Source organism: Pinus tabuliformis, chromosome J, assembly GCF_031772625.1.
Source record: "Pinus tabuliformis cultivar Carrire ecotype Pingquan chromosome J, CPIR1, whole genome shotgun sequence".
Taxonomy (NCBI): domain Eukaryota; kingdom Viridiplantae; phylum Streptophyta; class Pinopsida; order Pinales; family Pinaceae; genus Pinus; species Pinus tabuliformis.
The window spans coordinates 962,156,890-962,288,850 of NC_142295.1; the positions used below are offsets into that span (position 1 = coordinate 962,156,890).

General features: G+C 38.5%; 2 protein-coding genes and 1 pseudogene across 5 annotated transcripts; 1 reads left to right on the plus strand and 2 right to left on the minus strand.

The window, feature by feature from the left end:
• Positions 1-2,291: 2,291 nt before the first annotated feature.
• LOC149230021 (topless-related protein 4-like) lies at positions 2,292-5,716 on the minus strand. Of its 4 annotated transcripts, none has more exons than XM_089378827.1 (10): positions 5,520-5,716; positions 5,119-5,228; positions 4,909-5,004; positions 4,591-4,793; positions 4,317-4,497; positions 3,284-3,368; positions 3,074-3,169; positions 2,755-2,958; positions 2,481-2,661; positions 2,292-2,375 (listed from the first exon to the last, which is right to left on the minus strand). In XM_089378827.1, the coding sequence occupies exons 2-4, from the start codon at positions 5,161-5,163 to the stop codon at positions 4,650-4,652; spliced, it is 285 nt and encodes a 94-aa protein (XP_089234953.1). In that variant the 5' UTR covers positions 5,164-5,228; positions 5,520-5,716; the 3' UTR covers positions 2,292-2,375; positions 2,481-2,661; positions 2,755-2,958; positions 3,074-3,169; positions 3,284-3,368; positions 4,317-4,497; positions 4,591-4,649. The 4 variants fall into 3 exon arrangements, with proteins under 4 accessions (XP_089234953.1, XP_089234955.1, XP_089234954.1 ...); XM_089378828.1 differs by lacking the exon at positions 3,284-3,368 and having other exon boundaries at positions 2,765-2,958; XM_089378826.1 differs by lacking the exon at positions 3,284-3,368.
• Positions 5,595-10,100, minus strand: LOC149230022 (protein TPR3-like). Its single transcript, XM_089381181.1, has 9 exons — positions 7,987-10,100; positions 7,782-7,865; positions 7,462-7,573; positions 7,053-7,284; positions 6,663-6,930; positions 6,463-6,569; positions 6,055-6,204; positions 5,827-5,937; positions 5,595-5,684 (listed from the first exon to the last, which is right to left on the minus strand). Exons 6-9 carry the CDS (start codon positions 6,472-6,474, stop codon positions 5,595-5,597), a joined length of 363 nt encoding a protein of 120 aa, XP_089237307.1. The 5' UTR covers positions 6,475-6,569; positions 6,663-6,930; positions 7,053-7,284; positions 7,462-7,573; positions 7,782-7,865; positions 7,987-10,100.
• On the plus strand, positions 6,481-78,339 carry LOC149230023 (putative lactoylglutathione lyase pseudogene; annotated as a pseudogene).
• The last annotated feature ends 53,622 nt before the right edge of the window (positions 78,340-131,961 follow it).

Genomic DNA, 131,961 nt, shown 5'->3' on the forward strand with positions numbered 1-131,961 from the left:
TAATCAACGTTTCATCAATTAAGATTATGTGTCTAAATCTCTTAAAATATCCACCAACTAAAGGGTACTCATGACTGAGCGCAAGGACATTATTTTATTTCCATTTGAAAGTTGTAAGTTGTGTACAAGTGAAGAAAAAGAAACAATGCAGTAAATCAAAATCTCCAGCTGTAAACATGTAGATGGTATCAATGTTCCCAGTTAAATGATTTTAAAATTTTTGACATTATTTCCATTTGGAGTGTGGGCTAATTAGTGTAGAAGAGGAAACAATGGCCCATAGCAAACATGCAAATGGTATCGAAGCAACTAGAATTCATGCATTTGTTAAGCGCTAAGCATGCAAGTGTTTTGAATAACATAAAATAGCATAAGCATGCAAGTGTCTTGAAGAGCATAAAATAGCATAAAATCTGGCAACTACCAATGGCATTGGCATAAATGAATCTCCTATTAATGGCATTGGCATAAATGAACCTTCTATTAAATTGATATCCAAAATGATGTGAGATATTACAAGACATATTACAACTTGCAAAGAAAGGATCTCTCACCTTAGAGAATCCATCAAAAACAAAACACACAGGTTGCAGCAATGAAAATGAAAAACATGAACATTATCCCATAAACTGAAAGAGTCTTCTTGCTTTCAGCAGATATGTGTCAATATGATTAAAACAATAGTCATCAAACACCTTAGAGAGTCCATCAAAAACAAAACACACAGGTTGCAGCAATGAAAATGAAAAACATGAACATTATCCCATAAATGGAAAGATTCTTGCTTTCAGCAAATATGCGTCCGATATGTGTCAATATGATTAAAACAATAGTCATCCAACAGGAAAAAAGTTCATTGAGTCAATTGCAAAAACTCGTGCATAATTAATGTTTCCTCAATTGCATTATTTCAATCTGAGTTCCAATGGCATTCAACCCAAAAATGCTAAAATGCTGATTCGGTTAATAAATATAATATTCCCACACCACCTACACTTCAAGATCGAGAACCACCAGCAACCCATACGGCTGGTCTGATTGTTCACCAAAATGAAACGTTGTGAGCTTGGTTTTTTTCAGAAAGAAAAAGCTAAATTATATTATATTGAGTCTATATAACAGAAACAAAATAGTACATATCAAGCTGATGAGACAGGAAAGTCTGGAGACATGGAACACAAAAACTCGAGGATAAGGAACCTCGGAGGAAGGATACAGAAAAATTACATAAGCAGATCCATGTAGATAAGACGCATCATGCAAGAACAGGGGAAGAGTTGGCTAATCAGGCTTGCACGAGCGATGAAAATGTATCGCTATAAGCTTAGTTGTAGGATCATGAAAACCTATAGCTGCCCGACCTATTGATTTCTTTCGATTGCTGGGCTGATCATATGTCTCCTGTACCTCGTGCTGCTTTTATTGCTAGCGGGTTGGTGGGCTGATGGGAGTGGTTTCTTTTTGCAGATATAGTGGTCTGAAAGGAAATAGACAATGACAAAGCTTCCGCATAAACCAGGTTGGTCCGAATGCACATGAACATATGAAAAAAACTCATGTGGTTCAAAAAAAGGGTTTAAAAATAGACACTGAGATACTCTCGGAAAGAATATCCATGAATTATGCTCCAATGACGGACTTCAAATTTTTACACGACCTAGAAAGAATATACTGCACCTAGATACTCATTTAGTATCATTTACAGTTGCTTATCCTCCATCTACAGTGCTGAACAATATCTGATAAAAATTACAATCTTGTTAGAATGCTTCAACCACTGGAACACAAGTGAGATGTGTGCTGAACAATATCTGATGAAAATTACAATCTTGATAGAATGCCTCAACAACTGGAACACACAAGTGAGGCATTTCACTGACAAGACGCTACCATTATTCATGGTATTCTTGTAAATAAAGAGTTGATAGACACGAATTAGTACTGTGTACTTCAAATTGTTCTAATGTTTCCTTTGAACTACCTTGAGGGTGGTACACACAAGTGAGGCATTTCACTGATAGAATGCCTCAACAACTGGAACACACAAGTGAGGCATTTCACTGACAAGACGCTACCATTATTCATGGTATATTCTTGTAAATAAAGAGTTGATAGACACGAATTAGTACTGTGTACTTCAAATTGTTCTTATGTTTCCATTGAACTACCTTGAGGGTGGCTCCGAACCTTGGTTACTACTTCATGTTGGATTTGATCGACAATTCCATTATATGGGGTGGTCCAACACCCCATTTCCCTTCTTACTCTGAAGGCTCAATAACATGAACTCCTCCATCTCTTATTCTAAGAGAAAATTGATTCGGTTCGGATGGATGTGATGCAATGACGCAACGACTAGAGGATAGGCATTACTACTGCATAAATAACCAAACAATAAATTAAATCATAATATGCCTTGTCAAAAGGCAAATCTGAAAAATAGATGTATCAACCATGACAGAATGAAGGAGCTCATTTACCTGTTCATTCCCGATGGTAAATGAATAATATGCAGAGGGTGCAATGCGACAGTGAAGCTTCAAATTTTCTTAATCAAGCACTCCAACTGCAGCATCACAAAAGCTCGCATAAACTAGGACGCTGTCACATGAGTATATAGCACTTTGAAATAGGAACAGATAGTGAATCATGAGGAGACCACTGCAATGCAACCATGTAACAAGGTCATCCAATCAGATACAGAAGGTAAGTGACATTATATAACTGTCTATGTTTGAATTCAACACAGCTTACAAGTAATTACATAGCGCAAGCGCTCCAACTTAGAAACATCATATATAGCAAGCTGGCTCTCATGCACAACCAACAAATGAATTTGATCTTATGAAACTGTACTCTCGTGTCCCCCACTCCCCACTGGTGGTTATGATCTTCTTGGCTGCACTGGTACAACTATTGACTTTCGCTTGTCTCACCATCTATGCCCCAGAGACATAACTGCCAAAAGACGTCGTTGTGAGAACATGAACATTTCAAATCGGTAAATTTATGTAAACTTTAAAGTGAACATCACGGAGTCAGAGTACATATAATAATAAAAGAAACCATATACCTGGGCATCAGCTCCAAAAGATACCAACACATTCAAAACACGTGAAAAAGTCAGGCCTGTGATTTTCTTTCGGTGGCCTTTGAGCTTTGTTTTTACCTATAAAAATTGCAGCAAGTTCAGAGCACGTCACTGAGATCATTTTTGATAAAACAGCACAATGAAGAAAACAGAACAGAATTTTAAATTCAAAGATATATTCACAGGCAGCACCTCATCAACTCGAACATTGTATATTTGAATTGATGAATCCTCCATGCCAATTGGAAGCAACAAGTATTCAACACCAGTGTATCAACTATAGTAGATGAAAATATCCAAAGGTCATCGTTTTGGGTTACATAAAATGATCACGGCTTCAACATGTTTTCATATATATATAGGCTATAATGAATATCAGATGTCAAGTATTGGTTGCAATGAATATAAACAACCAAGATTCAGTCTTAAAAACATTTTAAATAAACCAGAAATGAAATATTCTCACATATTCAAGGAATCCATTTGTTCTACCAGGCTATATAGTAATTGTTTGATTTCTAGAGTTGTTACAGGCGCACCCCCAGTGCTACTGATAGTGCTAGCGTAGCTAATTTCCACTTCCTTCCCTTTAGAGTGTGCATATATATGTGAAGGAGAGTCCACTGATAGGTCAACTTCCGTACATCAAGAAGGGTGGATTGGCTACACGTGCTGATGTGATGGATTTAAGTGGTGACTAGCCTTCACGGTTCACATTTTGGTGGAATGCGAGAGGCACTATCAACAATCCCAACAGAATCTCAGCCATGGGGTTCGGTTATTAGGTGAATGTAGGGAAACTCAGCCGTAGCATTTTCATTGGGGTTACGTGAGGCACAAGTCAAGACGTCGTCTTACAGTACAATGGGCAAAATGTATTGCAAGTGAGCTATCGACAATGAAGTTAGTTGGATTGCAGCACGGGAAGTTTTCAGCAGATCAGATTGTGGACACGCACTTGTGACAAGAACTGGAAATTGACTGAGATCACTGATTCGGGTCAGTGTAGGTCTCTCAGGTTGCCTCACACAATGCATGCGAGCAAGGTATGCAATCGTCCTTCTATTATAAAAAAAAAATATTAAAGGCTGACATTACAATTTTATGTGCTACAAATTCTGTCGATATTGATCGACACAATAAATTAAATTATAATATGCCTTGTCAAAAGGCAAATCTGAAAAATAGATGTATCAACCATGGCAGAATGAAGGAGCTCATTTACCTGTTCATTCCCGATGGTAAATGAATAATATGCAGAGGGTGCAATGCGACAGTGAAGCCTCAAGTTTTCTTAATCAAACACTGCAACTGCACCATCACAGAAGCTCGCATAAACTAGGGAGCTGTCACATGAGTATATAGCACTTTGACATAGGAACAAATAGGGAATCATGAGGAGACCACTGCAATGCAACCATGTAACAAGGTCATCCAATCAGATACAGAAGGTAAGTGACATTATATAACTGTCTATGTTTGAATTCAACACCGCTTACAAGTAATTACATAGCGCAAGCGCTCCAACTTAGTAGCATCATATATAGCAAGCTGGCTCTCATGCACAACCAACAAATGAATTTGATCTTATGAAACTGTACTCTTGTATCCCCACTCCCCACTGGTGGTGATGATCTTCCTGGCTGTACTGGTACAACTTTTGACTTACGCTTGTCCCACCATCTATGCCCCAGAGACATAACTGCCAAAAGACGTGGTTGTGAGAACATGAACATTTCTACTCGGTAAATTTATGTAAACTTTAAAGTGAACATCACGGAGTCAGACTACATATAATAATAAAAGAAACCATATACCTGGGCATCAGCTCCAAAAGATACCAACACATTCAAAACATGTGAAAAAGTCAGGCCTGTGATTTTCTTTCGGTGGCCTTTGAGCTTTGTTTTTACCTATAAAAATTGCAGCAAGTTCAGAGCATGCCACTTAGGTCATTTTTGATAAAACGGCACAATGAAGAAAAAATAACAGAATTTTAAATTCAAAGATATATTCACAGGCAGCACCTCATCAACTCGAACATTGTATATTTGAATTGATGAATCCTCCATGCCAATTGCAATGATGTTATTGTGCTGAGGGTGGACAGCCAGAAATGTGGCTAAGTTGTCATGAACTGCAATGAATCACTAATTAGTATCCCATGAAACCAGTGATTTAGATAAATTGGGAGCCTTTGAATTCTTAGCCTATAGCGAGGAACATTACACAAGAACCTAGAGTGATCCTGAAGTGAACCCCGTTACGCTCATAATTTGAAGTGAACCCCGTTACCCTCATAATTTGAAAGTTAAAGGTGAGACATTAGATAATAAACCCTAAGCAGACCAATGTATCAAAACTGAAATTATATATATCATCGGAAACATTGAAATGAAACTGCTCTTTAGGTAAAAGGCTCTCTTACCTTAAATGTCATCATATTGAATAAGGAGACCTTGCCACCGGAAGTAGACATCACATAGGAATCATTCTCAGTAAGCTATACAAGCAGCGACTTCTTCTGGATTTGTATCGCCAAGTCATTATTCATAACAATCCCACTAGCTGGCTGCCTGTGGTGGAATACTCGCTGTAGACCGTGGAACAAAATATTAACTCTTAGTTACTAAATACAGCTGCAAATTATATATCCAAAATTATAACAAACAAATAAATAAATAAAACAAGCTAAAATAAAAAGGAAACAAACAACAACTACTAAAGAACCCCACCTTTCCGGATGGATTCCCGTCACTCCGCGGCCATTTCCATAGCTTATGGAGAGCATTGGATGTCAGTGCTAAAACAACAACACCGGAATTGGTGTATATCAGTTTTACCACCTGCAAGAAATAGCACATTACTTGTTTGGATCAATATCGACAGAATTTGTAGCACATAAAATTGTAATGTCAGCCTTTAATGTTTTTTTTTTTAATAATAAAAGGACAATTGCATACCTTGCTCGCATGCATAGTGTCAGGCAACCTGAGAGACCTACACTGACCCGAATCAATGATCTCAGTCAATTGCCAGTTCTTGCTCTTGTCTGTGACCTCATCTAGAAGCCTTGGTTTAACATCTGGGGTTCGACTGCTGTCTATACTACTCTGCACACATGTTGTCTAGAGTGTCAGATAATTGATAGAATTCATTGATAATATCATCCTATTCCTATTAAAGATATTCCAAAATAATGGCTAATAGAGCATTTGAAAGGGGAAAAGAACAAAATCTTGAAAGCAACAATATCTGAACTCTGGAGTGAAAGTTTAGAAAATGATAAGATACATGTAACCAACTAAACTGAATATGGCTAGACAAATAGGCTAGATTCTAAAGAAACAATTCTTTGAGAAAGCTCTTACAAAATAGGTCATTTGACAATGCAGGTGGAAGTCTGTCCGAACGTTATAGCACCGCTAAGGGAACCAGGAGCAGTGACTGCAGAAGGCATGACATTCGCAATTGAAGTCTACATAGTAAAAATGATTTAGTTAGAGTTTAAACTTTGCCATTAATTAGCAGTTCGTGTACATAGTAAATATGCATGGAAGAAACAATCTACCTTTGTTTCCATTATCTCTGGTAGCACCCTCGTTCCCTCAAAGGGTCTACTCCCCAGCATGCGAATTAAGCGAAATCCCTCTGCGTTGGCTAAGATCTTTATGCCGTTGTCATTCCCCTCTGTGTTAGCTAAGATTTTTGTTGGCTAAGATCTTTATGCCGTTGTCATTCCCCTCTGTGTTGGCTAAGATTTTTATGCCATTGTCATTCGTTATGACTGCCAACAGGGAACCATCTTCATTGAAACGAAGGTGAGGACTAGCCTGGACCTTTTTGGAAATAAATCAAAGATTATGCATTGAGATGTGATCAAGAAAACTTAAAATAATGTGTTAGAAACTCCTCTCAAACTGAAAATAAACCATCCTCATCTTCAAAAATAATTTCTTACCGAAACTACCCTCAACATCAATTGTTGAGGATATTGGTGTTATCCATGTCCCAAAACTTTATTTGAAATTCATCATCAACTGCCAAGAATCTATTCCTGGTTGTATCAAATTGCACAACACCTAAGGAACGCTTCCTAAAACTAGAATATGTCCGCTTGATTGTTCCCTCACTTTCAATTCCACTCAACCAGGTATGAATCACCAACTTTACTTGTTCCACAGGAGAAGAGCCTAATAAAAAATACAAATGATTATATACTTCAAAAAAGAGCCTAATAAAAAATGCAAATGATTATATACTTCATAAATAATCTTGACAGAGCAAATATAGAAAATTGGATAAAGTAAAAGTCAGATCCACATGAAGAGACTTTACAAACTAAACACCATTCTAAGTTAACATTTTACCTTGTTCCATCAGCACTATAAGTCATTGTAGTGCACCAGAGACCTGGAGCATTATAGTCCACCCTAGATCCCCCAAGATAATACAACCAGGCTTTGACCTTTCCATCAATAGCTGTAGAAAATATAAATTGCACACAAACAAAGAATCACAATTCATCTATCTTTAGTGCAATAAAGTATTTGTCATATGGAAAAATTCACAGGAAGCCAAACATCAAACAAAAATAAAATATGCAACCTAACTTCAAAACAACTAGAATTTAATATTACTCAACTGCAATGCACATGATTTTTTTTCCAAGTCTCAAAGAACAAAGTACCTGAATATTTTCTACAGGTGAGGACAAGCAGAACATATATAGTTGCTTCATGACCTTCAAATGTACACTGCTTTCGACCAGTTACTGCATCCCACACATACAAGCACAAACAAATTTTTTTTCTTTCTTTTTAAATTTTTTATATACAGATAAGTAAGCGACAATTACTAGAATGAGTCTTGACACATATGATAAAGCGTATTACCTTGATGGTCTTATCATCCCCTCATGTAATTATGAAGAGCTGGTAGGGAGGGTGTGAAAAAGCAATATCATTCACACCACCAACATGTGCCTCAATCTGTTTAAATTATATCAATGTTAATAAATATACTTTCAATACAAACTTGATTTTACAGACCTACAAGAATGTACAGGTTGGCCATGCAAGCAAACCTCTAGATGTTGTCTCAAATCCCCTGCCACAGAATAAGAATATATATGTGAACTATATGCTTGGAAAACGCAACTCCTATAACACAAATGCAGGCATGTCATGTTGAAGAAAGTGTAACTAGGTTCGGACTTCATAATGACATGATCTTTGTAAATGATGTAATAAAAGAGAATAAATTATTTTTTTTATATGCCTTGCTACATGGGTTTCATGAGCAAGAAGTGTCATTAGGTCAAAGACTTCTTCTTGATGTCTTTAGGATTTATTAATAAAGTCAAAGAGTCATGTGATGTATGAAGGGGCTCTTTATGAGCCTATGTAAAATATATTCTAGCCTAGAGCAGCCCTCCAAGACCAAGATCAATCCTCCAAAAGCAAGCACAAGAAGTCTGCAAGCAAAACGATAAGGAGATGATCACGTCGGCCTCAAAATTGAATTAATTAGCTAAATGGCAGTCACGTCGGCTGAATAAATAGACGTGTTGTTTTACATCTTCAAGTCGGCTTGCATATATGGACGTAACCACTATAAATACCTAGTCAGGGTCAGCACAAAAAGGCAGAAGTGAACTCGTATTCTCTCTGAAGTTTTTGGATGGATACAAGGACTGAAATCTGCATCAAAGAAGGTTAGAACAAGGGTTTGATTGCAACCTTGGATTGGTTATAGGTGCAGGAAGAAACCTGGGCTAGTTTGACTCCATCACATAATAATACACATGATTATAAGGGTCTGACATATGCATGACAGGAGGATGCAGTCTTGGTGTAATGAAGAGTTCTGTGCAATAAACAATCTCGGCATACCTGTGAATGAAGAGACACAGTCGGCATAATCATGACAAGCAAAGTCTCGGTGGATATCTCAGTGAAAAAGATTCGGACCTATCTCCTAGCAGCCTCATTATATATGTATACAATATCCTCGCATATATCTCAGAAGTCTCGGCCTAGTTACGGGATCATAGTGACACAGTCTCGGCATAGCTACAACAGACCTCGATGCAATGAAATCTTAGTTATAGTCTCGGTGAAAGAGCAGACACAATCTCATGTTAGAAGAAGGATCTCAGTGATGCTTTGTCTCGACATAACCATCACTGTCTCACACTCTTGATGTGGAGGATCCCTGAGATCAATCAGTCTCGGCATACCTTCTAAACTGTCATGATCTCAATTGTACTCATGGTCTTGATGGTAGTCTAATGAGGATTTCGGTACGACATATATCCCAGACATAAACATGTTCTTGGCATAATTGTATTCATAGCAAGGTTAAGATCTCGATGAAGGTTGCAACAGTGATGAAGATCTCAATGGAGCAGTCATGGTGCAACAGTGACCTAGCTAAAGGAGCAGTCTTAACACAACAGTGATGATGATGATCTCAACAGTGATACTTCTAGATGATCTCAGGGATTTTTCAATTGCCTGTCATTTGTCAAAGGGAAAGGGTTACTAGTTTCAAGCTAGAACTTCTAGGAAAAACATTTGTTGCTTCTCACAACCATAGAGAGATTCTCACAATTTGATCCATCTGAAGGAAAGGCCCTAAACATTCACATGCTTTGTTCAAAAAAGTCAAGATTGCTTCATTCCACATCAAGGCTCTGGATGGACTTGGTCTTGATGTTAATTAAGCAATCATAAGCTGCTCAATGGATTTGTATTAGATGTATTTTTAGAAGAGCAATCCACGAAGGAAGATGTTACAGCCAAGGAGATCAAAGCATCCACGAGGGAAGATGTTACGACCAAGGAGATAAAAGCATTGCTTCTGCAAACTGCAGATAATCAAGATGGATTGTAGTGAATATAACTTACTACACACCAACAAATGAGCTTTAATTGTTTCAATCGGTATTTATACTAGAATTCATTAGTTCTTTTCTAGAATGAGTCGATAATCTCGTTTCTTCCACTGAAGAACGATCTCTCTTCTCTCTCTCCTCTTTCTTAGTAGGAATATAAAGAGTCCTTGTTTTATCGGATGGTTCCGAATTGATTGGATCTGATATGAATTCCGTTCTTGGAAAAATATGGGACATAAGTCATAGATTCCTTTGCTTTTTGATATACCATTTCAAGTGCTAGATATAGATGTTCATACTGAAAAAAAGATGTTCAACTTTGATCCTAAAGAATCCGCAAGTACGTTCAGAATTAAGTCTGTTTGCATTGGGTCTATTTTCCAAGGAGCAGGAAGAAGGTGATCAGCTCCGCTATTTTATGGTGCGAGGTCCTTCATCCTACATTTACCATATATGGATAAGTACCATTAAGATCCATCCTTTAATTATTTCAGTTAGAATTTAGACCATAACACATTGAATTCCCATGGTGGGAGAAATAGAAAATCAAGCAGACTTACTCTAAGAACTTGTGACAAGGGTTAGCTAAGATAGCCTTGAAGCTATCCACATATCAAATTGTTTAGAGTAATTCAATATATTCATGTCATAGAAATTAGTACCATTAAGATCTATCATTTAATTATTTCAGTTAGAATTTAGACCATAACACATTGAATTCCCATGGTGGGAGAAATAGAAAATCAAGCAGACTTACTCTAAGAACTTGTGACAAGGGTTAGCTAAGATAGCCTTGAAGCTATCCACATATCAAATTGTTTAGAGTAATTCAATATAGTCATGTCATAGTAATTTGAATGAATAATCTTTTGCGTACTCGTGTGAAGGCCAACATTTTGGCTGTTTGTTTTAGAGATTCATAGTGAGGAGACGATTTGTTATTGCAGTGCCTGCCAAACCCAATTCTATGACTATCACTAATGCTTATGGTTTGCGGATGGTTCTTGATACCTTCTAGGTGATCTCAGGGCTTCTTCAATTGCTCGATACTTCTAGGTGATCTCAGGGATTTTTCAATTGCCTGTCATATGTCAAGGGGAAAGGGTTACTAGTTTCAAGCTAGAACTTCTAGGAAAAACATTTGTTGCTTCAACAACTTCTTATTTAGATAGCGGATTTGTGTACATAAGGTCGAGCTATGGAGATTTATAACTTATTAAATTGCATCAGTAGCTAGTTGTTTCAAGCTCACATGTAGAAGTTTTGGAAAGATATGTAAATATCGATCTTATAACGAACTTTTGTATTTTAGATGAAAGTCAAGCATAAGGTCAAGTTGTTCCCTGTTTTGGAGCATTTAAAGAGGGTTTTCTCTTACAGTCCACAGTCATGAGCACGCATCAACAAAGCTATTGGGAAAAAAGGAGATTTGGTCATATTTGATAGTACCCACTGGATTTTCTATAATTGTAGTCACAATGTTCTTCAGGTTTTTTGGCCATAGGAGAGGTAATAGACATTTGGCCACAGGAGGGGTAATATTGTCTATCTGGAAATTGGAGAAACATTTGGTCATTGAGTTTGATATAAATCCCATTGGTGATGATCCTATGTGGATTGGATGGGCATATATTTAACTTTATATTTAATATGAGCAGAGGGAAATTATCTGATAAGAAAGAAATTTCGTTGGGTATGAAAGCTATCAATCTTCGCACTTTTCGGTCTAGGAATTCAACGCATATTTTTGCAGTGTCACATAGGAGTGACAGGCTGACAACTATATACAATAGCTTTGCCAATCATGGTAGCTTACGGTTTGTTGTGTTTGATGAAAACAAAAGGGCCATGGAGCAATGCGCAGGCTCGGTGGTGATTTCAACGATATTTGGAGCCTACAACAAGATTAGGCCACCCATGCATGTGAGGAGAATCACTGCAGAAAACATTGGTTTCCTTATGTTTGTGGGCAATATAGCTCTCCTACACCTTGCTAGTTACCAAATCAGACAAAATGAATCTCATAAAATAGGACTTTGGCGCATAGTTTTGGTCAATGAGTTGCCATACAAGAAAATTGTTATCTTCTTCACAAGTTTTTCCCGACGCTAATGTCGCTTATACAAACTCTGGGTTGGTGATTATTTTTCGTTGGAGATTGTTTTTAGCTTAAAGAACTCCAATACAAAGGTGGTCTTCTCATACCTATCGTGACTTCTTTCTTTGTTTTATATTTGAATGCAAACATTGAACTCCAATCTCTTCTATTGTGCTAACAGGCATAAGCGATTGAAACAACCAACGATGTATAAAGGCGCACAATTGTTTGGCTACAACATGTTTACGTCTACACAACACAAAATTAAAGGCGTTGTGGTGATATAGAAAAATGTTTTGGATTTACATCAAAGCCAATCTCAAAGAGTTCTTTGGGAGAAAAGTATCATTGAAGCTTCTCAGCATATCTCAGATTGATTCCAACAATGGAAGTGCAAAGTTAAGTGAAATGTGCTTCTACAGGACTGGATCTCTACTGATGGAGGAGTCCTCACTTTTAGACCACTTATGCTTGGGTTTGTGTGAGTTTGCCCAAGCATTGGGATTTTGTACCCAAGGTGTGGGTGTGAAATCAAGAAAAGGAATTATTATTTATTCATTGTTGCAAGTGGAGAACCCTTAGAGGAGCAAGGGTGACCTAAGGCTACGATGAAGGGTCTTGATCAAATGAAGAAATTAATTTTCCTTAAGTTAGTTGGGGTTTGTCTTGGGATTTTGTACCCAAGTTGTGGGTGTGAAATCAAGAAAAGGAATTATTATTTATTCATTGTTGCAAGTGGAAAACCCATAGAGGAGCAAGGGTGACGTAAGGCTACGAACAAGGGTCTTGATTAAATGAGGAAATTAATTTTCCTTAAGTTAGTTGGGGTTTGTTTAGAAACTTCAAGTTGGCCTAGGCTTGGAAAGACACCCTTTGAGGGAAAAGTCTACCCTCATGAGAAAACTATAAGAAGGGAAGTTGTGAAACTCATTTGATTATCCAACAAGTGCAATTCTTCTCAAGTGAGGATTGATCCAAGGAGGCCGCATACCTCAAGAAGCCGAGCTACATAAAGAGCAAGAAGAAGGGTTTCGTGTTTGTCTTTTTGTCTCATGCTCTGGTTCAGGTTCAAGGAGGATGCTGACTGAGTTTGGTGAGGGTTTCAATGGGCAAGTCTGTGCATCCAAGTAGTGGAAGAGACTTGTGGAAAAGGGCCGAAAGTTCTGGGCCAATAGTAGTGGTACTTCTGTGATCTAGCCGCAAACTCTCGTACCTTATTAGAGGGCCAAAACACCTAGAATAAGGTTGTTTTGGTATGCCGTGAGGATTGGAGGAAAGCTAGAGTAACATTGCATGCCTTAAAGGACCAATGCAATAAGTACACGGCTGGAAGTGTGAAAATTCCTAAATTGGAATCCCTACTGCAACAATTGATGATATTTCTCCTATTTGTTAAATTCCTTTAAACAAATTACTTGCAGTTTCCTACGACAAATATCGAAATACATACACTGCAACCTTCACTTAATTAAATATAATGTGGAAACAAGAATCTGAGCAAGAAGGAAAATACAACACAATGACACTTGTTATTTTTGGACAAAGTCCCCGGAAAAACCCAATGTGGGAAAACCGATGTAACAAATCTGAGGGTTTTATTATTATGCTGTAGTAATTTCTGAATACAAACTCTGGATGCCTTGCTGGAAAATCCAGTACAAATAATATCACTCAGCAGAACAAATTAGTGAGATTACGTCACTCTACACTGCAAGTCCCGGCTGATCCGATAGCTGAACCAACAAGTCCTTGACTATCTCTGCACTGCCCCTCTGCAGTCACTGCGTGGGTCTGCTTCACTGCCTTTGAGGCACTGCGTCACCTCTCCGTTGGATCGATTTTCTCTCAAGACTTCTCGGACTTCTGCTTGGAAGGCACTGCACTGCTCTGCGTGAGCCCTTCTTGGCTCTGTGTCACCCTCACTGGGTATTGCGCTACATCTTTCTCTGCCTCTCTACTGCGTATTCTTGGCTCCAGAGAAGATTCTCCAGCCAAAACTATCTCTTCCCCTCTCTGCGTGATCACCACGAAATCACTGTGCTGCTGTCTAGCTCAACAATTCGATCTAACTGATCAACTCTCTGTGTATCTTCCAAATGACCCTCAAGCCTTCTTAAATAATCTTCTCGTTGAAATTCAACGACCCAGATTAGAATCTAATCAATGGCTAAGATCATTTCTGCTTGATCCTTGTCTTCTTCTAGAAGTTACACCCATAGTTAGATTAATACTCATTAATTATTTTAATTTCCTAAGTTTAGACTTAGGGACCCATTAAAAATAATTAATTATTTTAATAAAACTGTCTTTGGGTGGAATTTCCCAAAACGCTTTCTGAGTTGTTCGGAATACATGTGCCCAAGCCTCCCTGCAAAATTTGAGACTTAGAGCACATCCGATGCTACCAGAAATCAACACTCCCTCTTAGCGAGGAATGTGCTCTAGCAATGCCTCCCATTGAAGCGTCACCCTGACTTCATAACATCATCCTCTACGCTGCTGATGTCTGACATGCTATCCACCAACTACTGCGTTGTTGCTGCAACTGTACTACTGCTGACACTACCACTGCCAATACTGCATTCGTACTACAACCCCCTCTCAAGTGCTGTATTTGTGCTACTGCTAGCATTGCCACTGCTAACACTTTATCTGCACTACAACTGAAAACATCCCAAAATCTGAACAAATGTTCAACATAGATGCATCTCGATGTTGAAGATCTGACTGTTGCTAGCCCCACACTATCCTTTTGAAGCCACTGCGCTGCTATTGCTACTGCACTGTGCCTCCCTGCACTGCTGCAACTCTGCACTACACTGCTCGGACTTGGCGTTCTAGCCACTACATATGTCGCTCCAACACTCCTCTGCACCAACTGACACTAGTCCATCCTACTACTTCTGATATGGGCTCCCATAGCAAGGAATTGATTCGAGAGGTGGGGTCCTCAAGGATCCTGCCCATTTGTAGCTCTTTCGAAATACAACTCTAAATCAACCCACCTCCCTCTTGGAGGTATCTCAGTTGTCATGGCAAACTCCTCATCCTTGATCTTCATGGGTTCAACCTTCGGATCGTGCTTCTCATCTTTGTCCTTCTTCCTGAAAGGACATTGTGTTGTGTAGTGACCCCTTTCACCACACCTAAAGCATTTGATCTTCGAGACGTCCTTCTTTCACCTTCGCTGCTCCTGCTGCCCCTTGGATGCAAGGGCTGTATTCTCTTCCTCCTCCTTGGGCTTCGACCCACTGTTGTTGCTTCCGTCAAGCTTACACTTGACTAGATCTCTCCTCAGTTCTTCTTGCTTGAGAGTTGCCCACATACTATCCCAATATGGCAAAGCTGCCCTGCCCAGGATGCTCTAGACAAAGACCTGCCACTCTTCTGAGACTGAATTTAGGGCCAGTCTTACCATCTCGAAGCCTTGAGGTGTAGACCCCACAACTACTAACTCATCTAGAGTCTCCTGAAGCTTCGTGAGGAACAGATCAATGCGCTCCCCCTTCTGCATCTATGCAAATCTCAATTTCTGATCTAAGTAAATCTTCCACTGCTCGGAAGATCCTTGATACAATGTTGCCAAGGCATCCCACATCTCCGTAGCAATCCCCCTCTGTTGCAATGTGACATACCACGTGATCCTTTACTCCATCAAGGATCATCATCTTGGCCTTCGCCATTTCTCCCTTGTACTTCTTTAGTGGATTTGGATCTGCAGGCTCAGTCACCATGTTGTCGACATAGGCCTTGAGAAAATGCTCATCTAGAAGGCATGACATCCTTGCCTTCCAGATCACATAGTTAGATGCCTCATCTAACTTGTCCTGATCTCTCAACCCACTGGTTGCCATCTCTGCCACAAAAATGTCGAATTGCTCCTCTTTGTCTCTTACTGCTGCTCCTCAAGCAATAAGAAAACGAATTTCTTGGCGAGAAGTCTCTTTTCTGACGTCTTTCAGCGCAAAAATTCTGCCTGCTGAAAACTGCGTCCCACCAGCTCTTTCCTCACGCTGAGGCTCTGCGCTGCTCACTCTAGCTTGGCAAGATTTCGATCTGGAAGTCTTTCCTTTGTGTCAACTCACTCAGAGAGAGACTTTCCTTGAAAATTCAACCTTCCTGGCCTGGACTGCACAATCCCTCTGGGGATTCGAACTGTTGCCTCCTGTAGCTATTCGACCTTCTTCTCTGCTCAACGTTGGGTTCTCTAGCACTGCTCTTCTTGTCTCACCTGCACTGCTCTGATACCATGTGAAAATTCCTAAACCGGAATCCCTACTGCAACAATTGATGATATTTTTCCTATTTGTTAAATTCCTTTAAACAAATTACTTGCAGTTTCCTACGACAAATATTGAAATACATACACTGCATCCTTCACTTAATTAAATATAATGTGGAAACAAGAATCTGAGCAAGAAGGAAAATACAACACAATGACACCGTTATTTTTGGACAAAAGTCCCCAGAAAAACCCAATGTGGGAAAACTGGTGCAGCAGATTTGAAGGTTTTATTATTATGCAGTAGTAATTTCTGAATACAAACTCTGGATGCCTTGCTGGCAATCCAGTACAGAGAATATCACTCGGCAGAAGAAATTAGTGAGATTACATCACTCTACACTGCAAGTCTTGGCTGATCCGGTAGCTGAACTAACGAGTCCTCGACTATCTTTGCGCTGCCTACGCAGTGATTGCGTGGGCCTGCGTCACTGCCTTTGAGGCACTATGTCACCTCTCTGCTAGATCGATTTGCTCTCAGGAGCTTCAACTTCAACCCTCCCGGCTCAAAATGTCAAACCCCCAGCAAAATCTCAGACTTCTGCTTGGAAGGCACTGCGCTACTCTACGTGAGCCCTTCTTGGCTCTAGGTCACCCTCATTGGGTACTGCACTACCTCCTCTGCGTCTTTCTTTGCCTCTCTGTTGCATATTCTTGGCTCCGGAGAAGATCCTCTAGCCAAAACTATCTTTTCCCCTCTCTGGGTGATCACCACGAAATCACTGCGCTGCTCTCTAGCTCAGCAATTCGATCTGACTAATCAACTCTTTGTGTATCTTCAAAATGACCCTCAAGCCTCCTTAAATAATCTTCTTGTTGACATTCAACGACCCAGATTATAAGCTAATCAATGACTAAGATCATTTCTGCTTGATCCTCGTCTTCTTCTAGAAGTTAGACCGACAGTTAGATTAATACCCATTAATTATTTTAATTTCCTAAGTTTAGACTTAGGGACCCATTAAAAATAAATAATTATTTTAATAAAACTGTCTCCGGGTAGAATTTCCCAAAACATTTTCTGGTTCTTTGGAATACATGTGCCCAAGCCTCCCTGCAAAATTTGAGACTTAGAGCACATCCGATGCTACCAAAAATCAACAGGAAGAAGGGTATCGTAGGTCTGAGGTAACCCTAGATTTGGGGCCGCAAAGATCTATAGCAAGGCCTAGGTATTCAGTCAAGAAAATGACCATAACTGTGGTTGTTGGAGACTATGTGGTAGCGTCTTCAAGGAGATAGATTGCTAAGGTTGGAGGGTTGTCCATGAGGTTTTGGACAACAATTTTGGTATGCATTAGTTATGGCTTCTTCCTATGCAGAGAGCCATCCTATGGTCTGTCCAAATCTCAGTGAAAGAATAGCCTAGATCTTTGATGAATGAAGAGGGTCAAGACCCTAGAAAGGGAGGTTGATGCCTTTTTGTTGCGAGTAGAAGTTTGAGATGGAAGGATGTTGTGAGTAGAAGTTTGAAATGGAAGGATAACGAGAAGGGTGATGTAGTAAAGGAAAAGTTAAGGTTTGTTCAAACTTCAAAGGTTTGAACAACAATTGTAATTAGCCCTAAGAACAGGGATATAAAACACATCTTATTATTGTTGGTGGGTTGTTTGGAATAGCCCTAGATCTGGACAATTTAAGGAGACATTGCAGAAGAAAGGGTCGTCTCGGAAGCCCTAGATTAGTCATGGTGTTGATTGTGTATGAGTAACTTTGGAAGCCCTAAGGGTTGAGCTTTGAAGGATGAAAGGGCAGCCAAGAGGGTTAGATCTGCTACGACCTAGGAGTAGCATTCTGGAGCATCCAGGACGTTGACAAGTGGGTAGTCTAGAAGACCTCAAGTACAATGTTCATGAAAGGAATCAATGGGCTGTTACGAGGCAGAGTAATGGAGCCCTAGCTCAGCTTATGAAAGGAGCCATATGGTTGACAAGAGGGCATATCCAGAAGACCCAAGGAGTAGACTTCTTAATGGAGCTAGAAGGTTGCTAGTGGGCAGATCCGTGAGCCAAAGTTTAGTGACACAAAAGGAGTTGTGATCATTGATAGTTGTAGCTAAAGATACAAGTGCAGTGATCAACAAATTAAGAGGCAAGAGGACTCGCCATATGTGTTCAAGGTACGTGCGCTAAAAGTGATGTAGTGTGTGTTGTCAACAAGTAGGTCAAGTGTACTTTGTTTAGGGTAGATTGGTGGTCATAGCAGTTGACACCAAGCCCTAGTTGTGTCCTTATATCAGGGCTATATGTAAGGGCCATGATCCCTAGTACGGGAGCCCTAAGACTATTGTATTATAGTTTGTAATATAACAAGTAGAGGGTTTAAAACGTTAAAAATTGTCATGTGCACTAGTTGATTCACTGATGTATGTTATTTCATTGTGAAAAGTAGAAGTGTTGTCACATTTGAGTGTGTTTGTGTTCGTGATTTTAGACTCAAACCAAATTCTTGAGTGTCATGGAAAAATCAACAAGCTTACGCTTGAATTAACCATACACATACCTGCCCTCCCTTGGCTAATATTATAGTAGCAACAATCATGAAAAATAAGCACTAAAGATGTGAACCTAAGTATAAATTTTCTATTTCATTCATATCAAAGTTTTAGGAAAAATTCTTGAATCTCACACATGAACAAGATCATACTACCTCGAAACCATTACAAAAGGATAAATCGTTGTGCAAAAAACAAATATTTCAGTGTATTAAAGGACAATAGTATTTTGTAGGAGAAAAGTATGGCTCACCCATCCTTTGTGCCAAGTTTGTAGAATTTCTAGTGTATCTTCACCACTTGACCTTTGTAGATTATACAATTGTAGTCGTTCACTACATAAAGAAGATCATTATAGTTGATTATGAGAGCATAGATAACACATAATAAATTGAATAACAAACAAGTGGAGCCACAAATTAGCAAAAGATACTTTTAAGTGAAATGCACTGCATATAGGTATGTTAACTCACCTTCATTTATGAACAATAACCTCCATTTTCTCTGTCTGCTTCCTTCATTTCTTTCTCTGTCTGCTTCCTTCATTTCCTTTTCCACACCCAACAAATGAAACCAAGACCAAACTACAAAAAACGTGAAAAAAAGGAAAACAAAGGAAAACGAGTACAACACACCCAACAAATGAAACCAAGACCAAACTACAAAAAATGACCCAAAAAAACGAAGGAAAATAAGTACAACTCAAAGCATGGCCATGCTCAAACTCAGAAAACAAAACATGCAGACAAGAACAAAGAAAAATTGCAAATATCCCCTTTGCACATCATCTCTCCTACAATGTGCTCTCCTCTGCTGAAAGGAAAAAAAGTGGGTTGAATAAGGTTAAAATATACACACAATTAGTAATGGTAAGCATATTTCAAAACCAATAATTATTCATAATAGAAAACGCACCTCCCCTAGAGTTTGTTTTATAATGATGGGCACTCTCTTTTGTATTCCACTTGTTCGTGCTCATCAAAACAAGCCATCTACAACAAATACAAAATAAGATATTAGAATCGTTATATAAGTTAAACTAAAGAGTCAAACGCAATAATTAATCGTAATAAGAAACACACCTTTCTTTAAGACTGTTATATAAAAGGGGAGAGTCCATTTTGTATTTCATGTATTCATGCTCAATGGAACAAGCCATTTGCACTAGATATACAATAAAATATTAGATTTCTAATAGAATTTAAACTAGAGAGTTTGAAGGTATGAACTTGTCATGCAACTTAGTTCGATTCCAGTTATATTCTGTGCTATATCTCAAAAAAATATAAATTTTATAAACTAGATGTACTTCTACTACAAGTAATACAAACAATGTTTTCATAAGATGTAAATTTTTCGGAAAAGGAATCTAAGCATATCTAAACATATTGAACACCCAAAATCCCAAGGTCCACAAGGCAGTAGTGTTGTATGTTAGCACGATGGTTGATTGGTTGAAGGGTCAGTATGCTTGTCTGCTCGACCTTACCCACCTCCTCTACAAGGCACGTTGTGTGGGGGTGTGCATGTGATGTGGAGCAAGAAAACATACGCTGCACCATCCTAGACACTGCAACTATAGTCACTCACTGCACAAAGTAATATTATATATGAGATCACAAATAAACCACGAGAGAAAATGAATAACAAATATATAGAGCAATAAATTAATCATACACGTACCTGTTTTCTCTTGGCTAATGTTATAGTAGCAACAACCATGAACAATAAGCCCTGAAATTGTGAACCTCAATATAACATTTCCCTTTATTCTATGTCAAAGTTATTGGAAAATCTCAAACCTCACACTCATTAACAAGATCATACTACCCTGAAGCCATGACAAAAGGATAAATTGATTTGCAAAAAAAAATATTTCAGTCGATTAAAGGACAATATTCTTATGTAGGAAAAAAATATGGCTCACCAATCGTCCAAGTTGCATTGGTAGAATGTCTAGGGTATCTTCACCTTGACCTTCATAGACTATACAATTGTGGTTGCTCACTACACAAAGCAGATCGATATAGTTGAGTGTGAGACCACATATAAAACATATAATAAATTGAAAAACAAGCAAATGGATTCACAAATGAGCGAAAGATAATTGTGAGTGAAATGCATTGCATATAGTTAAGGTGATTCACCTTCATTTATGAATGATAACCTCCATCTTATCTCTTTGATTTTCTCTCCTTGCTGCCTTCCTTTCCTATTGCACATCCAATAAACAAAACCAAGACCAAACTACAAGAAATGAGAAAAAAATGTAAAACAAAGCTAAACGAGTACAACAAAAAGCATGACCATGCTAAAACTCAACAAAAACAAAACATGTAGCCAATAACAAACAAAAAATTGCAAACTTCCCCTTTGCACATTATCTCTACTGCAATGTCCTCTCCTCAGCTGAAAGGAAAAAAAAGTGGGGTGAATAACATTAAAATCCAAACATAGATAGTAATGGTAAGCATAATTCAAAACCAATAATTATTCATAATAGCAAACACACCTCCTCTAGAGTTTGTTATATAATGATAAACACTCCATTTTGTATTCCACTTATTCGTGCTCACCACAACAAGACATCTACAACAAATACATAATAAGATATTAAAATCAATATACAATTTAAACTGGAGAATTGAATGCAATAATTAATCATAATATGAAACATACTTGTCTTTGAGTTTTGTTATATAAAGGGGGATAATCCATTTTGTATTTCATGTATCCATAATTTTGATGGATTGTAGTAAATATAACTTACTACACACCAACAAATGCGCTTTAATTGTTTTAGTTAATATTTAGACCATAACACATTGAATTCAACAAATGCCTTTAATTATTTTAGTCAGAATTTAGACCATAACACATTGAATTCCCATGGTGGGAGCCCTCTCTCCAGAGAGAGCTTTTGAAATAGAAAATCAAGCAGACTTACTCTAAGAACTTGTGTCAAGGGGAAAGGGTTACTAGTTTCAAGCTAGAACTTATGGGAAAAAAATATGTTGCTTCAACAACTTCATATTTAGATAGCGGATTTGTGTACATAAGGTCGAGCTATGGAGATTTATAACTTATTAAATTGTATTATTAGCTAGTCGTGTCAAGATCACATGTAGAAGTTTTGAAAGATATGTAAATATCGATCTTCTAATGAACTTTTGTATTTTAGATGAAAGTCAAGCATAAGGTCAAGTTGTTCCCTATTTTGGAGCATTTAAAGAGGGTTTTCTCTTACAGTCCACAGTCATGAGCACGCATCAACAAAGCTACTGGGCAAAAAGGAGATTTGGTCATATTTGATAGTACCCACTAGATTTTCTATAATTGTAATCACAATGTTCTTCAGGTTCTTTTGGCCACAGAAGGGGTAATATTGTCTATCTGGAAATTGGAGAAATATTTGGTCATTTAGTTTGATATAAATCCCATTGGTGATGATCTTATGTGGATTGGATAGGCATATATTTAACTTTATATTTAATATGAGCAGAGAGAAATTATCTGATAAGAAAGAAATTCCGTTGGGTATGAAAGCTATCAGTCTTCGCACTTTTCAGTCTAGGAATTCAACACATATTTTTGCAGTGTCACATAGGAGTGACAGGTTGACAACTATATACAATAGCTTTGCCAATCATGGTAGCTTACGGTTTGTTGTGTCTGAGGAAAACAAAAGGGCCATGGAGCAGTGCGTAGGCTGGGTGGTGATTTCAATGATATTTGGAGCCTACAACAAGATTAGGCCACCCATGCATGTGAGGAGAATCACTACAAAAAACATTGGTTTCCTCATGTTTGTGAGCAATATAGCTCTCACGCACTTTACTAAACTTGCTAGTTACCAAATCAGACAAAATGAATCTCATAAAATAGGAATTTGGCGCATAGTTTTGGTCAATGAGTTGACATACAATAGAACTGTTATCTTCTTCACAAGTTTTTCCTGACGCTAACATTGTTTTTGTTGGAGATTGTTTTTAGCTTAAAGAACTCCAATACAAAGGTGGTCTTCTCATACCTATTGTGACTTCTTTCTCTGTTTGTTCCACGACTATAAAAATCATTCCGTTTTATATTTGTATGTAGACATTGACCTCCAATCTCTTCCATTCTACTAGTAGGCATAAGTGATTGAAACACCCAACGATGTATAAAGTCGCACAGTTGTTTGGCTACAACATCATGTTTACGTCTACACAACACAAAATTAAAGGGGTTGCGGTGATATAGAAAAATGTTTTGGATTTACATCAGAGACGATCTCAAAGAGTTCTTTGGGAGAAAAGTATCATTGAAAGCTTCTCAGCATATCTCAGATCGATTCCAGCAATGGAAGTGCAAAGTTAAGTGAAATGTGCTTCTACAGGACTAGATCTCTACTGATGAAGGAGTCATCACTGTCAGACCACCTATGCTTGGGTTTGTGTGAGTTTGCACCACAAAAGGGTTTTCCCTTTTGTGGGAAAAGAACCCAAGCATTGGGATTTTGTACCCAAGGTGTGGGTGTGAAATCAAGAAAAGGAATTATTATTTATTCATTGTTGCAAGTGGAGAACCCTTAGAGGAGCAAGGGTGACCTAAGGCTACGATGAAGGGTCTTGATCAAATGAAGAAATTAATTTTCCTTAAGTTAGTTGGGGTTTGTCTTGGGATTTTGTACCCAAGGTGTGGGTGTGAAATCAAGAAAAGCGATTATTATTTATTCATTGTTGCAAGTGGAAAACCCTTAAAGGAGCAAGGGTGACCTAAGGCTACGATCAAGGGTCTTGATCAAATGAAGAAATTAATTTTCCTTAAGTTAGTTGGGGTTTGTCTAGAAACTTCAAGTCGGCCTAGGCTTGGAAAGACACCCTTTGAGGGCAAAGTCTACCCTCATGAGAAAACTATAAGAAGGGAAGTTGTGAAACTCATTTGATTATACAACAAGTGCAATTCTTCTAAGGTGCGGACTGATCCAAGTAGGCTACATACCTCCAGAAAGCCGAGCTAGATAAAGAAATAGAAGAAGGGTTTCGTGTTTGTCTTTTTGTCTCATGCTTTGGTTCAGGTTCAAGGAGGATGTTGGTTGAGTTTGGTGAGGGTTTCAATGGGCAAGTCTGTGCATCCAAGTAGTGGAAGAGACTTGTGGAAAAGGCCGAAAGTTTTGGGCCAATAGCAGTGGTACTTCTGTGATCTAGCCGCAGACTCCTGTACCTTATTAGAGGGCCAAAACACCTAGAATAAGGTTGTTTTGGTATGCCATGAGGATTGGAGGAAAGTTGGAGTAACGCTGCATGCCTTAGAGGACCAATGCAACAAGTACAGGGCTGGAAGAAGGGTACCACAGGTCTGAGGTAACCCTAGATTTGGGGCCACAGAGATCTGTAGCAAGGCCTAGGATGAAAATGACAAGAACCGTGGTTGCTTGGAGGCTAAGTGGTAGCGTCCTCAAGGAGATAGATTGCTAAGGTTGGAGGGTTGTCCATGAGGTTTTGGACAACAATTTTGATATGCCCTAGTTAGGGCTTCTTCCTATGCAGAGAGCCATCCTATGGTCTGTCCAAATCTCAGTGAAAGAATAGCCCAGATCTTTGATGAATGAAGAGGGTCGAGACCCTAGAAAGGGAGGCAGATGACTCTTTGTTGTGGGTAGAAGTTTGAGATGGAAGGACAACGAGAAGGGTGATGTAGTAAAGGAAAAGTTAAGGTTTGTTCAAAGGTTTGAACAACAATTGTAATTAGCCCTAAGAACAAGGATATAAAACACATCTTATCACTATTGGTGGGTTGTTTGGAATAGCCCTAGATTTGGACAATTTAAGGAGACAAATTGCAGAAGAAAGGGCAGCCTTGGAAGCCCTAGATTAGTCATGGTGTTCACTGTGTATGGGTAATTTTGGAATCCCTTTAGAATGCATCTTATCACTGTTGGTGGGTTGTTTGGAATAGCCCTAGATCTGGACAATTTAAGGAGACAAATTGCAGAAGAAAGGGAAGTCTCGGAAGCCCTAGATTAGTCATGGTGTTGACTGTGTATGGGTAATTTTGGAAGCCCTAAGGGTTGAACTTTGAAGGATGAAAGGGAAGCCAAGAGGGCTAGATCTGGTGTGACCTAGGAGTAGCATTCTGGAGCATCTAGGACATTGAAAAGTGGGTAGTTTAGAAGACCTCAAGTACAGTGTTCATGAAAGGAATCAATGGGCTGTTAGGAGGCAGAGTAATGGAACCCTAGTTCAGCTTATGAAAGGAGCCATATGGTTGACAAGAGGGCATATCCAAAAGACCCAAGGAGCAAACTTCTTAATGGAGCTAGAAGGCTGCTAGTGGGCAGATCCGTGAGCCAAAGTTCAGTGAAAAAAGCGGTTGTGATCATTGATAGTGGCAGTTGAAGATGCAAGTGCAGTGATCAACAGATTGGGAGGCAAGAGGACCCGCCAGATGTGTTCAAGGTACGTGGACTAAAAGGGCTATAGTGCGTGTTGTCAACAAGTAGGTCAAGTGTACTTTGTTTAGGGTAGATTGGTGGTCATAACAGTTGACACCAAGCCCTAGTTGTGTCCTTATATAAAGGCTATATGTAAGGACAATGATCCCTAGTATGGGAGCCCTAAGACTATTGTATTATAGTTTGTAATATAACAAGTAGAGGGTTTTAAAAGTTAAAAATTGTCATGTGCACTAGTTGATTCACTGATGTATGTTATTTCGTTGTGCAAAGTAGAAGTGTTGTCGCATTTGAGTGTGTTTGTTTTCGTGATTTTAGACTCGAAACCATTACAAAATGATCAATCGTTATGCAAAAAAAAATATTTCTGTGTATTAAAGGACAATAGTATATTGTAGGAGAAAAGTATGGCTCACCCATCCTTTGTGCCAAGTTTGTAGAATTTCTAATGTATCTTCACCACTTCACCTTTGTAGATTATACAATTGTAGTCGCTCACTACATAAAGAAGATCATTATAGTTGATTATGAGAGCATAGATAACACATAATAAATTGAATAACAAACAAGTGCAGCCACAAATTAGCAAACGATACTTTTAATTGAAAATTACTGCATATAGGTATGTTATTTCACTTTCATTTCTGAACAATAACCTCCATTTTCTATGTCTGCTTCCTTCATTTCCTTTTCCACACCCAACATCTCTCCTACAATGTGCTCTCCTCTGCTGAAAGGAAAAAAAGTGGGTTGAATAAGGTTAAAATATACACACAATTAGTAATGGTAAGCATATTTCAAAACCAATAATTATTCATGATAGAAAACACACCTCCCTTAGAGTTTGTTTTATAATGATGGACACTCTCTTTTGTATTCCACTTGTTCGTGCTCAACAAAACAAGCCATCTACAACAGATACAAAATAAGATATTAGAATCATTATATAAGTTAAAAAGAGTCTAACGTAATAATTAATCGTAATAAGAAGAACAACGTTCTTTAAGATTGTTATATAAAAGGGGAGAGTCCATTTTTTATTTCATGTATTCATGTTCAATGGAACAAGCCATTTCCACTAGATATCAATAAAATATTATATTTCTAATACAAACAATGTTTTCATAAGATGTAAATTTTTCGGAAAATGAATCTAAGCATATCTAAACATATTGAACACTCAAAATCCGAAGGTCCACAACGCAGTAGTGTTGTATGTTACCACGATGGTTAATTGGTTGAAGGGTCAGTATGCTTGTCTGCTCGACCTTACCCACCTCCCCAACAAGGCACGTTTTGTGGGGGTGTGCATGCGATGTGGAGCAAGAAAACATACATTGCACCATCCTAGACACTGCAACTATAGTCACTCACTGCACAAAGTAATATTATATATGAAATCACAAATAAACCACAAGAGAAATTGAATAACAAATATATAGAACGATAAATTAATCATACACATACCTCTTCGCCCTTGGCTAATGTTATAGCAGCAACAACCATGAACAATAAGCCCTAAAATTGTGAACCTCAATATAACATTTCCCTTTATTCTGTATCAAAGTTATTGGAAAATCTCAAAGCTCACAATTAGCAGCAACAACCATGAACAATAAGCCCTAAAATTGTGAACCTCAATATAACATTTCCCTTTATTCTGTATTAAAGTTATTGGAAAATCTCAAAGCTCACACTCATGAACAAGATCATACTACCCTGAAGCCATGATGAAAGGATAAATCGATTCGCAAAAAACAAATATTTCAATTGATTAAAGGAAAATATTCTTATGTAGGAAAAAAATATGGCTCACCAATTGTCCAAGCTGCATTGGTAGAATGTCTAGAGTATCTTCATCTTGAACTTCAAAGATTATACAATTGTGGTTGCTCACTACACAAAGCAGATTGATATAGTTAAGTGTGAGACCACATATAAAACATGTAATAAATAGAAAAGCAAGCAATTGGATTCACAAATGAATGAAAGATAATTGTGGGTCAAATGCATTGCATATATTTAAGGTGGTTCACCTTCATTTATGAATGATAAACTCCATCTTATCTCATTGATTTTCTGTCGAAACCATTACAAAATGATCAATCGTTATGCAAAAAGAAAATATTTCTGTGTATTAAAGGACAATAGTATTTTGTAGGAGAAAAGTATGGCTCACCCATCCTTTGAGCCAAGTTTGTAGAGTTTCTAATGTATCTTCACCACTTCACCTTTGTAGATTATACAATTGTAGTCGTTCACTACATAAAGAAAATTATTATAGTTGATTATGAGAGCATAGATAACACATAATAAATTGAATAACAAACAAGTGGAGCCACAAATTAGCAAACGATACTTTTAAGTGAAAATTACTGCATATAGGTATGTTAACTCACCTTCATTTATGAACAATAACCTCCATTTTCTATGTCTGCTTCCTTCATTTCCTTTTCCACACCCAACACATGAAACCAAGACCAAGCTACAAAAAACATGAAAAAAGGAAAACAAACGAAAACAAGTACAACACAACTAACAAATGAAACCAAGACCAAACTACAAAAAATGAGCCAAAAGCAAAACAAACGAAGGAAAATAAGTACAACTCAAAGCATGGCCATGCTCAAACTCAGAAAACAAAACATGCAGACAAGAACAAAAAAAATTGCAAATATCCCCTTTGCACATCATCTCTCCTACAATGTGCTCTCCTCTGTTCAAAGGAAAAAAAGTGGGTTGAATAAGGTTAAAATATACACACAATTAGTAATGGTAAGCATATTTCAAAACCAATAATTATACATAATAGAAAACACACCTCCCTTAGAGTTTGTTTTATAATGATGGACACTCTCTTTTGTATTCCACTTGTTCGTGCTCGTCAAAACAAGCCATCTACAACAGATAAAAAAATAAGATATTAGAATCGTTATATAAGTTAAAAAGAGTCTAACGTAATAATTAATCGTAATAAGAAGAAGTTAGAACAACTTTCTTTAACAATGGTATATAAAAGGGGAGAGTCCATTTTTTATTTCATGTATTCATGTTCAATGGAACAAGCCGTTTGCACTAGATATCAATAAAATATTATATTGCTAATACAAACAATGTTTTCATAACATGTAAATTTTTCGGAAATGAATCTAAGCATATCTAAACATATTGAACACTCGAAATCCCAAGGTCCACAAGGCAGTAGTGTTGTATGTTACCACAATGGTTAATTGGTTGAAGGGTCAGTATGCTTGTCTGCTCGACTTTACCCACCTCCCCTACAAGGCACGTTATGTGGGGGTGTGCATGCAATGTGGAGCAAGAAAACATACGCTGCACCATCCTAGACACTGCAACTATAGTCACTCACTGCACAAAGTAACATTATATATGAGATCACAAATAAACCACGAGAGAAATTGAATAACAAATATATAGAACGATAAATTAATCATACACATACCTGTTTGCCCTTGGCTAATGTTAAAGCAACAACAAACATGAACAACAAGCCCTAAAATTGTGAACCTCAATATAACATTTCCCTTTATTCTGTATCAAAGTTATTGGAAAATCTCAAAGCTCACATTCATGAACAAGATCATACTACCCTGAAGCCATGACAAAAAGATAAATCAATTCGCAAAAAACAAATATTTCAATCGATTGAAGGAAAATTATCTTATGTAGGAAAAAAATATGGCTCACCAATCATCCAAACTGCATTGGTAGAATGTCTAGAGTATCTTCACCTTGAACTTCAAAGATTATATAATTGTGGTTGCTCACTACACAAAGCAGATTGATATAGTTGAGTGTGAGACCACATATAAAACATGTAATAAATAGAAAAGCAAGCAATTGGATTCACAAATGAAAGAAATATAATTGTGAGTGAAATGCATTGCATATATTTAAGGTGGTTCACCTTCATTTATGAATTATAACCTCCATCTTATCTCATTGATTTTCTGTTGAAACCATTACAAAATCATCAACCGTTATGCAAATAGAAAATATTTCTGTGTATTAAAGGACAATAGTATTTTGTAGGAGAAAAGTATGGCTCACCCATCCTTTGTGCCAAGTTTGTAGAATTTCTAATGTATCTTCGCCACTTCACCTTTGTAGATTATACAATTGTAGTCGTTCACTACATAAAGAAGATCATTATAGTTGATTATGAGAGCATAGATAACACATAATAAATTGAATAACAAACAAGTGGAGCCAGAAATTAGCAAACGATACTTTTAAGTGAAAATTACTGCATATAAGTATGTTAACTCACCTTCATTTATGAACAATAACCTCCATTTTCTATGTCTGCTTCCTTCATTTCCTTTTCCACACCAAAAACATGAAACCAAGACCAATATACCAAAAACATGAAAAGAGGAAAACAAACGAAAAACGAGTACAACACACATAACAAATGAAACCAAGACCAAACTACAAAAAATGAGCCAAAAAAAAAAACAAATGAAGGAAAATAAGTACAACTCAAAGCATGGCCATGCTCAAACTCAAAAAACAAAACACGTAGACAAGAACAATTTTTTTTTGCAAATATCCCCTTTGCACATCATCTCTCCTACAATGTGCTCTCCTGCGCTGAAAGGAAAAAAAGTGGGTTGAATAAGTTTAAAATATACATACAATTAGTAAGGGTAAGCATATTTCAAAACCAATAATTATTCATAATAGAAAACACACCTCCCTTAGAGTTTGTTTTATAATGATGGACACTCTCTTTTGTATTCCACTTGTTCGTGCTCATCAAAACAAGCCATCTACAAGAGATACAAAATAAGATATTAGAATCGTTATATAAGATAAAAAGAGTCTACCATAATAATTAATCGTAATAAGAAGAACAATTTTCTTTAAGACTGTCATATAAAAGGGGAGAGTCCATTTTTTATTTCATTTATTCATGTTCAATGGAACAAGTCATTTGCACTAGATATCAATAAAATATTATATTTCTAATACAAACAATGTTTTCATAAGATGTAAATTTTTCGGAAAATGAATCTAAACATATTGAACACTCAAAATCCCAAGGTCCACAAGGCAGTAGTGTTGTATGTTACCATGATGGTTAATTGGTTGAAGGGTCAGTATGCTTGTCTGCTCGACCTTACCCACCTCCCCTACAAGGCACGTTGTGTGGGGTTGTGCATGAAATGTGGAGCAAGAAAACATACGCTGCACCATCCTAGACATTGCAACTATAGTCACTTACTACACAAAGTAATATTATATATGAGATCACAAATAAACCACGAGAGAAATTGAATAACAAATATATAGAACAATAAATTAATCATACACATACCTGTTCACCCTTGGCTAATGTTATAGCAGCAACAACCATGAACAATAAGCCCTAAAATTGTGAACCTCAATATAACATTTCCCTTTATTCTGTATCAAAGTTATTAGAAATTCTCAAAGCTCACACACATGAAGAAGATCATACTACCCTGAAGCCATGAAAAAAGGATAACTCGATTCGCAAAAAACAAATATTTCAGTGGATTAAAGGAGAATATTCTTATGTAGGAAAAAAATATGGCTCACCAATCGTCCAAGCTGCATTGGTAGAACGTCTAGAGTATGTTTACCTTGAACTTCAAAGATTATACAATTGTGGTTGCTCACTACACAAAGAAGATTGATATAGTTGAGTGTGAGACCACATATAAAACATGTAATAAATAGAAAAGCAAGCAATTGGATTCACATTTGAATGAAAGATTATTGTGAGCAAAATGCATTGCATATATTTACGGTGGTTCGCCTTCATCTATGAATGATAACCTCCATCTTATCTCATTGATTTTCTTTCGAAACCATTACAAAATGATCAATCGTGATGCAAATAGAAAATATTTCTGTGTATTAAAGGACAATAGTATTTTGTAGGAGAAAAGTATGGCTCACCCATCCTTTGTGTGAAGTTTGTAGAATTTCTAATGTATCTTCACCACTTCACCTTTGTAGATTATACAATTGTAGTCGTTCACTACATAAAGAAGATCATTATAGTTGATTATAAGAGCATAGATAAAGCATAATAAATTGAATAACAAACAAGTGGAGCCACAAATTAGCAAACGATACTTTTATGTGAAAGTTACTGCATATATGTATGTTAACTCACCTTCATTTATGAACAATAACCACCATTTTATATGTCTGCTTCCTTCATTTCTTTCTATCTTTGCTTCCTTCATTTCCTTTTCCACACCCAAAACATGAAACCAAAACCAAACTACCAAACACATGAAAAAAGGAAAACAAACGAAAATGAGTACAACACACATAACAAATGAAACCAAGACCAAACAACAAAAAATGAGCCAAAAAAAAAACAAACGAAGGAAAATAAGTACAACTCAAAGCATGGCCATGCTCAAACTCAGAAAACAAAACATCGAGACAAGAACAAAAAAAAATTGCAAATATCCCCTTTGCACATCATCTCTTCTACAATGTGCTCTCCTTTGCTGAAAGGAAAAAAAGGTGGGTTGAATAACGTTAAAATATACAGACAATTAGTAATGGTAAGCATATTTCAAAACAAATAATTATTCATAATTGAAAACACACCTCCCTTAAAGTTTCTTTTATAATGATGGACACTCTCTTTTGTATTCCACTTGTTCGTGCTCATCAAAACAAGCCATCTACAACAGATACAAAATAAGATATTAGAATCATTATATAAGTTAAAAAGAGTCTAACGTAATAATTAATTGTAATAAGAAGAACAACTTTCTTTAAGACTGTTATATAAAAGGGGGGAGTCCATTTTTTATTTCATGTATTCATGTTCAATGGAACAAGCCATTTGCACTAGATATCAATAAAATATTATATTTCTAATACAAACAATGTTTTCATAACATGTAAATTTTTCGGAAAATGAATCTAAGCATATCTAAACATATTGAACACTCGAAATCCCAAGGTCCACAAGGCAGTAGTGTTGTATGTTACCACAATGGTTAATTGGTTGAAGGGTCAGTATGCTTGTCTGCTCGACTTTACCCACCTCCCCTACAAGGCACGTTATGTGGGGGTGTGCATGCGATGTGGAGCAAGAAAACATACGCTGCACCATCCTAGACACTGCAACTATAGTCACTCGCTGCACAAAGTAACATTATATATGAGATCACAAATAAACCACGAGAGAAATTGAATAACAAATATATAGAACGATAAATTAATCATACACATACCTGTTTGCCCTTGGCTAATGTTAAAAAAGCAACAAACATGAACAAAAAGCCCTAAAATTGTGAACCTCAATATAACATTTCCCTTTATTCTGTATCAAAGTTATTGGAAAATCTCAAAGCTTACATTCATGAACAAGATCATACTACCCTGAAGCCATGACAAAAAGATAAATCAATTCGTAAAAAACAAATATTTCAATCGATTAAAGGAAAATTATCTTATGTAGGAAAAAAATATGGCTCACCAATCATCCAAACTGCATTGGTAGAATGTCTAGAGTATCTTCACATTGAACTTCAAAGATTATATAATTGTGGTTGCTCACTACACAAAGCAGATTGATATAGTTGAGTGTGAGACCACATATAAAACATGTAATAAATAGAAAAGCAAGCAATTGGATTCACAAATGAAAGAAAGATAATTGTGAGTGAAATGCATTGCATATATTTAAGGTGGTTCACCTTCATTTATGAATTATAACCTCCATCTTATCTCATTGATTTTCTGTTGAAACCATTACAAAATCATCAACCGTTATGCAAATAGAAAATATTTCTGTGTATTAAAGGACAATAGTATTTTGTAGGAGAAAAGTATGGCTCACCCATCCTTTGTGCCAAGTTTGTAGAATTTCTAATGTATCTTCACCACTTCACCTTTGTAGATTATACAATTGTAGTCGTTCACTACATAAAGAAGATAATTATAGTTGATTATGAGAGCATAGATAACACATAATAAATTGAATAACAAACAAGTGGAGCCAAAAATTAGCAAACGATACTTTTAAGTGAAAATTACTACATATAAGTATGTTAATTCACCTTCATTTATGAACAATAACCTCCATTTTCTATGTCTGCTTCCTTCATTTCCTCTTCCACACCCAAAACATGAAACAAAGACCAATATACCAAAAACATGAAAAGAGGAAAACAAACGAAAAACGAGTACAACACACATAACAAATGAAACCAAGACCAAACTACAAAAAATGAGCAAAAAAAAAAACAAACGAAGGAAAATAAGTACAACTCAAAGCATGGCCATGCTCAAACTCAAAAAACAAAACACGTAGACAAGAACAAAAAAAATTTGCAAATATCCCCTTTGCACATCATCTCTCCTACAATGTGCTCTCCTACGCTGAAAGGAAAAAAAGTGGGTTGAATAAGTTTAAAATATACATACAATTAGTAAGGGTAAGCATATTTCAAAACCAATAATTATTCATAATAGAAAACACACCTCCCTTAGAGTTTGTTTTATAATGATGGACACTCTCTTTTGTATTCCACTTGTTCGTGCTCATCAAAACAAGCCATCTACAAGAAATACAAAATAAGATATTAGAATCGTTATATAAGTTAAAAGGAGTCTACCATAATAATTAATCGTAATAAGAAGAACAATTTTCTTTAACACTGTCATATAAAAGGGGAGAGTCCATTTTTTATTTCATGTATTCATGTTCAATGGAACAAGCCATTTGCACTAGATATCAATAAAATATTATATTTATAATACAAACAATGTTTTCATAAGATGTAAATTTTTCGGAAAATGAATCTAAACATATCTAAACATATTGAACACTCAAAATCCCAAGGTCCACAAGGCAGTAGTGTTGTATGTTACCATGATGTTTAATTGGTTGAAGGGTCAGTATGCTTGTCTGCTCGACCTTACCCACCTCCCCTACAAGGCATGTTGTGTGGGGTTGTGCATGCAATGTGGAGCAAGAAAACATACGCTGCACCATCCTAGACACTGCAACTATAGTCACTTACTACACAAAGTAATATTGTATATGAGATCACAAATAAACCACTAGAGAAATTGAATAACAAATATATAGAACGATAAATTAATCATACACATACCTGTTCACCCTTGGCTAATGTTATAGCAGCAACAACCATGAACAATAAGCCCTAAAATTGTGAACCTCAATATAACATTTCCCTTTATTATGTATCAAAGTTATTAGAAATTCTCAAAGCTCACACACATGAAGAAGATCATACTACCCTGAAGCCATGAAAAAAGGATAACTCGATTCGCAAAAAACAAATATTTCAGTGGATTAAAGGAAAATATTCTTATGTAGGAAAAAAATATGGCTCACCAATCGTCCAAGCTGCATTGGTAGAACGTATAGAGTATCTTTACCTTGAACTTCAAAGATTATACAATTGTGGTTGCTCACTACACAAAGCATATTGATATAGTTGAGTGTGAGACCACATATAAAACATGTAATAAATAGAAAAGCAAGCAATTGGATTCACATTTGAATGAAAGATAATTGTGAGCGAAATGCATTGCATATATTTAAGGTGGTTCGCCTTCATCTATGAATGATAACCTCCATCTTATCTCATTGATTTTCTTTCGAAACCATTACAAAATGATCAATCGTGATGCAAATAGAAAATATTTCTGTGTATTAAAGGACAATAGTATTTTGTAGGAGAAAAGTACGGCTCACCCATCCTTTGTGCTAAGTTTGTAGAATTTCTAATGTATCTTCACCACTTCACCTTTGTAGATTATACAATTGTAGTCGTTCACTACATAAAGAAGATCATTATAGTTGATTATAAGAGCATAGATAAAACATAATAAATTGAATAACAAACAAGTGGAGCCACAAATTAGCAAACGATCTTTTAAGTGAAAGTTACTGCATATATGTATGTTAACTCACCTTCATTTATGAACAATAACCTCCATTTTATATGTCTGCTTCTTTCATTTCTTTCTATCTTTGCTTCCTTCATTTCCTTTTCCACACCCAAAACATGAAACCAAAACCAAACTACCAAACACATGAAAAAAGGAAAACAAACGAAAATGAGTACAACACACATAACAAATGAAACCAAGACCAAACTACAAAAAATGAGCCAAAAAAAAACAAACGAAGGAAAATAAGTACAACTCAAAGCATGGCCATGCTGAAACTCAGAAAACAAAACATCGAGACAAGAACAAAAAAAAATTGCAAATATCCCCTTTGCACATCATCTCTTAGACAATGTGCTCTCCTTTGCTGAAAGGAAAAAAAGGTGGGTTGAATAACGTTAAAATATACACACAATTAGTAATGGTAAGCATATTTCAAAACAAATAATTATTCATAATAGAAAACACACCTCCCTTAGAGTTTCTTTTATAATGATGGACACTCTCTTTTGTATTCCACTTGTTCGTGCTCATCAAAACAAGCCATCTACAACAGATACAAAATAAGATATTAGAATCATTATATAAGTTAAAAAGAGTCTAACGTAATAATTAATTGTAATAAGAAGAACAACTTTCTTTAAGACTGTTATATAAAAGGGGGGATTCCATTTTTTATTTCATGTATTCATGTTCAATGGAACAAGCCATTTGCACAAGATACCAATAAAATATTATATTTCTAATACAAACAATGTTTTCATAACATGTAAGTTTTTCGGAAAATGAATCTAAGCATATCTAAACATATTGAACACTCGAAATCCCAAGGTCCACAAGGAAGTAGTGTTGTATGTTACCACAATGGTTAATTGGTTGAAGGGTCAGTATGCTTGTCTGCTCGACTTTACCCACCTCCCCTACAAGGCACGTTATGTGGGGGTGTGCATGCGATGTGCAGCAAGAAAACGTACGCTGCACCATCCTAGACACTGCAACTATAGTCACTCGCTGCACAGAGTAAAATTATATGTGAGATCACAAATAAACCACGAGAGAAATTGAATAACAAATATATAGAACGATAAATTAATCATACACATACCTGTTTGCCCTTGGCTAATGTTAAAAAAGCAACAAACATGAACAAAAAGCCCTAAAATTGTGAACCTCAATATAACATTTCCCTTTATTCTGTATCAAAGTTATTGGAAAATCTCAAAGCTCACATTCATGAACAAGATCATACTACCCTGAAGCCATGACAAAAAGATAAATCAATTCGCAAAAAACAAATATTTCAATCGATTAAAGGAAAATTATCTTATGTAGGAAAAAAATATGGCTCACCAATCATCCAAACTGCATTGGTAGAATGTCTAGAGTATCTTCACCTTGAACTTCAAAGATTATATGATTGTGGTTGCTCACTACACAAAGCAGATTGATATAGTTGAGTGTGAGACCACATATGAAACATGTAATAAATAGAAAAGCAAGCAATTGGATTCACAAATGAAAGAAAGATAATTGTGAGTGAAATGCATTGCATATATTTAAGGTGGTTCACCTTCATTTATGAATTATAACCTCCATCTTATCTCATTGATTTTCTGTTGAAACCATTACAAAATCATCAACCGTTATGCAAATAGAAAATATTTCTGTGTATTAAAGGACAATAGTATTTTGTAGGAGAAAAGTATGGCTCACCCATCCTTTGTGCCAAGTTTGTAGAATTTCTAATGTATCTTCACCACTTCACCTTTGTAGATTATACAATTGTAGTCGTTCACTACATAAAGAAGATCATTATAGTTGATTATGAGAGCATAGATAACACATAATAAATTGAATAACAAACAAGTGGAGCTAGAAATTAGCAAACGATACTTTTAAGTGAAAATTACTGCATATAAGTATGTTAACTCACCTTCATTTATGAACAATAACCTCCATTTTCTATGTCTGCTTCCTTCATTTCCTTTTCCACACCCAAAACATGAAACCAAGACCAATATACCAAAAACATGAAAAGAGGAAAACAAACGAAAAACGAGTACAACACATATAACAAATGAAACCAAGACCAAACTACAAAAAATGAGCCAAAAAAAAAAAACGAATGAAGGAAAATAAGTACAACTCAAAGCATGGCCATGCTCAAACTCAAAAAACAAAACACGTAGACAAGAATAAATTTTTTTTGCAAATATCCCCTTTGCACATCATCTCTCCTACAATGTGCTCTCCTGCGCTGAAAGGAAAAAAAGTGGGTTGAATAAGTTTAAAATATACATACAATTAGTAAGGGTAAGCATATTTCAAAACCAATAATTATTCATAATAGAAAACACACCTCCCTTAGAGTTTGTTTTATAATGATGGACACTCTCTTTTGTATTCCACTTGTTCGTGCTCATCAAAACAAGCCATCTACAAGAGATACAAAATAAGATATTAGAATCGTTATATAAGATAAAAAGAGTCTACCATAATAATTAATCGTAATAAGAAGAACAATTTTCTTTAAGACTGTCATATAAAAGGGGAGAGTCCATTTTTTATTTCATGTATTCATGTTCAATGGAACAAGCCATTTGCACTAGATATCAATAAAATATTATATTTCTAATACAAACAATGTTTTCATAAGATGTAAATTTCTCGGAAAATGAATCTAAACATATTGAACACTCAAAATCCCAAGGTCCACAAGGCAGTAGTGTTGTATGTTACCATGATGGTTAATTGGTTGAAGGGTCAGTATGCTTGTCTGCTCGACCTTACCCACCTCCCCTACAAGGCACGTTGTGTGGGGTTGTGCATGAAATGTGGAGCAAGAAAACATACGCTGCACCATCCTAGACACTGCAACTATAGTCACTTACTACACAAAGTAATATTATATATGAGATCACAAATAAACCACGAGAGAAATTGAATAACAAATATATAGAACAATAAATTAATGATACACATACCTGTTCACCCTTGGCTAATGTTATAGCAACAACAACCATGAACAATAAGCCCTAAAATTGTGAACCTCAATATAACATTTCCCTTTATTCTGTATCAAAGTTATTAGAAATTCTCAAAGCTCACACACATGAAGAAGATCATACTACCCTGAAGCCATGACAAAAAGGATAACTCGATTCGCAAAAAACAAATATTTCAGTGGATCAAAGGAGAATATTCTTATGTAGGAAAAAAATATGGCTCACCAATCGTCCAAGCTGCATTGGTAGAACGTCTAGAGTATGTTTACCTTGAACTTCAAAGATTATACAATTGTGGTTGCTCACTACACAAAGCAGATTGATATAGTTGAGTGTGAGACCACATATAAAACATGTAATAAATAGAAAAGCAAGCAATTGGATTCACATTTGAATGAAAGATAATTGTGAGCAAAATGCATTGCATATATTTAAGGTGGTTCGCCTTCATCTATGAATGATAACCTCCATCTTATCTCATTGATTTTCTTTCGAAACCATTACAAAATGATCAATCGTGATGCAAATAGAAAATATTTCTGTGTATTAAAGGACAATAGTTTTTTGTAGGAGAAAAGTATGGCTCACCCATCCTTTGTGCTAAGTTTGTAGAATTTCTAATGTATCTTCACCACTTCACCTTTGTAGATTATACAATTGTAGTCGTTCACTACATAAAGAAGATCATTATAGTTGATTATAAGAGCATAGATAAAGCATAATAAATTGAATAACAAACAAGTGGAGCCACAAATTAGTAAACGATACTTTTATGTGAAAGTTACTGCATATATGTATGTTAACTCACCTTCATTTATGAACAATAACCTCCATTTTATATGTCTGCTTCCTTCATTTCTTTCTATCTTTGCTTCCTTCATTTCCTTTTCCACACCCAAAACATGAAACCAAAACCAAACTACCAAACACATGAAAAAAGGAAAACAAACGAAAATGAGTACAACACACATAACAAATGAAACCAAGACCAAACAACAAAAAATGAGCCAAAAAAAAAAACAAACGAAGGAAAATAAGTACAACTCAAAGCATGGCCATGCTCAAACTCAGAAAACAAAACATCGAGACAAGAACAAAAAAAAATTGCAAATATCCCCTTTGCACATCATCTCTTCTACAATGAGCTCTCCTTTGCTGAAAGGAAAAAAAGGTGGGTTGAATAACGTTAAAATATACAGACAATTAGTAATGGTAAGCATATTTCAAAACAAATAATTATTCATAATTGAAAACACACCTCCCTTAAAGTTTCTTTTATAATGATGGACACTCTCTTTTGTATTCCACTTGTTCGTGCTCATCAAAACAAGCCATCTACAACAGATACAAAATAAGATATTAGAATCATTATATAAGTTAAAAAGAGTCTAACGTAATAATTAATTGTAATAAGAAGAACAACTTTCTTTAAGACTGTTATATAAAAGGGGGGAGTCCATTTTTTATTTCATGTATTCATGTTCAATGGAACAAGCCATTTGCACTAGATATCAATAAAATATTATATTTCTAATACAAACAATGTTTTCATAACATGTAAATTTTTCGGAAAATGAATCTAAGCATATCTAAACATATTGAACACTCGAAATCCCAAGGTCCACAAGGCAGTAGTGTTGTATGTTACCACAATGGTTAATTGGTTGAAGGGTCAGTATGCTTGTCTGCTCGACTTTACCCACCTCCCCTACAAGGCACGTTATGTGGGGGTGTGCATGCGATGTGGAGCAAGAAAACATACGCTGCACCATCCTAGACACTGCAACTATAGTCACTCGCTGCACAAAGTAACATTATATATGAGATCACAAATAAACCACGAGAGAAATTGAATAACAAATATATAGAACGATAAATTAATCATACACATACCTGTTTGCCCTTGGCTAATGTTAAAGAAGCAACAAACATGAACAAAAAGCCCTAAAATTGTGAACCTCAATATAACATTTCCCTTTATTTTGTATCAAAGTTATTGGAAAATCTCAAAGCTCACATTCATGAACAAGATCATACTACCCTGAAGACATGACAAAAAGATAAATCAATTCGTAAAAAACAAATATTTCAATCGATTAAAGGAAAATTATCTTATGTAGGAAAAAAATATGGCTCACCAATCATCCAAACTGCATTGGTAGAATGTCTAGAGTATCTTCACCTTGAACTTCAAAGATTATATAATTGTGGTTGCTCACTACACAAAGCAGATTGATATAGTTGAGTGTGAGACCACATATAAAACATGTAATAAATAGAAAAGCAAGCAATTGGATTCACAAATGAAAGAAAGATAATTGTGAGTGAAATGCATTGCATATATTTAAGGTGGTTCACCTTCATTTATGAATTATAACCTTCATCTTATCTCATTGATTTTCTGTTGAAACCATTACAAAATCATCAACCGTTATGCAAATAGAAAATATTTCTGTGTATTAAAGGACAATAATATTTTGTAGGAGAAAAGTATGGCTCACCCATCCTTTGTGCCAAGTTTGTAGAATTTCTAATGTATCTTCACCACTTCACCTTTGTAGATTATACAATTGTAGTCGTTCACTACATAAAGAAGATAATTATAGTTGATTATGAGAGCATAGATAACACATAATAAATTGAATAACAAACAAGTGGAGCCAAAAATTAGCAAACGATACTTTTAAGTGAAAATTACTGCATATAAGTATGTTAACTCACCTTCATTTATGAACAATAACCTCCATTTTCTATGTCCGCTTCCTTCATTTCCTCTTCCACACCCAAAACATGAAACAAAGACCAATATACCAAAAACATGAAAAGAGGAAAACAAACGAAAAACGAGTACAACACACATAACAAATGAAACCAAGACCAAACTACAAAAAATGAGCAAAAAAAAAAAAACAAACGAAGGAAAATAAGTACAACTCAAAGCATGGCCATGCTCAAACTCAAAAAACAAAACACGTAGACAAGAACAAAAAAAATTTGCAAATATCCCCTTTGCACATCATCTCTCCTACAATGTGCTCTCCTGCGCTGAAAGGAAAAAAAGTGGGTTGAATAAGTTTAAAATATACATACAATTAGTAAGGGTAAGCATATTTCAAAACCAATAATTATTCATAATAGAAAACACACCTCCCTTAGAGTTTGTTTTATAATGATGGACACTCTCTTTTGTATTCCACTTGTTCGTGTTCATCAAAACAAGCCATCTACAAGAGATACAAAATAAGATATTAGAATTGTTATATAAGTTAAAAGGAGTCTACCATAATAATTAATCGTAATAAGAAGAACAATTTTCTTTAAGACTGTCATATAAAAGGGGAGAGTCCACTTTTTATTTCATGTATTCATGTTCAATGGAACAAGCCATTTGCACTAGATATCAATAAAATATTATATTTCTAATACAAACAATGTTTTCATAAGATGTAAATTTTTCGGAAAATGAATCTAAGCATATCTAAACATATTGAACACTCAAAATCCCAAGGTCCACAAGGCAGTAGTGTTGTATGTTACCATGATGGTTAATTGGTTGAAGGGTCAGTATGCTTGTCTGCTCGACCTTACCCACCTCCCCTACAAGGCATGTTGTGTGGGGTTGTGCATGCAATGTGGAGCAAGAAAACATACGCTGCACCATCCTAGACACTGCAACTATAGTCACTTACTACACAAAGTAATATTGTATATGAGATCACAAATAAACCACGAGAGAAATTGAATAACAAATATATAGAACGATAAATTAATCATACACATACCTGTTCACCCTTGGCTAATGTTATAGCAACAACAACCATGAACAATAAGCCCTAAAATTATGAACCTCAATATAACATTTCCCTTTATTCTGTATCAAAGTTATTAGAAATTCTCAAAGCTCACACACATGAAGAAGATCATACTACCCTGAAGCCATGAAAAAAGGATAACTCGATTCGCAAAAAACAAATATTTCAGTGGATTAAAGGAAAATATTCTTATGTAGGAAAAAAATATGGCTCACCAATCGTCCAAGCTGCATTGGTAGAACGTATAGAGTATCTTTACCTTGAACTTCAAAGATTATACAATTGTGGTTGCTCACTACACAAAGCAGATTGATATAGTTGAGTGTGAGACCACATATAAAACATGTAATAAATAGAAAAGCAAGCAATTGGATTCACATTTGAATGAAAGATAATTGTGAGCGAAATGCATTGCATATATTTAAGGTGGTTCGCCTTCATCTATGAATGATAACCTCCATCTTATCTCATTGATTTTCTTTCGAAACCATTACAAAATGATCAATCGTGATGCAAATAGAAAATATTTCTGTGTATTAAAGGACAATAGTATTTTGTAGGAGAAAAGTATGGCTCACCCATCCTTTGTGCTAAGTTTGTAGAATTTCTAATGTATCTTCACCACTTCACCTTTGTAGATTATACAATTGTAGTCGTTCACTACATAAAGAAGATCATTATAGTTGATTATAAGAGCATAGATAAAACATAATAAATTGAATAACAAACAAGTGGAGCCACAAATTAGCAAACGATCTTTTAAGTGAAAGTTACTGCATATATGTATGTTAACTCACCTTCATTTATGAACAATAACCTCCATTTTATATGTCTGCTTCTTTCATTTCTTTCTATCTTTGCTTCCTTCATTTCCTTTTCCACACCCAAAACATGAAACCAAAACCAAACTACCAAACACATGAAAAAAGGAAAACAAACGAAAATGAGTACAACACACATAACAAATGAAACCAAGACCAAACAACAAAAAATGAGCCAAAAAAAAAAAAACAAACTAAGGAAAATAAGTACAACTCAAAGCATGGCCATGCTCAAACTCAGAAAACAAAACATCGAGACAAGAACAAAAAAAAATTGCAAATATCCCCTTTGCACATCATCTCTTCTACAATGTGCTCTCCTTTGCTGAAAGGAAAAAAAGGTGGGTTGAATAACGTTAAAATATACAGACAATTAGTAATGGTAAGCATATTTCAAAACAAATAATTATTCATAATTGAAAACACACCTCCCTTAAAGTTTCTTTTATAATGATGGACACTCTCTTTTGTATTCCACTTTTTCGTGCTCATCAAAACAAGCCATCTACAACAGATACAAAATAAGATATTAGAATCATTATATAAGTTAAAAAGAGTCTAACGTAATAATTAATTGTAATAAGAAGAACAACTTTCTTTAAGACTGTTATATAAAAGGGGGGAGTCCATTTTTTATTTCATGTATTCATGTTCAATGGAACAAGCCATTTGCACTAGATATCAATAAAATATTATATTTCTAATACAAACAATGTTTTCATAACATGTAATTTTTTTGGAAAATGAATCTAAGCATATCTAAACATATTGAACACTCGAAATCCCAAGGTCCACAAGGCAGTAGTGTTGTATGTTACCACAATGGTTAATTGGTTGAAGGGTCAGTATGCTTGTCTGCTCGACTTTACCCACTTCCCCTACAAGGCACGTTATGTGGGGGTGTGCATGCGATGTGGAGCAAGAAAACATACGCTGCACCATCCTAGACACTGCAACTATAGTCACTCGCTGCACAAAGTAACATTATATATGAGATCACAAATAAACCACGAGAGAAATTGAATAACAAATATATAGAACGATAAATTAATCATACCCATACCTGTTTGCCCTTGGCTAATGTTAAAGCAGCAACAAACATGAACAAAAAGCCCTAAAATTGTGAACCTCAATATAACATTTCCCTTTATTCTGTATCAAAGTTATTGGAAAATCTCAAAGCTCACATTCATGAACAAGATCATACTACCCTGAAGCCATGACAAAAAGATAAATCAATTCGTAAAAAACAAATATTTCAATCGATTAAAGGAAAATTATCTTATGTAGGAAAAAAATATGGCTCACCAATCATCCAAACTGCATTGGTAGAATGTCTAGAGTATCTTCACCTTGAACTTCAAAAATTATATAATTGTGGTTGCTCACTACACAAAGCAGATTGATATAGTTGAGTGTGAGACCACATATAAAACATGTAATAAATAGAAAAGCAAGCAATTGGATTCACAAATGAAAGAAAGATAATTGTGAGTGAAATGCATTGCATATATTTAAGGTGGTTCACCTTCATTTATGAATTATAACCTCCATCTTATCTCATTGATTTTCTGTTGAAACTTGAAACCATTACAAAATCATCAACCGTTATGCAAATAGAAAATATTTCTGTGTATTAAAGGACAATAATATTTTGTAGGAGAAAAGTATGGCTCACCCATCCTTTGTGCCAAGTTTGTAGAATTTCTAATGTATCTTCACCACTTCACCTTTGTAGATTATACAATTGTAGTCGTTCACTACATAAAGAAGATAATTATAGTTGATTATGAGAGCATAGATAACACATAATAAATTGAATAACAAACAAGTGGAGCCAAAAATTAGCAAACGATACTTTTAAGTGAAAATTACTGCATATAAGTATGTTAACTCACCTTCATTTATGAACAATAACCTCCATTTTCTATGTCCGCTTCCTTCATTTCCTCTTCCACACCCAAAACATGAAACAAAGACCAATATACCAAAAACATGAAAAGAGGAAAACAAACGAAAAACGAGTACAACACACATAACAAATGAAACCAAGACCAAACTACAAAAAATGAGCAAAAAAAAAAAAACAAACGAAGGAAAATAAGTACAACTCAAAGCATGGCCATGCTCAAACTCAAAAAACAAAACACGTAGACAAGAACAAATTTTTTTTGCAAATATCCCCTTTGCACATCATCTCTCCTACAATGTGCTCTCCTGCGCTGAAAGGAAAAAAAGTGGGTTGAATAAGTTTAAAATATACATACAATTAGTAAGGGTAAGCATATTTCAAAACCAATAATTATTCATAATAGAAAACACACCTCCCTTAGAGTTTGTTTTATAATGATGGACACTCTCTTTTGTATTCCACTTGTTCGTGTTCATCAAAACAAGCCATCTACAAGAGATACAAAATAAGATATTAGAATTGTTATATAAGTTAAAAGGAGTCTACCATAATAATTAATCGTAATAAGAAGAACAATTTTCTTTAAGACTGTCATATAAAAGGGGAGAGTCCATTTTTTATTTCATGTATTCATGCTCAATGGAACAAGCCATTTGCACTAGATATCAATAAAATATTATATTTATAATACAAACAATGTTTTCATAAGATGTAAATTTTTCGGAAAATGAATCTAAACATATCTAAACATATTGAACACTCAAAATCCCAAGGTCCACAAGGCAGTAGTGTTGTATGTTACCGTGATGGTTAATTGGTTGAAGGGTCAGTATGGTTGTCTGCTCGACCTTACCCACCTCCCCTACAAGGCATGTTGTGTGGGGTTGTGCATGCAATGTGGAGCAAGAAAACATACGCTGCACCATCCTAGACACTGCAACTATAGTCACTTACTACACAAAGTAATATTGTATATGAGATCACAAATAAACCACGAGAGAAATTGAATAACAAATATATAGAACGATAAATTAATCATACACATACCTGTTCACCCTTGGCTAATGTTATAGCAGCAACAACCATGAACAATAAGCCCTAAAATTATGAACCTCAATATAACATTTCCCTTTATTCTGTATCAAAGTTATTAGAAATTCTCAAAGCTCACACACATGAAAAAGATCATACTACCCTGAAGCCATGAAAAAAGGATAACTCGATTCGCAAAAAACAAATATTTCAGTGGATTAAAGGAAAATATTCTTATGTAGGAAAAAAATATGGCTCACCAATCGTCCAAGCTGCATTGGTAGAACGTATAGAGTATCTTTACCTTGAACTTCAAAGATTATACAATTGTGGTTTCTCACTACACAAAGCAGATTGATATAGTTGAGTGTGAGACCACATATAAAACATGTAATAAATAGAAAAGCAAGCAATTGGATTCACATTTGAATGAAAGATAATTGTGAGCGAAATGCATTGCATATATTTAAGGTGGTTCGCCTTCATCTATGAATGATAACCTCCATCTTATCTCATTGATTTTCTTTCGAAACCATTACAAAATGATCAATCGTGATGCAAATAGAAAATATTTTTGTGTATTAAAGGACAATAGTATTTTGTAGGAGAAAAGTATGGCTCACCCATCCTTTGTGCTAAGTTTGTAGAATTTCTAATGTATCTTCACCACTTCACCTTTGTAGATTATACAATTGTAGTCGTTCACTACATAAAGAAGATCATTATAGTTGATTATAAGAGCATAGATAAAACATAATAAATTGAATAACAAACAAGTGGAGCCACAAATTAGCAAACGATCTTTTAAGTGAAAGTTACTGCATATATGTATGTTAACTCACCTTCATTTATGAACAATAACCTCCATTTTATATGTCTGCTTCTTTCATTTCTTTCTATCTTTGCTTCCTTCATTTCCTTTTCCACACCCAAAACATGAAACCAAAACCAAACTACCAAACACATGAAAAAAGGAAAACAAACGAAAATGAGTACAACACACATAACAAATGAAACCAAGACCAAACAACAAAAAATAAGCCAAAGAAAAAAACAAACGAAGGAAAATTAAGTACAACTCAAAGCATGGCCATGCTCAAACTCAGAAAACAAAACATCGAGACAAGAACAAAAAAAAAATTGCAAATATCCCCTTTGCACATCATCTCTTCTACAATGTGCTCTCCTTTGCTGAAAGGAAAAAAAGGTGGGTTGAATAACGTTAAAATATACAGACAATTAGTAATGGTAAGCATATTTCAAAACAAATAATTATTCATAATTGAAAACACACCTCCCTTAAAGTTTCTTTTATAATGATGGACACTCTCTTTTGTATTCCACTTTTTCGTGCTCATCAAAACAAGCCATCTACAACAGATACAAAATAAGATATTAGAATCATTATATAAGTTAAAAAGAGTCTAACGTAATAATTAATTGTAATAAGAAGAACAACTTTCTTTAAGACTGTTATATAAAAGGGGGGAGTCCATTTTTTATTTCATGTATTCATGTTCAATGGAACAAGCCATTTGCACTAGATATCAATAAAATATTATATTTCTAATACAAACAATGTTTTCATAACATGTAATTTTTTTGGAAAATGAATCTAAGCATATCTAAACATATTGAACACTCGAAATCCCAAGGTCCACAAGGCAGTAGTGTTGTATGTTACCACAATGGTTAATTGGTTGAAGGGTCAGTATGCTTGTCTGCTCGACTTTACCCACCTCCCCTACAAGGCACGTTATGTGGGGGTGTGCATGCGATGTGGAGCAAGAAAACATACGCTGCACCATCCTAGACACTGCAACTATAGTCACTCGCTGCACAAAGTAACATTATATATGAGATCACAAATAAACCACGAGAGAAATTGAATAACAAATATATAGAACGATAAATTAATCATACCCATACCTGTTTGCCCTTGGCTAATGTTAAAGCAGCAACAAACATGAACAAAAAGCCCTAAAATTGTGAACCTCAATATAACATTTCCCTTTATTCTGTATCAAAGTTATTGGAAAATCTCAAAGCTCACATTCATGAACAAGATCATACTACCCTGAAGCCATGACAAAAAGATAAATCAATTCGTAAAAAACAAATATTTCAATCGATTAAAGGAAAATTATCTTATGTAGGAAAAAAATATGGCTCACCAATCATCCAAACTGCATTGGTAGAATGTCTAGAGTATCTTCACCTTGAACTTCAAAGATTATATAATTGTGGTTGCTCACTACACAAAGCAGATTGATATAGTTGAGTGTGAGACCACATATAAAACATGTAATAAATAGAAAAGCAAGCAATTGGATTCACAAATGAAAGAAAGATAATTGTGAGTGAAATGCATTGCATATATTTAAGGTGGTTCACCTTCATTTATGAATTATAACCTCCATCTTATCTCATTGATTTTCTGTTGAAACTTGAAACCATTACAAAATCATCAACCGTTATGCAAATAGAAAATATTTCTGTGTATTAAAGGACAATAGTATTTTGTAGGAGAAAAGTATGGCTCACCCATCCTTTGTGCCAAGTTTGTAGAATTTCTAATGTATCTTCAAAACTTCACCTTTGTAGATTATACAATTGTAGTCGTTCACTACATAAAGAAGATCATTATAGTTGATTATGAGAGCATAGATAACACATAATAAATTGAATAACAAACAAGTGGAGCCAGAAATTAGCAAACAATACTTTTAAGTGAAAATTATTGCATATAAGTATGTTAACTCACCTTCATTTATGAACAATAACCTCCATTTTCTATGTCTGCTTCCTTCATTTCCTTTTCCACACCCAAAACATGAAACCAAGACCAATCTACCAAAAACATGAAAAGAGGAAAACAAATGAAAACGAGTACAACACACATAACAAATGAAACCAAGACCAAACTACAAAAAATGAGCCAAAAAGAAAAAACAAACGAAGGAAAATAAGTACAACTCAAAGCATGGCCATGCTCAAACTCAAAAAACAAAACACGTAGACAAGAACAATTTTTTTTTGCAAATATCCCCTTTGCACATCATCTCTCCTACAATGTGCTCTCTTGCGCTGAAAGGAAAAAAAGTGGGTTGAATAAGTTTAAAATATACATACAATTAGTAAGGGTAAGCATAATTCAAAACCAATAATTATTCATAATAGAAAACACACCTCCCTTAGAGTTTGTTTTATAATGATGGACACTCTCTTTTGTATTCCACTTGTTCGTGCTCATCAAAACAAGCCATCTACCAGAGATACAAAATAAGATATTAGAATCGTTATATAAGTTAAAAAGAGTCTACCATAATAATTAATCGTAATAAGAAGAACACCTTTCTTTAAGATTGTCATATAAAAGGGGAGAGTCCATTTTTTATTTCATGTATTCATGTTCAATGGAACAAGCCATTTGCACTAGATATCAATAAAATATTATATTTCTAATACAAACAATGTTTTCATAAGATGTAAATTTCTCGGAAAATGAATCTAAACATATCTAAACATATTGAACACTCAAAATCCCAAGGTCCACAAGGTAGTAGTGTTGTATGTTACCACGATGGTTAATTGGTTGAAGGGTCAGTATGCTTGTCTGCTCGACCTTACCCACCTCCCCTCCAAGGCACGTTGTGTGGGGTTGTGCATGCAATGTGGAGCAAGAAAACATACGCTCCACCATCCTAGACACTGCAACTATAGTCACTTACTACACAAAGTAATATGATATATGAGATCACAAATAAACCACGAGAGAAATTGAATAACAAATATATAGAACGATAAATTAATCATACACATACCTGTTCACCCTTGGCTAATGTTATAGCAGCAACAACCATGAACAATAAGCCCTAAAATTGTGAACCTCAATATAACATTTCCCTTTATTCTGTATCAAAGTTATTAGAAATTCTCAAAGCTCACACACATGAAGAAGATCATACTACCCTGAAGCCATGAAAAAAGGATAACTCGATTCGCAAAAAACAAATATTTCAGTGGATTAAAGGAAAATATTCTTATGTAGGAAAAAAATATGGCTCACCAATCGTCCAAGCTGCATTGGTAGAACGTCTAGAGTATCTTCACCTTGAAATTCAAAGATTATACAATTGTGGTTTCTCACTACACAAAGCAGATTGATATACTTGAGTGTGAGACCACATATAAAACATGTAATAAATAGAAAAGCAAGCAATTGGATTCCCATATGAATGAAGGATAATTGTGGGCGAAATGCTTTGCATATATTTAAGGTGGTTCGCCTTCATCTATGAATGATAACCTCCATCTTATCTCATTGATTTTCTTTCGAAACCATTACAAAATGATCAATCGTGATGCAAATAGAAAATATTTCTGTGTATTAAAGGACAATAGTATTTTGTAGGAGAAAAGTATGGCTCACCCATCCTTTGTGCTAAGTTTGTAGAATTTCTAATGTATCTTCACCACTTCACCTTTGTAGATTATACAATTGTAGTCGTTCACTACATAAAGAAGATCATTATAGTTGATTATAAGAGCATAGATAAAACATAATAAATTGAATAACAAACAAGTGGAGCCACAACTTAGCAAACGATACTTTTAAGTGAAGGTTACTACATATATGTATGTTAACTCTGTTGGACACAGATTGTCATTGATGTCAATATGGCAATATTCAAGAGGAGGAGACAGAGCATATCAGAGCCAAGAGGAGCAAATGGACCGAGAGGAGCAGATGGAGCAAGAGGAGCAATATATATAGAGCCATCGGTATATGCCAAAGAGAAGGTGCACACAAAGCCATCGGGAGGATTATAGTGTATATGGTATCAAAGCATAATTATATATATATATATATAGCAGGCAGAATACACCATTGCTGAAACAGTTGTTGAACACTGTTGAAACCCCTGGAGAAAAGTTGCTGAAACACCAATTTCTCCGTTGCTGAAACACCGACACTTGTCAAAAATTTGCCGATACACCAGTTTCAGCGTTGCTGAAACACCAGTTTCGGCGTTGCTGAAACACCTCCGCGATGACATTATATTTCCGCGGTGCTAAAACACCTCCGCGACGACATTATATTTTCGTGACACCATCAATCGAAGGTAATCATGAGGAAGATAAAGCGAATGGAGGAGGGAAGCCGGAAGGTCAAGCGAGTGTTGAGGAAGCCGAAGCTCAAGCGAGCGAGGAGGAAGCCAAAGAGCCATTGAGTAAGTGGAAATGAACGGACAAAGGCATGAGAATGTATAAAACAGTAAAAACAGAGAATTGTTGGGGTTGCTGTAGCTGCTGTTGGTGTTGCTGTAGCTGCTGTTGGTGTTGCTGTAGCTGCTGTTGGTGTTGCTGTAGCTGCTGTTGCTGTTGCTGTAGCTGCTGTTGCTGTTGCTGTAGCTGTTGTTGGTGTTGCTGTAGCTGTTGTTGGTGTTGCTGTAGCTGCTGTTGCTGTTGCTGCTGCTGCTGCTGTTGCTGTTGCTGCTGTTGCTGTAGCTGCTGTTGCTATTGCTGTTGTTGCTGTTGTTGCTGTAGTTGTTGTTGCGATTGCTGTTGTTACTGCAGCTGCTGAAAGTTGCTGAAATACGCTGTGAAGGCCGTTACAGCTACTGAAAGCTGCTAAAATACGCTGGAGGAAATAGAGGCCATGTGAGGGTCCAACAGAACAGAAACAGAGTGCAGCAGAACATAAAGAGGGATGAAGGACCAACAGAATAGTAGGCAGTCGAAGGGGAGAAACAGCCAGTAGAAAAACAGTCATGCTGAAGCATTCACTGTGACAATGAGAACATAAGCTTGAATAGAAAATTGTTCTTTATACAGAGTTTAGTGCAGCTAACAGAAGATTGACTAAAGCTGTGTGAAGACATTATCAGAGAGAAAAATGGCTATTGGAGACTATGTGTGGGCAGTGTGCAGAGTTGTAAAGACTCATTCTTAAGAAGACTGGTTGTCATTGATACTGTAGCCTGGAGACTACAGTGAAGCTGTAAATAGACAGAACTCAGCAGAGAAGAGTTCTGAGAGCAAAAGATTACCATCAAACAGTGCCTTGACAAGAGAGGATTGGAGTCCTTGGGGCTGGTGCCTCAAGAGCAAGAAGGATTGGAGTCCTTGGGCAAGTGCCTCAGAAGTAAGTAGGATTGGAGTCCTTGGGGTTGAAGCCTCAGAAGTAGGAAGGATTGAAGTCCTTGAGAGTTTGTGCTCCTAAGTCCAAGATTGGTGTCTTGGCAAAATAGAGTTGGTGCTCTGGAGGTTGGAGCCTCACCAAAGTCCAAGTTGGAGCTTGGCAACTGATTGCAACCATCTATATATTGTATCTATTTTACTGCACAGTTTATATTAATAAAAGCATTTATTCTTGCTGTTCATCTTGTGTTCTGAATATATATGTTTTAACTGGTAAAACAATAGTGGGAAAAAGAAATACTGATTCACCCCCCCCTCTCAGTATTTCCAACAATTGGTATCAGAGCAGGCTTCTTCATTCTAGCCTAACAGCTTGAAGAAGGATCAACAACCATGATGAGAAATCATGAAGCATCAAGAAAACCTCCTCTGTTTGATGGCACTAACTTTGGGTTTTGGAAGAAAAGAATGACTTACTATTTAATGTCCCTTGGACCTAAAGTCTGGCATTTTTGTCAAACTGAATACCGAGCGACTTCCACTCTTCCAACAGACCAAGACGAGAGGAAAGCCTACATTGCAAATGCAAAAGCCATGAACTCTATCACTAGTGGAATCACTGATTCCGAGTTTACAAAAATCATGCACTGTAACTCTGCCAGAGAAATGTGGGAGAAGCTAGTTAGCTTGTACGATGGAGACTCAAAAGTCAAAAAGGCAAAGCTTCAAACTCACAGAAGACAATTTGAAAGTTTGAAGATGGAAGAGGGAGAAGATATTGCAGCATACCTCCTCCGAGTAGCTGAAGTGGTAAATTCCCTGAAAGGATTGGACGAAAAGGTTGAAGAAAGTACTATTGTACAAAAGGTATTAAGGTCCCTTCCAGACAGATTTGACTCCAAAATAAGTGCTATAGAAGAATCAAAGGATCTTGACACCCTCAAAATGGATGAACTCCATGGAATTCTCACTGCCTATGAAATGAGGAAAGGTGGACCTAGCTCCAAAGATGCAGCATTCAAGGCCTCAAAGTCAAAGAAAGGGAAAGAAAGGAATGACTGTAGTGATGAGTCAGATGTGGAATCCGAATTGGCTCAATATGTACGAAAGCTGAAGAGAGGATCTAAGCTTAAAGGCAAGTATCCTCTTATCTGTTTTAAATGTGGTAAAATAGGTCATTATGCAGCAAAATGTCCTCATAAACATGACAGTGATGATGAAAGAAATTCTAAAAGAATGACGTATAAAAAGAAAGGGTTCAATAAGAAAAACCTTCTCTCCAAGCAAGATGAGTCTGATGAGGATGAGTTTATGGTCATCAAAAAGAAATCAGATGAGGAAAGCGATCATGATGAAAGCCAAGAAGCATTATTCATGGCACTCACAGATGATGATGACTCGGGGCAAGAAGGAAATGTGGATGAACTGTTAATAAGTGCCATTGAAGAGAACGAGAAACTACGGAACAAAATTATCTCTCTCAAAGTGGAAAACGAGGAAATAAGAAGGAGAGAAGATCTCTTGGAAACAAAGCTTAAGGAAAAAGAAGAGACTTGTGAAGAACGTGAGGCCGAAGTAGTATCTCTGAGAAAGGAGTTGGAGCAAATTAAAAGGGGCTGTAAAAGCTCTCAAATACTTGATACTATTCTGAAAAATCAAAAACCTCAACATGATAAGTCTGGAATAGGTTTCAAGGGAGAATCCTCAAGCACTAAGAATAGTGCGAAAAGCTATGCCGATGCACTTTCCTGCAACCCAAAAGATGAAAAAGTTTCTTATCAAAAGTGCATCCCAGATTCCAAGAATCAAGAAAGAGTTATTCCAAAGAAGAATGTGGAGTCGAATCATGGACACTACAGCAAATACAAACCTGTACTCCACCAAGGGCCCATCAAAAATCCAAAGGACGAGGGAGGAGTAATTCTCAGAAAGGAAGGCGAATTAAACCGTGGTTGCTTCAAAACCATATTTCTTGGACACTGTTTTCACTGTAAAAACTTCGGTCACCAAGCTAGACACTGTATGGCTCGCAGAAGTGAAAAGACAACGCAAAAGGACCGAGTAATCAACTCATATGCTCCCAAAAGACAGGGACAAATCAAAACCTTCAATTCATTCGATCCCTTGACTAAATTTGATCTGACTTGCTCTTTTTGCTACAATAATGGACACTATGAACAAAACTGCCCACTCAAAGGAAGAAAGACGAGCAACAAGATCTCTGCAATGGACAAATGCGGCCTGGCTCTATTTGCGCAAAATAATGGAAACCAGTGGTTTGTGGATAGTGGGTGCTCCAGACACATGACAGGAGACAGAAGGAAATTTATCTCACTGAGCAAAAAGGAAGGGAATGTGTCCTTTGGAAGCGGAACTGGCAAAATTGCAGGAAGAGGAACAGTTACTCTGATCAATGGAAAAGGAAAAGCTCAAGATGCTCTGTTGGTTGACGGACTCAAACACAACCTTCTGAGTGTCAGCCAAATTTGTGATCAAGGACATAAGGTTGTCTTCAGCACCAAAGACTGTGAAATAAGGAACTCTGTCTCTGGAAAACTTGTGGCAAAAGGAGTAAGAACACCAGACAATATTTACGTTCTGAACAAGATTCAGGAGAACAAATGCTACTTGAGTCAGGCAGATGAGAGTTGGTTGTGGCACAAGAGACTTGGACATACCAGCTTCGAAAATCTGGTCAATATCAGCAAAATCAAAGCTGTACAAGACATCCCAAGGTTGTCCAAACCAAAGCAAGCAGTGTGTGGTCCATGTCAACATGGAAAACAGACCAGAACCAGCCACAAGACAAAGGAACACTGTACATCAAAGCCCTTGGAGATCATCCATGCTGATGTGTGTGGGCCAACTAGAAATCAAGCACTCCAAGGAGAAAGGTACTTTGTGTTATTTGTTGATGATTATACTAGAATGATGTGGATATATTTCATAAAGTATAAATCTGAAACTTTTGAGTGTTTTAAGAATCTAAAAGCCCTTATAGAAAACGAAAAAGATTCAAAAATCAAGTGTCTCAGAACAGACAGAGGAGGAGAATTCACATCAAACGAGTTCAGTGAGTTCTGCAATATTCATGGAATTAAAAGGGAATTCTCGGCTGCCAGAACACCTCAGCAAAATGGGGTAGTTGAAAGACGAAACCGAACTGTCCAAGAAATGGCAAGAACCATGCTGTTAGCAGCAGACCTACAACCTAAATTCTGGAGGGAAGCAGTAGGGACAGCTGTCTATACATTGAATCGGACTCAATTAAGACCAAATTGTGATAAAACTCCTTATGAACTATGGAAAGGGAGACCTGCTTCGGTGAAGTATTTCAAAATATTTGGAAGCAAGTGCTTCATAAAAATAAATGATGGTTCACCTGGAAAATTTGATTCTCGGGTTGATGAGGGGATATTTCTTGGATACTCTCCACGGAGCAAGGCTTACAAGTGCTACAATTTTCGACTGAAGAAAATAGTGGAAAGCATCGATGTTAAGGTTGACGAAGATCTTCCAGAAAAGGAAATTGAAGAACAGGAAGATGACTTTCTCATTGAAGAAGAAGAATCTAAAGAAGAAGAGATAGATGATGAAGAAGAAGAAGAGGAAAGAGAACCGTCTTATACTCCTTCAAAGATGAAGTATGTAAAAAGATACCATCCAGAAGAACAGATCATTGGCGATAAAGATGAAGGTGTGCAGACCAGAAGAAGGATAACAACCTCACCCAAGAGAAAAGCCATTGCCCTCCTATCTATGATAGAACCAGAAACATTCACAGAAGCAAGTAAGGATCCTCATTGGGTAAAAGCAATGGAAGAAGAAATGTCCCAAATTGAGAAGAACAAGACATGGGAGCTGGTAACCTCGTCCGAAGGACAAAAACATAATAGGAACCAAATGGGTGTTCAAAAATAAAATGAATGAGGAAGGACAGGTTATCAGAAACAAGGCAAGACTTGTTTGCAAAGGCTATTCGCAAATTGAAGGAGTTGACTTTGAAGAGACGTTTGCACCAGTGTCCCGTATGGAAGCTATCAGGATGTTTTTAGCATTTGCTTGCTCGAAAGGATTCAAAATCTATCAAATGGATGTGAAATCAGCATTTCTAAATGGGGAACTCAAGGAGGAAGTCTACATGGAGCAGCAAGAAGGTTTTGATCTGACAGCAGGAAAGGACCTAGTCTGTAAGTTGAAAAACGCTTTGTATGGGTTGAAACAAGCTCCTAGAGCTTGGTATGCAAGACTGGATAACTATCTCCAACAACAAGGCTTCAAAAAGGGAGTGGCTGGAAGCAATCTATACATAAAGACAGATCAAGGTAAGTTACTAGTTGCTCTTGTTTATGTCGATGATCTGATTTTTGCTAGTAATAATGATGAAATGAGCCATGAATTTTCTCAAAGCATGGCAAAAGAATTTGAGATGTCAATGATAGGAGAACTGTCCCACTTCCTTGGACTTCAAGTATCTCAAACCATAGCAGGATTGTGTATATCTCAAGCCAAATATCTAAAAGACATGCTCAAAAAATATGGAATGGAGGACTGTGCACCCATGAGCACTCCCATGACCACAAACTGCAAACTGAGCAAAGATGATGACTCCCCTCTAGTAGATGCAACTCATTAGAGGTCAATGATTGGAGCCCTTCTATACTTAACAGCTACACGACCAGACATAATGCAAGCAGTAGGAATGGTGGGAAGATTTCAATCGGCTCCCAAACAATCTCATTTATTAGCTGTAAAAAGAATTCTCAGATATCTGAAGGGAACTTCTGATTTCGGTCTTTGGTACCCAAGGAACTCAACACTCACTGTAACTGCATACACCGATGCTGATTGGGCTGGAAATATAGATGATCGGAAAAGTACTAGTGGAAATGCATTCTTCCTAGGAGACTGTTTGGTATCCTGGCTCAGCAAAAAACAGTCATCCATATCATTATCCACAACCGAAGCCGAGTATATCGCTGCAGCAGACTGCTGCTCTCAGATACTTTGGATGAAGGAAGCGCTAAAAGATGTCGACATATGTACAAATCAACCAATTACCGTTTATTGTGACAACACTAGTGCTATCAGTCTCAGCAAAAATCCAGTGATGCACTCAAGAACCAAACACATACCAATCAAGTATCATTTCCTCCGTGAGTAAGTAGCTGAACAAAACATCGCTCTGGAATATATCAGTACTAAGGAGCAGATAGCTGATATTTTCACAAAACCTCTTCCTCGGGAAGCATTCGAACATCTGCGACAAAAGATGGGGGTTATTTCTTTATCATCACTCAAGTTCATTCATAAAGATGCAGCAGGACAGGGGGAGCAGCTTGACAGGGGGAGTTCGTATGCATTCCTTTGCCATTGATGTCAAAGGGGGAGAAGGCAGGAGAATATTGCCATCAATAACAAAGGGGGAGATTGTTGGACACAGATTGTCATTGATGTCAATATGGAAATATTCAAGAGGAGGAGACAGAGCATATCAGAGCCAAGAGGAGCAAATGGACAGAGAGGAGCAGATGGAGCAAGAGGAGCCAAGAGGAGCAATATATATAGAGCCATCGGTATATGCCAAAGAGAAGGTGCACACAAAGCCATCGGGAGGATTATAGTGTATATGGTATCAAAGCATAATTATATATATATATAGCAGGCAGAATACACCATTGCTGAAACAGTTGTTGAACACTGTTGAAACCCCTGGAGAAAAGTTGCTGAAACACCAATTTCTCCGTTGCTGAAACACCGACACTTATAAAAAATTTGCCGATACACCAGTTTCAGCGTTGCTGAAACACCTCCGCGATGACATTATATTTCCGCGGTGCTAAAACACCTCCGCGACGACATTATATTTTCGTGACACCATCAATCGAAGGTAATCATGAGGAAGATAAAGCGAATGGAGGAGGGAAGCTGGAAGGTCAAGCGAGTGTTGAGGAAGCCGAAGCTCAAGCGAGCGAGGAGGAAACCAAAGAGCCATTGAGTAAGTGGAAATGAACGGACAAAGGCATGAGAATGTAGAAAACAGTAAAAACAGAGAATTGTTGGGGTTGCTGTAGCTGCTGTTGGGGTTGCTGTAGCTGTTGTTGGTGTTGCTGTAGCTGCTGTTGCTGTTGAGCCAGAAAATTAGCAAATAAGTGGAGCCAGAAATTAGTGAATAACAAACAAGTGGAGCCAGAAAATAGCAAACGATACTTTTAAGTGAAAATTATTGCATATAAGTATGTTAACTCACCTTCATTTATGAACAATAACCTCCATTTTCTATGTCTGCTTCCTTCATTTCCTTTTCCACACCCAAAACATGAAACCAAGAGCAATCTACCAAAAACATGAAAAGAGGAAAACAAATGAAAACGAGTACAACACACATAACAAATGAAACCAAGACCAAACTACAAAAAATGAGCCAAAAAAAAAAAAAACAAACGAAGGAAAATAAGTACAACTCAAAGCATGGCCATGCTCAAACTCAAAAAACAAAACACGTAGACAAGAACAAAAAAATTTTGCAAATATCACCTTTGCACATCATCTCTTCTACAATGTGCTCTCCTGTGCTGAAAGGAAAAAATGCGGGTTGAATAAGGTTAAAATATACATACAATTAGTAAGGGTAAGCATATTTCAAAACCAATAATTATTCATAATAGAAAACACACCTCCCTTAGAGTTTGTTTTATAATGATGGACACTCTCTTTTGTATTCCACTTGTTCGTGCTCATCAAAACAAGCCATCTACAAGAGATACAAAATAAGATATTAGAATCGTTATATAAGTTAAAAAGAGTCTACCATAATAATTAATCATAATAAGAAGAACAACTTTCTTTAAGATTGTCATATAAAAGGGGAGAGTCCATTTTTTATTTCATGTATTTATGTTCAATGGAACAAGCCATTTGCACTAGATATCAATAAAATATTATATTTCTAATACAAACAATGTTTTCATAACATGTAAATTTTTCGGAAAATGAATCTAAACATATTGAACACTCAAAATCCCAAGGTCCACAAGGCAGTAGTGTTGTATTTTACCACGATGGTTAATTGGTTGAAGGGTCAGTATGCTTGTCTGCTCGACCTTACCCACCTCCCCTACAAGGCACGTTGTGTGGGGTTGTGCATGCAATGTGGAGCAAGAAAACATACGCTGCACCATCCTAGACACTGCAACTATAGTCACTCACTACAAAAAGTAATATTATATATGAGATCACAAATAAACCACGAGAGAAATTGAATAACAAATATATAGAACGATAAATTAATCATACACATACCTGTTCGCCCTTGGCTAATGTTATAGCAGCAACAACCATGAACAATAAGCCCTAAAATTGTGAACCTCAATATAACATTTCCCTTTATTTTGTATCAAAGTTATTGGAAAATCTCAAAGCTCACACACATGAACAAGATCATACTACCCTGAAGCCATGACAAAAGGATAAATCGTTTCGCAAAAAACAAATATTTCAGTGGATTAAAGGAAAATATTCTTATGTAGGAAAAAAATATGGCTTACCAATTATCCAAGCTGCATTGGTAGAACGTCTAGAGTATCTTCACCTTGAACTTCAAAGATTATACAATTGTGGTTGCTCACTACACAAAGCAGATTGATATAGTTGAGTGCGAGACCACATATAAAACATGTAATAAATAGAAAAGCAAGCAATTGAATTCACATATGAATGAAAGATAATTGTGAGCGAAATGCATTGCATATATTTAAGGTGGTTCGCCTTCATCTATGAATGATAACCTCCATCTTATCTCATTGATTTTCTTTCGAAACCATTACAAAATGATCAATCATGATGCAAATAGAAAATATTTCTGTGTATTAAAGGACAATAGTATTTTGTAGGAGAAAAGTATGGCTCACCCATCCTTTGTGCTAAGTTTGTAGAATTTCTAATGTATCTTCACCATTTCACCTTTGTAGATTATACAATTGTAGTCGTTCACTACATAAAGAAGATCATTATAGTTGATTATAAGAGCATAGATAAAACATAATAAATTGAATAACAAACAAGTGGAGCCACAAATTAGCAAACGATACTTTCAAGTGAAAGTTACTGTATATATGTATGTTAACTCACCTTCATTTATGAACAATGACCTCCATTTTATATGTCTGCTTCCTTCATTTCTTTCTATCTTTGCTTCCTTCATTTCCTTTTCCACACCCAAAACATGAAACCAAAACCAAACTACCAAACACATGAAAAAAGGAAAACAAACGAAAATGAGTACAACACACATAACAAATGAAACCAAGACCAAACTACAAAGAATGAGCCAAAAAAAAACAAACGAAGGAAAATAAATACAACTCAAAGCATGGCCATGCTCAAACTCAGAAAACAAAACATCGAGACAAGAACAAAAAAAAATTGCAAATATCCCCTTTGCACATCATCTCTTCTACAATGTGCTCTCCTCTGCTGAAAGGAAAAAAAGTGGGTTGAATAACGTTAAAATATACACACAATTAGTAATGGTAAGCATATTTCAAAACCGATATTATTCATGATAGAAAACACACCTCCCTTAGAGTTTGTTTTATAATGATGAACACTCTCTTTTGTATTCCACTTGTTCGTGCTCATCAAAACAAGCCATCTACCACAGATACAAAATAAGATATTAGAATCATTATATAAGTTAAAAAGAGTCTAACGTAATAATTAACCGTAATAAGAAGAACAACTTTCTTTAAGACTGTTATATAAAAGGGGGGAGTCCATTTTTTATTTCATGTATTCATGTTCAATGGAACAAGCCATTTGCACTAGATATCAATAAAATATTATATTTCTAATACAAACAATGTTTTCATAACATGTAAATTTTTCGAAAAATGAATCTAAGCATATCTAAACATATTGAACACTCGAAATCCCAAGGTCCACAAGGTAGTAGTGTTGTATGTTACCACAATGGTTAATTGGTTGAAGGGTCAGTATGCTTGTCTACTCGACCTTACCCACCTCCCCTACAAGGCACGTTGTGTGGGGGTGTGCATGTGATGTGGAGCAAGAAAACATACGCTGCACCATCCTAGACACTTCAACTATAGTCACTCACTGCACAAAGTAATATTATATATGAGATCACAAATAAACCACGAGAGAAAATGAATAACAAATATATAGAACGACAAATTAATCATACACATACTTGTTCGCCCTTGGCTAATGTTATAGCTGAAATAACCATGAACAATAAGCCCTAAAATTGTGAACCTCAATATAACATTTCCCTTTATTCTGTATCAAAGTTATTGGAAAATCTCAAAGCTCACACTCATGAACAAGATCATACTACCGTGAAGCCATGACGAAAGGATAAATCGATTCTCAAAAAACAAATTTTTCAGTCAATTAAAGGAAAATATTCTTATGTGGGAAAAAAACATGGCTTACCAATCATCCAAGCTGCATTGGAAGAATGTCTAGAGTATCTTCACCTTGAACTTCAAAGATTATACAATTGTGGTTGCTCACTACACAAAGCAGATTGATATGGTTGTGTGTGAGACCACATATAAAACATGTAATAAATAGAAAAGCAAGCAATTGGATTCATATATGAATGGAAGATAATTGTGAGTGAAATGCATTTCATACATTTAAGGTGGTTCACCTTCATTTATGAATGATAACCTCCATCTTATCTCATTGATTTTCTTTCGAAACCATTACAAAATGATCAATCGTTATGCAAATAGAAAATATTTCTGTGTATTAAAGAACAATAGTATTTTGTAGGAGAAAAGTATGGCTCACCCATCCTTTGTGCCATGTTTGTAGAATTTCTAATGTATCTTCACCACTTCACCTTTGTAGATTATACAATTGTAGTCGTTCACTACATAAAGAAGATCATTATAGTTGATTATGAGAGCATAGATAACACATAATAAATTGAATAACAAACAAGTGGAGCCAGAAATTAGCAAACGATACTTTTAAGTGAAAATTACTGCATATAAGTATGTTAACTCACCTTCATTTATGAACAATAACCTCCATTTTCTATGTCTGCTTCCTTCATTTCCTTTTCCACACCCAAAACATGAAACCAAGACCAATTTACCAAAAACATGAAAAGAGGAAAACAAACGAAAACGAGTACAACACACACAACAAATGAAACCAAGACCAAACTACAAAAAATGAGCCAAAAAAAAAAACAAACGAAGGAAAATAAGTACAACTCAAAGCATGGCCATGCTCAAACTCAAAAAACAAAACACGTAGACAAGAACAAAAAGATTTGCAAATATCCCCTTTGCACATCATCTCTCCTACAATGTGCTCTCCTGTTCATGTATTCATGTTCGCCCTTGGCTAATGTTATAGCAGCAACAACCATGAACAATAAGCCCTAAAATTATGAACCTCAATATAACATTTCCCTTTATTCTGTATCAAAGTTATTAGAAATTCTCAAAGCTCACACACTTGAAGAAGATCATACTACCCTGAAGCCATGAAAAAAGGATAACTCGATTCGCAAAAAACAAATATTTCAGTGGATTAAAGGAAAATATTCTTATGTAGGAAAAAAATATGGCTCACCAATCGTCCAAGCTGCATTGGTAGAACGTATAGAGTATCTTTACCTTGAACTTCAAAGATTATACAATTGTGGTTGCTCACTACACAAAGCAGATTGATATAGTTGAGTGTGAGACCACATATAAAACATGTAATAAATAGAAAAGCAAGCAATTGGATTCACATTTGAATGAAAGATAATTGTGAGCGAAATGCATTGCATATATTTAAGGTGGTTCGCCTTCATCTATGAATGATAACCTCCATCTTATCTCATTGATTTTCTTTCGAAACCATTACAAAATGATCAATCGTGATGCAAATAGAAAATATTTCTGTGTATTAAAGGACAATAGTATTTTGTAGGAGAAAAGTATGGCTCACCCATCCTTTGTGCTAAGTTTGTAGAATTTCTAATGTATCTTCACCACTTCACCTTTGTAGATTATACAATTGTAGTCGTTCACTACATAAAGAAGATCATTATAGTTGATTATAAGAGCATAGATAAAACATAATAAATTGAATAACAAACAAGTGGAGCCACAAATTAGCAAACGATACTTTTAAGTGAAAGTTACTGCATATATGTATGTTAACTCACCTTCATTTATGAACAATAACCTCCATTTTATATCTCTGCTTCCTTCATTTCTTTCTATCTTTGCTTCCTTCATTTCCTTTTCCACACCCAAAACATGAAACCAAAACCAAACTACCAAACACATGAAAAAAGGAAAACAAACGAAAATGAGTACGACACACATAACAAATGAAACCAAGACCAAACTACAAAGAATGAGCCAAAAAAAAAAGCAAACGAAGGAAAATAAGTACAACTCAAAGCATGGCCATGCTGAAACTTAGAAAACAAAACATCGAGACAAGAACAAAAAGAAATTGCAAATATCCCCTTTGCACATCATCTCTTCTACAATGTGCTCTCCTCTGCTGAAAGGAAAAAAAGTGGGTTGAATAACGTTAAAATATACACACAATTAGTAATGGTAAGCATATTTCAAAACCGATATTATTCATGATAGAAAACACACCTCCCTTAGAGTTTGTTTTATAATGATGGACACTCTCTTTTGTATTCCACTTGTTCGTGCTCATCAAAACAAGCCAACAAGCCATCTACAACAGATACAAAATAAGATATTAGAATCATTATATAAGTTAAAAAGAGTCTAACGTAATAATTAACTATAATAAGAAGAACAACTTTCTTTAAGACTGTTATATAAAAGGGGGGAGTCCATTTTTTATTTCATGTATTCATGTTCAATGGAACAAGCCATTTGCACTAGATATCAATAAAATATTATATTTCTAATACAAACAATGTTTTCATAACATGTAAATTTTTTGGAAAATGAATCTAAGCATATCTAAACATATTGAACACTCGAAATCCCAAGGTCCACAAGGTAGTAGTGTTGTATGTTACCACAATGGTTAATTGGTTGAAGGGTCAGTATGCTTGTCTACTCGACCTTACCCACCTCCCCTACAAGGCACGTTGTGTGGGGGTGTGCATGTGATGTGGAGCAAGAAAACATACGCTGCACCATCCTAGACACTTCAACTATAGTCACTCACTGCACAAAGTAATATTATATATGAGATCACAAATAAACCACGAGAGAAATTGAATAACAAATATATAGAACGATAAATTAATCATACACATACCTGTTCACCCTTGGCTAATGTTATAGCAGCAACAACCATGAACAATAAGCCCTAAAATTGTGAACCTCAATATAACATTTCCCTTTATTCTGTATCAAAGTTATTGGAAAATCTCAAAGCTCACACTCATGAACAAGATCATACTACCGTGAAGCCATGACAAAAGGATAAATCGATTCTCAAAAAACAAATTTTTCAGTCAATTAAAGGAAAATATTCTTATGTGGGAAAAAAACATGGCTTACCAATCATCCAAGCTGCATTGGAAGAATGTCTAGAGTATCTTCACCTTGAACTTCAAAGATTATACAATTGTGGTTGCTCACTACACAAAGCAGATTGATATGGTTGTGTGTGAGACCACATATAAAACATGTAATAAATAGAAAAGCAAGCAATTGGATTCATATATGAATGGAAGATAATTGTGAGTGAAATGCATTTCATACATTTAAGGTGGTTCACCTTCATTTATGAATGATAACCTCCATCTTATCTCATTGATTTTCTTTCGAAACCATTACAAAATGATCAATCGTTATGCAAATAGAAAATATTTCTGTGTATTAAAGAACAATAGTATTTTGTAGGAGAAAAGTATGGCTCACCCATCCTTTGTGCCAAGTTTGTAGAATTTCTAATGTATCTTCACCACTTCACCTTTGTAGATTATACAATTGTAGTCGTTCACTACATAAAGAAGATCATTATAGTTGATTATGAGAGCATAGATAACACATAATAAATTGAATAACAAACAAGTGGAGCCAGAAATTAGCAAACAATACTTTTAAGTGAAAATTACTGCATATAAGTATGTTAACTCACCTACATTTATGAACAATAACCTCCATTTTCTATGTCTGCTTCCTTCATTTCCTTTTCCACACCCAAAACATGAAACCAAGACCAATCTACCAAAAACATGAAAAGAGGAAAACAAACGAAAACGAGTACAACACACATAACAAATGAAACCAAGACCAAACTACAAAAAATGAGCAAAAAAAAAAACAAACGAAGGAAAATAAGTACAACTCAAAGCATGGCCATGCTCAAACTCAAAAAACAAAACACGTAGACAAGAACAAAAAAAAATTGCAAATATCCCCTTTGCACATCATCTCTCCTACAATGTGCTCTCCTGTGCTGAAAGGAAAAAAAGTGGGTTGAATAAGGTTAAAATATACATACAATTAGTAATGGTAAGCATATTTCAAAACCAATAATTATTCATAATAGAAAACACACCTCCCTTAGAGTTTGTTTTATAATGATGGACACTCTCTTTTGTATTCCACTTGTTTGTGCTCATCAAAACAAGCCATCTACAACAGATACAAAATAAGATATTAGAATCGTTATATAAGTTAAAAAGAGTCTACCATAATAATTAATCGTAATAAGAAGAACAACTTTCTTTAAGACTGTCATATAAAAGGGGAGAGTCCATTTTTTATTTCATGTATTCATGTTCAATGGAACAAGCCATTTGCACTAGATATCAATAAAATATTATATTTCTAATACAAACAATGTTTTCATAACATGTAAATTTTTCGGAAAATGAATCTAAGCATATCTAAACATATTGAACACTCGAAATCCCAAGGTCCACAAGGCAGTAGTGTTGTATGTTACCAGGATGGTTAATTGGTTGAAGGGTCAGTATGCTTGTTTGCTCGACCTTACCCTCCTCCCCTACAAGGCATGTTGTGTGGGGGTGTGCATGTGATGTGGAGCAAGAAGACATACGCTGCACCATCCTAGACACTGCAACTATAGTCACTCACTACACAAAGTAATATTATATATGAGATCACAAATAAACCACGAGAGAAATTGAATAACAAATATATAGAACGATAAATTAATCATACACATACCTGTTCGCCCTTGGCTAATGTTATAGCAGCAACAACCATGAACAACAAGCCCTAAAATTGTGAACCTCAATATAACATTTCCCTTTATTCTGTATCAAAGTTATTGGAAAATCTCAAAGCTCACATTCATGAACAAGATCATACTACCCTGAAGCCATGATGAAGGGATAAATCGATTCGCAAAAAACAAATATTTTAGTCGATTAAAGGAAAATATTGTTATGTAGGAAAAAAATATGGCTCACCAATCGTCCAAGCTGCATTGGTAGAATGTCTAGAGTATCTTCACCTTGAACTTCAAAGATTATACAATTGTGGTTGCTCACTACACAAAGCAGATTGATATAGTTAAGTGTGAGACCACATATAAAACATGTAATAAATAGAAAAGCAAGCAATTGGATTCACAAATGAATGAAAGATAATTGTGAGTGAAATGCATTGCATATATTTAAGGTGGTTCACCTTCATTTATGAATTATAACCTCCATCTTATCTAATTGATTTTCTGTTGAAACCATTACAAAATGATCAATCGTTATGCAAAAACAAAATATTTCTGTGTATTAAAGGACAATAGTATTTTGTAGGAGAAAAGTATGGCTCACCCTCTCATTCATCAATGCAAGAGGGAGTTGGCTTCCGAATTCAAGATGAAGGACCTAGGACTAATGCATTACTTCCTAGGGTTGCAAATCTGGCAAAAGCCAGGTGATATTTTCATTTCTCAGGGAAAATACATTGTGAAGCTACTTGAGAGATGTGGAATGGTAGATTACAAGTCCGTGACTACTCCGATGGAACTCAACTTTAAGAAGTTATGTGGAAGTGTTGTTGGGCCTAGATTAGCAAACCCTTTCAAGTATCATCAACTTGTGGGGGCCTTGATCTTCTTGGTCAAATCCCGTCCTAACATATGCTTCGCTGTGAACACGTTGAGTCAATTTCTGGTCGAGCCTCATCACATTCATTGGATTGCTGCTAAGAATCTCTTGAGATATTTTCGGGGCACAATCCACTATGGACTGAGATACACTGTCGAGAACTTGAGGCTACATGGATATTCAGATGCTGACTGGGCTAGCAGTGTGGTGGATCGTAAGAGCACGTCTGGGTGTTGCTTCTCTTTGGGGTCTGCTTCTATATCTTGGATGAACAAGAAGCAGAAATCAGTTGCATTACGCACCGCCGAGGCTGAATACATTGTTGCGAGTATAGCATGTTGTGAAGCCGTTTGGTTGAGGAAGCTCTTCAGTGAGCTATTTGAGCACGTGTTGGATACCACCGTGATCTTCTGCAGCAACCAAAGTGGGATTCGCCTTTTAGAAAATCTCGGGCTCCACGACCGCTCCAAGCACATTGATATCAGGTACCACTTTATCCGGGATATGGTACAACGAAGAGAAATAAGGCTCCAACACATTAGAACAAATGAGCAGGTCGCAGACATTCTCACAAAGCCTTTGGGGAAAGGTCAAATTCTTAACCTTCCGAGAAAGACTTGGAGTCGTGGAATGATCCTCTTATGAGGGTCCCATATGAGTTGGATATAGAGCTTTAGGAGCTCCTAGGGGCTTGGGGTACTTATTGGAGCTATGAGCGACCATAAGGTGAGTGGTTCACCTTTCCCTGTGATACCCCATTATGGTTGACATGTGTGTAGGGTGAGTGGTTCACCTTCCCCTACCCAGACACATGTATGTAGGGTAAGTGGTTCACCTTCCCCTACAATTGACATATGCATAGGATGAGTGGTTCACCTTCTCCTATGGCATATGAGCAGGACGAGTGGTTCACCTTCTCCTGTCGATGCCCCAGCACACATCCTACCCATAGAGTCTGGACTCATGGGAAGTACCAATCCTACCCATAGAGTATGGGACTCATGGGAAATACCTCTCATCTGGCTAATGAGTTGGGAAAATATGGTTAGGGACCATAGCACTACCGATGGACTCATCGTGTACTGTCATACTCCATACGACTAGGATGCATGGTGTTCAACAACTTGATCGAGGATCAAGGACTGACTTTTGTCAATGGAGATTGATATGATCTTATGAGTCACTCTCGATCACTTCTTCTTCATTATTACTTCATGGTTCAACAGAGAAAAGCAGTGATGATAGGTATGGTACAGGATGGCATGATGATGATAGACGGATTAGCAGGTGGAATTCTCCCTAGTTGACAGGGAATGTTAAAATTGGCAACTAGGGCCAAATTCCAACTTGGGACAGCTCATATGATGGAGATGATTATTGCATTGGATTTCTCTTTTCAAGAGGTCCAAGTTTGATATAAAGATCATCTCATTCGGACAAGCAGAAGTGGAATTTTGAATTTATTCTCTCTCATGTACAAATTGTCAAGGTTGGCCTCAATCAAATGTAGGCTCATAAGCCCAACAGATGTGTCTCCTCACCCTCAACAAAGTGTATAAATATGAGTGACCTCTCTCCTCATTTGGACATCACTTATCTCATCACATATCTCTCTCTCCTCTCTTGATTGGTTTGTATAGCTTGGAGGCAACCTTCTCTACTTCGCACGTGTGAAAGAAGGATGAATTTCTGGGTTTGTTTGCTGGCCGAATTTCAGGAAAACAGAATAGCGTTGACCAGGGTGCCTTTGACCAGCGTTGATTGTGTTTTCTTGGGCAAAATTTTGATTTTTGGAGGCCGCACACATTGGCACAAAAATCGAGGTGATTGGGATAGTTTTACTAGTTTGACTTCAGCATTGACTTCAGATTTAACTACATAAATTATCATTGTGTTTTCTCTCTCCTTTGACTAGTTTGACTGATCTATTTTGGGTTGACTTTTACTCTCTTGGAAGGCCGGATAGTTTTACTAGTTTGACTTCAGCGTTGACTTCAGATTTAACTACATAAATTATCATTGTGTTTTCTCTCTCCTTTGACTAGTTTGACCGATCTATTTTGGGTTGACTTTTACTCTCTTGGAAGGCCAAATTTATCTACTGTTGACTGAGCAGCTTGGAGGACATTTTGGAGTTGCTTTGACCACCGTTGACTTTCTAGTTAGGGTTGTAGTGGACTGTTGTTGACTGTCGACTTAAAAAGACTGTTTTGGGCAAGTTAATTTGATATTTGTACTCTCTCTCTGCTGAACTATTGAAGAATAATAAGAATATTTGATCAGAGGGTTTCCCCACATTAGGGTTTTTCCCTGGCATCCGCCACATCTTATGTCCCTTGTCTTGGCTTGTTTTCTGCACATGTTTTTATGTTCTATCTGCATTTGTTGTCAATGTGTTTAAGTTAATGTGATTGCTACAGGATATAATTGGAAATTTTCATTGGGCTGACAAGGAACATTGAAGTAAATTGTGCTAAAGCATAGAACATACCATTGTTATCTAAAATTAACAACTTTTGATCTAATGTCATAACTGAGGGTGGCATGAGTGGAATCTTATCTGTTGTGCATATAGCATCGTCACCTCGAAGTTTGTACGAACCTCGGGTTGATAATTTGAGTTGAGGAGCCCTTGGGAGTTGCAACATTCTCGCTGCAATACCAGGGCTCACCACTTTTTGGTGTCGTTGCTGGGGAGGTGTCTAAGTAGATGTTGTTTCTGCTTGAGCATTGTTTTTTGTTTTTCATATTGTTTTTGAAAAAGTAAAAAATAAAAAATAAAAAAACATTTCTTTCATGCCTCGTAGGAGTAGGGATAATCAAGGAAAATTCTTACCAAAAACCTCCACACCCTCAAACAATCAACCTTCACTCTTGTTTGGTGACTATGAGCTTCCCTCTCTAACTATAGGGGAGTTAGAAGACCCTCTAGGTGAGCAACCTGAAATTTTTGAAGAACCTATTGGGGAAGAAGAAGAACCCACTTCACCTACCCAAACTATGGCTGAAAACAGGGACAATGAGGTTTTCCCTATCAAAGAGACCAATGGAGAGGCTAGAATGAAGAACATAAGTCCTCCTGCCCTTCCACATTTCCATGGCTTAACCTCTAAGGTTCCTGACACTTTCATGTTTGAATTTGTTGTTGTCTGTTGGACCTATGACTATGCCTTTGATGAGCAGAAGCTGAAGTTATTCCCCTCTACCCTTAAAGATGTAACCTTGCGCTGATTTATGGGTCTGCCTGGGGGTAGCATCACTACCTGGGCCCAAATGCAACAGGCCTTCAATAGCAAGTACAAGGACTATTGTAGGTCCAAAGAAACCAAGGAAGAAATCTTTAGGATGACTCTTGGACCTGATGAATCCCTAGAAGACTATGAGGAGAGATTTCAACTCAGTTATAGGAGGGCCAACTATACCCTTAATCCTGAGTCACTCAAGCTAGTTCTTCTTCGAGGGATCAAGGAGGATATGTTGGAAACCCTCAACATGTTGTCTAGAGGAGATATCTATTAGTTATCCTATGATGACATCAAAATTGTGTTCAAGAATCACTCTAGGGCTACTAGGAAGAAGGGTAGGGCTAGTCAAGGCTTGGTCAGTTCCTCTCCCTCCACAACATCCATTAAGAATGAGATAGGTAACATGTTGGAGGATTTCAAGAGTGAAATGTTGCATACCTTTGCACTGCAAATGGATACCATGCAAATCAAAAGAAAGCAGGAGGAAGCAAAAAGGGCACTAGCTATTTTATGCCCTAGATGCACCAAAAGACATCCTAAGAATGAATTCCCATTGAATGTCATAGAAGTTTGCCTAGTCTGTGAAGAAAATCATGCAACAGACAAATGCCCTTCTTTGTCAGGGCTAAATGTTGTATATCAAGGGGCAAAAGGGGGATCAGAGCAACTTTGTTTCATCAATCAAAGAAGACCTCAAGGACCTCGGCCATATCAACAAGGCATGCAAGGTGCACACTACTCTTATTATAATCCAAATCAGAATGCACCCTTGCAACCTTGGTACTCTTCCACTCATCCATCCTGGTCCACACCTCCTTCTTGGCTTTATGCTCCTCCATATCCTCCTCAACCTATCAACCATCCTTTCTAGCCATATCCACCCCAATATTCTCAATGGGGCAACCCATCACGAGGGTGGAGGCCTCAAGTTAACCAGCCTCCTGCTTTACTACCTCAACCACAGCTTACTCATCCTACTCCACCTAAGCAACCTCAAATACCTGCTCAACCTTATCTAAACCCAAACAACAAGCAAGCACAATAGGTCTACCGTGGAGAGACATCCTATCCTACTTATGTTATGGAAATCCAGGAGATTAACCTTCGGTCTGAGAGAGTACTTCCAGATAACCACCCATCTTCTCCACCTGAAGAGCTTGAAGAAGCGAAGGAAGAAAGTGTTCCTCAAGTCAATCCACCTCCTTTTCCTGAGAGGTTGATCCACCCTAGCTAGCACACCCTAAAAGAGGTTGAACTTCTAGGAGAATTGATTAAGATACCTCTTCTCCATGCTATTAAAGATGTTCCCATCTATAATAAGCTCATCAAGGAGAAATGTTTCAAAAAGCCTGGGAGAAGAAAAAGAGACACCCCCACCATAAATGTTGTTGGGAAATTATTTGGTTTGATGCTTGGGAGGGTGATCTTCCCGAAATATCTAGACCCTGGAAGCCCAGTAGTAGATGTGAACAATGATGGTCTTATAGTCCCTAATACCCTGATTAACCTTAGGGCTGCAATCAATGAGATGACTACAAAAACCATGCTAAAGCTAAACCTCCAAGGGGTTTTGAGAAAGACCACCACAGTGTTGCAGCTTGCAGACAGATCCACAGTAGCTCCTAAGGGAGTTGTTGAAGATTTTATGGTCTCCATTGACTCTTGGGAGTATCCTACTGATTTCTTGGTTCTCCAGCCCAAAACCAAGTTTAATGGCTATCCTCTCATCTTGGGAAGGCCATGGTTAGCCATTGTTGATGCTTACATTAATTGTAGGGTTGGAAACATGACCATTAAGAATGGACATTTGTCTAAACAGTTGGTATTGTATCCTCCTGCTCAAACCTTTTATTCAGGTTGACTTACCCTTGTGGTTATAAGAGGACAAAGAAGATGAACTATATCACACCACCCCCCACCCAATCTGCACTCTGGATACCATTACAGGAGGGGAGCAACCTGATGAAGATGACCTCATTGACCATATCCTTCATAATCAACCTCCCACTCCCATACCAATTGATGAGTTGATGAAAGAATCTGGGAGTAATCCTTGGGATGACTTATGCCCTATTGACTCAAGTCTAGACCATGTCAAGATTGTAGAGTTTGGCCCATCCAGAACCTTAAAGATCAACCCTTCTCTCTCGTCCAAACAGGAAGAACAATTGTGCAAAGTGCTAAGGCAACACCTGGATGCTTTTGCTTGGGATTATAAAGAAATGAAAGGTGTGCATCCCTCAATTTGTACCCACGATATTTACATCAAGGAGGGATGCAAGCCTGTGCACCAACCCTAGAGAAGGATGAACCCAGCTCTTAAAGACATTGTGAAAGAAGAACTGCAAAAACTACTGGATGCAGGGTTCATATACCCCATTTCAGATAGTGAGTGGGTGTCACCTCTTGTGTTAGTTCCTAAGAAGAATGGGAAGTGGAGAATCTGTGTGGATTACTGGGAACTCAACAAGGCTACAAAGAAGGACCATTTTCCCTTGCCCTTCATTGACCAAGTCCTAGATGGCCTTGCAGGGAAGAAATTCTTCTCCTTCCTGGATGGATTTAGTGGATACAATCAAATCCATATCAGCGATGAAGACCAAGATAAGACCACCTTCACATGCCCTTAGGGTACCTTTGCTTATAGAGTTCTTCCATTTGGTTTGTGCAATGCCCCAGCTACTTTCCAGAGGGCAGTTTTGAGTATTTTTGTCGAATTGGTTTATGACTGTTGAAATATACATGGATGATTTCACTCCTTATGGATGTGACTTCCATGAAGCTCTCTCCAATCTGTGCAAGGTTTTGAAGAAATGCATTGAAATGAATCTCTCTCTAAGCCCTGAGAAATGTGAGTTTTTGATGAATGAGGGGACTGTCCTTGGTCATTCCATATCCAAGGAAGGGATACAGGTAAACCCAAACAAAATTGCCATCATCAAAAGGGTCCTTACCCCTCAGAAGCAAAGAGATGTCAAGAGCTTCTTGGGACTAGCTGGGTATTATAGGAGATTCATCAAAGACTTTAGTAAAGTGGCTTCACCTTTGTTTGGTTTATTGGCCAAAGATTTAGATTTCTGTTGGACCAGCAATTGTCAAGAGGCCCTTGAAGTGTTGAAAGAAAAGTTGACCACTGCACCCATCCTAAGGGGTCCCAACTGGGCATTGCCTTTCCATATCCATACTGATGCATCAGATAAAGTTGTGGGGGGAGCCTTGGGACAAGTAGAGGATAAGTTTCCTTATGTTATCTATTTCATTAGTAAGAATTTGTCTAAAGCTGAGTTGAATTACACTATCATTGAAAAAGAACTCTTAGTTGTAGTACATTCTTTAAACAAATTTAGGCACTATATCACTGGGTACCAAACTTTTGTTCATACTGATCATGCAACCATTAAATATTTGATGAACAAGCCTGATGTTAATTCTAGGATAATTAGATGGTTGTTATTGTTACAACAGTTTGATTTGACTATTATTGACAAACCGGAGAAAGAAAATCTGGTTGCAGATTTTTTGTTCAGGTTAACCTTGCCTGTAGGTAAAGAAGAGATGGTGGATGATCAACTGCTAGATGAGCACCTCTTTGCCATCTTTGTGTTGTCTCCTTGGTTTTTTGACATAGAAAACTACTTGGTTGCTGGGAGGTTCCCTCCTAATCTATCATACAGCAAGAAAAGCAAGATTGTAAGGAAAATCTCTCTTTTCACTTGGATTGGGGGCAATCTCTTCAAATTGGGACCAGATCAGATCTTGAGAAGATGTGTAAGAGAAGAGGAGGTCTTTGACATCCTCTCAGCATGTCATGGTGGGCCTTGTGGAGGTCATTTTGCTACAAAAAGGACAACCTTTAAAGTTTTACAGGTTGGTTACCATTGACCCACTCTACATCAAGATGCAAGGAGATACACCACTAGATGTGATCAGTGCCAAAGGATGGGCAAACCCACACCGAGGGATGAAATGCCCCTACAACCTCAAGTGGCCTTAAAGCCATTTGACAAGTGGGGCATAGATTTCAATGGGCCAATTGATCCACCATCAGGACAGAAAAAGTACATCATTGTGTGCATTGATTACTTGACAAAGTGGGCTGAGACAAAAGCAGTCAAAGCAGCAACTGAGCAGAAAGTGACAGAATGTTTAAGAAAAAACATCTTCTACAAGTTTGGGTATCCAAGGGAGGTAGCCACTAATCAAGGAGCACAGTTCACATCCAATTTGATTGAAGACCTCATAAGGCAGCACCATATCAAGCACAAGACATCCACTGCCTATCACCCTCAAGCAAATGGGAAAGTAGAGGTCACAAACAGAGCATTGGAGAGCATCCTCACTAAGGTTGTTAGCAGCAGCAAGAAAGATTGGGCAAAGAGACTAGTAGAGGCCACTTGGGCCTACAACACCACTTGGAAAACCACCACTAGATTCACTCCATATGATTTGGTTTATGGGAAGAAGGCTTTGCTTTCTATTGAGTTTGAATATAACACTTTGAGAATGGCCGCTCAGTTGAACTTAGATGTCACCACAACACAGCAAGAAAGGTTGCTCCAACTGAACGGCTTAAATGAGTTTAGAATGCAAGCTCTCCTACCCACTGAAGTCATACAACTGCAAAGGAAAGTTTGGCATGACAAGCGTATCAAGGAAAAGACTTTTCAAGAAGGGCATTGGGCCGTGCTCTATGATTCTAGGTTCAAAGATTTTGAAGATCAATTTAGCCTTTTATAAGCACCCATAACTCCATACTCCCAATGGTCTAGGCACTGGTCAAGTCCCTTGGTGGTCAAATTTGGATTTAATCCATAAATTTTCCTTCTTTTCTCCTCTTTCCTTTGTCCCTTTAAGGTTAAAGAGACCATCTAGGGCTTGGTGGGAAATTTTAGGGAGGAGAAAATTTTGAATTTCATCCGAACAAGATTCTTCCTTAGTGTCTCTCCTAGGCATCCACAACTTTTGAGTGAATTTCGACTATGGAATTTCAATATAATTGATGCCCTAGCTAGTATACCAAGAGGGAACCCTAGAAGCTAATCCTTCAACGAGATTCCTTGAAGGCTTGGCCTTTAGTACTTGTTAAAGTATATCTTTCATTGCCTTTTCTCTTGTCTACCTTCACCTTGGATGTACCTTTATCTTATTACATATCTCAACCCCAGGTCTCGTGTAACCATTTATTTAAAGGGGCTTTTCGTGGAAAGCCTTACTAGCTTCTCCCAAAGATTGCAATTTATTGAACCTTTCCATTGAATGAGACACCTTGCCTCACTTCAAGCCTATCATAGAGACATTTGTCACAAGTGAGGCATATTAGGACTCCTCCTGTCGGTGAAAATCCGAGAAAGGGACTTAGGTTGTGGTGACAATGGGAATTTGTCCCATCGTTGTCATTTGGTCTAGTAGCTGTCCCTTAGGTACCCATCCTAGGACAAGGTATCTACAAGAGCTTCATTATTGGCAACAGTGGAATCAAGTATAGTATGAAAGGATTGCATGTGGAGTTGAAAACATTTCTTCACAAATAACTCCAGGGGTGGCTTTTGCAGTGTCACTATAGCAGTAATCTATATCAAGCATCTTTTCAATACAAGGGCAGAGCAGGCAGAGCAATTTCATGATTTGTCATCTACTACAACAGTAAGGCACTCAAGGTTTCATCATCCACAATTCAGAGACATTTTACATTGTACAGTTGTAAATTCAAAGTCTTGTAAAAGTTGTAAAGACATTTTTTTGTACAAAGAGTTGTGGGAGTCATTTAGTCTAGGTGTTTGTTGTTGGGACAAGGGTTTAGGTCTTAGGGTTTTGGCCAGTTGAAGTGAAGTCATTATATATCATTATAAGTGGACCATTGTCCCTGGTATGAGAGTCCACAATATTGTATTAATTTTTTGTCATTTCAGGGTGGTAGGGTGGTGCTAGAGCAAGTTGTAGCTTGCTAGGGTGTTGGAGCATCCTTTCAACTGCTAAAAAACCATGGCATTAGGGCATACTTCCAGTGGGAGCTGGAGAAGAATGTTTTTCTAGAGTTCTAGGAAGTTGGGGCTTTCTTTTCAGTTGGAGATGAAGATTAAAATAACTTATTAGAAAAGCGTCCGGTGGTTTTTGACCTGGAGGGGGTTTTCCACCTAGAAATATTTGTGTTCACTATCTACTATTTATTTATGGTTTTTAAATACTATTGAAGATTAACTAACGCTATGAAAAGACTAATAAGTTACTAATTGCTAAGAATATTGATTCACCCCCCTCTCAGTGTTTCCAATACTCAAATCCATAATAATAAGGGCCTGAGATTGAAGAAGCCGTTAGGTTAGATTTTTATTGCAGATCCTGGGTGAATGAGCAGGAAGCTATAAAAGGCAATGTTAATTTGCTCTTGATGGTTGGTGTGCAAGTAGTTTTGGGACATACATGATTGCCATGGACCAAAAAACATATAATTTAATTGAAGCTGACTATCTAGGCAATAGGTTCAAAGACATTAAAAATCCTTCTTTAACATTTGTTGATTAATAGTTTTCATAATCTGAAAGGTGTTGAGATTGCAAGAAAGGCTAGAAGCATACAAGAACACATTCTATTCTGACTTTAGTCCAACCGACAATGGATGTGGCCTTATCTGCCCTCACAATGTCAACTGTTCAGTTTTGCTTGGGGCAATAATGTTCTGGGGCTGCTTGTAGCATCTTATCAGCAAATGTGCAGGTGATTGGTATCTAGCAGACCTTCGTAGCAATGACTTCAAAGGCCTGTATGGGCATAAGGTGTTTGTAGCTATTTCTCATATTCTGTGTGATGGGTTGTACAACCTTGTCAAGATAATAAGTATCACTAGGAAGGAAATTTATACCTAGTATGCTAAATGAAATGCCATTCCTCTCATTAATAATGTTCAAGTTAATGATAATGCAAAAACAGTGAAGGAACAAAGGCAAAAGGAGATATTTATGAAACACAGAATTCCATTTTAGGTAGCAGCTGCTAGTAATGTTGGTTTTGCAGCAATTTCTGTTGGATTAATACCTTCCACTTTCCCTCCCCTCAAATGGTACTCGGTACTGATTTCCTATGTTGTGGACCTAGCTTTTGCATTTTACAACTCATATGGAGCAGGTCTGATATTTAATACAGTTCCAGTCTTGGTGTATGTAATTAGCAGCGAGTGTCCTTGCATTTTACAATTCATATGGAGCAGGTTTGGTATTTAATACAGTTCCAGTCATGGTGTATGTAATTAGCAGTGAGTGTCCTTCCTGTCCGCATTCCTCCATCAACAAATATCCTCCAAATGTTTGTGGCTCTCAATTCTTACTCCTTCAACAGATCATGGCCCTAGAGTTTATAATGCAGAGACTGTTTTTATAAATCCAAATGTGGCAGTGACAACAATAAAGCCTTCAGATATGGAGTTAGTAAATTTAGAGAGAAACATTAAAATTCTATACTGGATGTTTCATGCTTAGGAATGAAGCTGTTAAGACTTTCCCAAGGAGAAATACTCAAATGCTTTCCTTGGATATGGACCAGAGGACTCTCATTTTGTTTAAAAGTTGGCATATAATTATGAAGTCAAAAGTTACAATATTGAAACAGGGTTTCGACACTTTGCAATTGCAATTGGAAATATTTCCAAGCTGGTTGAAGACATTCAAACGAAAAGAGGTAATATCAAAAGAGAACCAAGTCATGTTAAACAGTTAAAGGGGAGAGCACGGTGATAGCTTTTGTGAAGAATCTAGATGGTTACAGTTTGAGCTTGTTCAAATAGGTCCAACAACAGAGCCACTTTGTCAAATCATGCTTCGTGTTAATGATTTTGATCGATCCATCAACTTTTATGAAAGCATGTGGGATGAAACTCCTAGGAAAATCAGGAATACACCAGAGGCAATGCATATGCACAGGTTGTCATCAACACACATAATGTATACAAGAGTGCAGAGGTTGTTCAGGTAGTTACACAGGACATTGCTTGGGAACTCAAGCTCCTTCCATTTAGTAATTTAAGACCATGCAATAAAGAATTTGAGTTGCCCGGTTACACCATTGTTATTTGAACAACCTAGTTAAAAATAAATAAATAAAATATAATAAACTAGAAAAGTTCTTCATTCATATTGTTAGTTTTTTGTAGCATCGGATGTGCTCTAGCCATGAAAATTGGTGGAGAGGCTAAGGCACATGAGTTCTAAAGAGCCCAGAAATCTTTTGGTGAAATTCCACCCAGATTGTATTTTATTTAAATAATTAATATTTTTAATGGGGTTCCTAAGTCTAAACTTATGAAAATTAAAGTATTAATGGTTATTAATCAAAATATGGGTGAGAATGTTCTAGAAAGCGGATCCAGTCAAGTTTTAATCTTATCCGTTGATTAGAGACTTAATCTCAGCCGTTGAAGTCTCAACGAAAAAAGTATAAGAAGGTGGCTTGGGGTTCATTTAGAAATACACATAGAAACAACGAATTGATCTAGAGTTCGATTTACGGGGCTAAGAAGCTGAGAAAATCGAACTAGGTGATCATTCTGCAGTAGAGGGGTAGGGATAGTTCGGGAATACTGGACAGAGAGGCGAAGAGCCACTAGTGGAGGCAGTGCAGCAGCTAGAAGGACTGATGTTGGGCCAATCTGGGCACACGCAGGCCTGACGCAGAGCCAGAAGGGCCAGCGCAGAAGAGAAGTTTCCCTCACGCAAAAAGCCAGAAACTGTCGGGGAACTGTCGGAACAGCCGAGAAGGTTGACGCAGGAGGCAGAAGAGACAGCACAGAAGCTGATGCAAAGCCTGTAAGGTTGACGCAGGGCCAGCGCAAAGATAGCCGAGGTTAGCCAGTCTGCTATCGGATCAGCCGGAAACTGCCGAGTGAAGTGAGGTAATCTCACTTAGTTTTCCGCCAATATCTATTTTCTCTATCACTAGATTGTCGAGAGGGCAACTAGCATTGTATTCGTAACTACTGCTTAATAATAGAAAACCCTCAGAGCTGCTACACCGGTTTTCCCACATTGGGTTATTCCGGGGACTATTTTGTCCAAAAATAACTGTGTCCTATGTATCTTGTTCTTTGCTCAGTTTTTTGTTTCATGTAATCAAATTTAAAGTACTGTAGGTTGCAGAAGTAATTTACTTCAATATTAAGAAAATAACTTAATAATGTATATTAAAATCAAGTAGGAGAAGTAAATTCAATTTTGTTGCAGTAGGGGTTCCTTGAGGATAGGAATTTTCACATGGTTTCAAAGCATTGATTTTGAAACAGGAAGAGCAGATCCAACGCTGCGCAAAGAGGTCAAAAGCTGCATTTGGTAGCAATTCGAATCCCCTTGAAGGGATTGCACAGTGCTTAACGGGAAAGCAGAGATTCCGAGGAAATTTCTCTCTGAGAGAGTCGACAGAGAGGTACGATTTCCGGTTCATGAGCTTGCAGAGGCAGAGGGAGTGATGCAGAGCCTCAATGCAGTGCTTGAAGGGCACAGTTTCTATCAGGGCAGAAATCCGTCGGAAAAGAGCGAAGACTAATAGAAGGGGAATTTTCTCCCTAGAGGACTTTTCTCACCAAAAGTTCAATTTCTTCACTTGCCGGACAATAGATCAGTGTTGAGCAGTGACTAGAGGAGTTAGTTCGACAGTTTGGGTGAGATGGCATCACATGGGCTCAGAGATCAGGACAGGTTGGAAGGAGCTTCCAATTATGTCATATGGAAGACCAGAATCTTAGTTGTTCTGGAGGAGTATGATATCGAAGCTTACGTCAAGAGTGTTGTGGTTGTTCCCGCAGACAATGATCAGAAGAAGAAGTACAAGGCCGAGCAGGGGAAGGCGAAGAGGTTCATACTCGATGGAGTTCGAGATCATGTGGTCTCACACTTGCAGGGCAAAGATACAGCCCGAGAGATGTGGGAAGCTTTGTCTTCACTGTATGAAGGTTCTTCCGAGCAGCGGAAGATGTACTTAGAACAAAAGTTGCAGTGTACATTGATGCAGAAGGGAGAAGGGGTTAACTCCTATCTTCAACGTCTTCAGGACACCAGAGACCAGCTTGCTACAGTGGGGTATACTCCTCCGTCTACTGCAATGGTAAGGACGGCCCTGAATGGAGTCTCGGATGAATGGAAAGTCTTTGTCCAAAGTATATTGGGCAGGGAAAGACTACCTTCATGGGAGGAGATGTGGGCAGCCCTTCAACAAGAAGACTTAAGGAGGGATCTCGTTAAGGTCAACCTCAATGGCAGTAGTGGGAGTTGCACAAAGACCAAGGAGGAGGAGGAGAACGCAGCTCTAGCATCAAAGGGATAGCAGAAACAAAAGCAAAAGAAGGACATTTCGAAGGTGAAATGTTTCAGATGTGGTGAGATGGGCCACTTTGCATCCCAGTGTCCTTTGAAGCAAAAGGATAAGGATGAGAAACATGATCCTAAGGCTGCTCCAGCAAAAATTGACAAAGATGAATTTGCCATGAGTGCCCACGCATCTACCGAAGGGAAATGGGGCGATATTGAGCTGTAGTCAGGAGGACTACATGTGGGCAGGATCCTTGTGGAGTCCACCTCTTGGATCAATTCCTTGCTACGGGAACCCAAGATTCAACAGTAGCAAGATGGACTTAGTGTCAGATGATGTAGTGGAATTGTTTGGAGAGAAAGATGCAGTAGCCTGAGACCAGACACTGATCAGCGCAGAGCAAGGTTGGCAGCAATGCAGACGGCACAGTGCAGAAGTCAGCAGCAGCGCAGAAGATTCCAACATTGTTAAAATTGGCAACTAGGGCCAAACTCCATGTGGGTCATCTTATTTATGGCAACTGATATTTTTCGTGGATCCCTCTCATCAAGAGGTGTAGGATTGATCTAAAGATCATTCGATTCCAATAAGTATTCATGGAGTTATGAATTTATTTGTGTTATAAGACAATTCATCAAGGTCGGCCAGCAACTAAATAACACCCACATGTGCTCAACGTTTTAGTATAAAAGGAGATGATTTGAGAGTCATTTCACACACACTTCTCTCTTGATTTCTCTCCACTTGTCTTGGGTTTTAGTGGAAGAGAAATCTAAGAGTAGAAGCCCTAAACGCAGTCCTAAGGAGGAAGCCCTAAACACAGTTCTAAACTAGATGCCCTAAACGCAGTCCTAAGGAGGATGATCTAGCTCTCAACACAGCTATGAAGGAGAGATCTAAACATTGTCCTAAAGAGGTCATAACACCTAGTCGCAGTCAAGGAAGGATCTATCTACACTAATCTAAAGAAGACTCACACACGCTGTCAAGGAGGGTTAGGTGCCCTAGGTAATAAGGGATGACACAGCAATCCCATACGTTGTCCTAACCTGGTTGTTAGGAAGGCCGAGGTAATTATGGACAACGTGATTTGGAGAAGACATAGGAAGGAGAACTCGCATTTTGGAGAGAATATCTTATGTTCAGGCCGCGGGTTAGTAGGCACCTCAGCGAAGGAGTCTGTAACCTTCTCATGACTGTTTTGAAGGTTAGACAACCAAGCAGGAGGGCTGAGTTGTGTAATGGAAATCTGGGCTACTTTTGACGATTTTGATGGTTCTCTTCTTGTGATCTAGGGCAGCGACTACTACAACAAGATACTGAGGCTTGTTCTGAAGTAATCAGAGGGCTAGTTGGAGAGTCTTGGGGCTAGGAATTAGCCTTAAGGACAGCGTGTTGGAGCAGCAAGCTTAGAAGGGAAGAACACAGTTGTAGGAGGCCTTAGGTGCTTATTAGAGGGGCCTAACAAGGATTGTTAGGAAGCCCTAACCAGTTTGTTGCAAACAAATCAGACCTCAAAACAGTGAGCTAAGGTATGTTGTCTATGACATTTCTTGTAGGTGTTGAGGATCAGTTTGGACCAGATTGTTGGGCAGTCTGTGTGAGCCAAATTGGTGGATGTACATAGTGGTATGGTACACGGGACAACTAGTATTTAGTGCAGCAAGTTCATGGTGTTGTAATAGTATGGTACATGGGACATCAACAACAACAAGGTGCAGCAAGCATAGTGCTACAAGCACATTGGGACAGCAGTATGGTACTTGGTGCAGCAAGTACACGAAGCAACAATGGTGCAGCAAGCACATGGGTGACAGCATGGTGCAGCAGTGGCACAAGGTACAGCAATGCTAAACACTGGGATAGCAGTGCAACATAAGGTGCAGCAATATGATGGGTACAGCATGGTCATAAGGTCCAGCATTGTGATGATGGGTGCAACATGGTGTAGTAAGGTGCAGCATGATGACGAGATGTAGCACAATGATAGGTGAAGGAGTCACCTTGGAGAATCAGTTGAAGCAGCATGTCTTCAACTGATCTCATGTATCATCTTCTTAGAGATGATCTATGCTCTTATCTAGATAAGTCAATGTGTTGACTTCTGTTGTAAATGTACTATCTCTCTCTCTCTCTTTGCTGAACTATTGAAGAACATATAAGAAGAATTGATCAAGGGTTTCCCCACATTGGGGTTTGTCCCTGGCTAGCACCACATATTGTGTCCTCTTGTCTTGGCTTGTCTTTTGCAATTTATGTTTATGTTCTATCTGCAGTTTACTTTAATGCTGATGTGATTACTAATCTAGAAAAGATATTGAGCTAACTATGAAAATTGAAATAAATTGCTCTAAGCATAGGACATACCTAAAATTAACAAACATTCATGGTATTATGCTGAACACAGTTAGTTCAATAATTTTGGATGTTTTTCCTTTGTTGCGCAGCAGCAATTGGAAAATGACGCAATGCAGAGCTAGCAGTGGCAGTGTTAGCAGCACATGCAGAGGGAGCTATAGTACAAATGCAGCAGTGGTAGTGGCAGTGTCATGGGCAACAATACAGTAGCAATAGCAGCACAGTTTTGGTGGCAGCAACAGTGCGGAAAAGAGATGCTTCATAGACAAAACAGCATGCAGTTGGACATGGTTGCTAGAGCACTTTCCTCGCTAAGAGGGAGTGTTAGTTTTTGGTAGCATTGGATGTGCTCTAGCCATGAAAATTGGTGGAGAGGCTGAGGCACATGAGTTCTAAAGAACCTAGAAATCGTTTGGTGAAATTCCACCCGGATTGTATTTTATTAAAATAATTAATATTTTTAATCGGGTTCCTAAGTAAAATTAAAGTATTAATGGGTATTAATCAAAATATGGGTGAGAATGTTCTAGAAAGCGGATCAAGTCAAGTTTTAATCTTAGCCATTTATTAGAGACTTAATCTCAGTCGTTAAGTCTTAACGAGAAAAGTATAAGAAGGAGGTTTGGGGTTCATTTAGAAATACACACGGAGAGAATGAATTGATTTGGAGTTCAATTTTTGGGGCTAGGAAGTTGAGAAATTTGAACTAGGCGATCATTCTGCAGCAGAGGGGCAGGGATAGTTCGGGAATACTGGACAGAGAGGCGGAGAGCCACTAGTGGAGGTAGCGCAGCAGCTAAAAGAACTGACGCTAGGCCAATCTGGGCCCACGCAGGCCTAATGCAGAGCCAAAAGGGCCAGCGCAGAAGTGAAGTTTCCCTCACGTAGAAAGCCAAAAACTGTCGAGGAACCGCCGAGAAGGTTGACGCAGGAGGCAGAAGCTGACGTAGAGCCTGTAAGGCTAACGCAGAGCCAGCGCAGAGATAGCCGGGGTTAGCCAGTTCCGCTGTCGGATCAGCGGGAAACTGTCGGGTGAAGTGAGGTAATCTCACTCAGTTTTCCGCCATTATATTTTTTCTCTGTCACTGGATTGTCGGGAGGGCAACCAGCATTGTATTCAGAACTACTGCCTAATAATAGAAAACCCTCAAAGTTGTTGCACCGGTTTTCCCGCATTGGGTTTTTCCAGGGACTATTTTGTCCAAAAATAATTGTGTCCTATGTATCTTGTTCTTTGCTCAGTTTTTTGTTTCATGTAATCAAATTTAAAGTAGTGTAGGCTGCAGAAGTAATTTACTTCAGTATTCAGAAAATAACTTAATAATGTATATTAAAATCAAGTAGGAGAAGTAAATTCAGTTTTGCTGCAATAGGGGTTTCTTGAGGATAGGAATTTTCACACATATGCCATTGTTAATTCGTTATAAAGCACTCTTGATCCATGAGGAGTCATCCCTGTGTATTTCCAAGATGTTCCAGCCAAATCTCAGGTTATTCCACAAGTAGAGAGGAGAGTTTTAAGATAGATTTAGTGTACTTGGTGCCACACTTCCCATAAGGTTATCCATTTGCATGAAAATATGAAAGGTCAGAGGGAGGCAATGAAGTAAATAGTGCTTCCACTATTTTTACAATTATTCTATGTAATTCGTTTAATCCCAGTGGTAAATTATTTTAATGAGGTCTAGCAAGTCTGGTAATATGACTCATTAGGAGATTATTATTATTAATTCAAAAACAATGCTCAATGATATATAGTATAACAACTGGTCAAAACAGATGGCCAAGCATATCTTGGACTTTGAAGCTCATCTCCAGGTTTTATGGCAACAGTGGAACATATATCTCAGATTTCAAGGAGAAGGATCAGCAGGTTGAGGATTATTTCTAGAAATTCAATGAGTATCTTCAGACAGGTTTAAAGCATTCAAAGGACACGACTGGCAGAATACTCAACAACTGTGGATTTTATTCCACATTTGAAAGCAATCAGCTCTTTTCAGTTCCTGATTTTATGCACCAAATCAGAAATTTGTCTAGTTTAAGTTTGTTAGATTTTTATTCCTAAAGCTTGTAACAGCTTGTAGCTTTGTAATTTCTTATAAATATTATCATTTAGAATATAATAGGGGTTGGCTTTTGGGGCCAAAACTTGTAAACTATATTTTGAAGACTTTCTTTTTCAGAAGTTTGAATCAGAGGATTCCTACCTCAGTTTATGGCAGTATGTTATCTTCTGTGAGTGTGATTTCTTTGTATTTTCCATAATTTGTTCATCTAGACACCGAGATTGTGTGGAACATAGGAGAGGCAAAGCTAAGAATCAGCTTCCCTCACTTCCCTCGGTGATGTTATGTTCAACACTGAGATTATAATACAGGCGGATTATCAGTATTATCCCTCTGCACTTATAGATTGTCACCCTAATTCTATACAGTTGAAATGTGTACTATTGTTGAGATATTGAAGGATCTTCTTTATGCTTTCTAGTCCTATCAGGTGATTTATATGTTCAGATTGAATATAGATGTTGTTTGATATCTTCTTAAGTCTTCCATTCTCATCTTTCAAGTTGTTATTATTCTATCATGGTTGAATGTTGGCATTTTGGTTAAACCTTTAGAGAGATAGGTCTTTGCCTTAAAGCAATGAGTTTAACCCATTAGTGACCACCTATCAACAAACCCCCAACATACAAATCTGGCCACTGTGCTTAAAATGCTATTGTTCAGTGACAGTGAACAGTAAATAAGCCTCATAATATTTGAGGGAGCCCCCTCTAGTTCAAGGGCCAGGAAGGGCCTAAAGCAGGTTTGTTGTTTCCTTGGAACAGTTTCCCAGCCCTCAAGGAGAGATACAACAACAAGTTCAAACACATAGAGATAAAGTACCACTTCATCACAGATAGGGACCAGAGAGGTGTTGTGAGGTTACAATACATTATACATATCCACAGATGAGCAAGTGGCAAAAATTCTCACCAAGCCCCTAGTGAAAGAGAAGTTTGTGTTCAACAGGGATAAGCTGGATTGGTGGAAAATCCCTTCCTTGGTAGGAGAGAGTATTGATGTCTATAGCATCAGAAGGTCTTCTACATAGGTTGTGTTTAACATGCAAGAGAGTCTTCTTTAGGTTTTTGTTTGAGAGGAGCAAGTATTATGATTTCTTTCCTAAGTTTTACCTTAGGAAAAGCACACATTAATTAATTTATTGATAAATGTTGTCTATTGGGCTAAAGTTTCTAAGGATAAATAATTTAATTATTTAAGTGACTTAGATTAGATCTAATCTCCACCGTTGATCTAATAGGATTAGGATTTAATCCTAGAACTCTATCACTTTAGAGATTAGGTATTTGACTCAATAAGAAATTATAAAGGGAACCTAACAGAGAGGTTGAAAACACAAATCACAATTGAGGAAGTGATTTTCCCAAGGACCTAGAGGTTCAATTGACTAAAGAGAAGAAAGTGTGCAAGAAGGGTTTTCTGGAAGGAAAATTTGTAGAGGCCAAGATTGAGGAAAGAGAAAGGTCAAGATTTGCAGAGAGTCTGAGATTCCTGTGCAGGCCAAGACTTCCCAAGCATAGCCATAAGGGCTAGGAGGGCCTATATTTGCAGGGGGAGGCCGAGATTTTACCAAGGCTGAGATATTCTCCAAAGCAGCCAATTTCATGAGATTAAATTTTCCTTAGGCTGAAAATCTAGAGAGCCATTTCCAGGTTTAATTATTGTTGTAATTTCTATGTATTTCTCTATGGGTCAAGGCTCTAAAATTTCCAAAAAACTAATGTGAAGGAAGATTTGATTGGGAAGATTTGCGTTGTTTGTAATTGATTTTTCTAAGTACTTTTCGCTGCAAATTTATAATGAAAAGTTAAAAATAATAGTGTGTTTATTTTCAGTTGTTCAGAAAATTAATTTAATAGTGAAATAATTCTAGGGATAAATTATAAAATAATTGCTATGTGAAATAGATGGGCCTTTTCCATCAAGCATTCAACAATAGATGGACCACAGTCAAAAAGGGCAAACAACTCTTAGATAAATTCTGGGAGCCAATGAAACTATTAAAGAATTCACACAAAGGTTTCATGGAACAATGTGTTGCATCCAAATTATTCATTATTCATGCTGATAGATTAGATTACATTTAGCTAACCTTTTCTTTTCAGTATGCCTTTATGTATCATATAAATGCAAGGGTGACAATCAACAACTCATACACATGCTAGTAAACAAGTTGATTTGAGTGTCCGAGTAACAAGTTTGTGAGCCTAGGAATTGTCAGGGTTCTCATGAACTCCCTATTCGAGCATATGTACAATGTGCTCTACGGTGAGCACATGTCCCTAAGTTGGAGCCAAATGTTACCCACCAAAAGTGGGTAACCCATAGGAGAAAAATTTTCTCCTACTTTGGACAGCCAGCCAGCAGCGCTATATTTGTTGATTATATGATTGCACTGAGAGGTGCTTTACAACCTAGTATGGTAGTAATCTTGTAAAGTGTTATGTAATGTTATGTTGACGCAGTCAAATTATTTAAAATTAAATTAAAGTTAAATCCATTTAACATTTAACACTTAGATCCATTTAATAAAATAAAAACAATAATAAATTGATAATTAACTTTATAATAAAAAATAGCATCAACAGGTATGGTCCATGCCCCAAAAACCATTTGCACATTCAAAAAATTACTCCACGCCAACACAAATAAAGTCTAATTTTTTTACCCTGTCTTGAATATAAACAAAGCTATTTAATTAGGTTTTCTAATTTATATCTACTTTTAGCAAAGAGACAACTTCCAAAATATCTTAATTAAGGAAGGTACCTTTCCTATGTTCCCAACAACACATTGTTGGAGAGCCCATTATGTAAGTGGACCTTGATAGTAAAAAATGCTAGTACTCTCTTATCTGAATCAGTTATGAAATAATATAAATTAAGCCTGAGATTCAATTCTTTTATATTTTATGGTTAACTAGTCATAATATATATAGTGAACAAAAGCACTTCTTCAAGCCTTCGGGCAAGGTTGAATCCTAGGACAGAGCGAACTGAGCACCACCAATGTGGAGGACCTTATAAAAAATGGTTGTAGCATCAACTGTAAGAAAAGTATTCCATATATTTTCCATGAAAAAGAAATATTGTAGCAATGGAGGCAGAAACATGGTGAAGGCTCCCAAACGACATATTGGATATGATTTTAGCAAGGTTGCCCGTGAGGATTCTTGGAAAAATGAAGGTTGTCTGCAAAGAGTGGAAATATCTACTCTCTTCCCATGATGCCTTCGAAGGACTTGATCCATTTTGGTCGTTGCGTTCCACCCTGGGGTTTTTGATTCAAATCCATTGGGATTGAAAAGATGACATGGAACCTTGGGTTATAGACGGACGTGGTTCAAACATGTGCATGCAAGTTGCCACTCCATTGTCACGCTAGAGGCAGGATGATGCATCGATTGCAGTGACCCAACAATCTGTAGTTGATGCATCTACAGTAGTAACTTTGACAATCTACGGTGTTTGCTATGATCTGCGGTGTCTACACTAGTAGGAAACATAATTTGTAGTAATTTGCTTGTTTAAATTAATTTTTAATTATGATAAAGAATGAAAATAAATTGGCCCACGCCAGGGAAATAAATTCACATCACAATATTCTAACCAATTCAAAATTGAATAAGTAAAATTATCAAATTACAAAAATATTTTTTAGCATGTAAAAAATTGAGAATAATCCATATATTTAACCAAACTTTGACTATGTTTTGAAAGGAAAACAAATTAACTTAAAGTCAAAACTTATTGACTTTTGTGCAAAAACAAAACTAAAATCTGTGTGGGATAGGGATTATTAGTGGTATAGGGATTAATAATAGAGAATAATTAAACCAACCTAGATCCATCTTAACTTTGGATCTATCAAGCATTGAGAGGGATCAAATCTCTCAGCGTGCAAACGTCTTTTTTGAGTGCAAAACTTAAGGAAAGGTTTGCACCTCGAGAGATTTGATCCCTCTCAGCGCTTGATCGATCTAAAGTTAAGATGGATCTAGGCTAGTGATATGCCACATTCCTCCACTATTTGCACCGGTTAGACACCTCTCACCATACAACATTCCTCTTTAGGAGAATGGGTCGCCACTCGCATGGTATTTTAACAATTTTGTAGTCATGTGCTTTTACTTAATGTTTTGGGCATTCTAATGTGGATAAAGGGGTGATATGGATGATTGACCAATCTTGACAATAAACTTATTCTATCACCTTGCCAAGGGCTTTTTTTTTAACCCTAGTCCAATGGGACCTCCTTTAATAGCTTACGGTTATAGGAGAGGCACTACTTGGAAACTTGGATTGAAGTAGCATGTCCATAACCACTCCATACTTACCACTTTTCATCATTCCCCTAATTTCACATCCATCCTTCAAGATTTGTTGTCATTCGTTCATTGGGATTGACCCTCGAGAACCTATGAATTGGGATCTGTAAACTACTTTGGGAAACACAAGCTATTAGAAAATGTGAGACCGCCATGTTGAAGAACTATGACATGATGAATACACCATGGCCAAAAAATGCATATAGACTACATAAGAATCTAAGAGAACCATGTGGGGAACAAATAGGTGCATCGGGATTAAGGGGAAATGAGGGGAAAAGTACAATAAGTGAGCATCTTTACAGCACCAAACATTAAGTGTTCCAATAAATCATGAGTCTTAATGGGTCCACCTCTATAATAACTCTACCACCACTGAACATAAGAATTTCCATCAAGGCAAGGAGTTACCACCCACCAAAACCGAGTACCATGAATATGAGGCCAAGAGGACCGGCCATGACCATCCACCATCGGGGATATCAGACACACTCTCACATATTCATCATCCAATATGGATTTACAGAGTTTTAGACTTGCATTCCTTGGGCTTAAAATGTTGCTGCCAAAAAACAAATCATGCATATGCACCTCTTCTGAAATGAGGGGTAAGAGTTCCAACAGTGATCACTCATCATCATCTCTCTTTTATCACTTTCCCAAATAATGGACTTGTTAAAATGTCCCGTAGAACTGTGGCTCCATGGATACCTTGTGTGGCCATGCCAACATTACCCCTCTCCTTGTCTTGTGGTTCTTCCTCATATTTTGACTTTTCTCTCTTTCACCTTATCTACCCTCTCCTACTTAAGAAGTGGACATTTAAGCCTCCTATCTTTTATGCTTGAAGGATTTGCACATTTTCTATGCATAATCTTTGGAATGCTTAGTTGCAAGTTCACCTTGATGTGGCCAACACATGACCAACGTGAAGGCAACATATTTTTCCCTCATGATGTGTATAATTGAATGTAGGTATCACACCCTTTACCTCTTGCTACTAGTTCACAATTTTGTCACTTTGTTTTTGGTTTTTCTACTAATGACATTTAGTAGTTAGATTTGTTTTTTGCTTTCATAGGCTAGTTATATTTACCATTGATGTCTAGTGGTCATCTCATAGTTGAGGGCCAACTTTATATATCTTTTGGTAATGTTGTTTTCGTAATTGTTTGATAGACTTAACTTGGTATTGCTCATATTGGAATTGATTTGGTATCACTTTGCAAGTAATCTACCAAAAAAAACTTGCATTGGAGCATGATGGGAGGCTCAATGATTGCAAGTGTTCAATAGGTGTTACCAATCCTACCTTTCTCAAGTAGCTTCTCAACCATGCCCTTTCCTTCCCTTTGATTTGATTCATTGATTTTTTATCTACATCACATAGTATAATTGGGTGGAAATTTTTTTGACTTATCTAATTTTTATTTCATTTACGTAGATGTATTAGGCTTGAATTTTTTTCCTAGATAATATTAAACTCATATTTTGACAAGTACCCTAGTGTCTTCCTTTCTTCTTCCCTTGGCTCTTGCTTGCTTGAATAACCAAACAGCAAGTTTACTCCCTTCCTCCTATCTCTTTGTAGTTAGGCCATGTTGCAGGAAAATCTAGCAGGTCTTATAGAGGGGCACGCAACAAGACAAACACTAGACCAAGTGACAACAATGGGGTAAAGGCCCCCTGTCACCACAGCCAATACCCCCTTCACTTTAAAGAATTTCACCAATGGGAGGAGTCCTAGTATATAGGTCACCTAAGGGCTATTCTAAGCTTAGGGGTGCAAGGCAGCACAATAGGCTTCCCAAAGGATGGCTCCACTTAGGAACAAGGCACAAAGAAGGGTGATAAGGCAACTCGCATCCTCTAGAGAAGCCTAATTAAGGCACGCTAGACCTAGGGCTTGAATGATAGCATATGAAATGGAATGGCCCAAGGTCAAAGTGCTAAGAAAAGGTTTCCAACAATGAATAATATCAAGGAAAAGATGCATGAAACCTTTAAGAAGTCCTCAAGTTGAAGCTTAGCCAAACTAGGGTTTTTCCTATGGCAAAATAGCTAGGGCAAAAGAAATTATGGAGAAAAATGGAGAGATTAGCCACCAAGAGGAATGATTTTAAGGCAACCACTTTTACTCGATGTTGAATCCTTCCAATGCCAAAAATTTCCTTCCTAGAACAATTCACACTAAGCCCTAGTTGAGGTCGAATATCCTTAATAGGGTCGAATTTAAGAAGCGAGAGAAGACGAAATTCAATTAGTGGATAAAATTTAAGTTGATCACTAACTAGACAAGGCTAGTGCCTAGTGTTTAGGTTGATGGAGAGTCTATGGATGCTTAAGATTAGCTAGATCTTGCAAAGGAATAAGGATATTTTGATGCCCTAGCAACAAAATCCTAACTATTATCCTTATGAGGGATCAAAGGCACTTGGGAAAGCTACAACAAGAGCTCACCAAGGGGATTACCATTCACATTCTATATATGAGTAATGCATGCAAAGAGGTTATCTAGATTCTATGCAATTTATCTACAATAATCAATGGTGCAATAGAAAAATCCTAGATAACCATTAAATTCCATACATTAGACATTAAATGAAATATTCTTCAACAACAAAGCTCACTTACAGGATGAAATGCATGAATAATCCACATCATTGATCCAAGATAACTTCTCCAAAGACAAGAAATTAGAAAATAGCTCCAATATACAAAGTACTCTATAGATCACATCTTGCCAAGATACAAAGAGGTCAAAATTCTCCAAGAGAAGTTGAATTAGTCCAAGTGATGATGATTGAAATGAAAAGCACTCTCCTCTATTTATATGAGGATGAATCATAATATTAGCCTAAAAGCCCCTACTAACAAGTTAAATCACAAGAAACCCTTGGGTTACAAGCCAATGCACTAGCTTTTGATAAAAAGTGCAAAACAAGCCCACACATGTGAGTTGTTAGCCTTCTAGGGTTGAAGTCATGCATAGAAAGGTCATCAAATGCCATGTGCTAGTGCTAGGAGGTGCCAACTATCATATAGAAGCATGTAAAAATCATGATTTAAGGGTTGGCCCTCAGATCCACCCTAAGTCACCGGATTCGCCGTTTTTTATGCATAAAATTCGAAATTCGGCGAATTTGAAGGTCAAACGAACATGTTCGTTCGAGTTCGCCATTAAATTCGGCGAACTCGAATTTCATGCCGAATTCGAATTTTAGCCGAATAAAATCGCCATTAAATTCGTTTCGATGCGTTGAAATTCGCCGGCAGCTGATTAAATTCGTTTTTTTTCGCGCCCGCGGGTATGAGTGTTCCTGTTTTAGGTTTCATTGGTTTCAACTTTCATTGACTCGGGTTTCGTTGTTTCAAGTTTTCATTGCCGCCGCTGGTCATTGCAGACGCCATAGACTACACCTTGACGGGCTCGGGTTTTTCCAGAAACAAAGACTCGTATCTCCTGAACAGGCATTGATATCTCCCAAATCAGTGTAAGAGAAGTTTGTTGGAAGACAAGGCGTGAAAGAAAGGGTTGTTCTGGCCCTTCTGGGCATATCTATCTTCTGCTATATCAGTTTACCAGGCCGAGAGGCGAGAAGTTAGAACTCAGAAAACTGCCGCGTGTCAATCAAGTTCATATAAATAATCTCTTTTAGGTGATCACTGCCCTCATCAATTGGCCGCCCTTTGAAAAATATCCACGTCCCTTAATTTTCCATCCTTAAAATATCCACGACTGCCCTTTGAAAATATCCATAGTCATTAATACATTTAATTTTGCATAACATATATACACCCTTACTTATATATACTTATTATGTATGTATATGCAAATAATATTCTTTAAATTATTTCAAGGTATGGGACTCGTGAGATTGAACGAGGTAATATGAGAGGTTAACAATAGGCTCTTACTTTATTCCTATAATTGACTATTATTATGAGGTAGTTCACCCATTTAAATATTCATAATACCAACTGTAATTTCATTTAAATGATTTAGTTTAAAAGCTTCTTTTATTTAGTGTTTTTCTTAATATAATATTTAGAATATCCCTCAGTGTGATTTAATATAGTTGTGTTATATATGTTTACCCATATTTATAATCACCCTTAATTTTAGGTAAATAAAAATTATATTTATTTATAGTTTGAAATAAATATAATGCTATACTATATCAGTTTTACTATAATATGAGAAATGGTTTACTATTATGCTATACTATATCAGTTTGTGTTCTCTTTTTGTCATTATTGTTCATCTATGATCACTAATACTATAAGTTTCTTCTAAAACAGAACAGAAACAGCTATACTAAATGCATTTGAAGTTGCCATACCATTTCTCATATGCATATGATATATCTATCTTTAATATACATTTTTTTTTTCGAATTTCTATATGTCGAATTTTATGTCGAATTTTATCGACAAAATTTGAGTTGCCGAACTTTATTCGAATTTCATGGTCCTCGAACTCGAACTCGAACTCGAACCTGGTGACTTAGGATCCACCCCAATGGCTCCCTATGGTGCCAAAATCCAGCTAGGGCACCACAAAATGATCTCGATGGTTTTCCAACAGTCAAAAGTGTCCATCTCTGCTCTAGTGTTGAGGGCTTTCTAGGTGCTACTAGCCCTACCAAGTCTCTGAAGGTGAGAGCATCCTCATATAGGCCCTGAATCAACTGCCATCCCTCATAAGGTGCTAAGGCCGACCTAGGGGCATGTTGGGTCTAGGTGTGACATCCTAAAGAAACATCAAATCCAGTGCAAAGTGGCACAACATACATGAGTGATATGTTGGTGTTGTTGGGAGGCCGAGGAGTCTCAATGCTTCACTTGATAGTAGCAATATGCCTCTTTAATAGCCTGGGTACCTATGGGTAAGGTGCCTAGGACTATTGAGAAATCAAGGGCAGAGAGATGAGGCAACAAATTTTATTCGATTTCTCCATATTATTGACATTTACTTGTGATATATTAGAGTTACATTATTATCATTATCATATTCTTCTTCATCATCAAATAAATGCCAAACAGAAGATCATAATGCAAACATAGGAACATCAGAAATAGGCTCCAAGCCAAGGCAAAACCCTGAGAGGGTAAACCCAGAAAATATCTCTTCTTATAGATTATGTCCAATGAAAAACTTGCAAGACCAATATAAGACCAAACCCTAAAGGATAAGCCAGTGAGAACCTTAAACAAATCTCTGCAACATAATCACTGAGGAAACCCTAGTTCCTCCAAGTAACTCTTACGAGTGAATAGCCAAAACAGAGATACATTTTTCTTCCTTAATCTCCACAGAAATTCGCTCCTCTTGCTTGCTACTTTGCTGGATCAGACAACCCTCTCTTTTTCGCATGGAGAAGATATGTCTTCTTCAAGTGTGTATCCAAATGAGGTAAGGCTCCTCTTTAAATAGCCTTTTCATGAGAGTGTATTTGCCTTCCTTGAACTGACATGAGGAGAATTGGTCGACTTATCCTTGGAGACTTCTAGGCACATTATTTTACAATATTAAACTTTCTCTTTGATACATGAGCCCTCTAAGGGCTAGTACATCATGACTTTGACCTTTTGATTTGACAATAAGACCCCTAGAGCACTCAAAGGTTGCATTGACATAGGATCACAACATAATGGGCAAGAAACCCATTTCAATAGTAATTATATTTTTTTTCTTTTACAAATAAATTTTCCTTTTTCTTTTGACAAGTACATCAATAATTACATCATCTTTTGTCAAGTACAATATTAAATCATGACTCTAGTACAATAAATGAAGACCGAACCTAGTTACTTCTTCAACAAGGACATGGGCTAAACCACTTGACAAACACAACAAAGAGTCTAATGAAAGCAGCTAGTCATCAAAGACAATGATCATTATTGCATCTAAGTGAACCAAGCTTGAGTGTTATGGGCTATTTAGTACTTAATATAAAGATCCCCTTCCAAAATCAGGTCTTTGAACTCGCCACGGTGTTTTCTCAATAGGTAGGAGTGCCTAAAGAACAACCTTATTAAGTGTTTATAGCCCCTAAAGGGAAATAAAGTTTCCTCAATCCACCCTTCAATTGATAGGTGTTAGTGAGAGGGGACATAACTTCATGGCCAAGTGCCATGGTTAAAGGGGTCGACTAATGGAGAATCCACATCCTATGTGTATAAATGTGAGGAGGGAGCAATCGCGGATGCATGAGATACCAACTCTGCCTTTGTTTTTCCACCCCTCTTGTGTGCCTTTTACTTTTTCATGATTTTTCTTTGTATTATTGCTCATAGCTCAAGGGTTAGAGCTTGCTTTGAATGATATGGCGATTGCATTACCCCTTAATGATGAGGCTACTCATCACTCATCGAGGTTGGGACATGCAAGAGTTCCTTCTTTTGATGTAATGGGGCAAACATGTGTCCAAGAACTGAGTAATGGCCATATGAGGGAGGTAGAGCTCAGGCCAAGCTCTTACCCACATGCTAAGTTGTATGTCCCAAGGCATCTTTTGCATTTTGATTTTCTTTCCTTTAGTTTGTTGTGGCCATGATATGCTCTTTCCATTTCTTTTAGCTACATCAACCTCCTAGGGCAAAGTTTCCAGGCCCTACCCAAGTATGTGAATGTATGGGATGCCAAATCCCAAAGAACCAATGGTTAGTTGAACCCGAAGAATGGAGGTGAGATAAGACCTTGTAGTGTATGATAAAAAGTGACATGTATGACATAGAGATAGATGGATGAAGGGGCTTCCCGAGTAGTGCCCCTTCTATACCCATTGGGCCATTCAAGGAGGTCCCACTGAACTAGGATTGAAGATTAACCCCCGTTTAAGGTGAGAGAACAAGATCATGGATAAAACCCACCCTTCTTCCAGATCACCCAATAATCCATATCAAATTCCCAAAAACAAACAAGCATAAGCACTCGATTGCAAAATGATTGAAGTACCTTTTGAGAGGAAGCCCACTTTCATCCATGTGCTCTTGCTGGATGGGTGAGAAACATAGGGCTGATGCAAGTGGTTGAGATATAATGCCATGTCATCAACTAGGGGTGGCTGTCAGAGGCTGCTAGGTGGCTAGTTGTCTCTTAGGAATAGGAGAAAAGTTTTCTCCTAGTGGTTACCCATTTTGGTGGGTAACGAGCCACTTATGCTTTCCCTTCCTTAATCAATCGAGGGTTTCTAATATTTTATTCTAAAGATTTTAAGGTTTGGATTTTAAACACATTCCCCCCACCCCCCTACTAAACACTATGCAAATATGGTTTGCAGTTTCTTTTACGTTATTATCTGGATAGTATGCTTTTTCAGGAATACATCAAAGTTGTGATTTTGAATTAAGAGCGGACAGATAAAAAAACAAAAAATATGGCTCCAAATAAGTGACATGCCATGGAGTAATCTTTTTAGATGTCCTATACTCCTCCATTAGAGACCTATCTTTTATTGTACCTATTTGATATTCTTAGCCATGCTTTGCAAGGTGGTAATCACACCTTTAATATATAGGTCATTTGTGGTGATGTTAAGTTTAAATGGGCAATTGAGCAATTACCTACCCTTAACATTATGCGTATTTGAGTTTGGTTAGAATGGGTATGACCAATGTCTATCCTGTTGACATTACTTGTCAAGGTTTTAATGAATAAGAAGGAAACTTGATCAACATGTTAAATCTTGATATAATTTTTGAAGCTTAATGATAGATCCTCTTACCCATGAGGTGTAGTGTAACACACCCTCTTGAATTTATTTATTTTTTTATATATTCTTAAATGTCAGTTTTATACAATCATGCATCACAGAATCAAGTGGAAATGTTGCAACCCTACCAATCCTAAAATCCTAAAATTGTCAAGTCTAATGGATTTCAATAAGGAGAACACTGCCATAGTCTGACTATGTCATCAACATACTCAGAGAATGCACCTTTGCTACTTGATATTCAAACCAACAAAATTTCCCTGTCAAGGCAGTGAAATATATATATATATATTGTTTTATAATAAAAGCTATAATATTGCTTAAACCAACTAACAGAGTTTGCTACTACAATTGATCATTCTTCAGAGCAGCCCACCCCTGCACATTTCCAGTCACTAAAGCAGACTGAATCACTACACTTGACTCAAGAGCCAAAATATGAGCAAGCAATTAATACACCACGACTGGAGGTCCAATTGGCAACCCAAAACAAATTTGGGAAGACAATGCATGAATGGCACCAGGATGCCAGGTACCCGATTGCAATTGACATCAATCCTTGGTTAAAGTAGCCAAGGGCACACAAATCAGTGCAGAAGAAAGGATATTCCCACAACACTGAATAGTTTCATTAGAGCAGTAGTCAAGGAACCCAACTAAGCTCCAGGAACATTCTTGGAGTTAGCGAAACCACAATACCCACAGAATTGTCCAGGGGTTGCCTGCCAAAACCCACACAAGAATCCACTGCAAGAGAAACCCGTTGAATGCACAAACTCAATGCCAGACATAATTATGGAGGAGCCAACTTGACTAAAAGCAAGAGCATTCATGCCGGCAAATCAAACTAAAATGTGTTGTTATAACTTAAGTCAAATCCTCCTTAGATGTCATGTTAGCATAACCATAGCAAGTCCATTCATGCCAGCAAATCAAACTAAAATGCACAAATCCTTTGTAGATGTCATGTTAACTTAACGATAGCAAGTTAGACCTGCACTACGTTTGATTATGTATTTAACCTTTGACACTCAAATTATGAAAGCAGAAATCAATTAAAAAGGAATATTTTAAGCATTTATGACATATGTACTCATATTGTGTAAATGGCAATATGTACATTAGCTTCTCATAAAGCTTCAAACACCATTTTAGCTCAACGGCACAAATAATATAGCCATCCAGAAAGCACTCGAGTTAACACCTAATAGTTGGATAAAACTTTAAACCGGATTTAGATAAACTTCCAGAACTTTTTCTAAGGTTCAGGAAATATGTGATTCTTGTGTGCTTGTTCCTATAAGTCACGTTCATGTAGCTAGAAGAAATAGCAGTCTCAACGACCAAATAAAAGAGGGCTAAATAATCACAAATCACCTTTGGAATTGAAAAGCACATTCCAAATGTTGGTGCAGATCCTAGACTTCCAATAATAACAAATCATATGCTTCACATGAGATGCTCTCACAACAGCATCACAAACATGATGAGATGACAAATGTGGTAACAACGACATCCTATGCTCCACTCCTATCCTATCAAGGTATCACGCCGGGTGTCAGTAAAACCCTGCATGAGGGACTGTGTTGGATGTGGCGATCTACGATTCTACACCAGAGGCTTATGGGTGCCCTACCATGTGGCTGAAAGGTAGAAAAGCCCAATGGTCAGGGCTAGGTTATTGGTTTCATTCCTATCTTATCCAGTTTTCAGCTAGGTGTATAGGAATGCGGTAAAGAAGAAAATGCAAACATATAAATTGTACCACATTAGCACCCATTTTCCCTTGCCCCATAGACTCGAACAAGAAACTCGGGGCGTCTCTACCATCTTGGCTTACCAAGCACCGATAAGCAAGCACTAGTGTTAGGTGATCTGAAAATATGCAGTGATAGAGTGGTATCAAGTTGCCATTCTTGGACATCTCCACAAATTTCCCATAATTTGATGATGAAGCAAGATGAGAAGAAAGAGGTTCAACCGCCGTTGTGAGGGTATGGGGTCACATGGCCCTTAGGAAAAACATGAGCATTGTTGACTCTAAGCGACCTTCATTTGCCTGCTCCTAAGAGTGGAAGAAGAAGAAGTGAAGGGCAAAAAGGATTTGATATTGATGCTCCTTACTCTGCCATGATATACTTGCCCAGAGGAATTTGCATTAAGCATTCCATATTAACCAGGTTAAATGTGAATGCTAACAACCACTATTCATTCAAATCAAAAGAATGGCCCTATCATTTTGTATTTTGCCTGTCGGTCTAGGTCTGTTTTCTCTAGAAACGCAACTCCCTCCACGGGTTCGTTGGTTTAAAATCAATAATGAAATTTGGGAGGAAAGAGATCATAGGATTGCAGATTCCTATATCTTAAGAATTTTAGTTGATAGCCACAGGAAATTATCCTGTGTGACATAGTGACGAATGCTCTAAACATGTGTGCGCATGATGCAAATTCAATCAAAAGGATAACAATATAAGTGGATGCGCGATCAATAAAAGTTAGTGAATTTGGATAGTGTAGAGAATAAAATTTACAATGCAATGACAGAGATCAGTTTCCTCTAACTTTAACGGGTGCATGAGGTTGCAGGCAACATATTGTTACTAACTGGAAACTTACACATTTGATGCACTACGGAGAATACCTAGATTTACAATTGTAACAAAGCAAAGGGATACTTATCTCAATAGAAAAATGGCAGTTGAATCCAGGACTAAGTTTTTCCTCCCAAGCATAGGCGACTACAACCCAACCGTCACCCCCGAGCCTAATTCCCTGGCTTGCGAGGACTACTCAATGGCAAAGACCAAGCGGTCGAATTCCAGAGTTCTGGGAACTGGAGTTCCTTCTTTCTGAATTGAAACTCCCTTCCCTTCTTTATGTCTTCTCTTCCCTGGGCTCTCCTTAACATGTCTCCCTTTTTTTATTTGTCTTTTTGTCATCCTTTTTGGTTGGTTTTTGCCTTGTTGGCCCAGAAATTTTCCACCAATCATATGAAGCCAAATTATAGTTTAGTTTCAGATTTTCTTTTAAGGTTGCTAGCCTTGTCATCATTGGTTGGCCTACCCAATCTTGTAAGCCAATCATCATCATACAACCTGCCCTTTTTGCTTGTCATGTGTCAATATTCATGGCTTGATAGAAGAAATCAATTATTCCCCTAACACCACCACCCCAAACACTGGAATCAGTGTCCCTTGCCTCAGCCCTTATGCCTATATTTTTAACTTTCAAATTTTACAAACTTATATGGTGAAAAAAAAATTGGGGTTGTCACAAATCCCTCCCCCTTGGGGAAACACCGTCCTCGATGTTCAATGACCATATATAAAGGACTTGTTTAGAAAAAACAATATAGTTAATATGGAGCTTTATATATATATTGCTCGTTTCAGCTTTACATCACATGTTACATGCATCGTGGCTCACCCAGCCACTCAGTAATCATTTTATAAATTCAGCCATATTTCCAATGGCCCCATTTTACACTTCAATTCATCTTGTATTTGTTCCTTCAACGAACAGTTCCTGGCTCATTGTTTCCGGGTACACCTCCAATGTGCTTTCGATCCCATCCAAATATGCTCATGACCAAAACCAATTTATTTTCCGACCTTCCCTTCTCTGCTTTGGGCAATCCGGTCACCCCTCCTTATGTGCTTCCTTGCATCGGGGGATCTCAAAACTAAGGCATATCCTTGCCTCAATACCATCAACCAATCATCGCATGCTTATGGAAATCAGCTGGCACCATTGGTGTTGGTGTCCCATAATGGCCATGTTCCTAAAACCTTTGGCTTTTGCATGTTGTTGTGATTCTATCTGGTCTGGGAAATTCCCCATACTTTCCTATAACATGGCAAACAACCTCTCATGAGATTCATCATAGGAAATTGCCAAAATTTTACATTATACCATTTTCTCTAATCCATCAGTCTGTCGAGAGAGTCCAGAGGTATCCCACCTCCACCTTCTACCAAAACAAGGGAATCTAGAGGCTTTCACCTCCACCCCGGATCAGTCATCTTAATCAGCAATAAGGGAATCCAGAGGTTGACACCTCCACCCTCAAATCAGCAACAAGGGAATCTAGAGGTCAACACCTCCACCCTCAAGGGAATCCAGAGACTTACGTCTCCACCTTGAAATCAATAAGGAATCCAAAGGTTGACACCTCCACCTTCAAATCAGCAACAAGGGCATCCAAAGGTCGACACCTCCACCCTTAAGGGAATCCAAAGACTTACGTCTCCACCTTGAAATCAACAAGAAGAGAATCCAAAGGTTGATACCTCCACCCTCAAATCAGCAACAAGGGAATCCAGAGATTGACACCTCCACCCTCAAGGGAATCCAAAGACTTATGTCTCCACCCTGAAATCAACGAGAAGGGAATCCAAAGGTTGACACCTCCACCCTCAAATCAACAACAAGGGAATCCAAGGGTCGACACCTCCACTGTAATGTCCCAAACTAGGAAAAATAGTGATATGCAAAGCAAATAACAAATACAACACCAGAAATTTCAAACATTCAGCAAACACCCATGTAAACTCTAGAAATAAGAACCAGTTGAGCCATTTTATTAATCCAAAGACTTATGTCTCCACCCTGAAATCAACAAGAAGGGAATCCAGAGGTTGACACCTCCACCCTCAAATCAGCAACAAGGGAATCCATAGGTCGACACCTCCACCCTCAAGGGAATCCAAAGACTTATGTCTCCACCCTAAAATCAACAATAACGAAATCTAGAGGCTCACCTCCACCCTCAAATTAGCAACGAGGGAATCCAAAGGTCGACACCTCCACTGAAATGTCCCAAACTAGGAAAAACAGTGATATGCAAAGCAAATAACAAATACAACACTAGAAATTTCAAACATTTAGCAAACACCCATGTAAACTTCAGAAATAAAAACCAGTTGGGCCATTTTATTAATCAATTGGAGCAAGGTACAATATTGTGGAAGGAGTGCACCTGGGCTTGCCTCAATGGCAAGCATGACAAAGCCCAAGTGCTAGAAACATCTGCTCCAATGATGCCCTGCATTGCCCCAAAAATCTGCACTGTCTGTTGGAAAGGAACTGTTGGAAACCACACCTCCGAAATCTAGAGGTCAACACCTCCACCCTCAAGGGAATCTAGAGACTTATGTCTCCACCCTGAAATCAATAAGGGAATCTAGAGGTTGACACCTCCACCCCCAAATCAGCAACAAGGGCATCCAGAGGTCGACACCTCCACCCTCAAGGGAATCCAGAGACTTATGTCTCCACCTTGAAATCCACAAGAAGGGAATCCAAAGGTTGATACCTCCACCCTCAAATCAGCAACAAGGGAATCCAGAGGTTGACACCTCCACCCTTAAGGGAATCTAAAGACTTATGTCTCCACCCTGAAATCAACAAGAAGGGAATCCAGAGGTTGACACCTCCACCCTCAAATCAGCAACAAGGGAATCCATAGGTCGACACCTCGACACCTCCATCCTAAAGGGAATCCAGAGACTTATGTCTCCACCCTGAAATCAGCAATAAGGGAATCCAGAGGCTCACCTCCACCCTCAAATTAGCAACGAGGGAATCCAAAGGTCGACACCTCCACTGTAATGTCCCAAACTAGGAAAAGCAGTGATATGCAAAGCAAATAACAAATACAACGCCAAAAATTTCAAACATTCAGCAAACACCCATGTAAACTCCAGAAATAAGAACCAGTTGAGCCATTTTATTAATCAATTGGAGCAAGGTACAATAGTGTGGAAGGAGTGCACCTAGGATTGCCTCAATGGCAAGCGTGACAGAGCCCAAGTGACAAAATAACAAGCCCAAGTGCTAGAAACATTTGCTCCAATGATACCCTATGCTGCCCCAAAAATCTGCATTGTCTATTGGAAAGGAATTGCTGGAAACCCCACCTCCAGTGCTCAAAAAATTCTGCAAAATTAATCTCAAACTCCTCACCAAAAACCCACCAAAACCCAGAAAGGGTTTGGCTTGGTTTTGACCCCTGAAATTCGGCCCCCAAATACCACGCCCTCCACCAACTGCTGGAAAATAAGGCATGCCTATAACTCACAGAAAAAGCTCCCCAAATCACACCCAAAGGCTGAGATGTGCTTCCCCAAGGTTCTCCTTATTTCCCCCGGCAATCTCCAGCTCCCCAACTCGTCCCTCAAGCTCCCACGTGTGCCTATTGAGAGGCTTCTACGCTGGCCCAGGTAGCCGCAAATCGTGCTGCCCACAAGCAGCAATCTCCTCCTCTGAAACTCCTCCAATATGTTGATATCCCACTAAAGCTCCAATGCCAAACTTCTCCCGGCAAGTGCTACTCAGAAGACCCCTGAAACAACCTTTGTGTGCTCCCCTCCTACGTCCTCCTGGAACACACACTAGCTAAGCAAAAGCTGAAAGATAAGATCTGAAATCCCTCCATCTCTCCTCCAAAGTGGTACGATTTGACCTCCCTAGGGTGGCACTCGAAGTCCCCCGAAGAAAGGGTGCGTTCTCTGCTTGGAAAACTCGGTGCTAAACAGCAAGTGACCCAGCTAAGTAGCGTGAGCAACAAAAGTGAGTTCAATTGACAAAAGACCCTTTGTGAAGATGAGCTCCTCCTATTTATAATTTTGTGGGCCTTCCTTCCCATGTGGGCCCCTCCTCCTTGCCTTTCGACTTCCCTCCAAGGCTATTCGAAGTCCTCACTTAGCCAAGTGTGTTTTTCCTATGTGGGTGGCCCCCACATTTCACTAACAAAATAATTTGGCCTCCTTTTTTCCCCTAAGTCCTTAAGTCAAAATTGAGTGGGTTCCATGGTCAACAAAATTATCCAAAATTGTGGGAAATTAAACCTGTAACAAAATAATTTAGGAAGGGACATTACAGTCTTCCCCTCCCAAATGTTGCTTGTCCTCAAGCAACTTCAGCATTGGATGCTCCAATATGTGCTCACCCTCCCAGGTGGCATCCTCCTATGGCAAGTTCTTCCAACGCACCAAAAACTCCTTGATGGTTTTGCTCCTTAGCTTCCTTTCCCGAGTCTCCAAAATAGCCTCCAATTCCAAATCCATATGCCCCTCATCACCAAGCGGGGGAAACTCTATAGTTGTCGTCGCCTGTTGTCGCAGCACCTTCTTGAGGCACGAAACATGGAAGATGTTGTGAATCTTGCTCCCCAGGGTAAGCTCCAACTCGTAAGCCACCTCTCCAACTCTCCTAACCACTCTATACGACTCATAGAAACGTGGTTGCAGCTTCCCGGCCCCTTTCTGCTTCAAGGTAGACTGTTTATATGGTTGTAACCGAAGATACACCAAGTCTTCCTCCTCAAAATGCCTCTCAATCTGATGCTTATCAGCATACATCTTTTGTTGATTCTATGTTGTCAATAAGTTGTCCTTGAGAGCCTTGAGAATTTCTTGGCTCTCTAGGATCCAATCTTTGGCCTTTGGGGCCCGGCTGTCTCCAAAAACAATGTCAGCGAAAGATAATGCATCATAACCATACAAAGCACGGAAAGGTGACATACCAATGGACATGTGATGAGTGGTGTTGTAGAAATACTCGCCCAAGTGCGGCCATCGAATCCATGCTCTCTACTGCTCAGTCACGTAGTTCCTGACATAACCCTCCAACCATTTGTTAACCCGCTTGGTCTAACCGTCTGTCTGAGGGTGGTAGCTCATGCTCGGGATGAGCTCAGTACCCACTAATCTGAAGAGCTCCTACCAGAATCCCCCCATAAACCTGCTATCTCTGTCGCTAACTATGTTCTTAGGGAGTCCATGCAAATGGAAGATCTCCCTAAAGAACAACTTGGCCACCTGTGAGGCTGAATACCGGGTCGGAATGGCGAAGAAATGGGCATATTTGGTCAATCGATCAACCACCACATAGATACAATCCCTACCCTGCATTGTAGGAAGCCTCGTGATGAAATCCTGGAGGTACTCTCCCATTTCCCCTTAAGAATGGGAAGAGGCTGCAACAATCCAGCTGGATGGGTCAACTCCCCTTTGTTCCTCTAGCATGCCTCACACTTTGCACGTACCTCAACACGTCCCCCTTGAGGCCCTTCTAGGTGAAGCGCTCTCTGACTACCACGTACGTCTTCCTGAACCCCTAATGCCCTGATAATGGGGAGTCATGAGCTGCATGGAGTACTCTCTCCCTCAACTGTGAGCCTGGTACCAAAAATATGTGCCCCTTGTAATATATGACCTCGGCCATCACCATGTAGTGCTCATTTGCATGTGCCCCCTCCAAGATCTCGCATGCCTGTCGGTGTTTAGAGTACTCTACCAACAATTGTGCCTTCTAGTCATGGCAAATGCTCATGAGTGAGAGGCCTGCAGGTCTCTTGGATAATGCATCGGCCAATACATTGTGCTTTCCCCGCACGTACTCAATATCAAAATCATAGGCCTGCACCTTGTTAAGCCATCTCTGTTGTCTGTCATTGAAGCCTCGCTGCCCCATGAATTGGCAAAGACTATTGTGATCTGTCTTCACCCGAAATCAGTTACCCACTAAGTACTGTCGGAACTTGGCCAACGCATGCATGATGGCCAGCATCTCTTTGTCGTACATAGAATACGACCTCTCATGTGGTAGGAGCTTTCGGCTCTCGAAAGCAATGGGATGCCCATCCTAGGATAATACTGCCCCAATCCCCTCTCCTGATGCATCACACTCCACTGTGAATGGCTGAGTGTAATCCGGGAGTGCCCACACCAGACAACTACTCATCACCTCCTTGAGGTGATCAAAAGTTGACTGGGCTCCATCCGTCCATGCAAAAGCCCCCTTCTTGGTCAAGTCTGTGAGGGGTGTTGCCGACTGCGAAAATCCTTTGACGAACTTACCGTAATATGTGTAGATGCCAAAAACCCCCTCAACGTTGTCACATCTCTAGGCACCGACCAATCCCAAATAGCCTGTATCCTCTCCTCATGCACCTTCACCCCGTCTACGCCAATGATGTGCCCCAAGTAGAGCATCTCCGTCAACCCAAACTCACATTTGGACAATTTGGCGTAAAACTATTGTTCCTCCAAAATACGCAACATCACCTCCAGGTGTTGCAGGTGCTCCTCCCAGGTCCTACTATAGATCAAGATGTCGTCAAAAAACACCAACACAAACCTCCTCAACTTCCCCTAGAACACATGGTTCATACATGACTGGAAGGTGCCAGGGGCATAACTCAAAATGCCCATAATGGCATCGGAAGGCCGTCTAAGGGATGTCCTAATCCCTCACCCTGATCTGATGGTACCCCATGCACCGATCTATCTTAGAGAAGTACTTGGCTCCTCTCAACTCATCCATCAACTCATCGATGCGCGAGATGGGGTATTGGTTCTTCAAAGTCTTCTTGTTGAGTTCCCTGTAATCAATGCACATGCACAATTTCGTCCTTCTTCTTCACCAGCACCACTAAAGAAGCAAAGGGACTGGAACTCAGCCTAATGTGGCCCAACGCCAACAACTCCTTGATGACCCGCTCAATCTCGTCCTTATAGGCCTTCGAGTGCCTATAAGGGGTGGTAATAACCACCTGGACACCTGGCTCCAACTCAATGGTGTGCTCGAATCCCCTGTCTACTGGCTGCCCTGGTGGAATGTCCGGGTATCTATCTAATAGGGTCTATATGTCTGAGTGTGGTGATTGGGCCTATCCCCCAACCTCTGAAATCCTCAGCTCTACGACCCACGCTATGTCTCCATGCCTCATATCTGCCTCCATCCAATGTGCTGAAATTGTCTGCGAATGATATGAAGGCATGCCCCTAAGGACCACCAGCTTTCCATCCGGCCCGGTGAACTCCATCCCTAGCTTCCTCCAATTAGTGGTGACCCGGCCAAGGGAATATAGCCACTGGACACCCATCACTACGTTGGTGTCTGGTACATCTACTATGAAGAAATGGTTTGTCATCAAATAGTTCCCCACGGTTACTGTCAAAGTGGGAACATACCGAGTGCACTGCATTGTCTTTTCCCCCGGCCCCAGAACTAAAACCCCTCAAATTTTGTCATGGTGATGCCCCTCCTCGAAACCATCTGAGCATCAATGAAGTTGTGGGAAGCCCCAATGTCTACTAGGACTGAGACACACTGCCCCTGCATTGTGCCTCTGATCCTTAGAGTCAGAAATTTGGGGACCCTGCATAAGGAAGCAAGGACTCACCCAAATGGTATAAGAGATGCTCCCCCATGTGGTGGTGGTGGAGGTGGTCCCCTCTCTGTCAGACCCTCACTATCTCCCCCACCATGCTCCAGCTCCACATCATCCTCCTGATCACTATCCGAAAAGATCTCAATATAATGAGCCTTGCCCATTGTGCACCAATGGCCTGCTGCCCATGGCTCCCGACAAGTAAAGCACAATTTCCTCCTCCTGAGGTCCCTCTGAATCTCCTCATCTAGCTGCCCACGTCCTTGGGCTTCTCTCTGTGGTGGTGCTCTAGTATCACTTCCCTTCTAATGGTAGGGAGTGCGTGATGGAATAGGTGCCTGGCTCTTGGGGATGGTCCCTGCAGGTCTCTAGCATGTGTCACGACTCACGACCTCCTGTAGCGTAGAGGGCCTGCGTGACTTCACCAGTCCACGCAGTGGCTCGAGCAACCCCTCTATGAATGTGTACACCCTCCTAGCATCCGATAAATACGGCACCATGACCTCATAAAATCCGATATGTACTGCTCTAGATGACCCGTCTGTCTAAGCTGAGTTAGCTCCCTGAAGTGAGCCTCTGGATCCCTCTGATCAAAACGCTCCACCACTCTCCTTGTGAAATCCTCATAGGAAGTCATGTTGGCATGCCCCAGAGTAGACAAGTCGAGAAACCACCAGTCGTGTGCCTCCCCCTCCAAGTGTAGGGTAGCCATCTTAATGGCTTCCACCTTTGTCATCCTATTGAGTTGGAAATAAGTATCCAGCTTCTCCACCCAGGCCCGAGTTGTGCACTTGAGAGTGCAATCATATGTAGGGAAGTACATACTCCCAATTGTACGTTGCAACTCGGAGCTCTACATGCCCTAGCCTCCCTAATTCATGCCCTTCTCATTTTGCTTGAGCTAGCAATAGTCTCTGAAAGATAGGGTTGCCTTGAAATCTTCCCCCATGGATTGCCATTCCCTGAAATACTCCCCCATGGGCATCTGGTCATCTGATCCACCCTACTCACTAGGTGTCGAAGGTAGAAAAGAAGGCAGCATGGTCCTAATTGGTCCACCTGAGGCTGGTGGGTGAGTAGCCAGTGAAGGGTGGTCATACTGTTGGGAGACCCCAAAAGTCTCCCCAAATAGGAAATCTCGATGGATGCTCTGGTCCTGGTTTTACAGTTTGATCTCATCCAACATCTCCTTCTACCCCTTCGCTAAATCACTAAGGGCCTTCAAGAGGCTATCAAAGGCCATATCCTCCTTACTCTTGGGTTGCACCACGTCCTCTACTACCAGTTCCTTCCCATGCTCCTCAGTGTCTAGTGTAATCTCTAACTCCCTCTCCCGGCTCGGGTACCCTGTCTCCTATAGGTGATATTCTGCCTGTCCTCCTCACTCATAGGAAAGTCTCCCATGACTAAGCCAAGATCTGGGCTCTGATACCATTGTAATGTCCCAAACTAGGAAAAACAGTGATATGCAAAGAAAATAACAAATACAACACCAGAAATTTCAAACATTCAGCAAACACCCATGTAAACTCTAGAAATAAGAACCAACTGGGCCATTTTACTAATCAATTGGAGCAAGGTACAATAGTGTGGAAGGAGTGCACCTGGGCTTGCCTCAATGGCAAGCATGACAAAACCCAGGTGACAAAATAACAAGCTCAAATGCTAGAAACAGTTGCTCCAATGATGCCCTGCGCTGCCCCAGAAATTTGCATTGTCTATTGGAAAGGAACTATTGGAAACCCCACCTCCGATACTCAGAAAATTCTGCAAAATCAATCTCAAGATCCTCACCAAAAAACCCACCAAAACCCAAAAAGGATTTGGCCTGGTTTTGACTCCCGAAACTCGGCCCCCAAATACCACGTCCTCCACCAACTGCTGGAAAATACGGCATGCTTGTAACTCACAGAGAAAGCTCCCCAAATCACCCCCAAAGGCTGAGATGTGCTTCCCCAAGGTTCTCCTTATTTCCCCTGGCAATCTCTAGCTCCCCAACTCGTCCCTCAAGCTCCCACATGTGCCCAATGAGAGGCTTTTGCGCTGGCCCAAGTAGTTGCAAATCGTGTTGCCCACAAGCAGCAATCTCTTGCTCTAGAACTCCTCCAAAATGTTGATATCCCACTAAAGCTCCAATGCAAAAAATCTCCTGGCAAGTGCTACCCGGAAGACCCCTAAAACAACCTCTGTGTGCTCCCTTCCTGCGTCCTCCTAGAACACGCACTAGCTGAGCAAAGGCTGAAAGATAAGCTCTGAAATCCCTCAAACTCCTCACTTAGCCAAGTGTGTTTTTCCTATGTGGGTGGCCACCACATTCCACTAACAAAATAATTCGGCCTCCTTTTTCCCCCAAGTCCTTAAGTCAAAATTGAGTGGGTTCCATGGTCACCAAAATTATCCAAAATTGTGGGAAATTAAACCTATAACAAAATAATTTAGGAAGGGAAATTACATCCACCCTCAAGGGAATCCAGAGACTTATGTCTCCACCCTGAAATCACATTCACAACTATGGGCACTACCAAACCAGGTAGTCACTACCAACTCAGATGGTGTTTTGCCGACAAAAATATTGGCGATCCAGAGGCGATCCTGCCTCCACCCAAAAATGCTAAAAATGTTGATATCCCACTAAAGCTCCAATGCCAAAATTCTCCCAACAAGTGCTACCTGGAAGACCCCTGAAACAACCTCTACGTGCTCCCTTCCTGCGTCCTCCTGGAACACGCACTAGCTGAGCGAAGGCTGAAAGATAAGCTCTGAAATCCCTCCAGCTCTCCTCCAAAGTGGTACGATTTGACCTCCCTAGGGTGGCACTCGAAGCCCCAGGAAGAAAGGGTGAGTTCTCCGCTTGGAAAACTCGGTGCTAAACAGCAAGTGACCCGGCTAAGCAGCTTGAGCAACAAAAGTGAGTTCAATTGACAAAAGACCCTTTGTGAAGATGAGCTCCTCCTATTTATAATTTCATGGGCCTTCCTTCCCATGTGGGCCCCTCCTCCTTGCCTTTTGACTTCCCTCCAAGGCTATTTGAACTCCTCACTTAGCCAAGTGCGTTTTTCCTATGTGGGTGGCCCCCACATTCCACTAACAAAATAATTCAGCGTCCTTTTTTCCCCTAAAGTCCTTAAGTCAAAATTGAGTGGGTTCCATGGTCACCAAAATTATCCAAAATTGTGGGAAATTAAACCTGTAACAAAATAATTTGGGAAGGGACATTACATCCAACCTCAAGGGAATCCAAAGACTTATGTCTCCACCCTGAAATCCCATTCACAACTATGGGCACTACCAAACCAAGTAGTCACTACCAACCCAGGTGGTGTTTTGTCGACAAAAATATTGGGGATCCAGAGGCGACCTTGCCGCCACCCAGAAACAATATATATTTTACGGGCCCAGACAAGTAACAGACACGTATACAAATACGTGTGACACTAAACCATATACACATAACATGATGCCACTTACACAGCGCAAACACACATATGACACGTATACACATTTGCACAAGTATGACACATGCACGCACACACAAAGTATAAGGGCATCTAGAGGTGTATACCTCCACCCCCAATCGATATCGAACTCCAGAACTCTGTTTGAGCTTCACCTGATGCACGACAGGAGTCTAGAGCACTTGCTCCACCTATGTGTCTTTTCCTCGTTGTACCATGTGTCTGCATCATTCTACCACAAGAATGACTCCTGACAAAACCATTTTGTTGTCCATCAGTTCTATGGACTCAATTAGCCTACTGGGATGTCATATCATATTCCATTTACTTTCTTTTTTTTAATCAACGCACCACTGTGAGTCTGTGACAATGCGTTCTACCTGTTAATGAAATAAGGGCTGCTAATAATAAAGGACAACCCATCTCCAACAGAATTCTATGCCCGGCGTTAGAATTATGCATGAGTTCATGCTCAATGCAAGGACAACACAACCGAATGTGTATCATCATGAAGTAACAACAGATTAAGATGAGACAGCATTTGAGTTTACATGTCCACAGCGTGTGGTAATTCAGTGTAATGAAATAATAAGTGCCAATTACCCAAATGTCATGGTGAGATGGCACATGGCCTTAAACGATCACACATAGGCTATGCATTATGACAGTGCAACATTAAGGGAAGCTATGCTGTCACAATTTCCTCTTACTATCCAGGTAAGAAAGCCAAAATATATTTATTGTAACTAATTCAGTATGAACTTCTTCTTTCCAATAGTCACACAGTGGTTAGAGAGGGCATAACTTAAATAAGGGAATACCAGGGGCAGAGCTATGCTAACCACTGTAATAACATATGTCAATGGAGCTTACGCAACGAAAATTGCCCGGAACAGAGTCATACTCTTACAGTGCTAGGTTTTTCACAGCACCTGGTGGCCTAATCTTGATAAGACTTAACACCCCCTTTTTTTTAACATGTAATATAAATCCTAGTTCACCAAAACACCAAACCAAGGTGTTCATAAAATGATAAGACAATAAATCTCACTTAGATCAGATCCAATCACGATCAAAAGAGCATTAATTCAAGTGTCTCCAATAAAATGACATGACAGCTTTTGTTGTCTCCTAAGAAGGCACCCTATCACTTCTCTTGGAACATGGACATTTTCAAATCACACCACAAACGACGACTCTACAGTTTTAATTTTGTTGCCCTCATTTAATATATATATATATTGCACCTGCACCGTTGTTGTACATAAATCTACTTGAGATAGGATATGAGCTCCGCCTGTTCTGTTATGCCTTCGCTATTGATCAAAGTTTACCTCCTTTTTTTTAAAGAATATTAAATTAATCTTTATAAAAGACGAAAATAGGACAACTTAGACAATTGGACTGTGAAAGCATGGCCATTGAAACTTTGCCAAAACAGCGAAAAGGGTAAAACCCTTGCTTGAAATTTGATACTACAGATCAAAACCGACATTTGCTTCACCATCCAAGTGCCCTCTTTGGAGAAGATCATGGGTGTAATTTTTGGTTGTGCACAAATAAAGTTTATTTTTAGACTTCCCATTATTAGAAGTGATATGCACAGACAGGGTTGTAGAATGATGAAAAAGAAAACCTAGTAATTTCAAATGACTTCGAGAAGGTGTAAAATCTGGTCCAAATTAGGTCTTCACACCTAAATATAGCAAAAAGAAGGCACCCATATACCCATTAAGTGCTCTTTTATGACAAAAGCACTTCTATTTTGGGTATTTAGAGATTGTTTGACCACCAAGCAAGTTTCTGTTATTGACCAGTTGGGGCACCTAGCATGAGGAAACTATTTACATTAATTTCCTTCTTTTCTAGTTGCCATCTTTGAACAGGAAGGGCACCCTACTAGAGGAGGTATTTGTGAATAACAACATCTCATCTGTTGTACTTTTTCAAGACCTTATCCTTGGTGCTTTCTTCAGAAATTATCCAGTTTTTTTTTTTTTTTGATAGGTAGACTAGATACAGAGGTGCATCAAATGAGAGAGTGGACCATATGCACCTGATACCACTTGTTACAAGACAAGCATGTGGGGATTGTTGTCCAATAGTTCAAGGGACATCCAATATCTGGAAGCTTGAGATGACACCTTTACAAGAGTGTCATCTATGAAACATGTGGGGGTTATGCCTTCGCTATTGATCAAAGTTTACCTCCTTTCTTTTTTTTAATAATATTAAATTAATCTTTATAAAAGACCAAAATAGGATGACTTAGACAATTGGACTGTGAAAGCATGGCCATTGAACCTTTGCCAAAACAGCGAAAAGGGTAAAACCCTTGCTTGAAATTCGATACTACAGATAAAAACCCACATTTGTTTCACCATCCAAGTGCCCTCTTTGGAGAAGATCATGGGTGTAATTTTTGGTTGTGCACAAATAAAGTTTATTTTAGACTTCCCATTATTAGAAGTGATATGCACAGACAGGGATGTAGAATGATGGAAAATAAAACCTAGTAATTTCAAATGATTTTGAGAAAGTGTAAAATCGGTTCAAAATTAGGTCTTCACACCTAAATATAGCAACAGGAAGGCACCCATATACCCACTAAGTGCTCTATTATGACAAAAGCACTTCTATTTTGGGTATTTAGAGATTGCTTGACCACCAAGCAAGTTTCTATTATTGACCAGTTGGGGCACCTCGCATGAGGAAACTATTTACGTTAATTTCCCTCTTTTCTAGTTGCCATCTTTGAACAGGGAGGGCACCCTACTAGAGGAGGTATTTGTGAATAACAACATCTCATCTGTTGTACTTTTTAAAGACCTTATCCTTGGTGCTTTCTCCAGAAATTATCTAGTTTTTTTTTTTGGATAGGTAGACTAGATAGAGAGGTGCATCAAATGAGAGAGTGGACCAGTCACCATATGCACCTGATACCACTTGTTACAAGACACGCATGTGGGGATTGTTGTCCAATAGTTCAAGGGACATCCAAGATCTGGAAGCTTGAGATGACACCTTTACAAGAGTTATGAGACATTTCATGTGCAAATGTTGTCCAGTGATGCTAAGAGACTATCCCTTTCAGAGGAATAAGGAGCAGCTTGAAGGAGTCCTACTGGTTCAAGAATTATTTTCAAAGAAGAAGCATCTAAAAACAGATTGATTCTGTTCCTTTTCCAAAGAACTAAAATCAATCAATCACTAAAAAGGATCCTTCCTCTCCCCAGTGATATAAGAACAGATCATGTGACTGTTGCCAAGTAGAGATGATGTTGGTGGACAAATTGTTGGACCAAGATCTAGCATCCCCTTCTAAGGATTACACCAAAAAAGCATAAAATAAACATCTTCATGCTTGATGACAAGATTGTAGATGAAATCTTGTAATGCAATATGTAAATCAATTGTACATAATCCATTACTACTGAATTTTGAAAGGACTTTTAGAAACCCATCATGGAAGGAATGAAGTATCTTCAGCAAGACTAGGGACCACTATCTTGTTGTCGACCATGGACTGATGAAACTAAGTTTTTTGGTTAAATATAAGTAATGTAACGTAACCTTTTGACTGTACATAAGACTCCTGGAGATTTTCCCACTGCTTTTTTTTTAATCCTTCTCTCCATAATCCAAATAAAGCCTTAATGACTAAGAAACCCACCCCTTTTGATGAAAAGGAAAAAGGAAGATAGTAGAGTATAAATCTTTGTATTTGGATACATTAGAAACAATTTCCTTCAGTTCTCCCAAAGAACAGAATGTCGGAGTAATGCTCTAGGGAGTAACTAACAGATTGAAAAGAATAATAAATGAAATAAAAGAGAGAGAATATGAATCAGTTCCTCTACATATGAAGGCCATTAAAAAGGAGAGAAATATAATTATAGTTGTGCAAGATGCTAAAAGCAGTAAGAAGAAAGAATATCCAGAACTATATCATATCCTGCTGCTGCCGGTAATTTGGTTGTCAAAATTGTCCTCGAACTCCACTAGAGACCACTATAACTTCCCTTCTGATACTTGTCCGATAACTAACCTTGATTGCAGAAGTCACCAAGAAATCAAGAAAACCTTGAATGCATGGGAAGGCAGGGTAAAGAGCCAAAACTCAACAAGCTTCATTTCATGATAGATTATCAATACAAGAGGAAATTCTGAGATTCACTAAGGAATTTGTTGCCCATGTCCTACCTAACCAACTGGTGGTTTAAGTTAGGAGATTTGAGTAGATTATTTATACTAACCAATTCACATCCTCTTAGAGATTTGATCAATGCAGTTAGCGGTGAAATCTACAGAATAGAAAATGATAATAAATCGCATGCTCTGAACATGTTTCTTATTCGGTCATTATGCAACTTGCAATTCAAAGACACATGCATAATGCAAAATTTATTGTATGAAATTCAAGATCCTTCTGACTCAGTGTATATTAGATATCTGAGATCTTGGCCCTACCGTATTCTGGATCTCATGGAAGCAAGGTTGTAACAAAAAGGCCTTGACATTGGTAGTATGTCTCTTGCTACGGTACATCTAAAAATTTAGATATTTTTGCTAGCAATGCGTAAAGATCATTGATTACAGAAAGTCTTGAAAAAGCAAAATAAATGGTTTACCCCTACTCCCTATAATATTATGTCAAAATCCTATAACTATGGTTGCCAATCACATCCCAAGCCCTAAAAGAAGAAAGGTTATAAAGATTGTCATTGCTATAAGACTTTCCAAGAACAAAGATCGTTTTCTAAGAGAAATTATGGCTTCTTTCAAAAGAGATCTTCTCCACACAAGAAGAGTCATTGTTTTATTTGTACAAAATTTTGGGTATCAGGCATAAAAATGTCCAAATGAGAAATCAGCCCAAAACCATGCATCTGGTGGATCAATTTGTCAAAGCCATGATCCAAGAGGAATGTATAAATTTAGAACCTACATTTTGGGATTTCATTCTAGAATCTAATGATCGTAATGATATTAATATTGATAGTGATTCCCCTGTAGATTCTAATGTATAGATCAAGGAAATAGATTTCATTTCGTCCTCTGAGACTAGTGACCATTCTGATTCTTCCACTGACCTCCCTGCCCTCAAAAACTTCCTTTGTCTTCCCACGCTTGGCCATTCTCCTGACCACGTCATCCAAAACCTTGAACAACAGCTTTGCATAGTGCTTTCTTGGAATTTCCATCCTAGACAAATGTTACAACAATGATAACTAAGGAAAAGAACAAATCATGGTTTTCAAGATAAACAGTTCTTACAAATAGGAGAAATGGGAAAAGTTAATGCAAGACCCTATCCTAAGGAGGGTTAAAAGTGTCTAGATTCACCTAAAATGAAACTGTAACAAGGGCATTTTCCCATGTTTCTTAGTAAATTGGCAGTGTGATTTTTTTTTCCTTTTTTTGTCTACATGACAAAACAATTTTAAATCAAATATGGTTTGGCAGCGAGAAAGCTTGAACAAGCTAGACCCATACCTGACAATGGCAATGAATACAACTTGGGGTATCAAACTTCAATATATCGCTGGTATCGGTCATCTCTTTTCGCACTAGAGCCCATTAGGTCCGAGTGTTGAACCTGAGAACTCTGATACCACTTGTAACACACCCTCTTGAAATTTTTACATTTTTTTTATATTCTTAAATGTCAGTTTTATACAATCATGCATCACAGAATCAAGTGGAAACGCTGCAACCCTACCAATCCTGAAATCCTAAAACTGTTAAGTCTAATGGATTTCAATAAGTGCAACACTGCCATAGTCTGCCTATGTCATCAACATACTCAGAGAATGCACCTTTGCTACTTGATATTCAAACCAACAAAATTTCCCTGTCAAGCCAGTGATATATATATATATATATATATATATATATATATATCTATTCTGTTTTATAAAAAAAGCTATAACATTGCTTAAACCAACTAACAGAGTTTGCTAGTGCAATTGATCATTCTTCAAAGCAGCCCACCCCTGCACACTTCTAGTCACTAAAGCAGACTGAATCAATGCACTTGACTCAAGAGCCAAAATATGAGCAGGCAATTAATACACCATGACGGGAGGTCCAATTGGCAACCTAGAACAAATTTGGGAAGACAATGCATGAATGGCACCAGGACGCCAGGTACCCGATTGCAATTGACATCAATTTTTGGATAAAGTAGCCAAGGGCACACAAACCAGTGCAGAAGAAAGGATTTCCCACAACACTTAATAGTTTCATTAGAGCAGCATCCAAGGAACCCAGCTAAGCTCCAGGAACATTCTTGGAGTCAGAGAAACCACAGTACCCATAGAATTGTCCAGGAGCTGCCTGCAAAAACCCACACAAGAATCCACTACAAGAGAGGCCCGCTGAATGCATGAACTCAATGCCAGACATAATTATGGAGGAGCCAACTTGACTAAGAGCAGGAGCATTCATGCCAGCAAATCAAACTAAAATGTGTTGTAACTTGTTATAACTTAAGTCAAATCCTCCTTAGATGTCATGTTAGCATAACCATAGCAAGTCCATTCATGCCAGCAAATCAAGCTAAAATGCATTGTTATAACTTAAGTCAAATCCTCCGTAGATGTCATGTTAACATAACCATAGCAAGTTAAGCCTGCGCTGCTTTTGATTATGTATTTAACCTTTTCTACTCAAATTCTGAAAGCAGAAATAACTTGAAAAGGAATATTTTAATCATTTATGACATCTGCACTCATATTGTGTAAACGGCGATATGTACATTAGCTTCTCATAAAGCTTCAAACACCATTTTAGCTCAATGGCACAAATAATATACCCATCCAGAAAGCACTTGAGTTAACACCTAATAGTTGGATAAAACTTTAAATCAGATTTAGATAAACTTCCAGAACTTTTTCTAAGGTTCAAGAAATATGTGATTCTTGTGTCCTTGTTCCTATAAGTCACATTCATATAGCTAGAAGAATTAACAGTCTCACCAAATAAATAAAAAAGGGCTAAATAATCACAAATCACCTTTAGAATTGAAAAGCAAATTCCAAATGTTGGTGCAGATCCTAGACTTTCAGTAATAACAAATCATATGCTTCACATGAGATGCTCTCACAACAGCTTCACAAACATGATAAGATGACAAATGTGGTAACAACAACATCCAATGTTCCACTCCCAGCCTATCAAGGTATCACGCCAGGCGTCGGAAAAAGCCTGCATGAGGGACTGTGTTGGATGTGACGATCTACGCTCCTACACTGGAGCCTTATAGGTGCCCTGCCATGTGGCTGAATGGTAGAAAAGCCCAATGGGCAGGGCTAGGTTATTGGTTTCATTCCTATCTTATCCAATTTTCAACTAGGTGTATATGAATGCGGTAAAGAAGAAAATGCAAACATAGAAATTGTACCACATTGGCACCCATCTGCCCTTGCCCCATAAACTCGAATAAGAAACTCGGGGCGTCTCTACCATCTTGGTTTACCAAGCACCGATAAGCAAGCACTAGTGTTAGGTGATTCAAAAATATGCAGCGATAGAGTGGTATCAAGTTGCCATTCTTGGACATCTCCACAACTTTCACAAAATTTGATGATGAAGCAAGATGAGAAGAAAGAGGTTCAGCCGTCGTTGTGAGGGTATGCGGTCACATGGCCCTTAGGAAAAACATGAGCATTGTTGACTATGAATGACCTTCATTTGCATGTTTTTGAGGATGGATGAAGAAGAAGCAAAGGGCAAAAGAGATTTGATACGGTTGCTCCTTACTTTGCCATGATATGCTTGCCCAAGGGAATCCACATTAAGCATTCCATATTAACCAGGTTAAATGCGAATGCTAATGGCCAATGCTCATTCAAATCAAAAGAATGGCCCTATCATTTTGTATTTCGTTTGTCAGTCTATGTCTGGTTTCTCTGGAAACGCAACTCCCTCCACGGATTCGTTGGTTAAAAATCAGTAACAAAATTTGGGAGGAAACAAATCATAGGATTGCAGATTCCTATATGAGAAGAATTTTAGTTGACAGCCACAGGAAATTATCCTGTGAGACATAGGGAAGAATGTTCTAGACAGTTGTGTGCATGATGCATATTCAATCAAAAGGGTAACAATCGAAGTGGACGCACGATCAATAAAAGTTAGTGAATGTGGATCGCACAGAGAATAAAATTTACAATGCAATGACAAAGATCAGTTTCCTTTAACTTTAACAAGTGTAGGAGGTTGCAGGCAACATATTGTTACTCACTGGAACTGGAAACTTACACATCTGATGCACTGCGGAGAATACCTAGATTTATAGTTGTAACAAAGCAAAGGGATACTTATCTCAATACAAAAATGGCAGTTGAATTTGGGACTAAGCTTTTCCTCCCAACCATAGACGACTGCAACCCAACCATCACCCCCAAGCCTGATTCTCCAGCTTGCGAGGACTACTCAAAGGCAAAGACCGAGCGGCCAAATTCCAGAGTTCTAGTAGCTAGATTTCCTTCTTTCTGAATGGAAACTCCCTCCCCTTCTTTATGTTTTCTCTTCCCTGGGCTCTCCTCAACCCGTCTCCCTTTTTTTATTTGTCTTTTTGTCATCCTTTTTGGTTGGTTTTTGCCTTGCTGGCCCATAAATTTTTCCACCAATCATATGAAGCCAAATTATAGTTTAGCTTCAGATTTTCTTTTAAGGTTGTTAGCCTTGTTATCATTGGTTGGCCTGCCCAATCTTGTAAGCCAATCATCATCATACAACCTGCCCTTTTTGCTTGCCACTATGCTCCACTGCTTCTTTCTTCTGACGTCTTTTTTGTCTAGAAAAGCTGCCTACTAAGAAATCTGCATCCACCAACTGCTCTTCACGCTGAGGCTCTGCGTTGCTCCCTCTGCCACGACAAAATTCGAACTGGAAGCTCTTTCTCTCCATCAACTCACTTGGAGAGAGAGACTACCTCGAATTTTCGATCCTTTGGCTAGTGCGGAAACCCTCTAGGTTTTGACTTGCTGCCTCCTGCAGCTTTTCGATTTCCCCTTCTGCTCAGCGCTGGGGTTTTTGGTTCTTCTCTTCTTGTCTCACCTGCACTAGCTCCAATACCATGTGAAAAATCCTAAACCGGAATCCCTACTGCAGCAAACTGGTGTTACTTCTCCTACTGGATTAAATCATACAAGTTATTTATTGTCTTCTATGGTAAATTTCGAAGTAAATATATCTACAGCCTTCACTTAATTTACTTATATGCGGAAGCAAAATATTGAGCAAGAAAGAAAAATACAACACATAAGGCATTTATTTTTGGACAAATAGTCCCCAAAAAAACCCAATGTGGGAAAACAAGTGCAGCAGCTTTGAGGATTTATTATTATGCAGGAGAAAATTCTAAGTACAATTCTAGGATGCTCAACTAGCGATCTGTTACAGAGAGAATACTGAACAAAAGATTGGTGAAATGATCTCACCCTGTCACTGGAGAATCAGTGACTAATCCTTCAGCTCTAGAGGCTCTACGTTACCCTCTGCGTGGCCTCTGCGCAGAACTGTGTCACCCTGGCAGCTTTTGCGTCACCCATCCTAGGTATTACATTGCCTCTCCTCTAGATCCTCTGTTGGCTGAAAAATCGACTTTTTTGCCTCCCAAACTCGCACCCTCGCTTCCAGCAACTGAACTTCGACTTCCCTCAGCAGGAACTCGAATTCCCCTCACTGACTGTGTTGCCTCTGCATCAGCACTGCGTAGACCAGCGTCAGCCTTCCTCTGGACATCTTTTTGTTCTCTCTCTGCCTGATACTCTCTGAAAATTCCTTCTCCCGGATTCTCACTGCCCCTCTACTGCAAGATCTCCTCAATCGAGTTTCCTCTTGAGAACTTCTCACTTCAGAAAATCGATTTTCTAAATCTCTCTGTGTGTTTTCCAAATGACCCTCAAGCCCCTTCTTATATCTTCTTGTTGGACAACCAATGGCCTAAAAAAGTCCCCAGGCAAATGTGTGACCCTATAGGGAAGAAAGAGTCAAGTGACAACATATCCATTTAGGGTAATGGAAAAATTTAAGACCAGTTATTAAAGAGACACTCCATCCCCGATTGGGCTGGGGGCAGGTCGCACCTTCAGGCCCACCAATGATCTTGGCCATGAAGTGGTGATTAAAACATAATCAAAGGCTCAAATCATTTTGACTTGATCCATGGCTTTTTCTAGAATTTTCACCCCTAATTAGATTAACACCCATTAATATTTTAATTTTCCGAAGTTTAGACTTAGGAACCCCATTAAAATTATTAATTATTTTAATAAATTTCCCAAAACGCTTTCTGGGTTCTTTGGAATACCTATGCCCAAGCCTCCCTGCAAAATTTGAGGCTTAGAGCACATCCGATGCTACCCCAAATCAACATTCAATGGGTACAAAGAGGCCCTCTCAAATTTGATTGAAAAGAAAACCAATTTGGAAATCATACTTGGAGACAATGCCACCTACACCCTGAAAGGGATAGGTATTGTCACTCTTCACTTGAATCAAGGTCAAACCATTCATCTACAAGAAGTATTGTATGTACCTAATTTGAAGAAAAACCTAGTGTCTATTTCTGTGATGGAAGATAAAGGCTTCAAGGTAGCATTCATTGATGGAAAGGTACTTATTTGGCGAAGAAACCCTAAAGATGCATTGACACTTGGATTTAGGGTTGATGGTCTCTATCAAGTTGGAGGAAATCCTTTGGGAGCCTTGCCATGCGATGCTTCACTTCAATCTGAGTTATGGCACTGAAGGTTCACCCACTTACATTACAAAGCCTTACCTGGGATAAGGAAGATGGTCACAAGTATGCCCAATTTCAACATGAATCATGAAAGAGTTTGTCAGGGTTGTGCCACTGGGAAACTTACAAGGGAACCATTCCCTTCAAGCGAAAGCCAAACTAACGCTATTCTTCAATTGGTCCATTCCGACTATGTGGTATGTTGCCCGTAACATCATTGGGAGGATACTTATACCATGCAATTTTTGTGGATGACTTCTCTCGCAAAACATGGATCTATTTCTTGAAGAAGAAGGATGAAGCGTTCAAATGGTTTCGTTCTTTCAAAGCCTTGGTGGAAAATCAAACAGGGAAGAAGATGAAAATATTGAGGACTGACAATGGAACCGAATATGAATCAAATTAATCCAATGACTTTTCCAAAGAGGTTGGCATTAAGAGGGAGACAATCGTTCCATACACTCCTGAGAAAAATGGAGTTGCTGAAAGGATGAATAGAACAATTATGGAAGCCACCCGTGCCATGCTCCATGATCGAGGTCTACCGAAGTTCTTATGGGGAGAAGTTGCCAACAATGCCATGTATGTTCAAAATAGGAGCTCGCATCAAGCACTATATTTCAAGACACCCGAAGAAGTTTTCATTGGTAAGAAACTTGTTGTTTCTCATTTTAGAATATTTGGTTGTCCCGTGTATTTTCATGTGCCTAAAGAGAAAAGAAACAAGTTGGAGGTATTTGGGAAGAAAGGTACATTTGTGGGCTACAATGAAAATTCAAAGGCATATAGAATCTATGTGCCTAGTCAAAGAGATGTGGAAATAAGCCACGATGTCACCTTCGATGAAGACACTGCCCTTGGGAAAGCCAAAGATCTCTCCATTCCAAGGAAGGATAATGACGATGCTGTAGAAAAATAGGATGAACCTTAGACAAATGAGCCTATGCCCGATGTTGAAGGCCCGATGGATCCCATTGATCCACCTCCTGGTGATCCCTTGTTAAAATTGGCAACTAGGGCCAAATTCCTCTTTGGGCCGCTCTTTTGAAGAAGATAGTTGTGGCAATGATTTCCTCTTTTCGAGAGGACCAAAATCGACCTAAAGATCACTAAAATTGGATAAGGGAAAAGATATTTTTGAAGGAAGCTCGCTCATGTGTAACTCATCAAGGTTGGCCTGGGGTTAATCTAACCAAGTTAAACCCCTCCTCCACTCCTATAAAAGGAAGTGTCCTCCTTCCTCATGTGAAAATTCCTAGATCTAACAATCTCAAGACTCCAACTACAACCAGCTAAATCTACTTCACCTAGATTGTAAATTGCATTACAAGCTTATTTCAGATTTTTTCATGAAACATTGAAGTAAATTACTGAAGTAGCATACACCAATTAAATATGATTCTGAAATATAGAAACTGAGCAAGCAAAATAGAAACACATAGGACACAGTTATTTTTGGACAAAAGTCCCTGGAAAAACTAAATGCAGGAAAACCGATGTAGCAGCTCTGAGGGTTTTATTACGATGTAGGAGACAATCTGAGTACAATTCTAGGATACTCAACTATAAATCCAATACAAAGAGAATACTGAACAAAAGACTGGTGAAATGATCTCACCCTGTCACTGGAGAATCAGTGACTGATCCTACTGCTCTGGAGGCTCTGCGTCACCCTCTACGCAGAACTGTGTCACTCTGGGTAGTTTCTGCATCACCCTCAGCGCAGAACTGCGTCACTCTGGGTAGTTTCTGTGTCACCCTTCCTAGGTATTATGCTACCTCTCCTCTGGATCCTCTGCTGGATGAGAAATCGACCTTCTACCTCCCGGACTCACACCCTAGCTTCTGACAACTGAATTTCAACTTCCCTCGACAGGAAACTCGACTTCCCCTCAAGGACTGTGTCACCTCTGCGTTAGCACTGCGTGGACCAGACCAGTGTCAGCCTTCCTCTGGACATCTTTCTGTTCTCCCTCTACCTCATACTCTCTGGAAATTCCTTCTTCCGGATTCTCACTACCCCTCTACTGCAAGAAATCTCCTCAATCGATTTTCCCCCTGAGAACTTCTCACTTCAGAAAAAATCGATTTCCTAAATCTCTCTGTGTGTTTTCCAAATGACCCTCAAGCCCCTTCTTATATCTTCCTATTGGACAACCAATGGCCTAGATTAAATCATAATCAAAGGCTCATGTCGTTTTGGCTTGATCTGTGTCTTTTTCTAGAAGTTTCACCCCTAATTAGATTAATACCCATTAATATTTTAATTCCCTAAGTTTAGACTTAGGAACCCCACTAAAAATATTAATTATTTTAATATAATCACTTCTGGGTGGAATTTCCCAAAACGCTTTCTGGGTTGTTTGGAATGTATGTGCCCAAGCCTCCTTGCAAAATTTAAGGCCTAGAGCACATCCGATGCTACCCCAAATCAACAATCCCTCTTAGCGAGGAATGTGCTCTAACAATACACTGGTACTGCATACTGCTCTAACTCTGAAGCATCGTTCTCTGCGTTGTTGATGTCTCACATGTTGTCCACCAACTATTGTGCTATTGTTGCTACTATACTGCTACCTTTGACACTGCAAATGCTACATTTGTACTGCAGCTCCCTCTCAAATGATGCATCTGCTATGCTACTAGCACTGCCACTACTAACACTGCAACTCAATTGCTGAGAGAAGCAACTGAAAACACCCAAAACTAGACAAGTATCCAGTGGATACACCTCGATGCTGAAATCCTAACTGCTGCTAGTCCCACGCTCCCTTTTGAAGCCATTACGCTACGGAAGCTCTGCACTGTGTCTACTCGCACTATTGCTTCTCTGCTCTACGCTGCTCACATTCTGGCACTACTAACCACTGCATCTGTCGAATCAACACTCCATGGCACCAACTAAAACTCCACCATCCCGCTACTAATGATCATGGGCTCCCGTAGCAAGGTGATGATCCAAGAGGTGGGCTCCTCAAGGATCCTGCCCATCTGTAGCTTTATCAAACTACAATTCTATATCAGCCCGCCTCCCTCCTAGAGGTATCTTGGATGTCATCGTGAACTCCTCCTCCTATTCGATCTTTGTGGCCACAACCTTAGGATCATGCTTCTCATCCTTGTCCTTTTTCTTCAAAGGACACTAGGATGCATAGTGGCCCATCTTGCCACATCTGAAGCACTTCACCTTGGAGACATCCTTCTTACGTCTCTGTTGCCCCTCTTGTTCCTTCGATGAAAGAGTTGTCTTATCCTCCTCCTCTACTTTGGGCTTCGACCCACTGTTGTTGTTGCTCCCGTCAAGTTTGACCTTGAGCAGGTCTCTCCTTGGCTCTTCTTGTTTCAGAGTTGCCCAAATCTCGTCCCAATTTGGCAATGTTGCTCTACCCAGGATACTCTGGACAAAGACTTGCCAGTCATCCGAGATGGAATTTAGAGCCAGTCTCACTAACTCCGAATCCTAAGGTGTATGACTCGCAGTTGACAGCTCATCATGGGTCTCCTTTAGCTTCGTGAGGAATGGATCCACACGTTCTCCCTTCTACATCTGTGCAGACCTCAACTTATGTTCTAAGTACATCTTCCGCTGCTCGGAAGATCCCTGATACAATGTGACCAAGGCATCCCACATCTCCTTAGTTGTTCCTTTGCTCGCAACGTGGCACACCATATGATCCTTGACTCCATCCAGGATCATCCTCTTGGCCTTTGACATTTCAGATCTGTACTTCTTCAGCAGATCTGCCTCTGGAGGGACAGCTACCACATTATCAAAATACATCTTGAGGGCATGTTCATCTAGAAGGAAAGACATTCTAGCCTTCCAGATGGCATAGTTGGAAGCCCCGTCCAACCTATCCTGATCCCTCAAGCCACTGGTTGCCATTTCCTCTTAAATTTGTCGAACAGTTCCCTCTTTCTCCCTACTGCGTAGCTCCTAGGCTAGCTTACGCACTCCCTGATGGAGTTGGTAAGTCTGTTGCTCCTCTGCTGCTCGGCAAGAAATCATTAAGGAAGTATTCCCTCACTATACGATCTGCTTCTCCCTTCTGACAAATTTTTTGCCCAGCACTCAGCTTGCAGAAAATTGCATCCCTCTAGCTCTATGTGGCTCTGTGTAGCTCCCTTTGCCTCGGAAAATTCTCGATCTAGCAGACTTACCTCTCTGTCAGCTCACTCAAAGAGAGACACCCACGAAAATACAACTCTCCTGGCTAGAACTGCGCAATCCCTTAGGGGATTCAAATTGCTGCTTGTTGCAACAAGTTGGCCCTTGCTTCAGAGCTAGATCTGCTCTTCCCTGTTTCACATCAACAACTCTGATACCATGTGAAAATTCCTAGATCTAACAATCTCAGGAATCCTACTGCAACCAGCTGAATGTACTTTGCCTAGATTGTAAATTACATTACAAGCTTATTTTAGATTTCTTCATGAAACATTGAAGTAAATTACTAAAGCAACCTACACCAATTAAATATGATTCTGAAACATAGAAACTGAGCAAGGAAAATAGAAACACATAGGACACAGTTATTTTTGGACAAAAGTCCCAGAAAAACCCAATGCAGGAAAACCGGTGCAGCAACTCTAAGGGTTTTATTATTATGCAGGAGAAAATATGAGTACAATTCTAGGATTCTCAACTAGCAATCCGATACAGAGAGAATACAGAACAAAAGACTGGTGAAATGATCTCACCCTGTCACTGGAGAATCAGTGACTGATCCTGCTGCTCTGGAAGCTCTGCATCACCCTCTGCGTGGCCTCTGCGCATAACTGCGTCACTCTGGGCAGTTTCTGCGTCACCCCTCCTGGGTATTACACTCCCTCTCCTCTAGATCCTCTGCTCGCTGAGAAATCGGCCTTCTGCCTCCCGAACTCACACCACGGCTTCCGACAACTGAATTTCGACTTCCCTCAGCAAGAAACTCGGCTTCCCCTCAAGGACTGTGCTACCTCTGTGTGGGCCAGCGTCAGCCTTCCTCTGGACGTCTTTTTGTTCTCCCTCTACCTCGTACTCTCTGGAAATTCCTTCTTCCAGATTCTCACTACCCCTCTGCTGCAAGAAATCTCCTCAATCGATTTTCCTCCTGAGAAATTCTCACTTCAGAAAAATTGAGTTCCTAAACCTCTTTGTGTGTTTTCCAAATGACCCTCAAGCCCCTTCTTATATCTTCCTGTTGGACAACTAACGGCCTAAATTAAATCATAATCAAAGGCTCAAATCGTTTTGGCTTGATCCATGTCTTTTTCTAGAAGTTTCATCCCTGATTAGACTAATACCCATTAATATTTCAAATTTCAATTTCCCTAAGTTTAGACTTATGAACCCCATTAAAAATATTAATTATTTTAATAAAATCACTTATGGATGGAATTTCCCAAAACGCTTTCTAGGTTCTTTGGAATGCATGTGCCCAAGCCTCCCTGCAAAATTTGAGGCCTAGAGCACATCTGATGCTACCCCAAATCAACACCTCATTGCACACATTCACATCTCATATTCTTCTCTCTGAAATTGGATGTTGCCTTAGGAGATCAGGCAGAAGGACGAATAGCATGTTTTTGGGTTAGTTATATGCATCCCTGAGGCAACCGAGTAGCAAAGAAGGCACGATGTGGAGTTTCGATCTGTTTTGGGTTTGTCTATTGGTCTCTTGCAGCGCCGAGATGCTACAGGAAGGAAGCCGCAGGGTTCAGGTCAGTTAAGAAGATATGTTGGGGTTGCTTTATATGTAATCCCTCTTCTTCTAGTGGGCCGCAACCCTAGGAGGCAAATCTAGCTAGGTCGCAGGCCTCATTATTCATGTTTGATGGGTGATATTATTTAGCAGGAAGCCGCTATTCTGAAGAGTTAATCAAAGAAAGTCATAAGGTTGTTTTTAGGCCTAGAAGGAGGTTTGATTGCCGCATATTGAAGAATTTTGCAAAGGAAGAAGGGCCGTTGTTATTGAGATCTGATCTGGGCTAACCTGGGCTCTATATTTACAAGCCCTAACCGCAGACATTTAACTGCTGGATCCCTCATCTCATCAACCTAATTTAACTGATCTTTCTTGGATTGTTTTGGGCTTATTCTATTCAAAAAAGAAGGTTGTATTACTTGATCCAGAACCGAGCTCCTTTAGGAGGATATTATGCAGCCACTTTATCTTCTACTAATCTCTAGTTAGGGTAGAATTTGTCCTCTGCTATTTGAAGGCAGATTGCATTCTTTCTTGGGCAGTTTCCTTGACATTTGGATAATAGTACAAGTCATCACTTTGGCAAGTCATTTTTGACTTTCTCTCTTTCTTTATTGAACATTCGATTATAATAATAAGAAGAATTGATAAGGGTTTTCCCCATCTTGGGGTTTTTCCCTGGCTTGAGCTCATTTACGTGTTCTCTTATCTTGGCTTGTCCTCTGGACATGTTATTTTCTTTCTTTAGTTCTATCAATGTGAAATGGTTTATGGGATTGCTAAAGAAAAGGATTGGAAATGAAAATGGGTTTTTGTAGAACATTGAAGAAATTGACCTAATAAAAAGATGATGTTATCTTATCCTAAAATTAACATCCCTCTACCTCAAGGAAAAGACCTTTGTGGCTCAAAAATACTCTCGAAGATGCTAAAAGACATATTGCTCCAAGAGGGACATTCCGTGAAAGTAAAAAGTCGAATAGGTATCAAGGGTACATAGTTGTTATGAGCACTATTGTTCAAATTGAGCCATGTACGTTCGAAGAAGTCGTAAAGCACCAAGTCTAGAAGGATGCGATGAATGAGGAATATGAATCTATCATGAAAAATGATATCTGGGATGTGGTGCCTAGATCGAAGGAAATGTTCGTAGTCACCTCAAAATGGCTATACAAAATCAAACATGGAACAGATGGGAGTGTTGAGAAATGCAAGGCCAGGTTCGTTGCTCGAGGCTTCTCTCAAAAGGAAGGAGTCGACTATGATGAGATATTTACACCAGTTGCCTGATATACCACTATCTGATCTATTTTTTCTCTTGCTACCACTCAAGGATGGAGCCTACATTAAATGGACGTTAAGACTGCTTTCTTGCATGGCTCGCTTAAGGAGGAAGTCTACCTGGAACAACCTCAGGGGTTCGAAGTACAATATCGAAGAACACATGTATGCAGGTTGAAGCAAGCCCCTAGGGCATGGTATGAGAGGATTGACAATTATCTTATGAAGTTGGGATTTACGAGGAGCAATGTTGATCCTAACGTATACTTCAAGGTTCAAAAGGACATCCCTCTCATCTTGGTCCTTTATGTAGATGATCTCTTTCTGACAAGTGCAGACCCTCTCATTTATCAATGCAAGAGGTAGTTGGCTTCCGAGTTCGAGATGAAGGACCTAGGACTGGTGCACTACTTCCTAGGCCTAGAGGTCTGGCAAAAGCCAAGTGAGATTTTCCTTTCTCAAGGAAAATACATTGTGAAGTTGTTCGAGAGATGTGGGATGGTGGATTGCAAGTTTGTGTCTACTCCAATGGAACTCAACTTCAAGAAGCTATGTGGTAGTGCTGCTAGGCCCGCATTGGTAAACCCTTCTGAATATAGACAACTTGTGGGGGCCCTGATGTTCTTGGTAAACTCTCGTCCAGACATATACTTCGTTGTGAATACATTGAGCCAATTTATGGTTGAGCCTCATCACACACATTGGATTGTTGCTAAGAACATTTTGAGATATCTCTATGGCACAATCAACTATGGACTGAGATACACTGTCAGGAATTTGAGGCTACATGGATAAATTGATGTTGACTGGGCTAGCAGGGTAGTGGATCGAAAGAGCACATCAAGATGTTGCTTCTCATTTGGGTCTGCTTCAATTTCATGGACGAGCAGGAAGTAGAAATCGGTTGCTCTAAGCACCACCAAGGCCAAATACATTGCAACTAGTATGCCCTGTTGTGAAGTTGTTTAGTTGAGGAAGCTCTTCAATGAGCTATTTGAGCATGTGTTGGATACCACTGTGATCTTCTGCAACAACCAAAGAGGGATTCGCCTTTCAGAGAATCCCATGTTCCACAAAGCTCCAAGCACATTGATATCAGGTACCACTTTATCCGGGATATGGTACAACCGGGAGAAATAAGGCTCCAACACATTAGAACAGATGAGCAGGTCACAGACATTCTCACAAAGCCTTTAGGGAAGGTCAAATTCTTAACCTTCCGAGAAAGACTTGGAGTCGTGGAACGACCCTCCTATGAGGGTCTCGTATGAGTTGGACACAGAGCTCTAGGAGCTCCTGGGGGCTTGGGGTACTTATTGGAGCTATGAGTGACCATAGGGTGAGTAGTTCACCTTCCCCTATTGGTGCCTTGTGTACAGGGTGAGTGGCACACCTTCCCTTGTGACACCCCATGATGGTTAACATGTGTGTAGGGTGAGTGGTTCACCTTCCCCTACGATTGATGACATGTGTGTAGGGTGAGTGGTTCACCTTCTCCTATGGCATATGAGCAGGGTGAGTGGTTCACCTTCTCCTATGGCATATGAGCAGGATGAGTGGTTCACCTTCTCCTGGTAATGCCCCAACATACATCCTACCCATGTAGTCTAGGACTCATGGGAAGTACCTCTCATCTGGCCAATGAGTTGGGAAAAGTGGTTACGAACCATAGCACTATTGATGGATGCATCGTGTACTGTCGTACTCCCTATGACTAGGATGCATGGTGTTCAACAACTTAATTTGGAATCAAGTCTGATTGAGGTTCTACCTTTGGACCAACTTTTGTCAGTGGAGAGTGGTAAGGTCTTGTGACTCACTCTCGATCGATTCTTCTTCATTATTCATAGCAGTGTTTAGCAGAGCAGAGATGAGATAAGATACAAAGATGGTTCATGACGATAGGATGGCATGATGATCGATAACGATGGATGGATTGGCAGGTGGAATTCTCCCTAATTGAGGGGGGGTGTTAAATTGGCAACTAGGGCCAAATTCCACCTTGGTACAACTCATTTGATGGAAATGATGATTGCATTAAATTCCTCTTTTTGAGAGGACCAAAATTGATATAAAGATCATCTAATTTGGACAAGCAGAAGTGTGTTTTTGAATTTATGCCCACATATGTGCAATTGTCCATGTCAGCCGCATCATTATGTACGCTCATGAAGCCCCATGGACATGTCTCTTCACACTCAACAACTTGTATAAATACAAGTGACCTCTCACCTCATTTAGCATCATCACTCACACATTCTTCTCTCTCCTCCTCTCATTGGTTTGTACAGGTATTGGGCATTCTCTCTCTCACACATGTGCAGCACAAGGAGGTCGAATTTCTGGACAGAATTGCAGGGCCGAAAATTTCAGGAGTTGACCAAGTTTGACCAACGTTGACCAGGGACTCTTTGACCAATTTTGATTGCGATTTTTTGAGGATTGTTTTTGTTACTCTAGGCCGCATCGCTGAGCACGAAAATCAAGAAAATATGGGTACTTTGACTAGCATTGACTTTAGGGTTGGCTGCAACTTTGACCATAGAAAATGACAACATAGTTTCTCTCTCCTTTGACTAAATTTGACTGGATTTTGAAGGCCTGTTTTGGGCTGACTTTGACTACCAAGGAAGGCTGAATTTGACTGGGTTTGACCGAGCTCCAAGTGGACTGTTTCACTGTTGCGTTGACCATCTTTGACTTTCTGGTTAGGGTTGAGTTTGACTGCAGTTGAGTGCAAATTTGTCAGGGTTGTTTTGACTTTGATTTGGCAAGTCAATTTTGTCTTTTGTACTCTCTCTGCTGAACATTTGATATAATAATAAGAAGAATTGATCACAGGGCTTTCCCCACATTGGGTTTTTCCCTGGCATCACCAAATCTAGTGTCCTCTTGTCTTGGCTTGTCTTCTGCATTTTTATTTTATGTTCTATCTACAGTTACTGTTAATGTGATTTATGGTTAATTTGATTACTATTGGAAACTAATTTGGAAATTGTCATTGGGTTGCTTAAAAGTACATTGAAGTAATTATGCTAAGCATAGAACATACCATTGTTATCTAAATTTAACACCCTAGCACCTCCCCCCAGCACTGGAATCAGTGTCCCTTGCCTCAGCCCTTATGCCTATATTTTTATCTTTCAAATTTTACAATCTTATATGGTGAAAAAAAATAATTTGGGGTTGTCACATGTAGACTACTTGGTTTGAGTAGGGTTTATTTCACGCCAGGTCACAGGTTCAAACCTCATGGGGAGGCGTTGAGGATGGAAGCCACTTTGGGGGAATCAAACTTCCCAAGGGGTTGCAAGCTCGATCGAGCCTCACACAATCTTGGTGATAAGCATCCCATTGTGGATGGATCGGTCTTCTTCCATCCAATAAATGGGCTAGCCCTAGCCTAGGCTTAGCCTAGTCACAAACAAAAAAATGTTATATTCTCTTATTTTCTATTTGTAGACCAAGAACTTGAGAATAATCAAATTCATTTCATGACCCTCTTTGTAAGTCATTTCTTTCTTATCCCAAGGGCCTCGATAACAAATTTGGGGTACCTTTCTAATCTCA

Bases quoted from the DNA above. Each gene is read 5' to 3' on its own strand.
- LOC149230021 (XM_089378828.1), bottom strand. From the start codon at position 5,163: ATGGAGGATTCATCAATTCAAATATACAATGTTCGAGTTGATGAG. The intron at 5,005-5,118 runs GTGCTGCCTGTG...CAATTTTTATAG, and splicing joins ACAATGTTCGAGTTGATGAG to GTAAAAACAAAGCTCAAAGG. The intron at 4,794-4,908 runs GTATATGGTTTC...GTCTTTTGGCAG, and splicing joins CTTTTGGAGCTGATGCCCAG to TTATGTCTCTGGGGCATAGA.
- LOC149230022 (XM_089381181.1), bottom strand. The intron at 5,938-6,054 runs GTATGCAATTGT...TATTTCTTGCAG, and splicing joins ACACTATGCATGCGAGCAAG to GTGGTAAAACTGATATACAC. The intron at 5,685-5,826 runs GTGGGGTTCTTT...CACGGTCTACAG, and splicing joins ACGGGAATCCATCCGGAAAG to CGAGTATTCCACCACAGGCA.